This window comes from Dermacentor variabilis, chromosome 6 (assembly GCF_050947875.1).
Source record: "Dermacentor variabilis isolate Ectoservices chromosome 6, ASM5094787v1, whole genome shotgun sequence".
Taxonomy (NCBI): domain Eukaryota; kingdom Metazoa; phylum Arthropoda; class Arachnida; order Ixodida; family Ixodidae; genus Dermacentor; species Dermacentor variabilis.
The window spans coordinates 70,883,724-71,027,902 of record NC_134573.1 but is presented as its reverse complement, the minus strand read 5'-3'; the positions used below and the strand labels follow the sequence as shown (position 1 = coordinate 71,027,902).

The window sequence follows — 144,179 nt, the reverse complement described above, 5'->3', positions numbered from 1 at the left end:
CCATATTCCTCGATATGGAGAAGGCATACGACACAACGTGGCGATACGGGATCTTAAGAGACTTAGCAGAAATGGGCATTCACGGTAAGATGCTAAGCCTCATAGAAAGTTATCTGTCCAATCGCACATTCCGTGTAAAAGTCGGCAATGTACTGTCACGTCCTTTTACACAAGAAACTGGTGTACCCCAGGGAGGCGTGCTTAGCTGCACGCTCTTTTTAGTGAAGATGAACACGCTTCGTGCTTCATTACCTCCGGCCATTTTTTACTCTATCTATGTGGACGACATTCAAATAGCTTTTAAATCCTGTAACCTCGCAGTGTGCGAGAGGCAGGTACAGCATGGTTTGAACAAAGTATCAAAATGGGCAGAGAAAAACGGATTTAAAATCAATCCTCGCAAAAGTTCTTGTGTTCTTTTTAAACGAAAGAGAGGCCTGGTCCCGGATCCTTGCTTAGAACTGTGTGGACAACAAATTCCTATCAACAAAGAGCACAAATTCCTAGGTATTATACTTGACGATAGACTCACTTTCATTCCACACATCAAATATCTCAAAGAAAAATGTCTAAAAACAATGAACTTAATGAAACTTCTATCCAAGACTACGTGGGGTAGTGACAGAAAGTGTCTAATGAATCTCTACAAGAGCCTAATACGGTCACGATTGGATTATGGGGCCGTAGTGTATAACTCTGCCGCCCCGAGCGCGCTAAGGATGCTGGATCCTGTCCATCATCTAGGTATCCGCCTAGCCACTGGTGCTTTCAGAACAAGCCCGATCGAAAGCCTTTATGCCGAATCGAATGAGTGGCCGCTCCACTTACAGAGATCATACGTCGGCTTTACTTATTTCCTTAAAGTGCATTCCATTCCTGAACACCCATGTTTTAATACCATTACCGATATGACGTATGCTACACTTTTCCGCAACCGTCCGTCCATAAGACAGCCTTTCTCGCTGCGTTTGAAGGAGCTTAGCGATGAAATGCATGTCCCACTCCTGGAGCACCGCTTAATGCGCCCACCCAAGCTATTACCTCCTTGGGACTGGCAGGTCATAGAATGCGACGTATCCTTTGTAAAAGTTTCAAAGCATGCTCCAGAGGTTGAAATTCGAATGCATTTCCTAGAACTTCAGTACAAACACTCATGCACAGAGTTCTACACAGACGCTTCCAAGTCACATGGCGGAGTATCATATGCAGCCGTTGGTCCTTCTTTTTCGGAATCCGATGTACTACATCCAGAAACAAGTATCTTTACGGCAGAGGCCTACGCTGTATGGTCGGCTGTAAAGCATATAAAGAAAGCAAAACTCCAAAAAGCCGTTATATATACTGACTCCCTTAGTGTGGTGAAGGCCTTAATGTCACCCTACAAACATAAAAATCCTGTACTTACTGAGGTCTATTCCGACATGTGCAAAGCTTATCTATCTAACCAGCAAATCATCATATGCTGGGTACCCGGCCACAGGGGAATCGAAGGTAACGCTTTGGCAGACCAGATGGCTACGTCAATTGCACTCCCTGCCGTTAATAATACTGCTTTGGTGCCCTTCACAGATCTGAAACCTTACATACGAAAGAAACTGCGAAACCACTGGCAACGCATGTGGGACGCAGAGATAGATAATAAACTGCACGTTATAAAGCCACAGTTAGGTTTTTGGCCCTCCCCAACAAAATCTCGGCGAACAGATGTCCTATTCTGTCGCCTCAGAATAGGACACACATTTGGCACCCATAATTATCTGCTTACTGGAAGTGAACCACCAACCTGTGGCAGATGCGGTGAGAGGCTTACCGTCCTCCACGTGCTCCTGGAGTGTCGGGAAGCCGAAACAGAGAGAAAGAAGCATTTTCCGCTTGCTTACCATTATAACATCCCTCTACACCCGGCTATGTTTCTCGGCAAGGAACCGCTTTTTGACACGAAGGCAATCCTCAACTATTTAAATGATGTCGTACTACACGTTATATGCCCATTAAATTCGTAGAGCATCCTCGCTCCAGAGGATGCCACTGCGATAACAGTTTTGCATAGCACATGCCTCCAGGCCCTTGTTCTTGAAGGGCTCTAAGGAGGCAATAGTGCTCTCGCATATCTTATAACCATATATATTTTTGCACATTGTATCATTCTTTTTAAATGCACCTTAAATGTTCATAGTACACGTCATAAGACATCGCCATAATCTTAATGTACAGACTTTGCGCACTTTAGCGCGAACATTCTTAAGGCCCCTCTACAGCCACAACACACCAACTTCATCGAACTCATGATTTCATTGCAAACTCATTACCATGGACATGGCGCTCTTTGGCCATAACTGGCCCTTGCGCCATTAAAAACCACATATCATCATCATCATCATCCTGCAACCTTGCAGTGTGTGAGAGGCAAGTACAACAGGGCTTGAACAAAGTATCTAAATGGGCAGACGAAAACGGATTTAAAGTGAACCCGAACAAAAGTTCCTGTGTGCTTTTCACAAGAAAGAGAGGCCTCTTTGCAGATCCCAATATCCAAATGTATGGCCAGCAAATCCCTGTGAACAAAGAGCACAAGTTCTTAGGTATCTTCCTTGACTCTAAACTAACATTTATTCCACACATAAAATATCTCAAGGTGAAATGCTTAAAAACAATGAACTTACTGAAAATTTTATCCCATACAGCATGGGGCAGCGACAGAAAATGTTTGATGAATCTTCACAAAAGCCTCATTCGATCACGATTGGACTACGGTGCCGTGATTTATCATTCTGCATCCCCGAGCGCGCTAAAGATGCTGGATCCGGTTCACCATTTAGGAATTAGACTGGCCATTGGCGCTTTCAGAACGAGTCCCATACAAAGTTTATATGTAGAATCAAATGAGTGGTCACTTCATCTTCAAAGAACATACATCAGCCAAACATATTTTCTGAAAGTCCACTCAAATCTACAACATCCCTGTTTTAATATCATTAATGACATGACATATGCTACACTCTTTCGCAATCGACCCTCTGTAAAACAGCCTTTCTCGCTGCGTGTGAGGGAGCTTAGTGATGAAATGCATGTTCCACTCCTCGAGTTTCGCCTAATGCATCCAGCCAAGCTGCTACCTCCTTGGGAGTGGCAGCTAGTACAGTGTGATATATCTTTCCTGCAAGTTACAAAGGAAGCCCCAGATATCGAAATTCGAATGCATTTCCTGGAACTCCAGTACAAGTACTCCTGCACGGAGTTCTACACAGACGCATCGAAGTCACGCGAGGGGGTGTCCTATGCAGCCGTCGGCCCATCCTTCTCGGAATCCGATGCACTGCATCCGGAAACAAGCATATTCACGGCTGAGGCCTACGCACTACTGTCGGCTTTAAAGCATATAAGGAAAACAAAAATAAAAAAATCTGTTATATATACGGACTCCCTAAGCGCTGTGAAGGCTTTGATGTCATTTTGTAAGCACAAAAATCCAGTAATCAATGAACTATATTCCGTCTTATGTAAAGCGTATATATATAACCAGCATATCATCATATGCTGGGTGCCGGGTCATAGGGGCATCGAAGGCAATGTTCTGGCGGATCAGATGGCCGCATCAATTGCATCGTATTCTGTAAATCCTACCGCTGCAGTCCCTGTTACAGATCTGAGGCCCTTCTTGCGCAGGAAACTGCGAAACTACTGGCAAAGCTTGTGGGACAGGGAAACAAATAATAAGCTCCACATAATAAAGCCACAATTAGGTTTCTGGCCTTCTGCAATAAAATCACGTCGGACAGATGTCCTATTCTGTCGTCTTAGAATAGGACACACATTTGGCACCCATAAATTTTTACTCACCGGAAATGACCCTCCAACCTGTGGCAGATGCGGAGAGAGGCTGACCGTGCTCCACGTCCTCCTGGAGTGTCGGAAAGCCGAATCTGAGAGAAGGAGACATTTTTCTTTAGCATACCGTCAACACATTCCTCTTCATCCTGTAATGTTTCTCGGTCCGGAACCGCTTTTTAACACAGAAACAGTCCTAGGTTTCCTCAGAGATGTTGTACTACACGTTATTAGTCCCATACATTCGTAGCGCTTCCTCTCTAGAGAGGATGCCGCTGTGATAGTCATACTGTATAGCACAGGCCTCCAGGCTCTTGTGTTTCAAGGGCTCTGGCGAGGCAGTAGTGCTCCAGGTAATTTTAACATCTCACATATCTTTTATAATGCATCATTCTCTCACGGTGGATTTTATTGCACATAGAACATGTCATTATCATCGACATAATTTTATAACAGATAGTTTTTACGCACTCTAGAGCGACTTTTTTTTAAGGCCCCTTTACAGCCACGTTTCATGAACCTCACTGAACTTATAACTACATTGCGAATTCATCAACACTGGCTTGGCGCTCTTTGGCCATACCTGGCCCTTGCGCCAATAACAACCAAACATTCATTCATTCATTCATTCATTACCATTTGGGATGCAGGGTACCTTCCAACCGCATGGAAGGAAGCCATTGTGGTCCCTGTTTTGAAACAAGGCAAGGACCCTTCCTCAGTGGCAAGTTACCGCCCGATAGCCCTCACAAGTTGCATCTGTAAGGTGTTTGAAAAAATGATTAATCGGCGACTCATCCATTTCCTTGAACTGAGCAAAATCCTTGATCCCTATCAGTGCGGCTTCCGAGAAGGGCGCTCCACAACTGACCATCTTGTACGTGTAGAAGCAAATATCCGGGACGCATTTGTACACAAACAATTCTTCTTATCCATATTCCTCGATATGGAGAAGGCGTACGATACGACGTGGCGTTACGGAATCCTAAGAGACTTGTTAGAAATGGGTATCCATGGAAATATGCTTAACCTAATAGAAAGCTATCTGTCCAGTCGTACCTTCCGGGTAAAAGTAGGAAATGTACTTTCGCGTCCTTTTACGCAAGAAACTGGTGTACCGCAAGGAGGCTTGCTCAGCTGCACACTCTTCATCGTGAAGATGAACACGCTTCGCGCTTCATTACCACCGGCAATCTTTTATTCTGTCTACGTGGACGACATACAAATAGCTTTCAAATCCTGTAACCTCGCAGTGTGCGAGAGACAGGTACAGCACGGCCTGAACAAAGTCTCAATGTGGGCAGACAAGAATGGATTTAAGATCAATCCTAACAAAAGCTCTTGTGTTCTTTTTACAAGAAAGAGAGGCCTGGTTCCGGATCCTTCCTTAGAACTGTCTACAACGAATACCTATCAGCAAACAGCACAAATTCTTAGGTATCCCCCGCAGGGGCGTCTGCGTAAGCAGGCGTTTGGTGTGTTGCGACACCACGTACCCGAGCACACGAGGGTTGGACCCTCCCGCGCGTAGCCGTGCGCGGCTTAGCCGTGTCCGGGGAAAAGGGGATCCTGGGGGTTGAGCCAATGCCGGGTGTTTGGACCTTTATGGCCCCTCGGTGGCGGCAACACACCTCTTTGGCCTCCGCTTCACGTAGACGGCACCCCCGGACTGACCCTCCCGGGGGAAATCGGCAGTCACCTTTTCCTGTCTTCTTCCTCCACACGCTTTTTCTTTACCCTCTTCTTTCACACCTGTCCTGTCTTCTTGTATCTTCTATTCACTTCAATTTTTCGTAGGTGGCAAGGGTTAACCTTGTGGGGCTAACCTACCTTGGTTATGTCGTATTAGGTTATAGCCTCGATGTACAGCTGGCGTGTGCAGGACTTGTTCGCATGTTCCTGTCGCGTCCCCTCGTTGGGCTCCATGGTGGGCGGCTGGCACCGCGGCTGAACAATATATTTTTTCCTATGGCTCCTCCTTTCCCCCAAAATGATCGCCCCTCTCATAAAAGAGGGCGGACCGAAGCAAGTGAATTTTTCCAGAAAAAGAAAGTTACCTTCCCGAAATATCATGTAATACATAGCGAAGTACAAGAAACGCCAGCAAGAATCTTGTCCCCATTCACAGTATCCAAGTCATTGACAGAAGCCCTCGGCCCTGGCTACAAGCTTTCAAAAATGTCTAGTGGCGATTTGCTGCTTGAACTTCGTGACAATGTGCAACACACAAAACTGTCAAACCTCGCGTCCATTGGGGACACACCTGTCTCCATTACATCCCACAGATCCCTCAACACTGTCCGCGGTGTAATATCAGAAATCGACTTCGTTCACCTAACAGAACAAGAAATGCTTGATGGGCTCACCGACCAAGATGTCATAGACGTTCACCGGATCAAAATCCGGAAGGACAACAAAGAAATCAACACAAAACACCTGATCCTCACGTTCAGCAGCAGCACACTTCCTGAACAAATAGAAGTCGGCTACTTAAAGATACCTGTAAGGCACTACATTCCCAACCCCCGCAGATGCTTCAATTGTCAGAGGTTCGGCCATGGCTCACAGAGTTGCCGGGGCCGCAGAACTTGTGCAAAATGTGCTTCTAAAGAACATACTTCTGAAAACTGTGACGGTGCAGCGCATTGCGTAAACTGTGAAGGAGAACATGCCGCGTACTCCAGGGCGTGTCCGTCCTGGAAAAAAGAAAAAGAAATCATCACGTTGAAAACCAAAGAAAACATTTCATTCAAAGAAGCAAGAAGGCGCATCACACTGACGAACACATTCTCTTTCAATGGAAGAAGCAACTTCGCTGATGTGGTGCGACGGGGCGTAGCGCCACACCAACCTTCGGCACCTGCTGAGGCCACAGTTACCGAGCCTCCGGCAGAGCCACCCACGCCCCAGGCAGAGACAGCACAAGCTGTCCTGCCACCTACAAAACAGAGCCCGCCGGCCCTCAAATCGGCGGCCCGCAAAGTCTCTCCCCAACGGGAGAGGCCTGATACACGCACACCCGCGGTGTCGCGGACCTCCAGTGCCTCAGGAGAGGCTATGGAGACAACTTCTAGTCCGCCCCCGCAACTGCGGAGGCACAACTCCCTTGAAAAAAAGAAAAAAGAAAGAACCCCAATAACGGGTCCTCAAAGACGAGGAACCTAATCCTTCCTAGCCACACCCCTACAAAATAATTAAACATGACGTTCCTAGTACATTGGAATTGTCGTGGACTCCTTAAAAACTACAGCGACATAAAAGATATCCTTAACTCATTTTCTCCTGTGGCTTTATGTTTACAAGAGACTAACTTAGGACCACAACATAACAACATCTTAAAAAACTACAAAGTATTTCGTTGTGATAGAGAGCAAGCCAGTAGGCTCTCAGGAGGTGTCGCGATAATAGTAAAAAATGGTACTGCTACTCATGAAATCAGGCTTCAAACGAAATATGAAGCTGCAGCAGTCACCGTCCTTGATTTTAAAACAATTACAATATGTACTGTGTATCTGGAACCACATATAAATGTTACACTTCATGATTTAGAAGCACTTTTTAAACAACTACCAGAGCCATATGTAGTAGTAGGGGATTTTAATGCTCACTCATCTTTTTGGGGGAGTGACCAAACAGACACTAGAGGCCGTATCTTAGAAGATTTTATTCTATCAAATAATGTCTGCCTGCTCAATACAGGAAAGCACACATATTGCTCTCCGAGCTCAGGCAAGATGAGCTGCTTAGATTTATCTTTTAGTTCCCCATCGCTTTTTACAGATTTTAAATGGGATGTTCTTGACAACCCTTACGGAAGTGATCACCTTCCTGTAAAAATTAACCTATCATCCCCACCACAAATCATCCCAAGCAAACCACGTCGTTGGAAGCTACACTTGGCAAACTGGGCACTATTTCAAGAGCAGGCCACCCTGGAAAAAGTTTTCTCAAGTAATCTAAATGTCGATGATCAAAACAAACTGTTCACAACCTGCATTATTAATGCCGCGCGGCTAGCTATCCCTCAGTCCTCGGGAGTGGTTCGACATAATCAAAAAACCTGGTACACACAAGAATGTAAGGAAGCAAAAAAGAAACAAAACAAAGCCTGGGGCATCTTCCGTAGATACCCAACCAATGAAAATCTTGTAAATTTTAAAAAGGCGAAAGCCAACGCACGCCGCATCCGTCGAGATGCTGAGAAAACTTCCTGGAAGAACTACATATCTTCTATTAACAGCTCAACCACATCCAAAAAAATGTGGGAACAAGTCCACAAATTAAATGGCAGCTTCTCCCCTTTCACAATCCCGTTTTTAACAGCTCCTGGCACACAAACAAGTATAGAGGAACAGGCAGACGTACTAGGGGAACATTTTTCTAATGTTTCAAGTTCCTCACACTACACTCAATCGTTCCTAAAGCACAAACATACAACCGAAAAACAAAAACTTCCTACAATTGGCTGTACAAATGAGCCCTATAATACATTAATCACATTTCACGAAATCCAAAAAGTACTGTCCGCAGGTAAACAGACGGCACCCGGCCCTGATGAAATACATTATGAAATGCTGGCTCACCTCTCAGACGCTGCTGTGAACGCACTTTTACAATTCTTCAACAAAATATGGGTATCGGGAAAAATACCGGAGGCCTGGAAAAAATCCGTGATTGTACCGTTTCTGAAGCCTGCAAAGCCACCAACCAGCCCTGGCAGTTACAGGCCTATAGCTCTCACAAGTTGTCTCGCAAAATCCTTTGAAAGTATCTTGAACATGAGGCTGATGTTCACTCTTGAATCACGTGAACTCCTTGACATCCACCAGTGCGGATTTAAAAAAGCGTGTTCAACAACTGATCATCTCGTCCGCCTTGAAAATACAGTCCGAGAAGCATTCGTACACAAGCAACACTGTTTAGCAGTCTTTTTCGATATCGATAAGGCTTACGATACCACCTGGAGGTTTGGTATTCTCCGCGACCTAGCAGAACTTGGTATTCGTGGTAGGATGCTGAACTGCCTGAAAGATTTCATGTCCGACCGTTCATTTCATGTGCGCCTGGGTGCAACCCTTTCGAAGAAATTTGTCCAGGAGAATGGAGTGCCGCAGGGTTGTATTTTAAGTACGACACTTTTCATAGTAAAAATGAACTCCATAGCAAAAATCATTCCTAGATCCATTATGTATTCTGTATACGTCGATAACCTTCAAATAGCATGCACATCCTCCAGCTTACCAACATGCGAGAGACAGATACAACTTACATTGAATAAACTCGGGATCTGGGCAGACAAAAATGGGTTTAAATTTTCACCCCAAAAAACAGTTGTTGTCCTCTTCTCACTCAAAAGAGGCCTACAGGTTGACCCCACCCTACATCTAAATGAAACCGTACTTCCAGTAAAGAATGAACAAAAATTTCTAGGTCTAACTTTCGATAAAAAGCTCACATTCCTACCGCACATAACCACTCTCAAAAAGAAAGCTTCCCAGTCACTAAATATACTCAAAGTACTGTCATATAAACATTGGGGGTCTGATAGAACATGCCTACTACACATTTACCGTTACTTAGTACGTTCCTCCTTAGACTATGGCTGCATAGTGTATGGTTCAGCAAGACCGACATACCTAAAAAAACTTGACCCAGTACATAACTCAGGCTTGCGTATTTCATGCGGTGCATACCGAACGTCTCCTATAACCAGCCTTTACGTAGAAACAAACGAACCCCCACTAGAAACTAGAAGAGCGGCTCTAACCTGTGCATATATTCTTAAGATACAATCTCTACCAAAACACATTTGCTACCCACTTGTAACAGAATGCCCTTCACGAGTAATTTTCAACAACAAACCACAAACTACAAGACCACTGCTCCTGCGATTTGAAGAGATGTGTCGGAATCTTGGCATAGTGGACACATTACCTGGCATTACCCACAGACAAAATCCACTACCCCCATGGTTCATCTTTCCCACAGTTTGCGATCTCACTTTAACACAGTTCAGTAAAGCACAAACTCCGCCACAACACATAATTCAGGAATTCCTTGCACTAGAAGAAAAATACAGCAGCTTCACAAACTTTTATACTGATGGTTCAAAAACGAACGAACATGTTGGAAGCGCAATTGTACAAGGGAACTGGGAAAAAACAGTAAGACTTCCGCAGTGCACATCCATTTTCACTGCTGAATGTTACGCCATTTCTGTAGCCATAGACAAAATAATAAAGGAGAACCTCGCAAACAGTATCATATATACAGACTCCCTAAGTGCACTCACAGCTCTTCATGCCAGAAATGCAGTCACACCATTATTAGGAGGCATTATACACAATTTAATAAACGCCACCACACAAGGACTGAACATTAAATTATGCTGGGTTCCGAGCCACGTCGGAATCAGTGGCAATGAGAGAGCAGATGCATGCGCGGCACAAGCCCGGCACAAAGAAATCACAAAAGTAAAGATACCTCCTAACGACTGCATGAAGTTAATACATTATAAACTAAGGCAAAAATGGCAGTCTGCTTGGAACAATGAAGCAAACAACAAATTACACCTTTTAAAACCCGTGTTAGGTGAATGGAAATCTTGCACACACCAGGAACGTTTCAAAGAAGTGATTCTGTGCCGTCTTCGCATAGGACACACACACCTAACACACAACTTCATTCTAACAAAGCAAGACAAACCCCAATGTGAACTATGTGGAGATGAACTAACAGTAAACCATATCCTATTTTCATGCAGAAAACTTGAACCATTGAGGAAGACGTTTTTTACCATATTTTACAAAGAACACATCCCTTTTCACCCAGCTTTGATTTTAGGAGAAGATGCGCTTGTTGATGTATCATGTGTTTTTAGCTTTTTAAAAGAAGCAGGAGTTCTCATAAAACTTTAAAACATCACAGAGCGTTAAACTACATAATACAGAACACCTCATCCACCTTCTCATCCCTGAGAAGAAGGCCGAGGTCTTTAGCTAATTTGTTGGGACCCTCCGGGCTCTTGCCCAGACAAGGACTCACTGAGGTGCCCCAACTTTTTCAAAAGAATCTATGCCTAGTGTTTGGCGCATGATAGCCTAAGTTGCTTATGTGCCACTAAACTAAACTAAACTCAACTCAACTCTTAGGTATCATACTTGACTACAGACTCACTTTCATTCCACACATTAAATATCTGAAAGAAAAATGTCTAAAAACAATGAACCTAATGAAACTCCTATCCCAGACTACATGGGGTAATGATAGGAAGTGCTTAATGAACCTATACAAGAGCCTAATTCGGTCTCGATTGGATTATGGTGCTGTAGTATATAACTCTGCCGCCCCGAGCGCACTAAAGATCCTAGATCCTGTCCACCATCTAGGAATCCGATTGGCCACTGGCGCTTTCAGAACGTCTCCCATACAAAGTCTATATGTAGAATCAAATGAATGGTCTCTCCACCTACAGAGATCATACATTAGCAATACATATTTCCTTAAATTACGCTCTAATCCTGAACATCCATGTTTTGATACCGTTACTGATATGACGTGCGCTACACTTTTCAGCAATCGTCCCTCCATAAGACAGCCTTTCTCGCTGCGTGTGAAGGAGCTTAGCGATGAAATGCATGTCCCACTCATCGAGCATCGCTTAATGCACCTAACCAAGCTCTTACCTCCTTGGGAGTGGCAGATGATACACTGCGACATATCTTTCATGCAGGTTACAAAACACGCTCCAGAGATTGAAATCCAGATGCATTTCCAGGAACTGCAATACAAACACTCCTGCACGGAGTTTTACACAGACGCATCGAAGTCACGCGAGGGGGTGTCATATGCAGCCGTCGGTCCATCCTTCTCGGAATCCGATTTACTGCATCCGGAAACTAGTATCTTCACGGCTGAGGCCTACGCAATATTGTCGACCGTGAAGCATACAAGGAAATCAAAACTCAAAAAGTCAGTTATATATACGGACTCCCTTAGTGTTGTGAAGTCTTTGATGTCGTTCTGTAAGCACAAAAATCCTATAATAATTGAACTCTATTCCGTCTTATGCAAAGCATATGTATCTAACCAGGATGTGGTTATATGCTGGGTGCCTGGCCATAGGGGCATCCAGGGTAACGTTCTAGCGGACCAGATGGCCACATCACTTGCATCACACACTGTTAATTCTACTGCTGCAGTCCCTGTCACAGACCTGAAACCCTTCTTAAGAAGGAAACTGCGAAACTACTGGCAACGATTGTGGGACCTGGAAACAAGTAATAAGTTGCATTTAATAAAGCCACAATAAGGTTTCTGGCCTCCTGTAACAAAATCACGCCGGACAGATGTCCTATTCTGTCGCCTCAGAATAGGACACACATTTGGCACACATAACTTTTTACTCACTGAAAATGATCCTCCAACCTGCGGTAGATGCGGGGAGAGGCTGACCGTCCTCCACGTCCTCCTGGAGTGTCGGGCAGCCTAATCTGAAAGAAGGAAACATTTTTCCCTAGCATACCGGCAGCACATCCCCCTACATCCCGTAATGCTACTCGGCCCAGAACCTTTATTTGACACCAACACAGTACTAAATTTCCTGAAAGATGTCGTCCTGCATGTTTTTAGCCCCACATGTTCGTAGCGGGTCCTCTCTTCAGAGGATGCCGCTGCGATATCTCTTTAGTATAGCACATGCCTCTAGGCGCTTGTCTTTCAAGGGCTCTGGCGAGGCAGCAGTGCTCCAAATAATTTTAACATCCTACATATTTTTGATTTTGCATCATTCTTCTACGATGGATTTTAATGTTCATAGTAATCGTCATTAGTCATCGCCATAATTTTATAGCACGTAGATTTTACGCACTTTACAGCGACAATTTTTAGGCCACTTTACAGCCAAGTCACATCTCCATAATACATCGTCAACATCACCACTTGTCATGGCGCTCTTTGGCCAGGCCTGGCCCTTGCGCCATTAAACACTACATATCATCATCATCTGCCTGAATCTGTAGAGGCCGGGTACATCAAGCTCCGTGTTAGGCCATATGTACCAAACCCCCTTAGATGTTTCAAATGCCAACGCTTCGGCCACAGTTCGCAGAGCTGCCGAGGCCGTCAAACCTGTGCGAAGTGCAGTGCCCACGAGCATAATTCTGAAGCTTGCAAGAACACTCCCCATTGTGTAAACTGTGAAGGCGAGCACGCCGCATACTCGCGGTCGTGCCCGTCCTGGAATAAAGAGAAAGACATAGTCACAATCAAAGTTAAGGAAAACATATCGTTCAAAGAGGCACGCAGGCGGGTGTCCTTCCTGCCAAAGAACACCTTTGCCGAAGTGGCGCGTCAGGGGGCAGCGCCACAACGGTCTCCGGCGGCTGTCCGACCCACAGGCAGTGAGTCGGCAGTTACGCCATCTGCCACCACGGTGGTTGCAGCTAGCGCTGCGCCGCCTACTCAGCAAACGGGGCCATCGACCCCGAAGGTGGGCGCAGCCGAGGCTGGCCCAACCTCCCCGGCCCCTTCCAGCGCTGGCAACAGCCGGCGCAGCCAAATCCCACAGGGTGCCCCATCGACCTCCGGGCTAGTGGGTACAGGGGTCTTGCCCTCCAAGGCAGGACTCTCCCTTGTAACTTCTCGCTCGCAAGAGCACGTGTCCGGCGCCTCACAAGAGGCAATGGACACTACACCTATCCCCAAGGCGCACCAAACGCCTAAGGAGCGTCGAGACTCCCTCGAACGCTCCAGAAAGGGCAGAACTCCCGTTACAGGGCCTCGAAAGAGCTCTGTAACCTAACGCAACACCTCCCTTTCCATACACACAGCACTTATTTCCTTCCAATATGCCTACACAAATAATTCAATGGAATGTCAGAGGTCTCCTCAGGAACCTTGATGACGTACAAGAGCTTATCCAAAAACACAATCCAAAAGTGCTGTGTCTACAGGAAACACACTTAACACCACAACACACAAACTTTCTCCGACCGTATGTCAAGTTCCGCAAAGATCGCGATGATGCTGTCGTATCATCAGGCGGTGTTGCCATTTTAATTCATAAAAGCATCTCCTGTCAGCGTTTACAGCTACAAACGCCCCTCGAAGCAGTGGCGGTTCGAGCTGTTCTTCTAAATAAACTCGTCACCATTTGCTCCCTTTACGTACCCCCAAACTACAAATTAACAAAACATGAATTCCAATCCTTTATAGATCAATTGGCAGAACCTTATGTTGTTCTTGGCGATTTCAATGCGCACAACCCCCTCTGGGGCGACTCTCGTATAGATGCGCGAGGTCGTCTTGTTGAACAGTTCCTTCTTTCTTCTGGTGCGTGCCTTCTGAATAAGAAGAAACCCACATATTACTGTCTTGCAAACAATACCTTTTCTTCAATTGATCTGAGCATAGTCTCCCCGTCCATACTGCCTGAACTCGAATGGGAAGTTACGTACAATCCTTACGGAAGCGACCATTTCCCCATACTATTAAGAACACTTAAAGAAGACGAATATCCACCACAGGCTCCTAGGTGGAAGACTGACACAGCAGATTGGGAGAAATTCCGAACCTTAACTAGCATATCATGGGATGACATGTCCGCGTTAGGAATTGATGCTGCTGTGTAATATTTTACAGCATTCATAATAGATGCCGCAACTAAATGTATATCACAAGTAAATAAATTGGCACGCAAACGGCGTGTCCCGTGGTGGAACGACGATTGCAGGATCGCTCGTAAGAAACAAAACAAAGCGTGGGGGTTGCTACGCGCCTCCCCCACTGCGGAGAATCTTATCAATTTTAAACAAGTAAAATCCCAAGGCAGGCGAACCCGCCGACAGGCCAGAAGAGAGAGTTGGCAGAAGTTTTTATCTGGTATCAACTCCTATAGAGATGAGGCCACAGTCTGGAACAGGGTTAATAGGATAAAAGGGCGACAAACATATTCACTTCCTTTGGTGAACACACAAGGTGAAACACTGAAAGATCAAGCAGACTCACTTGGAGAACACTTTGAGAGCGTGTCGAGTTCAAACCATTACTCGCAATCCTTTTTGAAGTATAAACAAATAGAAGAATGTAAGCCAATAATAAGAAAATCCAGACAGAATGAACCTTATAACCAACCGTTCAGTGTTGCTGAGTTGAGAGCTGCCTTGACCACATGCAAAAGTTCTGCACCGGGACCTGATAGAGTCATGTACGAAATGATCAGAAACTTACATACTGACACACAACTTACACTTCTCACACTTTTCAACACTATTTGGGCTGCGGGATACCTCCCATCCACATGGAAAGAAGCAATTGTGGTCCCTGTTCTTAAGCAGGGTAAAGACCCTTCCTTGGCGGCAAGTGACCGCCCGATAGCTCTCACAAATTGTCTTTTTAAGCTTTTTGAAAAAATGGTTAACCGCAGACTTGTACATTTCCTGGAACTCAACAATATGCTCGATCCCTTTCAGTGTGGCTTCAGAAAAGGGCGGTCCACAACCGATCACCTTGTGCGCATTGAGGGAAACATTCGCGACGCCTTTCTACATAAACAATATTTCTTATCCGTATTCCTCGATATGGAGAAGGCGTACGACACTACGTGGCGCTATGGAATCTTGAGGGACTTGTCGGGAATTGGCATCCGTGGCAATATGCTCGTCCTAATAGAAAGCTATTTGTCCAACCGTACATTCCGCGTGAAAATCGGCAATGTATTGTCGCGACCTTTTATACAGGAAACTGGTGTACCTCAAGGAGGTGTACTTAGCTGCACGCTCTTCATCGTGAAAATGAACACCCTTCGTGCTTCATTACCGCCAGCCATTTCTTATTCTGTTTACGTAGACGACATACAGATAGGTTTCAAATCCTGCAACCTTACAGTATGTGAGAGGCAAGTTCAACAGGGCTTGAACAAAGTGTCCAAATGGGCAGAAGAAAATGGATTTAAAGTTAACCCCAACAAATGTTCGTGTGTGCTTTTCACTAGAAAGAGAGGCCTCATTGCAAAACCCAGTATCGAAATGTATGGTCAGCAAATTCCTGTGAACAAAGAACACAAGTTCTTAGGCATCATACTTGATTCGAAATTAACTTTTATTCCACACATAAAGTACCTCAAGGTCAGATGCTTAAAAACAATGAACTTACTTAAAGTGTTATCCCACACAACATGGGGCAGCGACAGGAAATGTTTAATGAATCTTTACAAGAGCCTCATCCGATCACGGTTGGACTACGGTGCCCTGATGTATCATTCTGCTGCCCTGAGCGCGCTAAAGTTGCTAGATCCGGTCCACCATCTAGGAATCCGACTGGCAACTGGAGCTTTCAGAACAAGTCCTGTTGAAAGCTTATATGCAGAATCATATGAGTGGTCACTTCATCTGCAGAGAACATACATCAGCCAAACATATTTTTTGAAAGTCCACTCTAATCCTCAACATTCATGTTTTAATACCATTAACGATACGACATACGCTACACTCTTTCATAATCGTCCCTCCGTAAGACAGCCTTTCTCGCTGCGTGTGAGGGAGCTTAGTGATGAAATGCGTGTCCCAATCCTTGAGCTTCGCCCAATGCATCCAGCCCAGCTGCTACCCCCTTGGGAGTGGCAGCTGATACAATGCGATATATCCTTCATGCAAGTTACAAAACACGCTCCAGAGATTGAAATCCAAATGCATTTCCGGGAACTCCAGCACAAATACTCCTGCACGGAGTTCTACACAGACGCATCGAAGTCACACGACGGGGTGTCCTATGCAGCCGTCGGTCCATCCTTCTCGGAAACCGATGTACTGCATCCGGAAACTAGTATCTTTACGGCTGAGGCTTACGCACTGCTGTCGGTCGTAAAGCATATAAATAAATCAAAACTCCAGAAATCAGTTATATATACGGACTCCCTTAGTGTTGTGAAGGCCTTGATGTCTTTCTGTAGCCACAAAAATCCGGTAATTAATGAACTCTACTCCGTACTGTGTAAAGCGTATACAGGAAACCTGCATGTCATCATATGCTGGGTGCCAGGTCATAGGGGCATCGAAGGCAATGTTCTGGCGGACCAGATGGCCACGTCAGTTGCATCGCATTCTGTTAATTCCACCGCCGCAGTCCCTGTGACAGATCTGAAGCCCTTCTTACGGAGGAAACTACGGAACCACTGGCAACGCCTATGGGACGCGGAAACAAATAATAAGCTCCACGTGATAAAGCCACTGTTAGGATTCTGGCCTTCCGTAACAAAATCACGCCGGACAGATGTCCTATTCTGTCGTCTAAGGATAGGACACACATTCGGCACACACAACTTTTTACTCACCGGAAACGAGCCTCCAACCTGTGGTAGATGCGGGGAGAGGCTGACCGTCCTCCATGTCCTTCTGGAGTGTCGGAAAGCCGAATCTGAAAGAAAGAAACATTTTCCCTTAGCGTACCGGCAGCACATCCCGCTTCACCCAGTAATGTTACTCGGCCCAGAACCACTGTTTGACACCAACGCAGTCCTGGGCTTCCTGAAAGATGTCGTAATACATATTATTAGCCCCACACACTCGTAGCGTCTCCTCTCTTTAGAGGATGCCGCTGCGATAGCTGTTCCATATAGCACATGCCTCTAGGCCCTTGTGCTTCAAGGGCTCCGGTGAGGCAGCAGTGCTCCAGGTAATTTTACTATCTCTTATATCTTTTATTCTGCATCATTCATTTACGATGGATTTTATTGCACATTGAACACGTCATTTGTCATCGACATAATCTTATTACAGATATATTTCACGCACTCTAGAGCGACTATTTTTAAGGCCCTGTACAGCCACTTTACATTAACCCCATAGAACTCATAATTACATTGCGAACTTATCACCACTGCCTTGGCGCTCTTTGGCCAAACTTGGCCCTTGCGCCAATAAACACTACATATCATCATCATCATCAAGAGTAGGTGCTGAGAAAGATTAAAGAACAATGGCAGTTGTGGCAAACAAACCTTAGGGCTAGACCAATGGGAATAAAGACAGTAAAGTGTAATACCAGTAAGGATGTTTCAGTGGGCTGCGGTCAGAGAGTGGCTGCCGTGACCCACCGGGAAACATTTTGGTTGCCCTGAAAAGGGTCGTTTTCGGCGGCAGCTTGACAGCTACCTTTTACTCCCTCCCATAAGGACTAGGGCATCAGTAGTGCTGACAGGCATCCGTGGTGTGGCCTTTTGCGAGGCAGGTCGAGCACTGGGGGGGGGGGCACTTTGTACTTGTCCTGGTGATCATGGAAAGCAGAAAGCACACTTGGGCCATACTCCGCTTGAAGGGCTTTCCTGATAATTTTAGCCATTTGGTTTATGCCAAGTGTTCTTGACACGTGTTAGCCATCCAGTGCAAACAAGTGGCGTTTTGGTGGCTTTTTGTAGTCCAAGGATAGGTGCTGAAAAAGGTTAAAGAACAATGGCAGTTGTGGCAAGCAAATTTGAAGGCTAGAACAATGGGAAAAAATACAGTAAAATTTAATACCAGTAAAGATGTTTTAGAGGGCTGCGGTCAGAGCGCGGCTGCTGTGACCCACCGGGAAACATTTTGGTTGCCCTGAAAAAGGCCGTTTTTGGCGGCAGGTTGACAGCTACCTTTTACTGCCTCCTATAAGGACTAGGGCATCAGTAGTGCTGACAGGCACCCGTGGTGTGGCCTTTTGCGAGGCAGGCCGAGCACTGGACCACCTTGTACTTGTCCAGGTGGTCATGGAAAGCAGAAAGCACACTTGGACCATACTCCGCTTGAAGGGCTTTCCTGATAATTTTAGCCATTTGGTTTATGCCATGTGTTCTTGACACGAGGTAGCAATCCAGCGCAAACAAGTGGCGTTTTTGGCGGCAGGTTGACAGCTACCTTTTACTCCCTCCTATAAGGACTAGGGCATCAGTAGTGCTGACAGGCACCCGTGGTGTGGCCTTTTGCGAGGCAGGCCGAGCACTGGACCACTTTGTACTTGTCCTGGTGGTCATGGAAAGCAGAAAGCACACTTGGACCATACTCCGCTTGAAGGGCTTTCCTGATAATTTTAGCCATTTGGTTTATGCCATTTGTTCTTGACACGTGGTAGCCATCCAGCGCAAACAAGTGGCGTTTTGGTGACTTTGTGTAGTCCAAGAGTAGGTGCTGAAAAAGATTAAAGAACAATGGCAGTTGTGGCAAACAAACAGACTACTCTGCTGCATTTCTAAAACATAAGCAATTAGCAGAAAAACTAAAGCTTCCGTCCACAGGAAGTTCAGAAAGAATGTATAATGCCACATTAACACTTCCAGAAATCAACAGAGCACTTACTACTGGCAAAGAAACAGCACCCGGTCCGACAGGGTACATTACGCAATGCTAGCTCACCCATCCCCTAAAGCAGTTGAGACCTTGCTTCATTTCTTCGAAATAATCTGGGAAACCGGAAAAATGGCGAAAGAGCGAAAGAAAGCCATCATAATCCCTTTCTTGAAAGCTGGAAAACCTCCCACAACAGGAACCAGTTATAGACCCATAGCACTCACAAGTTGTCTTGCAAAGCCTTATGGAGCCATCATCAACATAAGGTTGACATACGTCCTCGAAACACACAACCTGCTAGATAACCATCAGTGTGGGTACAAGAAAGGTTGCTCTACAACAGATCACCTAGTTAGGCTAGAACACGAGGTACGTGTGGCCTTTCTACACAAACAATATTGTCTCACTATTTTCTTTGATTTAGAAAAGGCGTACGGCACAACATGGAGGAGGCTTGGTACTTTAAGGGACTTAGCGGATTTAGGGATCCCCGGTAGAATGCTTAAATGTCTAGCCGATTTCATGTCCGCCCGAACATTCATACTGCCTTTAGGAACGCACTTGGAATGGGAAGTTATGAACTATCCTTACGAGAGCGACCACTTTCCCATACCCCGCAGGGGCGTCTGCGTCAGCAGGCGTTTGGTGTGTTGCGACACCACGTACCCGAGCACATGAGGGTTGGGTATAGACTCAGACTAGAGTCAAGCTCAGCAGGGTCTTCTTTCCCGCTGATTTTGTCAAGCTTGGCTGTGGTTAGGGACAGTGGGAATCTCGTTAATCTATTCATGCGCGTCACTAATTAGATTACGAGGCATTTGGCCTTTTTTTTCCGCAACCTGGGTCATGACTGGCCGAGGTACGTCCTTTGGGCTTGTTCCGTTGTACGAAAACTTCCTCTCCCTCGAACGCAGCCGAGAGTCCAGGCGTGGAACATTATCATCTAATAGGTAGATGGACCAACACTGTCGCGACTAGCGACTAGAAACGTGGTGGGATGTCTACATCTTCCTCAAGCTCCTTTCTCTTCTCACAGAGGTCATCTGTTGGTGCGTTCTAAATGAGCGAAGGCCCCCTTGCAGGCATCGGATCGTCATAATCTTAGAGTCGTGAATACCCATTCTTATGTCCTTCAGTACTCCCACTGACTGCGTTCGCCAGACCCCTCTGTAGGACATAGTTACCGAGGACACTGTTGCTCTAGAGTCCATGGACAGCAGCAGATCCGGGATTTTGTATTTGTTCGTCTTAGATTCATGGGCCTGTGCAAGAGCTACCCTAGTCCCCACCACCTGAACATCAAGAATCGGAGCCTGGGAATCATTTTTGATCACCAGGTCCGGAATTTTTGTGACCTGTGATGTGGCATAGTGCTGCTTCACCTTTACTTGCCAGCCCAAGTCTTTCAACCTTTTGGACAGATATTTGACTATGTTATCGTGGCTTTCTATTCTTGCGTTGTGTGTTCGGTGACATTTTTGCTGAATGTGACCCATGGACTCCTCTGACTCACACCCTACCCTGCATCTCTTTGGCACATCTCGTCCTCGTTTCAGACGGGTCAGATTGGGCATCGCGCCAATGTGGAATTCCGTGAGGTCGATAAACTTGCCCTTGAGGAGCGATGTGTCCTCTCTAAGCCAGTAGGTTGAACCCTTTGCATTTTTGCAGCTTTCCAAGGATCTCCCATTGCTTGATGTGTGCACTGTGAAGTCCAAAAGCGGACTGAGTCCTTTGGATATCGAAGGGTTTGTCCCTTAAAGAGACATAAACGTTCCGCCTGATGGATCTCATCGTTTACCGTCCTTGCCGGAATCGCCCTTAGGCAGGTAATTCTCAGACCCCCCTGCTCAATCGCTGCATGAAAGCATGCCATGGGCACATCAAGCGGCAATGCCAACCATCTTCGTATGCTGGACCTTATTGTTCTGTCTATTGCTGTTAATGTTCTCGCTGAGATAGGTCCCAGAGTTGAGCGATGTTTCAATCTTGGCATACGGTAGTATCTAAGATTGAAGAAGTCTAAGAAGTCTTTGCTATGGTTTCAAAGCAGCGCTGGATACTCGTTGAAATAGTGCAGCTAGCTCATGCCTTACCGGTCCCTGTATCTTCCCGGTAGCAGAGAAGGTAACACCGAGATTTCGCCAAAGAGAAGTGCAGTTTTGAGAGGCCATGTCTTACCCATGAATTCGAAATTTTATGTAGGGACAGATTTTTGATTTGTGATCTTTGCCAGAGGGTAGGATCACCAACGTGGAAGACTTGTCTGCGTTAGCTCTAAGCTCTCTCTTTGAAAGAAAGTTCTCGAGATTCCTTATATGCTCGTTGAGCCCATCTTGTGTGCTCGAAGCCAAAATAAGGTCATCGGCAACAGCCATAGCCGAAACCTGCAGACCCTGACATCGGAAGGATAGCTCACGGTTGAGCCCCTCGAGAAATTCATCTACTACCAGGTTGAAGAAAAGTGGCGAAAGGGGATCCCCCTGTCGTACCCTAGCAACTGGGTGGACTAACAAAGAACTATCCCCGTATGTGAGAATTGTTGACACAGTTGCATAGAAGTCTTTCATGTATCGTATGAAGTCCTCGCTTACACCGTTTCGTCTTAATCCGCGAAGGATTTCAGGGTGTACTACCTTATCAACGGCTTTTGCTATATCGACGGAGGCCATCAGAAGCGGAACACGTGAATACCTGGCCTCGTCGATCATTGTAGCCAAAAGCAAGATATTTTCAGTACATCCGTCGACAGGGATAAAGGATGTTTGCCTCTCATCGAGTTTGAGCTCGGTTATAAGTCGGTTGAAGTAGATCTTATGCAGCAGACGCACCAATACATGAAAAATCGTATGGGCCGATGGTCTGACGGAGTGGATACCTCGGGTTTCTTCGGTATAAAAATTGTGCGAGCTTGGCACAAAAAGATTGGTAGCCGCTTATGTAGCATCAGCAAATTGAGCAGCACCTTTAGCACCGCCATCGGGACGGTTTTCAATCTCTTGGCAGTAAAGCCACCCGTTCCAGAAGCCGAATTCTATTTAGGGAGTGCTCCCTTGATTTCCGCCGCCGTGATGAGCTGTTGCGGGTCAATAGTCCCCTGTGGTCTTGCTACGTTTGGGTCTACCGAAGCTTATTCCCGTTTTTCCAGTGTGGCGCTCCATTCGTCCAGGAACTTTCTAGGCTCCTGCACCGCCGATTCTGCCCCCCCCCCCCCATCTAGTATGCGTTTCGGGCGTTGCGACAGATTCTTCTTGAACGATTTCTGTATTTCCGTAAATTCTCTTCTGCCGGTGGCTCTCTCTCATCGGCCTTCTGGGAGCCCGCATCATGGGGATATTGTCCTCTGCAAACATGTCTTTCAAGTAGCCTTTCAGAGCGGTCGTGGTGTCCTGGTGGGCGAGAAATAACTTCGTGATCTCCCAGAGCCGCTATGCTTGAAATGCCCTTGGTGGTGGTTTTGCCACCAGGGAAAACAGCTCTTCCTTCGCTTGCTCTCTGAGGTTCAATGGACGGTTTTCCTCTGGTTGTACGTCGTCTTCAAAAACATCGACTGTACCTGCCGTGCTCGGAACAGCGCTTGAAATGATTCGGGACCTCATTTCATCCACTAGTTTCCTGTAATCTGGATCTCTTCGGTGCGACTTGATGCCGTCAAAGGTCCTAGGAATGCTCGAACTTTTCTGCTAGTCGTTGATTGATGTTATAAATTCCCTAAACTGTCAGTTTCCCCTCCATTGTTGCTATGAGGTATTCTACCCTGCTCCAACGTGCTTTCGTTCTCGTTACGTCTATGTCGGCGTTGTAGGCCTCTAGATGACAAAGGCGACGATGTTGACTGAGTCCTATTTTGGAGTTGAATGCTCTACTGCACTCTGGGCAAACTTCATGTTCAGGCTTCTTGTGGCTAGATGTTTCTTTTGCCGCTACCACGTCAGCCGGGGCGGGGACAGATCGGCCCCTCAAGGACGCCACATCTTCCTTTGAAAGATCTGGAGAAGCATGAGATTTTCATGCTTCAGTGAGGGATCCCCCACAACACGCAGGGGAATCTACCTCGCTGTCTGATTCAGACAGTAGACCAGACGGGACATTAAATCTCCGTCGATCTCCCCCGCAGGGGCGTCTGCGCAAGCAGGCGTTTGGTGTGTTGCGACACCACGTACCCGAGCACACGAGGGTTGGACCCTCCCGCGTGTAGCCGTGCGCGGCTTAGCCGTGTCTGGGGAAAGGGGGATCCTGGGGGTTGAGCCGATGCTGGGTGTCTGGACCTTTAAGGCCCCCCGGCGGACGCAACACACCCCTTTGGCCTCTGCTTCACATAGACGGCCCCCCCGGACTGACCCACCCGGGGGAAATCGGTAGTTGCCTTTTCCTGTCTCTCTCTCCCTCCAGCCTTCGTCTTTCTCTCACTTTTCATCTTTCCTGTCTTCTCCTTCCTTCCGCTTACTTCCATAGTTTCCAGGCAGCAAGGGTTAACCTTGTGTGATTAACCAACCTAGGTTATTTCATATTTGGTTATAGTGATGACGTACAGCTGGCGTTTACAGGACCTGTTCTTACAGTCTGTAGCGTCCCCTTGTAGGACTCCATGGTGGGTGGCTGGCGTTATTGCCGAAAATTCAATTCCTTTATGGCAACATCCTTCCCTCCACTTCCTGATCGCCCTCAGAAAAGAGGGCGCACCGATGATTTATTCCAGTTTTTTGGTCGACAAAAAGAATCCTTCCCTCGTTTTCACGTGATCCACTCTGAAAAACCAGCTAAACAAGTGCGAACAATCTCCCCGTTCCTTGTATCTAAGTCTCTTACCGAAGTTTTTGGTCCAGGATATAAGGTGTCGAGGATGGTTAGCGGAGACCTCCTCCTGGAGCTCCGCGATCAGAAGCAATTTGAAAAACTCCCTCAGCTAGTATCATTTGGGGAGACCCAAGTAGTAGTAACCCCGCACCGCACGATGAATACTTCCCGCGGCGTTGTCTCGGACGATGATTTGCTGGAGCTCTCTGAGGCTGAGCTCTTGGAGGGCTTCAGCGAACAGAATGTCATAAATGTCAAAAGGATCAAGATAAGGCGAGACGGTAAAGAAATTCCGACCAAACACCTAATACTCACCTTCAATTCAAGTGTCCTGCCCGAGTCAATCGAGGCCGGGTACATCAAGCTTCGTGTACGCCCGTATGTGCCAAATCCCTTGAGATGTTTCAAATGCCAACGTTTTGGCCACAGCTCGCAGAGCTGCCGAGGCCGCCAAACATGCGCCAAATGCAGTGCCCTTGAACACGCAACTGAAGAATGTAAGAACTCTCTACACTGTGTAAACTGTGATGGGGATCACGCCGCGTACTCACGGTCGTGCCCATCCTGGAAGAAAGAAAAAGAAATCGTAACGATCAAAGTGAAAGAAAATATCTCATTTAAGGAGGCACGCAGGCGGGTTGCATACCTGCCAAAGAAAACCTTTGCCGAAGTGGGGCGTCAGGGGGCAGCGTCACGACGGCCTCCGGCGGCTGTCCGACCCACAAGCAGTGAGTCGGCAGTCACGCCATCTGCCCCCGCGACGGTTGCAGCTAGCGCTGCTCCGTCAACCGAGGAGAAGGAACCATCGACCCCGAAGGAGGGCGCAGCCGAGGCTGCCTCAACTTCCGAGGTTCCTTCATGCGCTGGCAACGGCCGGCGTAGCCAAGTCCCTCTGGGAGCCCCATCGACCTACGGGCTGGTGGGCGCAGGGGTCTTGCCCTCCAAGGCGGGACTCCCTCTGAAATCTTCCCGCTCGCAAGAGCACGTGTCCGGCGCCTCACAAGAGGCAATGAACACTACACCCATCCTCAAGGCGCACCAAGCGCCTAAGGAGCGGCGAGGCTCCCTCGAACGCTCCAGAAAGAACAAAACCCCTATTACAGGGCCTCGAAAGGGTTCTGTAATCTGAGGCATCCCGTCCGTTTCCGTAAACACAGCACCAATTTATTTTAAATATGGATACACAAATCATTCAATGGAACATTAGAGGTCTCCTTACAAACCTTGATGATTTGCAAGAACTCATCCGCAAACATAATCCAAAAGTGCTGTGTTTACAGGAAACACATTTAAAATCCAGACACGCAGACTTTCTCCGTACGTATGTTACGTTTCGTAAAGATCGCGATGATGCCATCGCATCATCGGGTGGTGTTGCGATTCTCACACATAAAGGTATAGCATGTCAACCTTTACAGCTTCGAACGCCCCTTGAAGCAGTGGCGGTGCGAGTTGTTCTGCTAAACAAACTCATCACTATTTGCTCGCTTTATATACCCCCACATTACAAATTAACTAAACATGAATTTCAGTCCTTTATAGATGAACTGCCAGAACCCTATGTTGTTCTTGGCGACTTCAATGCGCACAGCTCCCTGTGGGGCGACTCTCGTATAGATGCGCGAGGTCGTCTTGTTGAACAGTTCCTTTTTTCTTCCGGAGCGTGCCTTCTCAATAAGAAAGAGCCCACATATTACTCTCTTGCAAACCGATCCTTTTCGTCAATAGATCTTACTATAGTCTCCCCGGCTGTACTGCCTGAACTTGAATGGGAAGTTACCGACAACCCTTACGGTAGCGACCACTTCCCTATACTGCTAAGATCACATAAAGAAAACGAATATCCACCACACGCTCCTAGGTGGAAGATTGAGACAGCTGATTGGGAGAAATTTCGATCTCTAACTAGTATCCCATGGGCTGACCTGTCTTCATTAGGAATTGACGCTGCAGTCGAGGTTTTTACAGCATTGATAATAGATGTCGCATTTAAATGCATATCAGAAGTAAAAGGCTTGGCCTGCAAACGGCGTGTCCCATGGTGGAACGACGATTGTAGGATCGCTCGTAAAAAACAGAACAGGGCGTGGGGGTTGCTACGCGCTTCTCCCACTGCAGAGAATCTAGTCAACTTTAAAAAAGTAAAATCCGAAGGTAGGCGAACCCGCCGACAGGCCAGACGAGAAAGTTGGCAGAAGTTTCTATCGAGTATTAACTCGTTCAGAGATGAGGCGAAAGCCTGGAACAGGGTCAACAGGATAAGAGGCCGACAAGCACATGGACTCCCTTTGGTAAACACAGAAGGCGATACCCTACAAGATCAGGCGGACTCGCTTGGGGAGCACTTTGAGAGCGTGTCAAGTGCCACCCATTACTCTCAATCCTTTCTGAAATATAAACAAATAGAAGAATGTAAGCCACTCATGAGAAAATGTCAACAGAATCAACCATACAACTGTCCTTTTAGCATTGCCGAGTTGAGAGCTGCCTTGAGCGCATGCAAAAGCTCTGCACCGGGCTCTGATAGAATCATGTACGAAATGCTCAAAAACACGCACAATGACACGCAAGTAACACTACTTACACTTTTCAACACCATCTGGGACGCAGGGTACCTTCCAACGGCATGGAAAGAAGCCATTGTGGTCCCTGTTTTGAAACAAGGGAAAGACCCTTCTTCAGTGGCAAGTTACCGCCCGATAGCCCTCACAAGCTGCATGTGCAAGGTATTTGAAAAAATGATAAATCGGCGTCTCATCCGTTTCCTTGAACAAAACAAAATGCTTGATCCCTATCAGTGTGGCTTCCGAGAAGGGCGCTGCACAACCGACCATCTTGTACGTATTGAAGGACATATTCGTGACGCGTTTGTACACAAACAGTTCTTCTTATCGATATTCCTTGATATGGAGAAGGCGTACGATACGACCTGGCGCTACGGAATCTTGAGAGACTTGTCAGAAATGGGCATTCATGGTAATATGCTAAACGTAATAAAAAGCTACTTGTCCAATCGCACCTTCCGGGTAAAAGTTGGCAATGTCCTCTCACGTCCTTTTACACAAGAAACTGGTGTACCCCAGGGTGGCGTGCTCAGTTGCACACTCTTTATTGTTAAGATGACAACACTTCGTGCTTCCTTACCACCGGCCATTCTGTATTCTGTCTATGTGGACGACATTCAAATAGGTTTCAAGTCCTGTAACCTCGCAGTCTGTGAGAGACAGGTACAGCATGGTTTGAACAAGGTGTCAGGGTGGGCAGAGAAAAATGGATTTAAAATCAATCCTCACAAGAGTTCTTGTGTGTTGTTTACAAGAAAGAGAGGCCTGGTTCCGGACCCTTCCTTAGAACTGTGTGGACAACAGATACCTGTAAAGAAAGAGCACAAATTTCTAGGTGTTATACTTGACAATAGACTCACTTTCGTCCCACACATTAAACATCTGAAAGAAAAATGTCTAAAAACAATGAACATAATAAAACTTCTATCCAAGACTACGTGGGGTAGTGACAGGAAGTGCCTAATGAATCTCTATAAGAGCCTAAAACGGTCACGATTAGATTATGGTGCCGTGATATATAACTCTGCCGCCCCAAGCACGCTAAAGATGCTAGACCCTGTTCACCATCTAGGTATCCGTTTAGCCACAGGCGCTTTCAGAACAAGCCCGATTGAAAGCCTATATGCCGAATCCAATGAATGGTCTCTCTACCTACAGAGGTCATACATCAGCTTTACATATCTCCTTAAAGTACGCTCTAATCCTGAACATCCATGTTTTGATACCGTTACCGATATGAGGTGCGCTACACTTTTCAGCAATCGCCCCTCCATAAGACAGCCTTTCTCGCTGCGTGTGAAGGAGCTTAGCGATGAAATCCATGTCCCACTCCTCGAGCATCGCTTAATGCACCTAACCAATCTCTTACCTCCTTGGGAGTGGCAGGTTATACAATGTGACATATCCTTTATAAAAATTACAAAGCACGCTCCTGAGGCTGAAATCAGAATGCATTTCCTAGAGCTGCAGTACAAACACTCCTGCGCAGAGTACTACACGGACGCTTCGAAGTCAAATGCCGGGGTATCCTATGCAGCCGTCGGCCCATCCTTTTCGGAATCCGATGTACTGCATCCGGAAACCAGCATTTTTACGGCCGAGGCCTACGCATTACTCGCTGCTGTGAAGCATATTAGAAGATCAAAACTTCCAAAAGCAGCGATCTATACAGACTCTCTAAGCGTCGTGAAGGCCCTAATGTCACTCTACAAACATAAAAATCCCGTATTCAATGAACTGTATTCGGTATTGTGTAAAGCCTATACATCTAACCAGAACATTATAATATGCTGGGTACCTGGCCAGAGAGGTATCGAGGGCAATGTACTGGCTGATCAAATGGCCACATCACTCACATCACTAAACACTTCTTCTGCAGTTGCTGTCCCGGTCACAGATCTGAAGCCTTTCTTGCGTAAGAAACTGCGACAACACTGGCAACGCATGTGGAACGCAGAAATAAACAATAAACTGCACGTTATAAAGCCACAGCTAGGTTTTTGGCCCTTCCCATCAAAATCACGGCGAACAGATGTCCTATTTTGCCGCCTCAGAATAGGGCACACATTTGGTACACATAATTTTCTTCTTACTGGAAACGAACCGCCAACCTGTGGTCGATGTGGTGAGAGGCTGACCGTCCTCCACGTCCTCTTGGAGTGTCGGGAAGCTGAATATGAAAGAAAGAAACATTTTCCTTTAGCATACCGGCATCACATCCCCCTTCATCCCGCAATGCTACTCGGCCCAGAACCTTTATTTGACACCAACGCCGTCCTAAGTTTTCTGAAAGATGTTGTCTTGCATGTTTTTAGCCCCACATTTTCGTAGCGGGTCCTCTCTTCAGAGGATGCCGCTGCGATATCTCTTTAGTATAGCACATGCCTCTAGGCGCTTGTCTTTCAAGGGCTCTGTCGAGGCAGCAGTGCTCCAAGTAATTTTACGATCTTATATATTTTATAATTTGCATCATTCTTCTACGATGGATTTTAATCTTCATAGTATTCGTCATAAGTCATCGCCATAATTTTATAGCACGTAGATTTTACGCACTTTACAGCGAATATTTTTAGGCCACTTTACAGCCAAGTCACATCTTCCATAATACATCCTCAACATTACCACATGTCATGGCGCTCTTTGGCCAAACCTGGCCCTTGCGCCACAAAACACCACATATCAGCATCATCATCATCATCCGTTTTGCCGACTTCCCTTACCTACATTGGTCTATCGACTAGAGGCTGTTCACCTTGGAGACCTGCTGCGGATGTGGGTACGGTGCATTTGTTCAGGAAAACGGTGTGCCTCTGGAATCCGTATTAAGCACAACATCGTTTGCGGTGAAAATGAACTCGGTCAATAGTGTAATTCCATCCTCTGTGATGCATTCATTATATGACCCCGCAGGGGCGTCTGCGTCAACAGGCGTTTGGTGTGTTGCGACACCACGTACCCGAGCACATGAGGGTTGGACCCTCCCGCGCGTAGCCGTGCGCGGCTTAGCCGTGTTCGGGGAAGAGGGGATCCTGGGGGTTGAGCCAATGCCGGGTGTTTGGACCTATACGGCCCCCCGGCGGCGGCAACACACCTCTTCGCCTCGGCTTCACGTAGACGGCACCCCCGGACTGACCCACCCGGGGAAAATCGGTAGTTGCCTTTTCCTGTCCCCCTCTCCACTCTTCGTCTTTCTCTCTCACTTTGAATCTTTCCTGTCTTCTACTCACTTCAGTTTACTTCTCATTTTCCAGGCAGCAAGGGTTAACCGTGTGTATCTACCCAACCTTGGGCACATATATTAGGTTATAGCGGCGTTGTATAGCTGACGTTTACAGGTATGTTCCTAACCTCGTAGCGTCACCTTTTTGGGCTCGGTGGTGGGTGGCTACCATCGCCGCTGAATATTCTAAGAATACATGGCAAATGCATTCCCCCTCCTTTCAGATCGTCCTAACAAAAGAGGGCGCACCGAAGCAATTTTCGATTTCACTTTGAAAACCAATGCAGAAACTTTCCCGCGCTACCATGTGATCCACTGTGAAGGATCTCTGCCAATGAGAAAACTATCGCCATTCCTAATAGCAATATGTCTAGTAGAGAAAATCGGAAAGCAATACAAGGCTTCAAAGATGTCAAGTGGGGACCTCTTCCTTGAACTCAAAACCAAAGACCAAGACGCAAAGCTCGCTGATCTCACCAGTATCCGTAACACCAAAGTCACAAACTCAGCACACCGTTCTCTCAACACAAGCAGGGATGTAATATCGGAAGAAGGCTTCATAAACCTAAGCGATGAAGAAATCGTGGAAGGTTTCCAAGAACAAAATGTAATCAAAGTTCAAAGAATACCCCTCCGAAGAAATCCCGACCAAACACGTTATACTTACCTTTGGTACCAGTAGTGTACCTACTACACTTGATGCAGGCTATCTTAAGATCAACGTAAGACCGTATATCCAAAACCCGAGGCGGTGTTTCAAGTGCCAGAGATTCGGACATGCATCGCAATCATGCAGAGGTAAATCGACATGTGCAAAGTGTAGTGCCAATGACCATCAGTCGGAAAACTGTAATGCTGCTCCCCCCGCAGGGGCGTCTGCGTCAGCAGGCGTTTGGTGCGTTGCGACACCACGTACCCGAGCACACGAGGGTTGGACCCTCCCGCGTGTAGCCGTGCGCGGCTTAGCCGTGTCCGGGGAAAGGGGGATCCTGGGGGTTGAGCCGATGCCGGGTGTTCGGACCTTTAAGGCCCCCCGGTGGAGGCAACACACCTCTTTGGCCTCTGCTTCACGTAGACGGCACCCCCGGACTGACCCACCCGGAGGAAATCGGTAGTCGCCTTTTCCTGTCTCTCTCTTCTCAAACCTTCGTCTTTATCTCTCACTTTACGTCTTTCCTGTCTTCTTCTCTCTTCCATTTACTTCCTTTCTCCACGGCGGCAAGGGTTAACCTTGTGTGGATATCCTACCTTGGGTACACCATATTGGGTTATAGTGATGGCGTACGGCTGGCGTCGTGCAGGCTTGTACACAAGCTGTGCCGCGTCCCCTCGTTGGGCTCCGTGGTGGGCGGTCGGCGCTGTTGCCGAACATACACATTTTCCTATGGCAGCGCAAGCCTCTGTTGTTTATGATCGGCGTCTGAAAAGATGCCGCACCGAAGTACCATTTCAATTTTCCTTCCAAAGCAACGCCCCAACATTTCCAAAGTACTATGTAGTGCATAGTGAAAGCAACATTCCGGTAAGGAAACTCTCTCCTTTCCTGGTAGCGAAGTGTCTGAAAGACAAAATCGGACCAACATACAAAGCATCCAAAATGTCTAGCGGGGACCTCCTCCTAGAACTGAATAACAAAGATCAAGCAGATAAGCTCTCTGAACTTACCAGTATTGGCGAAGCGACAGTGACTGTTTCAGCCCACAGAACACTTAATACAAGCAGGGGAGTAATATCTGAAGAAGACTTCATTGGTTTAAGCGACGAGGAACTGCTGGAAGGTTTCCAGGAACAAAATGTCACCAAAGTACAAAGAATAGTAATCCGACGAAACGATCAAGAAATCCCCACCAAACATGTTATACTCACCTTCGGAACAAGCGTAATGCCCACTTCACTCGATGCAGGTTATGTCAAAGTCAATGTGAGACCGTATATCCCGAATCCCAGACGGTGTTTTAAGTGTCAAAGATTTGGACATGCTTCACATGCATGCCGAGGACAAACAACTTGTGCTAAATGCAGCTCCAACGATCACCAATCAGAGAATTGCACTTCTTCGCCACATTGTGTTAACTGCGAGGGAGATCACCCAGCTTATTCGCGGTCCTGCCCTTGCTGGAAAAAAGAAAAAGAAGTCATTGCACTAACTGTTAAAGAAAAAATCTCGTTCTTCGAAGCCAGAAAAAGACTGTCGTACCTTCCCCGAAGAAGTTATGCCGAAGTGACGCAGGCGGGGGCAGCGTCACAGAGGCCTCCGGAGTCCTGCGAGCCCACGCGCAGTGGTGCCGCAGTGACTCCTCCCGCCCCCGTGGTGGAAGCAGTCAGTACTGCTCCGCCCTCTTCAACGGCCCTGCAGACACCAGTCCCGCAGGGTCCTAGGATCAAGCGAACTCCAAGGCCCGAGACACGTGTCTCGGCGCCAAACTCTCGGTCCTCCAGCGCCTCAGAGAGAGCAATGGAGGTCGAAACAAAAACCCCGGTGTCCTCGACACCGAAGGACAAGCGCTCCCTCGAGCGCGGTAAAAGGGACAAAATCCCAATAACAACTCAAAATAAGAAGGCGATAACCTAAGGGTTATCGCTCTGTTTGTATCTGCCTTCTTCAGATCCATGTCACCTAACATATTTCTTATCTCCCATTCACTCGTTAATATCACTTTTTACCTTTCAATTTTATAATGGCTTTTATGATCCATTGGAATTGTAGAGGTCTCTTACATAACTTAGGTGACATAAAAGACCTGCTAATAAACTTCTCTCCTGTGGCCCTGTGCTTACAGGAAACCAACCTAGGCGAAAAACACAAAAACATTTTGAAAGGTTTCACTGTTGTACGGCGCGACCGTACTCAGGCGAACCGGCTCTCAGGTGGTGTAGCCATTGCCCTGCCAGGTGGTATAGCAGCCAGAGAAGTTCCCATTACCACTCACATAGAAGCCGTTGCTGTCACCGTTTTAGCTCACAAAACCATCACCATTTGTTCAGTATACATTCCGCCGCATTTACATTTTACCGTAAGAGACCTAGAGTTAATTTTAAACCAGCTACCCGAACCATTTTTATTAGCCGGTGATTTTAATTCACATAACACGTTGTGGGGTAGTCAAACAACTGACACCAGGGGTCAAACGCTTGAAGATTTTATCCTAACAAATAACATATGCCTTTTAAACACCGGTGCGGCAACTTACTACTCCCCAAGCACAGGCGCTATGAGTTGCTTAGATCTGGCACTATGCTCTCCATCTCTCTTTGACGATTTTCAATGGAGTGTTATTGACAACCCCTATGGTAGTGACCATATGCCTGCTATTATTAAAAGAAAATCTCCTTCTCCTACCATACCATTAAGACCACCCCGTTGGAAACTCCACCTAGCAGACTGGCCTCTCTTTACTGAAAAGGCCAGTCTAGATAACATATCAGATGAGCTAACCATAGATGAAATGAATGATAAGATCACCGCCTGTATACTTGCTGCAGCAGCAGAAACAATCCCACAATCCTCTGGCCTATTAAGAAAAAATCTGAAACCCTGGTGGACGAAGGAATGTACACAAACAAAAAAACTACAAAACAAAGCGTGGGGTATCTTCCGGCGATACCCAACACAAGACAATCTACTCTCCTTCAAAAAAGCAAAAGCGAAAGCCAGGTACACACGCAGACAAGCCGAAAGACAGTCCTGGAAAAATTATGTCTCGTCTATAAATAGTTCAATAACATCCAAACGAATGTGGGATCAGGTTCGTAAGTTTAGAGGCGACTACGCTTCTTACACTATCCCCATACTGTCACCTCCAGGCACACAAACAAATATAGAAGAACAAGCCGACATATTAGGGCAACATTTCCATGATATATCAAGCTCGAAAAACTACTCTGCTGCATTCCTGAAACATAAACAATTAGCAGAAAGACTAAAGCTTCCGACCACAGGAAGTTCAGAAAGACTATATAATGGCCCACTAACACTTCCAGAAATCAACAGAGTCCTTACTAGTGGCAAAAAAACAGCACCCGGTCCGGACAGGGTACACTATGCAATGCTAGCTCACCTATCCCCTAAAGCAGTTGAGACCCTGCTTCATTTCTTCAACATAATCTGGGAAACGGGGAAAATGCCCAAAGAGTGGAAGAAAGCTATCATAATCCCGTTCTTGAAAGCCGGAAAGTCTCCCACAACAGCAACCAGTTATAGACCCATAGCACTCACAAGTTGTCTTGCAAAGTCCTATGAGGCCATCATCAACATAAGATTGACATACGTCCTTGACACAGAAAACATGCTAGATAACCATCAGTGTGGATACAAGAAAGGTTGCTCCACAACAGATCACCTAGTCCGGCTAGAAGACGAGATACGTGCGGCCTTCCTACACAAACAATATTGTCTCACTGTTTTCTTTGACTTAGAAAAGGCGTACGACACAACATGGAGGTTTGGTATATTAAGGGACTTAGCAGATTTAGGAATCCGAGGTAGAATGCTGAAATGTCTAGCCGATTTCATGTCGGACCGAACATTCCAGGTGCGTTTAGGAACGGTGCTGTCACGTGTATTCATTCAGGAAAATGGTGTGCCACAAGGATGCGTACTAAGCACAACACTCTTTATAGTAAAAATGAACTCTGTTAACAAAGTCATTCCCCCCTCTATCATGCACTCCATATACGTCGATGATCTGCAAATAGCGTGCCGCGCCTCAAACTTACATACATGTGAAAGGCAGCTCCAGATAACAATTAATAAACTAATGGAGTGGGCTGAAAAAAATGGCTTCCGTTTCTCTACTCAAAAAACCGTTACAGTGCTATTCTCGCAAAAACGAGGATTGTACTTAGACCCGCTTCTAAAATTGAATGATGTCGCACTGCCGGCAAAACAAGAATGTAAGTTCTTGGGAGTAATGTTTGATAAAAAACTAAACTTCCTAGCCCACATTAAAACACTAAAAATTAAGGCAAATAAAGCATTGAATATCCTAAAAGTTTTGTCTCATAAGCACTGGGGTTCCGACCGAACCTGCCTTTTACGTATTTATCGGTCTCTTGTGCGTAGCCTTTTAGACTACGGCTCCGTGGTTTATGGTTCAGCCAGGCAGTCCTACATCCAATTACTTGATCCAGTACATAACCTTGGATTGCGACTGGCAAGTGGTGCCTACAGAACGTCACCCATTCAAAGTTTATATGTTGAGTGTAATGAACCCTCATTGCAGCAGCGCAGAGCATTACTCACTTTTTCCTACGTACTAAGAATTCAGTCATCACCACAACACATATGCTACAACATCCTTACACAGTGCAACTCACGCTTACACTACACAAATAAACCGAATATGATTAGGCCACTTGTCCTGCGGTATGAGCAGTACTGTCGGGATTATGACATTCCCCACGAAGTCCTCCAGGTTGCCAAGAAACCACAACGGTTGGCCCCATGGTACCAGTTCACACCTTTGTGTGACTGGACACTAACACACTTAAAGAAAAGAGACACTCCACACGAACACATCATACAAGAATTCCGTGCTCTTCAGGAGAAGTATCAAAATCACATGGAATTCTACACAGATGGCTCCAAAACAAAAGAACACGTGGGCGTAGGGGCCGTAACAGACAATTGGGAAACAAGTATTCGTCTACCAAAACATGCTTCGGTTTTCACTGCTGAAGTTTATGCTGTATGGGTAGTAGTTAAAAAGATTATCACTGGCAAGCACAAAAACACAGTCATATACACTGATTCCTTAAGTACACTGAAAGCTCTAAATCTGAAATCTGAGTGTGAACCCTTGTTAGGGGATATACTAAACATGGTCGCGCTGAATAAATATGGGAGATCAATACGCTTCTGCTGGGTACCAAGTCACGTTGGGATACCGGGGAACGAAGCAGCCGATAGATGTGCATCGATGGCAGCGAACAAAGATATAACAAACACAACACTTCCATACAAAGATAGCATCCGTGCGATTAGAAAAGCCTTAACGGCGAAATGGCAACGCGAATGGGACCGTTGTGCTGACAACAAACTACATCTCACGAAACCCATAGTTGGCGAGTGGAAGTCGTGTTATCATCAAGAGCGGTTCATCGAAGTAGTTTTATGCCGGCTACGCATTGGGCACACACACCTCACACACAATTACTTACTTACGAAAGAAGACACACCGACATGCGAGAAATGTCAACAGCCACTAACAGTTAGGCACATATTACTCACATGTAAGCAGACTGAAACACACAGACGAACACTTTTGCACAAATTATATCAACTACACATGCCTTTACACCCTGCTCTGATTTTAGGTGATGATCCGCTAGTCCCATTATGTGACGTCCGTAAATTTCTACATGACACTGGATTTTTACATAAAATATAGGTTATTAACAAAGCCTTTTCCTTCACAAACAGGATTTTAAAATACCTCGTGTTTGGCGCAGCATAGCCTTAGCTGCTTTTGCGCCATTAAACCCCATTTAACTAACTAACTGTAATGCTGCTCCACACTGTACAAACTGCAAAGATCATCCAGCATATTCACGATCCTGCCCCTGCTGGAAGAAAGAGATAATTGCACTTACAGTGAAAGAGAAGATTTCCTTTTATGAAGCTAGAAAGAAACTAGAACACTTACCTCAAACAACCTACGCCAGTGCGGTGCGGCAGGCGACAGCACCGCAGTGGTCTCAGAAGTCTACAGGGACCGCAGTCAGTGGCCCAGTAGTAACTCCATCCGTCCCCTTGGTGGCAGCAGCCAGTGCTGCTCCATCATCATCACAGACGGGCCTGCAGACCCCGGTTCCCCAGGGCCCCAGGCTAAATCGAACTCCCAGATCATCCAGCGCCTCGGAGAAGGTTATGGATGTCGACACCAAAACTCCGGCTTCATCGACGCCAAAACATCAGCGCTCCCTGGAGCGCACTAAGAAAGACAAGCTCACAATAACTACGCGAACAAAGGGACCGGTAACATGAACGGTTACCGTTCTTCCAATAGTACATTCCCACTAACAAATGTTACCTACAGTTGTTTAGTACACATATATAGACTAACATTCTCACTTCTACCACTATGGCTTTTATCATGCATTGGAACTGTAGAGAACTGATTCACAATTTGGGTGACAATAAAGACATAACAAATAAGTTTTCACCAGTGGCATTTTGCCTACAGGGAACAAACTTAGGCTCTAAATACAGTCAATTCCTTAGAGGCTTCACCGTTGTCCGAAGGGACCGCGAATGTTCCAGCCGTTTGTCAGGTGGAGTGGCTATAGTCGTACAGGGCGGCACTCCCACCCGAAATGTCCAATTAAATACATCTTTAGAGGCCGTAGCTGTCACCATTCTATCCTACAAAACCATCACCATTTGCTCACTATATATACCACCCCACACACATTTTACTATTAAAGACTTAAAAAATCTAACGAATCAGCTACCGGAGCCAATTCTCTTAGTAGGAGATTTTAATGCTCATTGTACTCTTTGGGGCAGTGTCAAAACTGACCAAAGAGGGCAACTCGTTGAAGGTTTTATTCTGTCAAAGAATATCTGTCTTTTAAACTCAGGTGCACCAACTTACTTCTCACCGACTTCCCGCACATTTAGTTGCTTAGATTTAGCTTTTTGTTCGCCCTCTCTTTTTACTGATTTTAAATGGGAAGCTCTCGACACGTCATATGGCAGCGACCACTTACCCGCACTCATCAAACGCCTATCATCACCACAAACCCTAGTAACTAGACCACGCCGATGGAAAATACAGCTCGTGGACTGGCCGGTCTTTATGGAGAACGCGATACTGGAAGATGTCTTTTCACCTGAGCTAAGTATTGATGAGATTAATAAAAAATAACTGAGGTTATAATCTGTGCGGCAGAAAAGGCCATACCCTGTCATCAGGTATAGTACACAAAAAGCTAAACCCCTGGTGGACGAAGGAGTGTACCGACGCTAAAAAAGAACAAAATAAGGCCTGGGGAATCCTACGGAGGTACCCCACCTATAGCAACCTGTTAAACTTCAAACGAGCCAAAGCCAAAGCAAGATTCATCCGAAGACATGCTGAAAAATCGTCATGGCAAAAATACATCTCTTCAATTAATAGTACGGTAACGTCGAAACAAATGTGGGACCAGGTCAGCAAATTTAGCGGACAGTACCCATCTTACACAATACCGTTACTTACAAGTCCAGGCACACAAACAACAATACAAGAACAGGCAGATATACTTGGAGAACATTTCCGCGATGTATCCAGTTCCGGGAATTATAGAAAGGAATTTTTACAATACAAACAGTCTGCTGAAAAACAGAAGCTGCCCACTACTGGCGCATCAAATGAACCGTACAATTCCCCCCTCACACAACAAGAAATAAACAGAGTTCTTTCTACAGGGAAAAACACAGCGCCAGGTCACGACCGTATTCACTACGCCATGCTGGCTCATCTGTCTCAGGCATCTGTAAACGCTCTCCTTAAATTTTTTAACTTAATCTGGGAATCTGGCATAATGCCGGAAGAGTGGAAAAAGGCAATAGTAGTTCCATTTCTAAAAGCCGATAAATCCCCCACATCCGCAAGCAGCTACAGACCTATTGCCCTCACAAGCGTTTTGGCAAAATCATACGAAAGCACATCAACATAAGATTTTCATTTATTTTAGAATCAAGAAACCTTATTGACCCCCATCAGTGTGGATATAAAAAGGGTTGTTCAACCACTGACCATCTTGTCCGTCTAGAACATGAAATTCGATATGTATTTTTACACAAACAACACTGTCTTGCAGTTTTCTTTGATTTAGAAAAAGCCTACGATACTACATGGAGATATGGAATTTTAAGAGGCCTGGCTGACCTCGGCATCCGGGGTAAAATGCTGAACTGCCTAGCTGATTTTGTCTAATAGAACATTTAAGGTACGTCTGGGCTCAGTACTATCTCATACATTTATACAGGAAAATGGTGTTCCACAAGGCTGTGTTCTCACGACACTCTTTATAGTAAAAATGAACACAGTTAATAAGATCATACCGTCGTCTCTTATGCACTCTTTATACGTAGACGATCTCCAAGTGGCTTGCCGTGCCTCAAATTTGCTAACCTGTGAGAGGCAGCTTCAAATGACAATAAATAAACTTACACAATGGGCTAACAAAAATGGTTTCCGTTTCTCCACACAGAAAACAGTTACTGTTTTGTTCTCTCAGAAACGATGGCTACACAGCGATCCAGTCCTAAAATTGAACGACACCATACTGCCGGTGAAACAAGACCATAAGTTTTTAGGAGTAACCTTTGACACTAAACTTAACTTCCTAACTCACATAAAAACACTGAAGATTAAAGCAAATAAAGCTCTAAATATACTTAAAATTCTGTCTCATAAGCACTGGGGTACCGACCGAACGTGCCTTTTACGTGTTTACCGGTCTCTTATGCGTAGCCTTTTAGACTACAGTTCTGTGGTTTACGGCTCAGCCAGACAGTCCTACATCCAACGACTTGATCCGGTACATAACCTTGGACTGCGACTGGCAAGTGGTGCCTACCGAACCTCACCTATTCCAAGTTTATAGGTCCAGTGTAATGAACCCTCCTTACAGCAGCGCAGAGCATTCCTCACTTTTTCCTACGTACTCAGAATTCAGTCTTCACCACAACACATATGCTACAACATCCTCACACAATGCAACACACGCTTACACTACACAAATAAACCGAACACGATTAGGCCACTTGTCCTGCAGTATGAGCAATACTGTCGGCACTATGACATTCCCCACGAAGTCCTCCATGTTGCCAAGAAACCACAACGGTTGGCCCCATAGTATGATTTCACACACTTATGTGATTGGACGTTAACACATCTAAAGAAGAGACATCCCACACGAATACATTATACAAGAATTGCGTGCACTTCAGGACAAATATCAAAATAACATGCAATATTACACTGATGGCTCGAAAACAAAAGATCACGTGGGTGTGGGGGCCGTAACGGAAATTGGGAAACAAGTATTCGATTACCACAACATGCCTCTGCCTACACAGCCGAAGTATACGCAATATGGACTGTATTTAAAAAGAGCATCGCTGACAAACACGAAAACACAGTAATATACACTGATTCATTAAGCACACTGAAGGTTCTACACGCGAAATCCGAATGTGAACCCCTGATAGGGGACATTTTAAACATGGTAACATTAAACAAATACGGCCGGTCAATTAGGCTTCGCTGGGTACTAAGCCATGTCGGTATACCAGGAAATGAAGCAGCGGATAGATGTGCATCAATGGCAACACACAAATACATAACAAACACGGCGCTTCCATATCGGGATAGTATCACGGCTATTAGGAAGGCCTTGACGTCCAAATGGCAACAGAAATGGGACCATTGCTTAAGCAACAAACTACATCTTACTAAACCCGTAATTGGTGAGTGGAAGTCATGCACTCACCAGCAACGGTTCTATGAGGTTATCCTGTGTCGACTTCGGATCGGACACACACATTTAACACACAACTTTCTTCTCCGTAAAGAAAACCCGCCGACTTGCGAAAAATGCAATCAACCTCTTACAGTAATAGATACCCTTCTAACATGTCCACAGTTTGAAACACAGCGACGGAAGCTTTTGCACAACCTATATAATTTAAATATACCTTTACACCCTGCCCTATTACTGGCAGATGACCCGCTAGTGCCATTTACTAACTTGTTCCACTTTTTAGAGACAACTGGTTATTTACACGAACTATAATGCAATGCAGGTTTGCCTGCTCTAACCTTGCGTTTCCTTTTGTCTTGTGACGGGCGCAGCATGAACTTAGTTGCCTTTGTGCCATTAAACCCAAGCTAACGAACCACTTTCCCATACTGCTAAGAACATCTAAAGAAAATGAATATCCACCACAGGCTCCTAAGTGGAAGATTGATACAGTCGACTGGGAGAAATTCCGAACTCTCACTAGTATTTCATGGGATGACATGTCCTCGCTAGGAATTGATGCTGCTGTGGAGTATCTTACAGCCTTCATAATATATGCCGCATCTAAATGCATATCAGGAATAAATGGCTTGGCATGCAAACGACGTGTCCCGTGGTGGAACGACGAATGTAGGGTCGCTGGTAAAAAACAGAAAAAAGCGTGGTGGTTGCTACGCGCTTCCACCACTGCGGATAATCTTAACTTTAGGAAATTAAGGTCCCAAGGCAGGAGAACGCGCCGACAGGCCAGACGAGACAGTGGGCAGATATTTTCATCGAGTATTAACTCGTTTACAGATGAGGCCAAAGTCTGTGGGCGTATGTGGGTTTATTGACCAGTTGCCTTCACCCAAGAAGATCACGTTCTCGTGAGGCCTGCGGCAAAAAGGACGTTTCACGTCCGCCGCCAATGTCTGTGATTGGTGGCGCTGGCTAACACTCGCAGGATTCTACTAGGACACATAAATACCCAAGAAAGTGGATGGGGAAACAGCGCCGCGCTAGTTCAATTGGTAGATCATCGCACGCGAAATGCGAAAGTGGTAGGTTCGGTTCCCACCTGCGGCAAGTTGTTTTTTCATCCACTTTAATTTTCATTAACTTATCGTTTCTTTATTTCGTTTATTAAGCACAAGTAATTTCCCCTATGTTGTCCTTGGTGTCAGTGTTTGTTGGCTTCTTATGATATGGCTAATGAAAATCGGGGCCCTCGGTTAACCCCCTTCTCGTTTATTACATAACGAGGGTCTCGAATGCGGCTACATTGATACCTTCAGGTAGCATCATCATCATCAGCCTGGTTCCGCCCACTGCAGGGCAAAGGCCTCTCTCCCATACTTCTCCAACAACCCCGGTCATGTACTAATTGTGGCCATGCCATGCCTGCAAACTTCTTAATCTCATCCGCCCACCTAACTACGCTTCCCTTCCCTTGGGCAGGTAGCATATGTGGGTTTATTGACCAGTTCCCTTCACCCAAGAAGATAACGTTCTCGTGACGCCTGCGGCAAAAAGGACGTTCCACGTTCGCCGTCAAGGTCTGTGAGTTTTGGCGCTGGCTAACACTCGCAGGGTTCTACTAGGACACATAAATACCCGAGACACCCGAGGACACAAATACCCGGCTGGGGAGCCCGGGCCCCCCTGAAACTAAGCGGCATACCCTCGCCCCCCCCCCCCCCCCACCTTACCACGCCGCCACTCCTCACGCACATTGATAAAGCGCCGCCCAATCAATCTTGAGACTTGGCAGCTGTTCGGTGCTCAACATTTTGCTGCCCTTTTCACTCTTTTCAAAGGCGGCAGTTATCGGCATCTCCTGGGGTGTCAAGGCCAGTTTTCACATCGATTAGGTGCCCGTGCGATTAACTCGATATGCGTTCAGTTGTCACCATCTTCAGAATAGAACAGTGCTACCACCATCTATTCCGACGGTCACGCGCATTACTGTTGCTTCATTTAGATCAACATTTGTTTAGCCCCCCATCACCTCATTTGCACAGAAAAGTTACCTTGGGTTACCCCCCCGCCCCCCGAAAGACTTCGCTGGGTACGTGCCTGCGCGGAGTACGGACTGCACGCCGACGTAGGCCGTATTTTCCAACCAAATGACATGGCTCTTCGTTTTCCCTGCAGGCGGCGCTCACAATTTTTGAATCGGTCAATTCAAGCGCAGAGACCGCCACACGCCGTCCGCCTGTAGCGCTCAGCCTTCGCGAGCGACTGACCGCCCCAGGGCCCGAACCCGCATCCACTCTGGGTGAGCTAAACACTTATCATCCTCTCGTGTGCTTTCCACATCGTGAGGTTTTCCCCCTCACACCTGCGGAACGCTCCGCCGCTGTGCTTTTGTATTGCTTGTGCGATTGTGCTGTTGTTGCATTTGTTGCTACATTTAGCTATAAGGTGGATAACCACCGTAGGTCAGACTCACCCTGTCCACCTGGCATGAAGGCGCCCTGTTCCCAACTCGCTCCCAACCGCTGGTTAGGGGTCACAGCTGTGACTGTAAGGGCTGCTGCGAAAGCGTTAGCGAGCGACTGCCACTCCGCCGGCTGCTGCGATCCAGAGAAGGGTCACATGCGCACGCGCGAACTTGAGTAATACCCCATATTTGGCGCCCAACGTGGGGAAGTTCCAGTTCTTTGTTTCAGACAACCTCATCTACCAAACAGACCTGAAAAGTAGTCCTTAGTATGCCTTCACTTGTTAAGGGAGAGAAGCAATTTCGTAGCTTTTGACAACAGACAAGCGAGTGTTGCCATCAGGCGCTGGATCCCGCAAATGCGTAGTCTTACCTTGGAAAGAAAGAATCACGCTCTACAAGGTGCTGCTTTTCTGCACATGCATACCTGCATATAACATCTGTTTTCACCTGCAACTTTATGTCAGTCCATGTAAGCCCGGAGCAACAGGCCGTCATATACAGAAAAGTTGGCGCTGCATAACGCGTATACCTATAATTATTTGGAAAAAGGGATATGACGACGTTACGTTTTGTCGCCACTCTCTAGATTCAACTAATTTCCATTCGTGTCGTTAAAGTGAAAAATAAGCATATGTTTGACGTTTAATCGCGTAGTTGTGTCGATCTTTTGCCAATAGAGGATCAGAGGACTCAATATAATGTGCAGCAGAGGCTTAGGCATCATACTGTATCGATCATTTCTCCTGCTTCAGCCTTGCCTATGCGCAAGCTAGGATTCAAATTGATAAACCTTATAACTCTTGCTGTTTAACTAATGCACGAAACAATGTCGCGAAACAGAACAGTCACTGTCACGCAAAACCGTATACACGCATATACGGGACGCGGCCGTCGGTGCGCATTAGAGTCCCGTCGGCACGACTGAGCTGTTCGTGTGTATAATTGCATTGGTCCGTGACTCTAGGATGCATCCCTTCTCGCTGCCGAAAATTTCTGTGCAGTATTTGGTCGATTCGAGAGTCAGTTGATGCGTGAGTATGTATAGGTGAGTCCACGGCACAGTGACCCACGGAGAAATATAACACCTCTTTTTTTCGCGTGCAGTTCCTCGCCGGGATTGACTTCGCGCAACTGCGTGTTTCTCTTCCTTGTAGTGACGGCTCCGCTTGTGACCTCGGAGCACTGTCTCGTACGGGTTCGCACCACTTTTGTCCTTCCTGCATATTTCACCTGTATTGTGACATCCGCGGCAGTACTCGGTGTTCCGCTCGGATGATTTCTGGGGTTCCGACACATTCTTTCTCTGAAGACGTACAGCGTACCACACACCGGTTGAGGGTATGACTCCTAGGAATCATTATGCATAAATTGTTCTAAAAGAAGAAAGAAGACTATGGGAACGCCTCCGACAAGTGGGAGAAGAACATACGAAGTCCGCTCCTACAAGACCAGCAATGGGCCGTCCAGCAGGCTCGCGCAGCGGTCGCCAGGTACTCCCTGTCGGTCCCTGCTGGGAAACGCCGACTGCGCGCTGACGTGCGTCCTGCAGGACTTTCATTAAAGTTTTTCCAATCCAATCCAATGGGAACGCACATTATCTGGCTTAGGGATCTCCTATCACGAAGTCGCACAGCGGCGCAAGGCAGGGCGCTCGTGCATCGTTTTAAACATTGCAACCACGTTACCCTCGTGCTCGTTATAGTTTCTAGCTGCGAATGCGTTTACGCTTGCACGTGCGACGTTTTGTCAAACTTCGCGATTGACTGGGTGGCTCGGAATTGTGCGCGTGCTGCTAAGAGGCTAGTGCCGTCCGCCTGCGACCAAATTTGAATGTGTGCCTTTTTTTAACGCAGGACGGTGGCGTCCAACACCGTGCTTCCGAGACAATATCACCCCTTTCTTTTCTACTACAGATAGTGCGGGCACTACGCGCTCCTGCGGCTACCGTGCGCGACGAACACATCAGCGTGGCAGACGCTGCGCGAAATTAAATCAAGTGATGATAATGATAATAATACTAGCAATCCTTCCGTTTATATATCACATTTTGTCCCGTCCGGCACTGCACTGTTTGAAGCATCGGTGCAGGCGTTCATTGTCTACCCGCCACGGTCACACTGTTTCTGCATGATGCTTGCTGGGTCACTCGAATGTTTGCGTATGCGAGAACAGCAGAAACACAGCGGTGCTGCGAGTTCCAGTTGCGTTTCTTCGGCCGACGCGTGGGCGACGAGTCTCGGGCGTCGTGCTTGAGTTGCAGCGCCCAGACCTGTTGTGGCCTGCCCGTCCGGCCTTGGCCACTCTTCTCGGCCTGGACCACGTTCGCCGGTTCTTTTCGGCGCACGTCGTCAGGCGAGTTGAGCGGCGTGAGCTGCTGCTGGAGGAACGTGAGTGCTGCGAGGGCCTCCTACAAGTCGGCCTTGAAGCACGTCTGGTGCGCGGCGGTCCCTGCAGCAGGTCAATGACGTAGGCTATGCAACAGATGGCCAGCCGCAGCGTCTTGATCTTCGACAGCTTTGTGTCGGCCGGTGCGTTGGGAATGCACTCGCGCAGCTCGGCGAATGCGTTGTTTACGCTCTGGGTGCGGCGTCGCTCCTTGAGGTCGGCGGTCACCCGCCTCTCGACCCGTCGCCCCGCCGGTGGCGGCGGGACGCTGGCTGGGTGAGACGAGGCCGAGGGCTAGTCCGTCGAGTCCGTTCTCGCGAGGCCGCCGGCCGAGTACGAGCACGACGCCACTGAGTTCGCCAGCCGTCAGGCAGCCCAGTTTCTCGGCACCGGGCGGTCCACCGGCGTAGTACGCTCCGTACAGGGACTCCTGGGCGGATAAACGGCGGCCGCCGCCGGTGTAAAAGCCGCCCGCCAGAGGCGAATTTCTCCAAGCGAGGTCCTGTAGCGGCTTCCTTCTTCGCTTGTGAGTGTCAGATGACCATAAACACCTTGCTGTCAACGAGGTAGCCCGATTCCTGCCGTGTATACAAGTTATGGTAAGGCATGATGTAACGCCTATTGTTGGTTGGTTGCGCTATCGGCGGCCTGGAACGACCACAAACACACTGAAAGAGAACCATGTTCTCTCTCCGATAGTACGACACATTCTTTGGTTGCCTAGGTTAAGCCAAATGTCTCGGTTAATGTCCTCGAGCGTAGAAACTGATACGCGGAAATTGCAAGTTCTGTCAACCCTGCAGCATGCCCACTTCATGTGGATACCTGTTGCGGGACGTAGTGGATGGCACCATATGGCTATTTCCTATTTGCTCTCTAGATGTATGCTGGCCTGAAGGCGTCCAGGTGAACGCTCGTTCAGCAGTCGGTACTTCGCACTTGTTGCGGTTCGTCAGCGAGCTCGCAATACTGAAAACAGCCCTTAGCAAGCCACAGTGAAGGAAGAACGTCTTCGCTGTAGAACCATGCTCAGAGCTCCCTCAGCGAATAAACTTGCGGCGTGTCGTTTTTTGGGATGAGAATAAACAACCGCTTTTTGAAGACGCGGACTACCGACTTGACGAAGCACAAGAAATGAAACCTTACAATTGTATTGTAAATAAATTTCCGTCAAACCATTTTCCTGATGGTACTTTTAAATTGACGTTGATAGCACGAAACTGGGCATCAAAAAACGTTTCTCAGGAACACGAGTACTACGGAACGTGGAACACCGCCTGTTCTTTCGGCCGTCCTCAAACCGATGACTTGTTACGAGGGGCTACCTTCTGAACGCGCAGATGCGGGATGTAGTAATGCACACGCATGCCGATATCTTTTTAGCGGCCGCGCGATTATCACGCGATGATCACGTGCTCGCTCGCGGAGGGTAGCGGAGAAAGCGCACGTTTCGCCGCTCTCGCTGCTCCTCGCGCCTGAACGCGACGCGGCAGCCAAGGGCAGGACGCAGTTTCACAATTGCCCGTAAGTACAGCGAGGCGTAGTATTTCCCCGAAGCACTTCTGGAGGCGCCCGACGTTTGTGCGCACGCGCGAGTGAGATAGGGAAAATGTGGGAGGGCTTTTGCTTTTTCAATATTTGACCTTGCGTAGGCACTACGGAGAAGTTTCTTTGCTTGTGTTGTTTGCGTTTGTCTTCTAGGCGTTGTTGGAATCTCAGCGTTGACACCCGTTGTTGCAACTGGGTCGCAAGCCCAAGGGTAGCGTTGGCCTGGCGGCCTGGGGCACAGCTGGAAGCATCCGAAGGTCGCGGCAAAGCATGAGTCGACTGCTAACAGAACAACTTGTTTATTTTAGCATCTCAAAAGAGCGGGCGGTCAGGTCGACCGAAGTGGAGAGACGGGAGAGCACGTAACTCAACAGAAGAAATCGGTGCCTCTCTTGGCGTCCGGGGGCAGCTGCTTTTATACTCTCGCAGTTGAGGGCAAGAAGGAACGCCTCGATAGACGCGCACGTGACGGCGCCGCTCGGGCACGTTGAGACGAGTAGGTGACGCATCCGCCGGGCCGGCGCCGCTCAGACCTCCTCGCTTCACAGTTGGGGGAGCTCCTCTCCCCGGCTGCCGCGCTTTGACAAGCGTGGGCACCAACATGCACACACACACACGCGCGCACACGAAGACACGTGGCATTGGAACATGCCTGGACGCGCTTGGCGGGGAGGCGTAGCGGCGGCGCCGAACGGGCCAAAATGTCCGCCGCTTTGAACGAAGCCCCGGCGTCCGTTGCATGCGCGTCGTAGGCGAAACGTAACAGCGTGCAAGCATTGCGCAGTGGGGTGGAGTTTGTTTACACTGCGATGCTGGCGGCCGGCGCGGTGAAGCAGTGGGCACGGGCTCGTCATTTGCTGATCGCTGTGTCTGAAGGTACAGTCGCGATCATTATGAAGGGGATCGCGCGAGCATCGACCGGCGGGCCTTTCCAGCTGCATAGCGGCCGACATCGGAACTGCGACGATAAAGATTGCGTTGCCTTCTTTCTCTCGTAGGCTTTTCCGGGCTACAACCGTCATCCCTATCACTACCTCGCCGCCTTTTTCCTGTGTTTGTTCTCTGGGCTTCGGTTTATCTGCATTCTATATCATTTCTTTTTCATTTTTGCCGATATAGCAGGGCAGGTCTTCCTGCCGTCACAGGTTTTGATAACACTGTCACTATTTCTACGGCCCACATGCGCCGGACCGGTAATGCATAGAAAAAAGAAAAGTCACCGGGCGTCCTCAGTGTGCAGCTTCCGGCGAGCATGTCAGACTTATCAGAGCCTCTGCGTGACACATAAGTGCCGTTTCTTTTGTTCCCGCCTTCAGTCGCTCCAACTATGCCACGGCGGTTAACTGCGGAGGAAAGGAGCGAAATAATCGGTCTAGGAAAGGCAGGCCTCTCTCAGAGAAAAATTGCTGCCGTAGTAGGCCGTCCACAGAAAACTGTAAACCGTACCCTCAATGCCTATTTTAGAGAGAACCGTGTAGCGGATGCCCCTCATCGTCGCAGGCCCAGGAAAACGACTGAAGGTGAAGACCACCTCATCGTAGCTGCAGCCGTCCAAGACCCCTTCACAACAGCAAAAGAAATTGCCGAGCAGCTCGACGTTGACGTTAGTCCGCCCACTATTCGAAGGCGACATCATGAGGCAGGACTGAAGAGTCACGTAGCCAGCAGCTACAGCAACTCCCCTTTAGAAACGGTTAGAATTTGCTAACCGTCACAGAAACTAGAGGTCGCACCAATGGCATCAAGTTATCTTCAGCGACGAGTGCACATTCTCCACTTGCTGGAATCAGCGCCTCCGCGTATGGAGGGTCTACGGGTCCAGGTAAAATAGTAAGATAGGAATGCGCGGGCTTTTTGCGCATTTCAAAATTGATTTTTTTCTTTCCCTTTTCCGGAAGGTGCGATGAGGACAACGTCCTGAACTTTGCTGCCAGCGGATGTGTCTCTGTGAACGTGTGGGGTGCCATCATCTAGGCAGGTCTTGGCCCGCTGTACCGCATTCCGGAGAGGCTGACAGCTGAAGCTTACAAATTTCTATGTAACAGCATTCTTCTCCCATATGCTATTAATGTACCCTTCCCGGACGGCTGCTTTATTTTCAACATGACGGGTGCCCTGTACACACCGCATCTGTAGTGCAGGAGTACCTGAACAGCAGTGGCATCGCACAGCTGGAGTGGCCACCGCGGAGTCCGGACCTCAACATAATTGAAAACATTTGGGGCATTATAAAAACTAACCTGGCTCGTATGCATCCGGACACAGGGAGTCCAGAAACATTGTGCCAAGCTGTAGAAGGCGAATGGAATCGCATTCGAGGAGACCCAGCCATAGCAGAGTCACTCTATGCATCTTTGCCTAGAAAGCACCTTTCCATTCCTATGACCGACCACCTTGGGCGGTTTTCGGTGTCGTTATTCTTTCTGGACGCTGCCACGTCCGCTGCTTTCTCCTGCCGATTACTCATGTATCGCTTTTGCGGTAATAATTTCGATCATCTGGGAGCTTCAAAATGTGCTGCCCTCGCAGAGCTAATAGATGCGGCAGTGTGCAGTGCAAATGAGGAATTAAAGAAAAAAGTGAAACCTGACACTATCGTTACTGAGAAGACTGCCCGCTCTTTGTTGAAGAGCCTGAGTGCAGCGGAAGCTAGCGTAACTTTATTCCTGCAAGATAAAAAAAAAAATGCCGCGCAAGGCGGCCTTTACTAGCATAGGTTGACGCTCGCTCGATTAACTTCCGATTGATTGCGTCCGGTATGGCAGTATACACAAGATTACGACACGTGCGTATCTGTCTGCTGACGCGTAAAAAAAAACAACCTAATTTGGGACTTGCTAAAAGGGAGTGACAGCAGCTCAAGGAACAGCGAAAAGAGAAAGGGAAGCTACTCTGATGTTTCCCTCGCCACGGAGGGTGACGACGTAACGTGGCACTGCTCCTTTCCTCGTTCGCCGCTCGAGCGATCACCTTCATATTGATCGCCTCTGTACGTACTGTACGTCGTACAGACTTCCTCGTGCGTGTGGCGCTAGTGGTGAGTCAGTCTTGCTGGATGAAATCTTTCTCGCCCCTTACGGCGCTGTACCTTCAAAAAACATCACTGATTTTCCCGGTGGAAAAGTTGGGGCCGTAGTAGCGGCCGGGCCTGCCCTCCTAGTGCAGCGTCTTCGCTCTTGGTAGACTTTTCCTATGCTGCTGTCCGCATCTTTTCAGGAACATTTTTGAGTGAAATTAACACACAGCGCCCGGGCAACCGCGGTTGAACGCGATTACCTGATTCCACGCCGTGAGGAGTATTCGCTTCGCGTCTCGCCCACTTTAGGTTACGTTTAGGCTAGCTTAGCTTAGTTTAGTGTAAAAGGCCTTAGGGTGGCGCGGGGTATTCTCACAGCGGTTACGCTGTGCCGACTATTGTCCTTCCATCTAGGCGACGTTTGCTTAGGTTAACATTCGGTTAGGTTACGTTAGGTTGGCGTAAAAGGCGTTAAGGTAGCACGACGTATTCTCATAGCGTTTGCAGGGCCATCGAGCGTCACCGGCGGCCTTTCGGCCACTCGCGTTTAACCGTGGTTGCTAAGGCCTTCTACATTTTCCATATATGCGGCCCTGTCTCTACTACCGTCCCTACTGCTCCCACGTAAACATCTGCAATGTTATTTTCAAGGTACAGTCAGCAGCAAAAGTTTGCGGGATCTCCAGTGCGTGGCGGAGCGACGCGAAACTGCATTGCGGCGCCACCTGCCGCAACCGCGCCCGGTGTCGAGGCTCATGGCCGTGGCCTCCGCGATCAGCTCCGGCGGCGCGCCGATCGGCTCCGAACGGAGCCGATCGCGGAGGCCACGCTCATGGCACTTCCGCGCCAGGCATTCTTTGCGCATGTCTGTCCTTTCTTCGCTGTCAGGCATGTCGCATCGCTTGGTCCCCCGGGATGCGCTTTTAACTCGCGTTATAGCCGCTGAATCGCTGTAGGACCATCGCCGCGCGTCTGCGTCTGCTGCTGCGATGGTGGACGTAGATCCCGGAGTATCTTTTGGGCGGCGGGCTACGTTCCCTGAATAAATATCTTCCTTGTCGTGTTGCCGATCAAAGCAGCATCATTTTTCAACTGATAACGCGAGCATCGATGCGCTGCCATTGTGACCCACAATTCCTGTCCGTCCTTTACTGCTTCTGAAACCACATATTGTGTTGTAGCGTGTACTCCGACGATGCCGCCTCGCTTTCCGGAACACTAAAGAAGGTATATTGCACGCCTCTTCATGGAAGGCGTGCCCCAAAAAGAAATACGTCGCCTGACAGGAACGTGTATATCAGCTGTGGCGCGAGTGGTAAAAGCCTTCCGTGACGATAGAGGAAGGATTGCTGACGCCCACCGCAGTGGAAGACCGAGGATCTCTGGCGAAGAAGACAAACTGAATATTGCCGCCGTTGTCGTTGATGCTTTCTTGAGCGCCACAGAAATGAAGAGCTCGGCCTTCATATGTCATGCGACAAAATTTGGAGGCGCCTTAAAGAAGGGGGATTGCGAAATTGTGTCGCAGCTCAAAAGCCATTCTTAAGAGAACCAACGAGGGCAGCGGCTGGAATTCGCTAGGGCGTACGAGCACTGGGGTGTTGAAGAATGGGGCCAAGTCATCTTTACTGACGAATCCACGTGCTGCACCAGGTGCGACCGACAGCAGAGTGTTTGGCGGCCTCTGAACTACAGGTATGGCTGAGGTTCACGTCTTTAACACAAAGTGTTTAATGATTAGATACGAATCTGTAATGCAAAACGAAGTGGAACCTGCATTTTGTCTTTGGCGAGCAGCGTACAAGTCAATACTAAGCTGTCTCAAGAGTACTGTCTAAGCTTACTGTCTCAGTAAATATGCCCGCTGTATTTGTTTCATCAGCCATCATAGAGAAATTTAGCAACTCAGCTAGCAGCATTCTCGTCACGCAGGCATTGTTTTTTAGATTAAATGTTCTTTTTTATTAAAAGCACCCAATTCTCAACAAACCAAACAGTCATGACAATTTAAAGTAGTTTAGCTTTCCTTTTCGCGCGCCGAGTTCTGTTAAGAAAGTGTATTGTCTGTGACGATAAAAGTTGCACTCGCCGCGGGTATGACGCAGTTCATAATGGCAGTGTTTTTCTCGTTCTTTTTAGATACCGATCGGAGTACACGCAGCGTGTGCTGTCGAGTGGTCGGTGCTGCGTTGCCATCTGGGGAGCCATCAGCAAAGATGGACTTGGCCCCTTAGTCCTCATCGATGGAACGTTTAATGCTCCGTCGTACTGCGACATCATTAAGGTGGCCCTGGTGCCGTACGCCCTGGACGGCCCGTTCCCTGACGGGTTTTACTGGCTGCAGCACGACCGCAGCCCAGTGCATACTGCGCGCCTTGCGGGAGCTACTCGCGACTCTTGCGGTGTGCTGCGTTTTCCATGGCCTCCAAGCGGCGCGGATGTCAATCCAATTGAGTATCTGTGGGGCCTAATGAAAAGGCGCCTCGCTGCCCAAAGTCATCGCATCACCAACGCCGATGCACTTTCGAGAGCAATCCAAGAGTCATGGGACGCACTAAGAGCAGAAACTGAGACTGTAATGGCGCTGTATGCGTCAATGCCGCGAAGAATCGCCGAAGTCATAGCTTCAGAAGGTCATTACAGCGGCCACCAACTGGCACTTGCCCTAGGGCTTTCTACATGCTGTCTTGTTTGCTTGCTTTTTCACTTTCTTTGTGTGTGTGTGTGTGTGTGTGTGTGTGTGTGTGTGTGTGTGTGTGTGTGTGTGTGTGTGTGTGTGTGTGTGTGTGTGTGTGTGTGTGTGTGTGTGTGTGTGTGTGAGCAAAAGATCCCAGTGTAAATATATCCTCTTCACCCCCATTGATTGGGTGCTTATTTTTCACCTTTCGAAATGCTTTCGTGTAGCCTCATGCTCAGAATCAAACCCGGGCACGTAATTTATCCTATTTCACATCGGGTGCCACATTGGAGGTGTATGCATTCTACAGTTAAGCATGATGACACGATAAATTACCGCGCCAATCATCTTTTTGCGGGAACAGAACGCGAGAGCTCACGCGCCGTGCGATGAGACAACTGACTCTAGATAATAATATGATGCAGACCACTGCGGACGACCTCCACAGATATCCTCATAACTGAAGCGAAACTCTGACTTGTCACGCCAGGCAGGTGGCCAGGAATTGTTTTTCGGGAATGGGCTAAGATTTCCGCGCCAAGCAGTTGACGGAGATTTATTGGGTGGTATATGCCCATTGAAGAAAGTGCACTCGAATAATGTTCCACGGTCAACTATCATGCTTCACGGGAGATAGCATTTATTCAGACAACACAGCGCGCTGCGCAAAAGGCGCCGGTGAACTCCTTCCATCGCGCCAGCCATACTAGATACGCGACAATTACCACATGGCGCCTCAGCGGCTTCTGCGAGTCCCCTAAGCGCACCGCTACGGCATAGAACTGTGCACGGGCCCACTTCTGAGCCCGCGCCCGGGCGCTACACTACCACAGGCGGCCCGGTCCGGCCCGACGCTAAAGAAGCGAGAGTTCGCCCGGCCCGATCCGCAATAAGGCGACGCCGGCACAAAAATAAACAATATCAGGAAAATCAATTTATTTAAATGACCTTATAATGTTGAACTCTTGCATTCCATATGACAAAATCGTTTATACAGATGCAGCGCGCGCACAGAACCGAAAACGCATTCCGAGCCTCCGCTAGCTTTCGTTTGCCTTTTGTTAGCGTTTTTACTTTTCTCCCATCCCTGTAGATTCCATTTTTGATAAATACATTGCACTTCCTGCTGTACCTACATGTGAGACAAGCATACTTTTGCATAAGGTACGCAGTCGAGATCGGGGAGCCCGACCGGTCCGTCCGAGACGTAGAAAGCATGGCCCGGGCCCGGCCCGAGTAAGAGAATCTCCAAATGGCCCCAGCCCGGCCCGAGCCCGTGCACAGCTCTACTACGGCATCCCGGGGAACCAAGCGATGCGACATGCCTGACAGCGAAGAAAGGACAGACATGCGCAAAGAATGCCTGACGCTGAAGTGCTATTAGCCTCGACACTGGGCGAGGTTGCGGCAGGTCTCAGTGCGCGCTGCTTCACCTGTTTCACCGCGCTGGCAGCCAGCGAGACCCTGTTCCCTTGTTTCCCCTTTCTAGGACGCGTGCTGGTGTCGTCAAGTTGGTTATACATGTTCACAACGAAGGCGCCGCATAATACGACGGACGAAGTAAGACGACACGGACAACCATGTAGGCACACTAACAACTGAACGTCTAACTTTTTGACGCAGGAATAAATGGCCGTTGTCAAGAGTCAAAGCATCAGGAAAAAACGCGCCTGCGTGGTTGTCCCGTGTCGGCTTCCTTCGTCCGTAGTTTTATTTGGCGCCTGCGTTGTAAACCCTTTCTTGGAATCGGAGAGGCTCCCTCTCCGCCGCTTGGCGAGAAGCGCTATTCCCCCGACGCATGTCTTCCGGCTGAGGAGCTGGCGACTGGCCGCATCTGAATTCAGCAGCTGAGACCGCCGCTCGCCGTCCCCCTGCAGCGCTCGGCCTTCGTGAGCGACTGGCCGCGCCAGGGCCCGAGCGCGGATTCACTGTGGGTGATCTAAACACTTATCAGCCTCGTTTGTGCTTTCCGCGTCCTGCGGTTGTTCGCCTCACATGTGCGAAACGCTCCGCCCCTATTGTTTTGTATTGTTTGCTATTCTTGGATTTTTTGGTATATGTAGCCATAAGGTCGATAAACAACACCTTAAGTCAAAGACTCGCCCTGTCCCCCTGGCCTGAACCCGCCGTCGGCGCAACTCACTGGGAACCGCGGGTTAAGGGTGACAGCTGTGAGTGAGAGCTAGCGAGCGCCTGCCGCTCCACTGGCACAGTGCGACCCAGAGAAGGGTAAAATGCGCACGCGTGAAATTGAGTAATACCCCCATATTATACGTTCAAAGTGGTGCAGTTCCAGTTCTTTGTCTCCGACAACCTCGTCTACCAAACACAAGCGAAAAGTAGTCCTTAATGTGCCTTGACATGTTAAGGGAGAGAAGCGATTTCGTAGCTTTTGGTAACAGACAAGCGAGTATTGTCATCAGGCGCTGGCTCCCGCATATGCATAGTCTTACCTTGGAACGAAAGAATGGCGCTGTACAAGGTGCTGCTTTTCTGCACATGCATACCTGCATATAACATCTGTTTTCACCTGCAACTTTACGTCAGTCAATGTAGGCCCGGAGCAACCGACCATCATAAACAGAAAAGTTCGCGTTGCATAACGCGTATACCTATAATTATTTGGAAAAAGGGATATGACGGACGTTCGCTTTCGTGGCCACTCTCTAGATTCGACTAATTTCCATTCCTGTCGTTAAGGCGAAGAATGAGCATATGTTTCACGTTTATTCGAGTAGTTGGGTCGATCTTTGGCCAATAGAGGATCAGAGGAGTCGATAAATTGTGCAGCAGAGCCTTAGGCATCATAGTGTGTCGATCATTTCTGCTGCTTCAGCCTTGCCTGTACGTAAGCGAGAATTAAAACTGAGAGACCTTGTAACACTTGCTGTTTGACTGATGCACGAAACTCTGTGGCGAAACAGAACAGCCACTATCAAGCAAAACCGTACACGCCCATATACGGCACGCGGCCGTCGTTGCACATTAAGAGTTTAATCCTACCGATGGGACTACATTGTGTATAGTTGCGTTGGTCGTTAACCTTATGATGCACCCCTTCTCGCTGCCGAAAATTTCTGTGCTGTATTTGACCCGCCATGGTTGCTCAGTGGCTATGGTGTTGGGCTGCTCAGCACGAGGTCACGGGATCGAATCCGGGTCACGGCGACCGCATAGCGATGGGGGCTAAATGCGAAAACACCCGTGTACTTAGATTTAGGTACACGTTAAAGAACCCCAGGTGGTCGAAATTTTCGGAGTCCTCCACTACGGCGTGCCTCATAATCAGAAAGTGGTTTTGGCGCGTAAAAGCACATAACTTTTTTTTTTCTGTGCTGTATTTGGTCGATTCGAGAGTCAGTTCATGCATGAGTATATACCAAAAGATCCAACAATAGCAAACAAACAATACAAAACAATAGGGGCGGAGCGTTTCGCACATGTGAGGCGAGAAACCGCAGGACGCGGAAAGCACAAAAGAGGCTGATAAGTGTTCAGCTCACCCACAGTGAATCCGCGCTCGGGCCGTGGGGCGGCCAGTCGCTGACGAAGGCCGAGCGCTGCAGAGGGACGGCGAGCGGGCGGTCTCAGCTGCTGAATTCAGATGCGGCCAGTCGCCAGCTCCTCAGCCGGAAGACATGCGTCGGGGGAATATATAGGTGAGTCCACGGCGCAGTGACCCACGGAGAAATATAACACCTCTTTCTTCGCCTGCAGTTCCTCACCGGGATTGACTTCGCGCCATGCGTCTTTCTCTTCCTTGTAGTGATGGCTCCGCTTGCGACCGCGGAGCACTGTCTCGTACGGGTTCGCACCGCTTTTCTCCGTGGTGCATATTTCACCTGTATTGTGACACCCGCGGCAGTGCGCGGAGCGCGGTGTTTCGCTTGGCATATTGCTTGGGTTCCGACGCATGGTTTCTCGGAAGAGTACGGCGTCAGTCTCTGCTCATGTCACCAAGCACCGGCTAAAAGTATGCCTTCTAGACATTATTCAAAAAATAGTTCTAAAACAAGAAAGACTATAGGAACATACATTGTCTGGCTTAGGGATCTGCTCTCATGAAGTAGCACATCGGCGCAAGGCAGGGTGCGTCGTGTACAGTTTTAAACATTACAACCACGTTAACCTCGTGCGCGTTAGTTTCTAGCGGCGAATAAGTTTACGCTTTCGTCCGCCTGCGACCAAATTTGAATGTGTGCTTTTTTTTAACGAAGGACGGCGGCGCCCAACACCGTGCTTCCGAGACTATATCGCCGCTTTCCTTTCAACTACAGATATTGCGGTGACTACGCGCTCCTGCGGCTACCGTGCGCGACGAATGCAGCAGCGTGACAGGCGCTGGGCGAGTCCTCTGACGCAACTCGCAGCACAAATTATATGAAGTGATGATAGCGATAATGATACTAGCAATCCTTCCGTTCACATATCACATTTTGTCTCGTCCGGCACGGCACTGATCGAAGCATCGGTGCAGGCGGTCAGTGTCGACCCACCACGGTGACACTGTTTCTGCATGTTGCTTGCTGGGTCATTCGAATGTTTGCGTATGCGAGAACAGCAGTAACACCGCCGTGCTGCGAGTTCCAGTTGCGTGCAGTCGGCCGACGCGTGGGCGACGAGTCTAAGGCATCGTCCTTGAGCTGCAGCGCCCAGACGTCTTGTGGCCTGCCCGTCCGGCCTTTGGCACTCTTCTCGGCCTGTACCACGTTCGCCGGCACTTTTCGGCGCACGTAGTCAGGCGAGTTGAGCGGCGTGAGCTGCTGCTGGAGAAACGTGAGTGCTGCGAGGGCCTCCTACAGGTCGGCCTTGAAGCACGTCTGGTGCGCGGCGGTCCCTGCAGCAGGTCAATGAGGTAGGCTATGTAACAGATGGCCAGCCGCAGCGTCTTGATCTTCGACAGCTTGGTGTCGGCCGGTGCGTTGGGAATGCCCTCGCGCAGCTCGGCGAATGCGTTGTTTACGCTCTGGGTGCGGCGTCGCTCCTTGAGGTCGGCGGTCACCCGCCGCTTGACCCGTCGCCCCGCCGGTGGCGGCGGGACGCTGGGTGGGTGAGACGAGGCCGAGGGCTAGTCCGCCGACCCCGGCCTCACGGAGGTCGCTGGCCGAGTACGAGCACGCCGCCGCTGAATTCAGCCGTCAATCAGCTCAGTTTCTCGGCACCGGGCGGTCCATCGGCGTAGTACGCCCCGTATAGGAATTCTGGGCGGATAAACGGCGGCCGCCGCCGGTGTAAAAGCCGCCCGCTATGGGCGAATTCCTCCAAGCGAGGTCCTGTAGCGGCTTCCTTCTTCTCTTGCGAGTGTCAGTCGACCCTAAACACCTTGTTGTTAACGAGACAGCCCGATTCCTGCCGTGTATATAAGTTACGGTAAGACATCACGTAACGCCTCTTGTTGGCTGGTTGCGCTATGAGCGGCCTGGAAAGACCAGGAACACATTCAAGGAGAACCCTGTTCTCTCCCGGACAGTACGATACACTCTTTGGTTGCCTAGGTTAAGCCAAATGTCTCGGTTGATGTCCTCGAGCGTAGAAACTGATACGCGGAAACTGCAAGTTCTGTCAACCCTGCAGCATGCCCACTTCATGTGGATACCTGTTGCGGGACGTAGTGGATGGCAGCATATGGCTATTTCCTATTTGTCTCTCTACATATATGCTGGCCTGAAGGCGTCCACGTGATCGCTCGTTCTGCAGTTGGTACTTCGCACTTGCTGTTCGTAATGGAGCTCATAATACTGAAAACATCCCTTAGCAAGCCACAGTGAAGGAAGAACGTATTCTCTGCAGAACCATGCTCATAGCTCCTCAGCGAATAAACTTGCGGCGTCTCGATTTTTGTGATGAAAATGAACAACAGCTTTTTCCGCACGCGGACTTACCACTTGACGAAGCAAAGAAGTTAAACGTTACAATGTTTCTGCGCTATCGTTGGTCTTGTCGATATATTTCTGTCACACCATTTTACTGATTGTGCTTTGAAATTGACGTTGATCGCACGAAACTGGGCAAACACGAGTACTACGGAACGTGGAACACTGCCTGTTCTTTCGGCCGTCCTCAAACCGATGACTTGTCACGAGGGGCCACCTTCTGAACGCGCAGTTGCGGGATGTGGAAATGCACACGCATGCCGATATCTTTTTAGCGGCCGCGCGATTATCACGCGATGATCACGTGCTCGCTCGCGAGGGTAGCAGAGAAAGGGCACGTTTCACCGCTCTCGCTGCTCCTCGCGCCTGAACGCGGCGCGACAGCCAAGGCCAGGACGCAGTTTTACAATTGCCAATAAGTACAGCGAGGCGTGGTATTTCCCCGAGGCACTTCCGGAGGCGCCCGACGTTTGTGCGCAGGCGCGAGTGAGAGAGGGAAAATGTGGAAGGGCTTTTGCGCTTTCAATATTTGACCTTGCCTAATCACTACGGAGAAGTTTCTGTATGCGTTTGTCTTCTAGGCGTGCCAGCATAGCGGAGTGGGGTCGAGTTAGTATACGCTCCGATGCTGGCCGCCGACGCCGTGAAGCAGTGGGCACGGGCGCGCCATTCGGTAATCGCTGTGTCTGAAGGTACGTCGAACAGACTTTAACGCGCCTGCGGCAGAGAAATTATCATGGCGAAACTACATAACTTCATTCAATAGTAGTCACATCAAAACGAATGTGGGACCATGTGAGGAAATTTAGAGGAGAGTACTCATCATACACAGTACCACTACTTGCATGTCCTAGCACACAGACAACACTACAGGACCAGGTCAACTTATTAGGTGAACACTTTCGTAACATATCCAGCTCAGCAAACTATTCAAATGCATTTTTAAAATGTAAAGAATCGGCTGAGAAAGAGGCTGCCTACCACTGGGGCTTCAGCTGAAATGTACAATAACCTCCTCACAATACATGAATTGAACAGAGTTCTCTGTGCTGGTAAAAAAACGGGAACACGTCTTGACCGTGTGCACTACACAATGCTGGCACACATCTCAAGCATCGGTACCCCGCAGGGGCGTCTGCGCAAGCAGGCGTTTGGTGCGTTGCGACACCACGTACCCGAGCACACGAGGGTTGGGCCCTCCCGTGTGTAGCCGTACGCGGCTTAGCCGTGTCCGGGGAAAGAGGGATCCTGGGGGCTGAGCCGATGCCGGATGTTCGGACCTTTAAGGCCCCCCAGCGGAGGCAACACACCTCTTTGGCCTCTGCTTCACGTAGACGGCACCCCCGGACTGACCCACCCGGGGGAAATTGGTAGTCGCCTTTTCTTCTCTCTCTCTACTCAAATCTTCGTCTTTCTCTCTCACTTTTGACCTTTCCTATCTTCTTCTGTCTTCCTTTAACTTCCTTTCTTCTTGGCGGCAAGGGTTAACCTTGTATGGCTATCCTTCCTTGGGTACACCATATTTGGTTATAGTGATGGCGTACGACTGGCGTCGTGCAGACTTGTACGCAAGCTCTGCCGCGTCCCCTCGTTGGGCTCCGTGGTGGGCGGTCAGCGCTGTTGCCGAACTTTTTTCGTATTTTTATGGAAACTTCTTGTCCCCCACTTCCTGATCGCCCTCAGAAACGAGGGCGCACCGAAGATTTATCCCAGTTTTTCGGACGACAAATCCAAAACTTCCCCCGTTTTCACGTTATCCACTCTCAAAAATCAGACAAACCAGTGCGAACCATTTCACCGTTCCTAGTGTCAAAATCCTTGGCTGAGGTTTTTGGTTACAAGGCGTCGAGAATGGCAAGCGGTGACCTCCTCTTGGAGCTCCGTGACCAGAAGCAATAGGACAAACTACCGGAGCTAGTGTCATTTGGGGAAACCCACATAACAGTAAGCCCGCACCGCACGATGAATACCTCCCGCGGCGTTGTCTCGGACGATGAATTGCTGGAGCTCACTGAGGCTGAGCTCTTGGAGGGCTTCAGTGAACAGAATGTTATAAATGTCAAAAGAATTAAGATGAGGCGAGATGGTAAAGAAATTGCGACCAAACACCTAATACTCACCTTCAACTCAAGTGTCCTGCCCGAGTCAATCGAGGCCGGGTACATTAAACTCCGTGTAAGACCGTACGTGCCAAATCACCTCCGATGTTTCAAGTGCTAGCGTTTTGGCCACAGTTCGCAGAGCTGCCGAGGCCGCCAAACTTGTGCGAAATCCAGCGCGCATGAACACTCCTCTGAAGCTTGTGAGAATTCTCTCCACTGTGTAAATTGTGATGGGGAGCACGCCGCGTACTCGCGGTCGTGTCCATCCTGGAAGAAAGCAAAAAAAATCGTAACTATCAAAGTAAAAGAGAATATCTCATTCAAGGAGGCACGCAGGCGGGTTTCATACCTGCCCAAGAAAAGTTTTGCCGATGTGACGCGTCAGGGGGCAGCGGCACAACGGCCTCCGGCGGCTGTCCGACCCACAAGCCGTGAGTCGGCAGTTACGCCATCTGCCCCCGCGGCGGTTGCAGCTAGCGCTGCTCCCTCAACCCAGCAGACGGGGCCATCGACCCCGAAGGTGGGCGCAGCCGAGGCTGCCCCAACGCCATCTGCCCCCGCGGCGGTTGCAGCTAGCGCTGCTCCCTCAACCCAGCAGACGGGGCCATCGACCCCGAAGGTGGGCGCAGCCGAGGCTGCCCCAACCTCCCCGTCCCCTACCAGCGCTGGCAACAGCCGGCGCAGCCAAATCCCTCAGGGAGCCCCATCGACCTCCGGGCTGGTGGGCGCAGGGGTCTTGCCCTGCAAGGCGGGACCCTCGCTGGTAACTTCCCGCTCGCAAGAGCACGTGTCCGGCGCCTCACAAGAGGCAATGGACACTACACCCATCCTCAAGGCGCACCAAGCGCCTAAGGAGCGGCGAGGCTCCCTCGAACGCTCCAGAAAGGGCAAAATCCCGATTACAGGGCCTCGAAAGGGCTCTGTAATCTAAGGCATAACTTCCGTTTCGATACACACAGCACCTATTGACTTCCAATATATATATATACACAAATAATCCAATGGAACGTCAGACGTCTTCTCAGAAACCTCGATGATCTGCAGGAACTCATCCAAAAACACAATCCAAAAGTGCTGTGTTTACAGGAAACAGACTTAAAATACAAACACACGAACTTTCTCCGACAGTATATAACTTTTCGCAAAGATCGCGATGATGCTGTCGCATCATCGGGCGGTGTCGCTATTATCCATAAGAGCATTGCGTGTCAACTTTTACAGCTACAAACGCCTCTTGAAGCAGTGGCGGTTCGAGCTGTTCTCCTAAACAAACTCATCACCATTAGCTCTGTTTACATACCCCCACATTACAAATTAACGAAACATGAATTTCAATCCTTTATAGACGAATTGCCAGAACCTTATGTTGTTCTTGGCGATTTCAATGCGCACAGCTCCCTGTCGGGCGACTCTCGTATAGATGCGCGAGGCCGTCTTCTTGAACAGTTCATTTTTTCTTCTGGTGCGTGCCTTCTCAATAAGAAGGAACCCACATATTACTGTCTAGCAAACAGAACTTTTTCCTCAATTGATCTCAGCATAGTCTCCCCGTCTATACTGCCTGAAATCGAATGGGAAGTTATGAACAATCCTTACGGGAGCGACCACTTTCCTATACTGCTGAGAACATATAAAGAAAGCGAATATCTACCACAGGCTCCTAGGTGGAAGATCGACACAGCCGACTGGGAGAAGTTCCGAACTCTCACTAGTATCTCATGGAATGACATGTCTTTTTTAGGAATTGATGCTGCTGTGCAGTATTTTACAGCCTTCATAATAGATGCTGCATCTAAATGCATATCGGAAGTAAATGGCTTGGCATGTAAACGGCGTATCCCGTGGTGGAACGACGAATGTGTCTGGGGAAAGGAGGATCCTGGGGGTTGAGCCGATGCTGGGTGTTCGGACCTTTAAGGCCCCCCGGCGGAGGCAACACACCCGTTTGGCCTCTGCTTCACATAGACTGCACCTCCAGGCTGACCCACCTGGGGGAAATCGGCAGTCGCCTTTTCCTGTCTCTCTCTTCGCACATCTTCGTCTTTCCCTCTCTCATTTAGTCTTTCCTGTCTTCTCTCTTCCATTTACTTCCTTTCGCCACGGCGGCAAGGGTTAACCTTGTGTGGATATCCTACCTTGGGTACACCATATTGGGTTATAGTGATGGCGTACGGCTGGCGTCGTGCAGGCTTGTACACAAGCTGTGCCGCGTCTCCTCGTTGGGCTCCTTAGTGGGCGGTCGGCGCTGTTGCCGAACATTCATATTTTCCTATGGCAGCGCAAGCCTCTGTTGTTTATGATCGGCGTCTGAAGAGATGCCGCACCGAATTACCATTTCAATTTTCCTTTCAAGGCAACGCCCCAACATTTCCGAAGTACTATGTCGTGCATAGTGAAAGCAACATACCGGTAAGGAAACTCTCTCCATTCCTGGTTGCGAAGTGTCCGAAAGACAAAATGGGACCAACATACAAAGCATCCAAAATGTCTAGCGGGGACCTCCTCCTAGAACTGAATAACAAAGATCAAGCAGATAAGCTCTCTGAACTTACCAGAATTGGCGACGCGACAGTGACTGTTTCAGCCCACAGAACACTTAATACAAGCAGGGGAGTAATATCTGAAGAAGACTTTATTGGCTTAAGTGACGAGGAACTGTTGGAAGGTTTCCAGGAACAAAATGTGACAAAGGTACAAAGAATAGTAATCCGTAGAAACGACCAAGAAAGTCCCACCAAACATGTCATACTTACATTTGGTACAAGCGTAATGCCTACCTCTCTGGATGCAGGGTACATCAAAGTAAATGTCAGACCATATATCCCGAACCCAAGACGGTGTTTCAAGTGCCAAAGGTTCCGACATGCTTCACATGCATGCCGAGGCCAAACAACCTGTGCTAAATGCAGCTCAAATGATCATCAATCTGAAAACTGCACTTCTTCCCCACATTGTATTAACTGCAAAGGAGACCCTCCAGCCTACTCGCGGTCTTGCCCATGCTGGAAAAAGGAAAAGGAAGTAATTGCACTAACTGTGAAAGAAAAAAATTTCGTTCTTTGAAGCAAGAAAGCGGCTACCATACCTTCCGCGAAGAAGTTACGCCGATGTGACGCAGTCGGGGGCAGCGTCACAGAGGCCTCCGGAGTCCTCCGCGCCCACGCGCAGTGGTGCTGCAGTGACTCCTCCCGCCCCCGTGATGGAAGCAGCCGACGCTGCTCCATCCTCTTCCAAGGCCCTGACACCAGTCCCGCAGGGCCCTAAGATCAAGCGTACTCCAAGGCCCGAGACACGTGTTTCGGCGCCAAATTCTCGGTCCTCCAGCGCCTCAGAGAGAGCGATGGAGGTCGACACAAAAACCCCGGTGTCATAGACACTGAAGGACAAGCGCTCTCTCGAGCGCGGTAAGAGGGACAAGATCCCAATAACCACCCCAAAATAAGAATGCGATAACCTGAAGGTTATCGCTCCTTTGTATCACCCTTCTTGAGATCCACGTCACCTAATATCTTTCCTATCTCCTATTCAACTGTAAAAGCCATTTTTTACCCTTCAATTCCATAATGGCTTTTATTATTCACTGGAACTGTAGAGGTCTTATACATAACTTAGGTGACATAAAAGACCTGTTATTTCCCTTCTCTCCTGTGGCCTTATGCTTGCAGGAAACAAACCTAGGCGAGAAACACAAACATATTTTAAAAGGCTTCACTGTTGTACGGCGCGACCGCACTTGAGCTTGAGCTTTACAAGTTTGACAGGCTGCTGTACGACTAGATATCAAAAAGCTCTCAATAACTGGTTTTTGAAAAAAGAACAGAAGTTGTGGAAAAGAAAAAGAAGAACTGCCGCAGTATTGCTGTGCCGTTGACACAATAAAGAGCCCGTTACAAGGAACATATCCGTGGTTGTAGCAAAAATAAATAAATAAAACAACTGCATGACTAGACTGCAAGACACACTGCCAGAACAACTGTAATTAGCAAAAATGATGGACTGTCGTGTATTGTGCGAGCCGACGGGTAACCAAGGGGCCCGATTTTATTAGTCACAACCACATGAAGCCAACAATTAGCGAAGAAAACAAAAGCACAGGCAGAATAATTTGTGATTTTTATTTTATTTTAAAAGTTAGAAGGGAATGAAAGTGGAGGAAATAAAACTGCTGCCGGTGTGAGCCGATCCCATAGCCTACGCATTACGCGCGCACCGCGCTAGCAATTGTGCTGTGGCGACGGCTATTACCCACGTCCACATTATTGGGTTTTCATGTATGCTGGAAGATCTAACCTGGGGAGGGGGGCGACTTGGCCAGCACCACGCTTCCGCCGCGAAACCGAAATCAAAGCTTGGATTACCGGTTTTATTTCTGCATTACTTTGAAAGATTTTGCAGTTTACGTCTGATAACTTGCAATACTTTGTTCAACGGTAACCAGACTGGACGGTTGTTGCGAAATATATTCCGTTAGTCTCGATATTCTAAAATGCGGAGTTTTTCACTTTCAATAAGGAATCTGCTCTCGCGCCAGACGAGGGTAGATTTGTGGGTGCCGAGTCGACTCACGCATGTGACGCTACACGTTCTCGCGAGCGTTAACACGCTATATATACGTGCAAATGGCGTCTCATCGCCTTTCCCAAATGCGTTTGGAAATGCGACGCGCTACCGTCGCATTCGTGTACGCGTGGCTACAGATTACTTTGTGGCAAGTCGGCTTCAGCCACCGATCTCTACATTAGGGGCCTGGATAACGCATCGAGCGTCCTCGCCTGAAGCCGTCGGGACTAAGCTCCCTTGTCCGGGAAGTCGACGCTTTGCTACTTACATTGCAGCGACATTTGGCCTGCACCGGAGATCGGCGTCTTTTCTTTTTCTTCTTCCCCTTAGATATATGCCTATTGTACCGTAAACTACCCAAGAAGGCCGGAGACGTCGGTCGGGTAAAAATAAACTGTTAGGGTTGGCGTCTGACACCACGTGTTGAAAGGAATTTCAACCGACCATCTCACCCTGCCTCGTCGAAATGAGGCGTGACTTCGCCTGCTATTGTGGGCGTCCTGATCCACGTGCAGGAAGAACTTTCTCTCAACCGACCTTTTACCAGGCCTCGTCGAAATGAAGCGTGACTTTCTAATTCGCCATGACCGTTTCGAGTGTGCCTGTCTTCCGGAAGCCTCGCATCTCTTTTGTGTGAGTATGTGTGTGTGGGTGTGCGAGTTTAGAGAGACCCTTTTCTCGAATTGGACCTAGAGGAGAACTTCCACGAACCCGCAACGCGCAGAAGAGGCGGACAGGCGTCTACAATTCCAGGAGGCGGGACGACTTCTTCCTTTCAGGAGGCTCGGTATAACTAGAGGAGGAGGGGCCCTCTTTCTGTGCCGGTCACGTTCCGTCGACGGAAGCAAGATTCCGCCCACGAATGTAGAGAGCCTATTTAAGGGGCTCCGAAATGTACTTTTGATCACTTCATGCTCTTCTCATTTTCTTTCATCTACCTTTGAATAAACCGTGCAAGTTTCGCACTAGAAATCGTCTCGCCCTTGCTTGGTCGCCATGGTCTACCGGATACCTGCAGCCCGCAGACAACGCCACGCTACCCACTGAGTAACGTCGGTCGAGCTTCGAAAGGCAGGCGCCGCTACAACTCGGCAGCAGTACGATACGCTACCCTGGAGTACGCAACACCACAACGACAGCGTCGCTGCTGACACGAGCCGCCCGTGCATAAAGCACTGGCGATTGATCAAACGCTTTATGTCAGGAATAAAGTAACGAATGCGGGTTCAGATTATTCTAAAAGTCCTTACCAGACATGAAGCGACACAAAGCCCCCTGAAATGAGGTAAACCAGGAAGAAATATTGTTACTGCCGCAATATTATCCGAGCAAGCGCACTAGGAACTGAAGCATGCGCCCATGTAATTCCGGGACAAGCTGCTGCATGACGCCGCATATCCGTCGGCTTCAGCTGCACCTGGCTCGACAAGCAGCGAAGCGGCATTCAGCAAAACTTAGTGCAGGTCAGTGGCTTTAGCCTTTGATCGACCATGCATGCTTCGCCGGGAAGTAAGCAATCAACAATGGCTGCCACTCTGCCGCCCGTCCAAGAAAATTTCTGGGACCTGCTGATTACGGACACAGCTCTGCAATGCTGCTATGAATTACCAACACCAGTGACTTCAACGGCAGAGCCGCTTCCATACCATGATGTAAGAGCTGAGCTTCATGCCGATCACTTCGGTGGACTTCGTGGCACCCTCTCGGGACACACGGCCATGCAGTTCTGGTAGCACAGATTGGTGACAAATATTTGGTATATTCTATGCGAGATGATGAAAAAGAACCTTAACACTGTCACCGAGTCCACAGTTTCTTGATGGTTTGCAGTATGAATGATATGTTGTCAGAAGGTTGTTACTACTACCATCTGATGTAGAACTCGATCCCGTGCCGCACTCTGACTCATAAAATGATGAAAGCACCGACACTGACTTATTGAAGAGGATACTCAAAGAACAAAGTAAAACAAACAAGACACTGAAAGAATTTACTTCTTCCTGAAGCAAAGTAGAAAAAAATAGTATCCGGCATAGAACGCCGTATATTGATAAGCAAGAATCACTGACACTGTGCATGCGAACCTAAGGTCTCGGAATGTGACAGTTGTTGCAACAGCGCGGACAAACAACTTCATGACCTCGTTGTTAAGACTCATGACATGAATAGAAGACGCCGAAATAGCTTAAGAATTCATTGCATCGTCAATTGTCTTGGTCAGCTACCACGCCAGATGTTTGACTTTTCGATTGCAGGGAAGAAATAGAATTATTTCGTGCTGTAACAAACTAAAGGGCGCATAGATATCAGTATTTGAAAATTCCTTGACAAGAGCGAGAGACATCCGAGCTAACTTATAGTGCTCAGTGGCAGTTGAACGGGCAAGCTGTGAAAAGTTATCGCTATCAATTGATAAAGCAAGACTAAACAGACGAAAATACGCATGGGATCCGGAACAGATCACAGTTCGAACAACAAAAAGGTCGCACATACAAAAGGGGATCTTAACGCCTCGCCATTTGCACAAGGTAGCGCCAAAGAAGCAGAATGACAATATAAGACAAATTTCTGTGCCGCTTTTGATTTTTTGCCCCGATGCTCGAAGTATTGTCAATAAAGTTGATAAAATCAAAAATTATTCCTACTGCATTGCCCAGATGTTATGATTACGCAATTTTGCCACATTACGATATATATCATACTGATATGCGCTTCAACCGTATACTCATTGGTGCGCACAAACTAATGGCCGCAGAGGCGGCGTAGCTATTACAAAAAATCAGTAACATTTCAAGAAAAGCCTGGAATAACTGACCATAAAAGCACTTGGTGCACTTTTCAATTTGGGAAGAAGTCCTTGCTAATTGTTGCCATTTACAGGCCCCCTAGAGCACCTGAGAAATACATTTTCAAAGTGCATGATTACCTACACAGCAAAATTAATAACCAGACTAATCTGTTATAACTGGTGATCTTGATCTAGCTGGGGTAGGTTGTGGTAAGTTGACTATCGGCGATACAAAATAAAACTGAGCACCTGATTGATAAATGGTTTACTTTGTTCCCTTATCACAGATGGCTCAAGAACCTCCGCGTGTTCACGGAAATAAATCCCTGCTCAGTATTTCATATTTAGTATCGCAGTCGATAACAACAAATATATGCATTGACGAAGGGATTTGAGATCATAACATACTGGTTCTAACATTTTTCATTCTGAATATGCGTGTTAGCCGTATACGGCCAAACCATCGCGAATAGTTTTCAAGGATTATGGCCTAGCTAATGATGAGATTGTTAGCGACTATTTAGAAGAAACCTAGAACAGTTTGTCAGCTCAATCCTGCGGATATATGCACTATCTTTGATTAAAACTAAAGGACGCTACAATGCATTGTGAAACTAACTTCCTACCTACAAAATTGAAAAGAACCGAGTGCGAAAGACTGCGAGTTAAGCGGAGCATAATTCGCATGAAACGAAAATTGAAAAAGAAGCGACAAATAAGAAATTAATTCTGCAGAGAGAATAGTTCGCGTGCAAACTGACGTTAAAAAGAAAAGGTGGAAAATACGAGTTCCTTTCAAATACGTAAACGACTCGCATAAGCAATCAGCGACAAAAGTTTTGGCGCCACTTATTAAAGCGAGAAGGTTAGATCAGTAATATAGAAGTGACAGGTATGGTCATATAAGACATGCGCACAGCAGCAAATAAACTTAGCAGCCATGTCTAATCCGTTTTTTCACGCGCACGCGGACCTCGAGTGCGTTCGTAGCAGTTGCTAATGCACGGACGGGTGAAATTCTGTTAACAGAGTCAGCCATTTTAAAGCTACTCTTGAAAACAAACACTAAGCCGGCACCAGGGCCTCGTAGTATATCAAGTGAATTTTAAAACGATACGCGCAGTAGTTTTCTCTTGCAGTTTATATTCTTCCGTTCGCCAAGCACAGCTGCTCGGCCCGTGGTTTGGCTATGCGCTATAGCAATCCCCATCCATAAACATGGCGACGAATTACGCGGGGAAACATACAGACCAATATCACTATCAAGTTGCCGTTCTAAATTAATGGAACACGTAGTAAGTAAAGCCGTCATGATAGGAGAAAGCGTATATGATCATGGTTTTCGAAAAGAGTCGTGAACTAAAAGAAATTACCTAAAACATGATTTTGAATATAAGTAACTCCCAATTTCACACAAATGCCGTTTTTATTGATCTTTGAAGGCATATATAATCGTGTCAAGCACTGTAAACTATTCAAAAAAATTAGGTATATCGGATTCGAACACAATACAACAAAATGATATTTTTCTAAGTTTTCCGGAATTTTTAAAATCGCCTGTCGCAGATAACAGTTCTAATCCTTGAGCTGGATTACTCTTAAGAAGCGGATATCACTTGCACGAGAATTCGAAACACATATTCAACTTATTAAAACACAGATCCCTACTTCACATTTTAAATATTTACTTTGCAATAATTGTCAATTACAAATTGTAGCCTGTGAGTTTGCGAGGCGTATCAACTTGTAGGGAATTTTCAGAATTACTCTAGTTTGGAGATATGTGCAATGACATACACTGTTTCATTTTTAAACGAAACACTATTCCACGCATTGAAGCACAAAAGTTACGGGAACGCCCGTCTATTTCGTCACAAATTGCGGGAAATAATATCTCAAAACTATTGTCGTACTGTAAATTTATTTGCAGAGCCTGCATCTTGCAAACTCACCGCCTACAATTATTAAATTTCAATATGTGGAGTGAAGTAATTACTTAAGAATATAATTAATGAATTGTTGTTATTGAGTTCAATATGGTTTGATTTCTCGCGATAGCAATGTCCTCCTCTTCGAATGATGTAGCGCAAGGGCAAGAATTATATCTGCAACAGGTGATTTTTTAGAAATTCCGGAAACCTTTAAAACGATCACCCCGTATAGTAGAATGGATAGCGTATCTATCAAACTGAACCCAGTATGTTGCCATTATTAATCGTGACTGATCTTCTCGAAGTACACCTATGGGTGCCCAAAGGCATCCGTATAGGGACCATTATTATTTCCGATGTACGTTAATGACATCGCCGGTTCCGCAAAGAAATGGAGTGAAATTGCGGCTCTTCGCTGATGCATTGGTAATTTACTGACGATCGAGGAACCAATCACCAGCTTAGATTGAATACTACAATGAAGAATATACCAAGCTCGTTTGACATTTGGGAAACTGAAATTATTCTTAAGAAAGCAATATGTAGGATCATAACTCATAAAGTCCATCTTTAATTTCAAATATGGAATAATTGTCTGCAGTACAGTACAAGCTCACACAACAAAATGCCACAGTTTTGCCCGAAGGGCGAAGCGTCGTTTGCGACAGCAGATTATCAGACAGTTATACGAACTAATGAGACTAGCTTATGGGCCGTGTGTACATTTAAGCACTCTAAAAAAAAAAAAAAAACTGACTTAAGCGTTGTGTCACGCGCGCACAGGCTAATATGAACACATTTGACTCGATGACCCTGGACAGTCGCTTTCAAAGCGCTGGCGTAAAGAAAGGCGGCAGCAGTAGGGAGCAAATTGTCTCACGTGCTGCTGCTCGCTTCAACGCGAACTTAGCGGCAAGAACGCAGCGCACAATACACCATCAGCCCTAGGGACGCATAGCCTCTCTATACCTACCGCAGATCGTTTTCAAGATCGGGCCCGAGCGGCCGCACTCTGCCGGGCCAAACGCAGCCTCCTCCGGAACAGAACGCCCCTGCTGCCTTAAGCGTGACGGAAGACGGTGCATTTCCTCCCCGCCTTCCTCTCTTACGTGCGGGAGACCGAGACACCTAGAGACACCATGCTCCTCGGCTCACCCTCGCACGCTTTCACTCGCACCCGCAGCATACCGCGCGCGGCCTGGATGTTATTGAACTTGAACTATACGGAGGATCACGGCGACGCCAACGACGTCTGCGAAAAATTTGCCTGGATAGTCTGTATAATTGGTACTCCTATCGAACTTTCTCCCAGCATTAGTTTCGAACGGTGTCTGTGTCACTGCGAATTAGTGCAATTCTAACGTGTTCAGTGTGTGATTGCTACGATGTCAGGGAATTCACGGTGAACGGGCTACCACTGTGCCGTATTCGGCTCCAAAATAGTCTTCTTGAGGTGAATTTGAAGTGCATTTTCCATTTGGGGCGGCTCCGTCGACTCCACCGCTGCGGTTGCAGGCAAACGTCGGCTTTGGATTGCCATCGTAAACGGAAAGCACCTGATGCCATCAGCTTGTCCACGTGTGTGTTCAGAAGACCGTTTCCAGTGAGCGCACAGCGGTCAACTCGGCACCGATCAAACTGGGATATGTACGAAAGGTGCGTGTTCGAGTCGGTGAACTAGTGCCAGTGGACGAAGTCAACTATTTATTCTTGCGCACACATTAAACTTATTTTTACCTTCTTCCTTTGTAGCAATTGCTACGAACGGGTGGATGTCTGATTTTCCCTTTATTCATCACTTGTCTCCACCTTGTGGGTTTCCGCAGAACTACTTCGTTAAACTTGTTCTCTTCAAATGTGGTCCAAGATTATCACGCTAGGCAACCAACGTTCTGAAGTTGGCTGGGGACGTATTATGAAAGCAGTACGTGCCAACAAAGGTCTTTTTTTTCGTTCTATAACCAAAGCCATGTCTACGATGTGCCGGCCGCCCCTAGTTCCCATGGGCTTTCCCGTGCTTTCGAATCTCGCCGGCAAGCTTTCCGGCCGATGCCGGGCATCACGCGCTGTATATCTTCAAAAAATAAAGTTGCTGTTGCGGAGAGTGGTTCGTTTTTCATCACTCTCGAGTCACCGAGGTGTCCTTGTACAGGCGCCATTCGAGACCTAATAGTGCGCATATTCTCCCAACCCGTCGCGTGCGTTTGGTTGATCGTGACATGTTCACGGCCACTGTCACCTAGTCTTTTTGTCTCGTAGTCCATGTTAGTGGCCCTTCCGGTTGAGTTATTTTACAGTTCCTTAATTGTAAACCATGATGCCGGTGTGCCTGGTAAATATTGATTAGAAAATCATAACGCTAAAATTTTAGGAGAACGAAGGCTATCAAAACTCGTTTCCACGGAGCTTCACTACTTGCCTATGATGATGATGTTTGATGTTTTATGGCGCAAGGGCCAAGTACGGCCGAAGAGCGCCATGTCCGTGGTAATGTGTTCGCAGTGTAATTATGAGTTCTATGAACTTGGTGTGACGTGGCTGTAAAGGGGCCTTAAATATGGTTGCTATAAAGTGCGTAAAATCTGTATAATAATATTATGGCGATGAGGTATGACGTGTACTATGAACATTAAGATGCATTTAAAAAGAATGATACGATAGGTAAAAATATATCAGGTTATAAGATATGCTAGAGCACTACTGCCTCCTTAGAGTCCTTGAAACAAAAGGGCCTGGAGGCATGTGCTATGCAAAACAATTATCGCAGCGGCATCCTCTGGAGCGAGGATGCTCTAGGAATTTAATGGGCTTATAACGAGCAGAAAGACATCATTTAAGAAGTTCAGGACTGCCTTGGTGTTAAAAAGCGGTTCCTTACCAAGAAACATAGCCGGGTGTAGAGGGATGTAATAACGGTATGCAAGCAGAAAATGTTTCTTTCTTTCAGATTAGGCTTTCCGACACTCCAAGAGGACGTGGAAGACGGTCAGCCTCTCACCACATCGACCACAGGTTGGCGGTTTATTTCCAGTAAGCAGAAAATTGTGGGTACCAAATGTGTGTCCTATTCTGAGGCGACAGAATAGGACATCTGTTCGCCGGGATTTTGTTGGAGAGGGCCAAAAACCTAACTGGGGTTTTATAACGTGCAGTTTATTATTTTTTCTGCGTTCCACATGCGCTGCCAGTGTTGTCGCAGTTTCCTTCTTAAGAAAGGCCTCAGATCTGTGACAGGGACAGCAGCCGTAGGAAACGTGGATAGTGATGTGGCCCTTTTGTCAGCTAGCACATTACCCTCGATGCCCCAGGGCCAGGCAACCAGCATATTAGTACGTGTCTATGTGATAGACGAATATTGCATAAGAGCGAGTAACGTTCAATGAAAACAGGATTTGTGTGCTTTTGTAAGGAAATTAACGCTTTTACAAGACTTATCGAGTCTGTAAATACTACTGCTCTGTCGAGCTTTAATTTATTTATGTGTTTTGCTGCAGACAGTACTGCATAAGCTTCTGCAGTGAAGATACTAGTTAAAGGATTCAATACGTCAGGTTCAAAAAATGAGGGACCAACTGCAGCAAAAGATACGCCGGAATGTGATTTTGACGCTTCTCTGTAGAATTCGCTGCAGGAGTACTTCGATTGAAGTTCCCGGAAATGCATAGCCATTTCGAGGTCAGGTGCGTGCTTTGCGACCTCTACAAAGGATATGTCACAGTCTATCACCTGCCACTCCCAGCGTGGTAATAGCTTAGCTGGAAGCATTAGGCGATATTCGAGAACTGGGACATCCATTTCTGTGCTAAATTCTCTTGCACGCAGTGAGAAAGGAAGTCTCATAGGGGGTCTATTCCGAAAAAGTGTTTCACACGTCAAGTCGTTAACGGTTGTGAAACACGGATGTTCCGTATTAGAGCAAACCTTGAGAAAATACGTTAAGCTGATGTATGTTCTCTGAAAATGGAGTGACCACTCATCTGACTTGATGTATAGACTTTTGACAGGGCTTGTTCTAAATGCACCAGTGGCCAGACGGATACCCAGATGATGAACGGGGTCTAACATCTTAAGTGCGCTCGGTGCGGCAGAGTGATACACTACGGCACCATAATCTAACCGTGAGCAAACTAGGCTCCTATAAATATTCAATAAACACTGTCTGTCGCTACCCCACGTTGTGCGGGATAGGATTTTATAAGTAAGTTCATTGTTCTAATGCATTTTTCTTTAAGATATCTTATGTGAGGAATGAAAGTAAGCCTGGAGTCAAGTATAACACCAAGAAATTTGTGCTCTTTGTTTACAGGAATTTGTTGTCTGCCCAGTTCTACGCAAGGATCTGGGACCAGGCCTCTCTTTCTTGTTAAGAGAACACAAGAACTTTTGTGGGGGTTAACTTTAAATCCATTTAGGTCTGCCCATTTGGACACCTTGTTCAAGCCCTGCTGTAGCTGTCTTTCGCATACTGTGAGGTTGCAGGATTTGAAGCCTATTTGTATATCGTCTACGTATACGGAATAAAAAATGGACGGTGGTAGTGCAGCACGTAGTGTGTTCATCTTAACGATAAAGAGAGTGCACCTGAGCACGCCTCCTTCGGGTGCACCAGTTTCCTGCGTAGAAGGACGTGACAGCGCATGGCCTACCTTTACACGGAAGGTACGACTGGACAAATACCTTTCAATTATTTCCAACATACTTCCACAGATGCCCATTCCCGACAAGTCTCGCAAGATCCCGTAACGCCATGTTGTATCATGTGCCTTCTCCTTATCGAGCAATACCTAGAGGAAATACTGTTTGTGTACAAAGGCATCGCGGATATATCCTTCAATGCGCACAAGATGATCGGCTGTCGACCGCCCTTGTCTGAAGCCACACTGATAGAGATCGAGCATATTGTTGAGTTTAAGAAAATGTATGAGTCTGTGATTAATCATTTTTTCAAAAAGCATACACACACAATTTGTAAGAGCTATCGGACGATAACTTGCTGCCAAGGAAGCGTCTTTTCCTTGCTTCAGAACTGGTACCACAATCGCTTCTTTCCATGTAGATGGGAGGTATCCCGCAGCCCAAGTAGTGCTGAAAAGTGTGAGTAGTGTACCTTGTGTGTCAGTATGTAAGTTTCTGATCATGTCATACATGACTGTCCGGTCCCGGTGCAGTGCTTTTGCATGTGTTCAAGGCAGCTCTCAACTCGGCAATACTGAAAGGCCGGTTATAGGGTTCATTCTGTCTGGATTTTCGTATCATTGGCTTACATTCTTCTCTTTGTTCATATTTGAGAAAGGATTTAGAATAATGGGTTGAGCTCGACACGCTCTAAAAGTGCTCCCCAAGGAAGTCTGCCTGATCTTGTAGGGTATCGCCCTGTGAGTTTACCAAAGGGAGTGAATATGCTTGTCGCCGTCTTATCCTATTAACCCTGTTCCAGGCTTTGGCCTCATCTGTGTACGAGTTGATGCCCGATAAAAACTTCTGCCAACTCTCTCGTCTGGCCTGTCGGAGCGTTATCCTGCCTTGGGACTTTACTTTCTTAATGTTAATAAGATTCTCCGCAGTGGGAGAGGCGCGTAGCAACCCCCACGCTTTGTTTTGTTTCTTTCGAGCGATCCTACATTCGTCGTTCCACCACGGGACACGCCATTTACACGCCAAGCCATTTAGTTATGATATGCATTTAGATGCGGCATCTATTATGAAGGCTGTAAAATACTGCACAGCAGCATCAATTCCTAAAGAAAACATGTCATTCCATGAGATCCTAGTGAGAGTTCGAAATTTTTCCCAATCAGCTGTCTCAATCTTCCACCTAGGAGCCTGTGGTAGGCATTCGTTTTCTTTCGGTGATCTTAGCAGTATGGGGAAGTGTTCGCTCCCGTAAGGATTGTTCGTAGCTTCCCATTCAAATTCAGGCAGTATAGATGGGGAAACTAGGCTAAGATCAATTGAACAAAAGGTTCTGTTTGCAAGACAGTAATATGTGGGTTCCTTCTTATTCAGAAGGCACGCACCAGAAGAAAATAGAAACTGTTCAACAAGACGACCTCGCGCATCGGTACGAGAGTCTCCCCACAGGCTGCTGTGTGCATTGAAATCGCCAAGAACAACATAAGGTTCTGGCAATTCATCTATAAAGGACTGAAATTCATGTTTGTTTATTTTGTAATGTGGGGTGATGTAAAGCGACCAAATAGTGATAAGTTTGTTTAGCAGAACAACTCGAACAGCCACTGCTCCAAGGGCCCTTCGTAGCTGTAAACGTTGACACGCTATGCTTTCTTTAATTACAATGGCAACACCGCGCGATGACGCTATAGCACCATCGCGATCTTTGCGAAAAGTAACATACTGTCGAAGAAAGTTTGTGTTTTGGTTTTAAGTGTGTTTCCTGTAAACACGGCACTTTTGTATTGTGTTCGTGGATGAGTTCTTGTACAACATCAAGGTTTCTCGGAAGACCTCTGAAGTTCCACTGAATGATTTGTGTATCCATATTTAAAGTAAATTGGTGCTGTGTATACATAAACAGAAGTGATGCATTAGGTTACAGAGCTCTTTCGAGGCCCTGTAACCGGGGTTTTGCCTTTTCTGAAGCGTTGGAGGGAGCCTCGCCGCTCCTTAGGCGCTTGGTGCGCCGTGAGTATAGGTGTTGTGTCCATTGTCTCTTGTGAGGCGCCGGACACGCGCTCTTGCGAGCGAGAAGTTTTTTGAGAGAGTCTCACCTCGGAAGGCAAGACCCCTGCGCCCACCAGCCCGGAGGTCGATGGGGCTCCCTGCGGGATTTGGCTGCGCCGGTTGTTGCCAGCGCTGGAAAGGGCAGGGGATGTTGAGGCAGCCTCGGCTGTGCCTACCTTCGGGGCCGTTATCGTTCCTGCGGGATCGCTGCGTGTAGCGCAGGTTGCCCCAGGTAACTCTTATGGGGCCGGAAATTCAAGGGTAGCCTGGCCTGTTTGCTGGTTGGATGGAGTAGTCTTACCTAATTCCACCCTGGGGGAAGGAGCCAAATATACCTGCTCGCTGCACGCGGGCTGGGCACTTGGCATTGGCCGCTGCGACGCCGCCCCCCGACGCGCCGCATCAGCGTAAGGTGCGCTGTGGAATGGTGAGAACCTTTTACGTGGTTCCTTGAAAGAAATGTTCTCGTTTACTTTTAAAGTGATAATTTGCTTTTCTTTTTTCCAGTTTGGACTTTGATCGGGAGTATGCTGGATGTTTACCATCACAGTTCACACATTGAGGTGTCGCTTCACACTTGTCTGAGGCTTGACGTTGAACTCAACATTTTGCACATGTGAGTTTACCACGGCAGCTCTGTGATCCGTGGCCAAATCTTTGGCATTGGAAGCATCTTCTTGGGTTAGGAATGTATGGTCTGACAGCTATCTTTGTATATGCAGTTTCTATGGTTTGTGGCAGTTCGAAAGTGGCAAAGGTCAGGATTAAGTGCTTTGTAGGAATTTCCTTATTTTCTCTTCTGATAATGATGCGCTGTACGTTGGTTACAGGTTGCTCTTTCCAGCCATCCAATAATTCTATCTCGGTCAAGTCGATCAGATCTCCATCAGACCCTACTCCGCGTGCTGTATTCATAGAACGATGAGGTGATACAGTGACATGAATGTCTCCAAAGGTTACAAGTTTGCTTAGTTTAGCGTGCTGTTCTTTGTTGTGGATCTCAAGCAGGAGGTCTCCGCTTGCCATTTTGGTGACCTTATAACCTGGGCCGCGGGCATCAGTCAAGCCTTTTGCTACAAGAAACAAGGATACGGCTCGAGCTGGTTTTTCAGTTTTTTCGCTGTGAACAACTTGAAAGCGGGGGAAAATTTCTTTCGGTTTGAAGAGGCTTAGTATTTCGTCGGTGCGTCCCCTCTTTTGAGGGTGACGATCAAGTAGACGAGGAAAAGCAGGTGCTCCCATAACGCTTCGGTCACTTTCGGCGGCAATGGCGGCCACCCGCCACGGAGACCAACTTAACATGTAACCTGCACTTAGGCGGCAGACGCCGGCCGTGAATTGTTGCTATAACCCAATATAAGCACACCCAAGTGAGGGCATATACGCAAGTTCAACCCAAGCCGCCTATGAAAACGCAGAAGTAACAGAAAAGAAGAGAAGACAGGTTAGAGGTGAAAGTATATAGGAAAAAAAAATTTTTTTAGAGGGGGACAGGAAAAGGCAACCAGCCGATTTGCCCTGGGTGGGTCAGCCTAGGGGCGCCGTCTACGTGAAGCAGAGGCCAAAGAGGTGTGTTGCTTCCGCCGGGGGGCCTTAAAGGTCCGAACACCCGGCATCGGCTCAATCCCCAGTATCCCCCTTTCCCTGGACACGGCTAAGCCACGCTCGGCTACACGCGGGACGCTCCAACCCTCGTGTGCTCGGGTACGTGGTGTCGTAACACACAAAACGCCTGCTGACGCCCCTGCGGGGACTACTTGCCTAGATTGGGATCTATGCTGGTGCGGCACACCGCATAGCACACGGACACACTTCTGATTGCTGTCACCCGAGTAATACCGTAATGAAATCCAGCGCTAGATATACAGAAATAAGAAGCTGCACGTATGTTACGTATCGAGAATTTCTATGCTTGGCTCGCCTCCTATTTCGATCGCGGGCAGGGCGATGGCAGCGCCTTTAGGCCCGCCGCCGTTCGATATTGCGGCTATATGAAAGCTCAAAGCTAAGAACGACATGGTAAAAGGTTTCCCAGTCGTAAAAACGTTTGTTCTGAGGTAACTCAAAAAGAAAGGAATCAGATAGCAAATTATTAGCCAGCTATACGTAATAGTTTCATTAGCCGTATAAATTTATGAACATTCGCTAACTAAATTACGAAGCATATGTCACGCGCGCACAGGCAAGCATAAACACATCTTATGCCATGATCGCGGACACTTGCTGTCAAAACGCTGGCGTGAGGAAAGCGGTAGCATTCGTGCTGGCTCTAGCTTCAACGCGAGTAACAAGCGGCGAGAACACAGCGCACACGAAGCTATCACCCGTCGGCCTACCTAGGCTCTTACTCATTGCAAATCGCTTTTAAGATAAGGCCCGCGTGGCCGCGCTTAGCCGCCGCCAAAGTAGAACGCACCCTCGCGCTCTCTCGATGCCTTGCGCGCGATGGAAGACTGCGCGATTCTTCTCCGCTTTCCTACCTTGCTTGCTCGAGAACGAGCCACCGTCCTCGCCTAACCCTGGCACGCTTTCGCTCGCACCCACAGCATACGGCGCACAGCCAGGTTGTTGTCACGCTTCGACAATATACCGAACATCACGGTGACAGCGACAGTGGAAAGGCGCCTGGCGTGTCCGTATAATTCATATCGCAATAAATCTTGCTATTTCATCTGAAACGCATCTTCGCTGTGCACCATCCAGCGCCATCTCACACACCAGCATGGCGGCGGAAGATAGACGGGGCTGTGATTGCGAAATAGCGGCGCCCTCATTAAAACGGTCTATAGTTGCTGGTACACACTTCAATACATTCAATCGAGTGCTAGTTTAATAGTGCCGCACACAACTGTACTGCGGAATGCGTCCACTGCCTCCTGAGGCCGTAGCACTCCAAGTAGACTTCGCGCTTGTCATGGGGCCCGGGTCACAGAATCACAGCTTTGCCAAAGGCCTAATTTTATGCAAGGGCTGAGGCGCCTTCCTAAATTACTTAGCAATGTGTACTTTACATGGTAACTGACTGTGACCATTATAGGGCCTATTCTACAACAGTGAGCTGCAGTGCCAACGCGAGTTCGACTGGAAAATGCCTTTAGCGCTGTCGCTACAAGAAATTACCGGAGGGGAGGGGGGCAAAGGAGGATCTATGCAGACATTTCCTTGGTCCGGCATTGAGCGTCACATGCCTTATAAGCAGCCCAGGGCTTGGTCAGTAAAACATCAATGTTCCGCGGTATTTCCTCGTTAGGAAAGCATTCTGTGTATTGAAAGGGCGGTGACTGTGAGCAAATGACGCTAGACGCACGCAAGCTGGGTGAAATTTGATTTGACCAATTCAAAAGGCTTGCGTACGTCTTACCGTGACGAGCTTGCCTTCGCACTTCAGCATTCGAGATTTAGAAGCAAAGCAGTCTCACTCACGTGCTTGAGGTCGGCGTGGGCCCTTGTGGCAGGAGACCTTTCTTTTTCACAGTTGCTCTTGAATGAGCGACACAAGAAATCTCTGAAGCAGTTCGTGCCGTGTGAACAGATTCTTGCTTCGCTGCACTCCATGCTTTTGCTGAGGTCCTGAGCGTCGCTGTTGTGACTAAGGATCAGCAACGCGCGCTTGCCTGACACAAGCGGTACACGCTTGGCAAATCTGGTGCAAGTCACTCGTTCGTCGATAACAACGGTGGCTTTCATAATCTGCCGTGACGTCACGGCTACCGCTTGGGCAGCTAGTAGAAACATAATTTCTTGTCCACGTGAAGCGTATCGGCAGCGTGGTTCCGTATTCATTCTGAGTTATATAATTGCCCCACTTCATACATGTACATTGAGTTGGAACGGCGGGTATACGCAACACCTGGTATAACTCGGAACGAATACGGAAGCACGCTGCCGATACGCTTGACTAGGCCTGCGCCCAAAATTCTGATGTGAGAATCCGCCGGCCGACAGCGCAGCTCCAACGGCAAAGACATTACTTTCCTTGCTTTCAACGCGGTCAGTTCGCTTGGCAGTTAGGGTTCGTTGATGCTCCTAAAAACGTGGTGTCTTTGTGTGTTGTGCTACGTCTGTAGCGTCTACCGTACATATTTGTTCGTATCGCTGACGATGCCGAACAAGTGTTGTGTACCGGTATGCGCCGGCAATTTCGATACTGGGACGAGGGTGCCATTCTTTCCTTTCCCCAAATATAGGGACATGCAAACAAAGTGGATGCGTGCCATTCCCCGAAAGGCTTTCAGATCAACTGCAAACACTAAGGCAAACTTTTATATCAGTTGTGTTCATGCTGCTTTTTTTCCTGGGCACGTAGTTTTGCTTGTGGGTGAACTTAATTCGTGTTCGTGCAGTTAGGAAATGATACAACTTATCGCATTCGTGACACTAGTATTCTTATTATAGCTGTTTTTCTGTATGCAAGCGAATGTGTTTCTGAAACGCAAAGTTTTATCTGTGAAGGTATCGTGTAGCAATTAGCCAGTTTAGGCTTTCTGAAGTTATTGTGTACGTATCTGTGTAGCAGTTAGCCAGGTTGCTAGCAAACTGTGCGACTGACATACTTTTGAAGCATCCTTTGCAAGCAGATGAATGATCTTGCACGTGTTTAAAAGATAGCACAAAAAAGGGAAAGCTCGTATCCTTACTGAGAAATGAATATTGGCAATTCACTGTCTTGCAAGGCTAAATTACATATTTCTTGCATTTTGTTTGCTGAAAAAGTATCGTGGGGAATTCGATGTACTTACTGCTTTTTTCTGACTTATTTGCTTGTGTTATCTGTATTGCGTATCTGTAACACTGTGCTTATTGTGCGCAGTTGAGTGCTTTCATATTTTAAAAGTATATATACGATTTTATATAGGTTTCACGGGCGCCGCCATCTTGGCCTGTTGCAAAACAATTCCTATTTTTTTATCAGACGTAAAGTGATGCAACATGGTCATGAAACGCTGAACGTATTTATACAACTATTTTCATGGTTACGAATTGACTGCAGCAACACACGCTGCGTCTTTAAATGCAGAAAACAGCAGCGTTAACAGCCCAAGATGGCGGCACCTAAACGCTTCCTTAATATAGTATGTAGACTGTTTTAGAGCGCAGTTCTTTGGCTCCCGTTCCTGCGTTTCGCGTCGCCGTCGTCCCTCGCCGTAACCAGCTCCGTAGCCGGGCGCGCATTTACATTCGCTCGCCTGTGCAGCCGGTCGACTGCAGCGCCGCCCGCGCGGCACCAACGGGAACTACTGATCTAGGTAACTTTCCGCCCTAGGGGAGCCTAGTCCTTGCGCCATCTAAAGCGCCTAGCAACATCTTCCCCTAGTGCCGCCGCCTCCCCAGCTTTTGCAGCCTCCACGGAGCGACGGGAGCGCTGTAAGCCAGAAGGTCGCGGTGCATCGAAATGTTGAAAAAAACAGGTAAGTTTCACTTTGTCTGCTATATTGGTTCAGCGGTAGTTAACACAGTGGGGGTGCCGCAAACGTTAGTTTTGTATTCACTTTTGTTCTTGAATGAATCTATATGCGCGTCCGTGCCAAATGCAAAAAAGAAAACGGGTACCCGTTCTGCCGCCCGTGTAGCCGTACTTGCGCGTCTGGACTCCGTTCATTCACTCACAACAGTTCTTGCTCGGATTTCTTTTGATGCCGATCGAGGCCAATCAGGATAAAAATTTGCGCTGTTGCACGGCCCTGCGCTCCGTGTCAAGTTTCTTGAGCTGTGGCGCAGAAAACGAATTCACGCTCGATCGAATGGATCCCTACCGAGCAATATCGCTATCTTAAGTACGCGGGTGTCACAGGTCTAAACGTGCTGTGTGATCACACCGCACACATCAATCTTTATGTTTATAAAACATGCATTCCAGTCATATCATTGGTGATCGAATGGTGCACTGATAAAATGTTCGTACCCACCAATATCTGTGATGTTCAGGAGCATCTCAAAGCACAACAAGGGTCCAAAGCTTAATAAAGGCCAAGGTGAATAAGCTTTTTATTCAGCATCAACTTTTGCACAGGATTGTGAATTATACGATTTCCACAGTAAGAGTCCAGAACTCAACCATACCAATAGGTAAAAAAAAACATTGTATTTTCTGCGCCATACTCCTGTCCGCATCTGTACAAGCACTGCAATTGAATGCAGCAAATGCTTTCACAATGTTTACATTTGGTACAATGTGAAGAATCAATGCTGAATGAAAATAACAAACAGAATCGCACATGCCTCCAATTTCCGAACAAGTTTGAGAGTGGAAGAATGAGTGCTGCACGAGAATAATAATAACCACAGAATTACAAATTGTACCACTTTCACTGCAACAAGACAGAACTCAACCATACCATAACGTCCAAAAAAACAGGATTTTCGGCACCATACTCCTGTCAGCATGTGTACAAGCACTTCAATTGCATGCAGGAAATGCTTTCACAATGTCTGCATTTTGTAAAATGTTAGGGATGACCACTGCATGAGAATAACAAGAAACAAAATTGCACGTGACTCCAACTTCAGAATAAGTTTGATTGTGCTCCTGCTTTCTCTACACCAACAGCTGTGTGCAGTAGTAACAGTGGGCAGAACTCTTCATCCTGAACAATGTGCAGTTTGGTCTGCCAACACTGGTTGCAATGAAATTGACAATTAGCAAACAGCTGTTGCTCATGGAGGTGGATTTACTAGCATCACACTCACTAGTTGCCAAAGAGACATTTTGACTTCACAGGCCCGATTGCTGTGCACAGCTGGAACCCACAGACCTTTTATTGCACATATGGTCTGGACAGAAAACATAAAATAGCGCTCCTAAGATGCTAACTCAGTCAGTTTCCATCTCAGGAACAAGACCACACAACTACCTCCATATCGTCCTAGGCCAAGGAGGTAGTCGGACAAGGCTCTTTGATTTGGGATTTCCAGAATAAACACTGCGACCCTTGTAAACCTGGGCTAACTTTTGACTCATCATGGCGTGCTCAATAGGCACACAGCCGGCACACTGGTGAACCAATGCTTGTTTATTTGCTACTAGGAGTTACATTGATATTCCTGATGTGCCATGAAGGGCCACCAGCTTTGCATTTGGCAGTACACGAGGAACTAGACTTACTGGAGGCTTGAGGAAACCATGCAGTTCGTTCCATGGGCCACTACTCTGCATTATTGACTAGAAAAATGGAACGGTGTGCCTTTGTGGCATGTACTGTTTCACGATGAGCCCTCCTTTTAGGTCAAATCTTTAACCTCTCGACAATGAATGAGTTGAATGCCAAGGTGAATGGTTCTTCCAAAAGACACATTCCAGCAGGCATACCTGCAATCGCGAGTAGATGAAAGCCCCTCCGAAGATCTCGCTGTGACCAAAGCGAAATCACTCTACTGAGTCAATCATGTCCCTCTCACTATTACCATGGCGCTTTTGTTATTCCCGTAGTTCATGGCCTCTGCTTATTGGACTTCACGGCGCAAGTGTGCACATCGATGATATTGTCGCAGCCAGTGATATCATTGCACCGCAACAATATCCTTAAAAGCAGTCCTGGGACCACTAGAAAGTGCAGGAGCCAGTGTTTTGAAATAAAAGTTTGGGTTTGATACACTGTTTGTAGGGTTTTTCGGCTACTGAGCTGATTATGGAGGCACCAGAGCAACAGCTGGAAAGTAGAAAGCCACCAGGGAGAACTTTAGAGCTGAATAACAATACGGAGATAAAAGTATCCTTGGAATGCTCAGCTCTTATAACGATTTCCTGCAGTATCGAGCATAACTAGCAGAAAGCTTACATAAACTGCTCGATTAAGAAGTTTCGTGGAACTGGGGAGGATGTGAAAGCACTGCCTTTCAGTGACTGAAAGCAGTTCTAAGCTTGGTGCGAAAACCAAGCCACTTTTATGAGCTACGTGACCTTGTACTGCCATGCAATGCTTCACCTTACGGCTTGAAAGCTGTCCTCTCATGAATCGGTGGCGAAGGTCTCGAAGCACCAGTATCTTTTGCATCCTCAACATTGGAAAAAAAGCAAGCAAAACTCCACGCAGGTTTAAGGAAGTGGCAGCAATTGTATCTGCAATGAAACATTTTGAACTCTATCTTGCTGGTTGTCACAAAACTGTGTACACTGCCCATATGCCGCTACTAAGAATAATGAGCCAGATGGAACAAATCGCATTAATGGTGTCAACCAGAATAATATGACGGGGTTTGATGCTTGGCTGCTACGGCTATGAGCTTCTTTACCACGTTGGAAAAAATGCACCAGAACCACACTCTCAGTCGAATCCTGCTCCCAAGGGAACGTGATGCGCTGGCGACGCCGGGAGACATTTTAGTTCTTAAAGCAATACAGCAACCACTACTCATAGGCCACTGTGTAGCACTACTAATCGGGGTGGTCAGGGTTCTTGCTGCTGTTCCTAGTGTATTTTAGGAAGGCGATACGAAGTAGTGGACTGTAAGAGAATTCACCCCATTCAAGTAATGTGAAAAAGAGCTATCAATCCATAAAGGTTACACTTGCAGAATTGCAGCTGTCATTCCTCCTGAGCCGTCGCCAACACAGAGCAGGTCCCCTTTCCATGGGGTCCGAGCCAGAATCCCTCGAATTTTGTAATGTGCTCCTGTCGCCAGTTGAGCTAGTCGCAGCCCTGACATCAACGGCACATTTAGGTGTACCATTATCAAGTTTGCTAGAGATGGGGATTTTGTGGCGGCGAAGTTGATGCGAACGCTAGTGGTCGAACAGACGTGTTCTTCGCCCCAAAGACTCGGTTCAACCGGTGGAGACCTTGCCAACAAAGGCAAACATGAACCAGCAAATCGTATCTTTTGAGGAGTGTAATAGATGTCTCCCACATACTCGGGATGATTTCTCCAAATGTCAGAAAACTTACGTCTATCCTCTGGATCCTCTTGAACCTTCAGAGAGTAGTGGGTCAATATTGTCTTTAGTGAAGCTACACTACCTCTCTTGAGAATTGGCTTCCGTACAGATTGCCAACAAACAATCTGTACAGGCGCTGGCAACATATTGCAAGTGTCATCATTTTTGGTCCTTGTAACTCAGAAAACACCCAGAGGGTTTTTGACCAGTCTTTGTAGGCTGCTTGGGAATAAACCTTCTGTGAAAAAAAGACTATGCGGATGGTCTACTACAATTTGTCCAGCATCATTGTTAGTTGAAGGGAAGGTCGGGGCCAATCTTCTCCTTGTACGAACCAGTGCACTCAAAACAGATTCATCAATCACAAAAGACAGAAATGCTTCATTTGTTAGAAGGTGGTCATTTAGGCGATAAGTACAATCCGTAATTATCACGATGGGCTTTTTCCTTGTCATCATGTTGTAGTGATACGTAGATTGACAAATGCCTGCATTCATGACCCCTTTTAGTGACCCTACTACATAATCATTTACGGATACTTTTGCTCGGAAAGTCAGTGGAAACAACTTGTGATCTTGTTCCCCGCGTCTTCCTTCAATAGAAAATATTCCAAAGGTCAAACCTTGAGCTACGCCGACATGGTATGACAGTTCATACGGGGTAAGTCGATTCCAGTCGCCGTTTAGGATGGGACGAGGAATGCGTTCATGGGTCACAGTTTCTTCGCAAGTCAATATCATCTCCTTCAACACAGGAGAGCAATTCTGGGGTGAAAACTCTTCCTCGCTGACTAAGCATACCTCCTCAACCTCGCGAAAACATCCTTGGCAGGACGGATTCATGCGATAGGGAACTCATCCTCGTTTTGCAAACAACTCTCTTTCCAGAACTGTTAAGTGCCCAAATAACGGAGTTGGTTGATACATGAAGTCCCAGTTTTTTGTTTTACAGAAGGTCATCTCGTCCCCTGTTTCGGAAATGAACCTTAATCCGTTAGGATTAACACTTGAAAATCCGCCGGCACTTTGACGCAGGGAACTGTAGTGATGAACACCGGTGCCAGTACGGTCAGATTTCAGGGACTCGCTCGGCCAATTCAATCCAGTCAGGTGTTCGAGGTTATTCATGAGAGAGGCCGCCAGGGGAAACTCTGCTTCAACAAACCAGCCAATTGCGGACCGTAGTTTGGATGTTCCATTGATGAGAGAAATCTTGACTTCCTTCTCCCAAGGGTAGAAGAGTGCTAGCCTCTGAGGTTGTTGATCCGAGATAAGGAGCAAGCGGTCGACATTCTACCAGGCTCAAGTGAATAGGACCTGACACCAATATTAGCAGCTTGTCTCGTTTCAGGGAGTGATTTGAAACATTTTTTGCATCGTGGATTTCACTCTATTGGTGGACCTATATACTCGAAAGGGTGCGGTATGGTTGCACCTACAGTGGGGACTGCCCAAGATAGGTTCCTTAAATGATCTGCGTGTTTACAAGAACATTTCCACGCCTGGGCACGAGGGTTCAGGGGCTCACCAGCACCCGGGTAAACAGTTGCTCACTTTTTCTTAACAAGATGTCCACTTCCCTGGAGAAAGTCTTCTTGAAATTTGCGCGGATTGTGCGGGAATTTTGGAATAGTCTGATCAATGAATCACTTCTTCCAGCATAACATGGAGCCTTGAACTCAGCAATGAAGCAAAGAAACATTCGAGTGATCCCTCTTAGGAACCGTAGGAGAGAATGGTCTTCGTATTGAGTATTTTCGGCTGCCTCCCTAAACAAAGCATGTGTGATGTTGTGGGCATTTTGAGCTAGGTTTTTTCTTACTAATTCTTGCACCAAAGTGATGGCACTTAGCCCCCTCTGTAAATTCAGAGAATTGGGTTTCTCCAATAATTTCCGGAAGTCTGGATCCTCGTATCTTTTAATTCTTGGGTTGCCAGAGGTTAAGGCTAGTTTCTTTATAAGAGGGAATTTGGCAGTTTTGTACAGGAACAGCCAAAAACATAGGAACTCCGTCACTGGGTCTCGAAACTGACGAACCAAAAATTTGGTGAGGGCCATGCCTGAGATACCTCCCAAAGACGGATCGAGGTAGACTGATCTCAAGTAAAAAAGTTCCCATTGTTTTTGACTTAGCTGTCCTGTGGCACTTAAAATAACGGGTTATGACAAACGAAAATTGCACTACAGAAAAGACTAAAAAAGACATAGTTGATACAAGCAGAGACGATGGATAGACTTGACTGGGCCACTGTAAGAGCATTGGTTCCAACAGATGACATGATGTTGCCGAAAGAGGGGAGCTGATCATTTGTCACGCATGTGGTTCTAGACTACCTTTTGGTTTCTAGAGGATAAAACTGTCCTCGTAGCACCGTCATGTTGCCATACTTCAGGTGCTCAGATGTTTGCATTGTCTATTCCCTGTTTAGTTTGAGTCCTAGTTTTTGTATGCCAGAGTGGATGCCACGCATAATAGCGGAGTTATTTTGATAAACTTGTTCCAGGCTTCGAGTCAGTTCCTCTTCAGTGTTTGTCTCGGGCAGAAGATACGTAGTGTTAATGACCTGGTTGTCACCTTGAGCCAACACAGTCACTTTCGTGTTGCTCACTCTTGACTCGCGTAGTATCACCAGAAGGTTGACCAATGTCCATCCTTTTTGGCGTAACCCTTCCAGGCCTCCCGCTTGCCCGTTCCAGAAATACAGGTTCTCAGGGCAAAAAGTAACTCCGTCGTCCCTGATGTCCAGTATATACACACGTTCAGCATAATATACCCAGGATGATTGAAAGAACTCGTGGGTTCTGTAGAAAACATTTGGAAGTCCGTAGAACTGTCCCATGACACGAAAAACTGGGCCATTGCTTACGATTCCTTGGTGATTTTCCAGGAGCTCTAATAAGATGATTATAGTAGTTGATCCTTTTGCAAGTAGACAACCCTTGTCCAGATGATGTCAACAACTTTTGAAGAACAGTCACATAATCATCGGCCATTGCCAAACCCTTGAATAGTGAAAGATAGCTTTGTTTGATAAGTTGCTCGGTCAGTACAAGGTAGTGTCGAAGTTTCCAGGACATCAGGGCAAAAAAGCGACCCTCTAACTTGACCTCTCTCTCTTTTGCTCTAAGTCCAATAATAAGTGGATCCTCTGGGAGTCCATAGTCGTTGACCGTTTTCAAAAACTCCTGTACATTAATCATTTCGGTTTGCAGGGCGGTCTTGAGGACATGATGGCTTTTTAATGCCTCAGTTTCGTGATGCCCCAAATGTTCAATGAATTCTGTTCTAGAGACGGAATGACTTTTGTCAAAGTACAACCGACTGGGATCAACAAACTCCGGAATGGGAAAGCATTGTAGCAGAGGCAGTTTATGCCAAACATTTCCCATATCCTCAATCTCTGATAAAGCAGGCCACGGATTCATGTCCACGTGATAATACAAGGGATGGGTTTCTGGGAGCAATGTTTTGTCCAGGAAAAATTTGCGCCGCTGATCTAATTGAGTTTTTAGTACAAGAAGAGCAAGGTCACTAGCCAAGATTTCAGCATATGCCACATCGATGCCTTCTTGTTCCTGGACCCGCTCTTAAAACTTTCGGAGACCCTCCTTGTATGTAAGAACGGGTGGCCCCAATGTCGGAAAGCGTCGTAGAACAAAAGAAGTTTCTGGGTCCTTTTGGTTCAAAATTTTCTCAAACCACCGTGAACACTGGATCCCTGTCTCTGTAAGAGTGTTGCGGGACTCTGTCAAAAGCTACTCAAATTCAGTGTCAAATTCGGTGGACACACGATTCTGTGGCCGATATGCCTGACACAGGTGGATTATTCGGTGGTTAGCATGGCGCTCAATCAACTTGACGGCTCCATAAAACTGATTACCAAACAATGACATCAACCGGTCTCCTTCGTGGTAGAATTTGTCTAGTTCTATCAACCATCTCTTCATTATAAAGTCATCCATCCTCCTAGTAAGGCCAGCTTGGAACACGCCCTAGCAGCATACAGGTCCTTGACCATCAAAACCATGTTTCGATCCATCAGAACCTTTTGTTGAGGCAATGCGCCGTAACCGGGGGCACAGTACAATTTTCCTAGGAAAGGGGCCTCTCTGATAGAGATGAAGGAGCCCCCCTCTCTCGCTCTTTGACGTGCCACCCAAGGTTGGTAGGGTTTTGGGTTAGCAGGTTGGTCCGTTCTCTGGGATGTGAGCTGTTCATCATCAGTGTGATTTTGTGGAAAGTCCAGAACATTTCAAGGTCATGATAGATGCGCTCAGACACCCCAACTAGTTCCGGATCTCGCAAGCAGGAGAACTTCTTGAGCAAGTGATAATTAGGAATCTCGATCTTGGCCCAGTTCTTTATGAAGGTTGTTAGGACCTCACAACAGGGATCCCAACACATGGCCGCTCCGGTCATAACTTGCATCAGACTGTGGGGAATTATTGGACTTGAGTACAGCGTCTTCCCTACCCAGTTGTGGAACTGAGTAGAGGACAGGAAGAGCCCCCAATGCAAGGATATGCTTGGAAGTAGTGTTACTGCTTGAATGGTCTCCCATTTTGACTTGAACCGACTAGGTAGAGGATCACCAGATTTAAGACCAGTCAGGGCGGCATCCACCTCGTCTGAAATCAAGGGCGCACTTAGGTTGTAATCCACAGTGACTATCTCATCATAGTTATTTTTCATAGTCTTCAGTCTTGAAGGTGTACTCGTCTCCTTCTAACAAGTCCTGGTCGGCGTCTTGATGGTCAAAGTCCCATTCCAAAATGTCGTCGTCGGGGCACTCATAAACACCAGACTTATCAAAAAAGCCTGCCATTGTTAGAGCACTAAAACATACACACGGCGCGCACATTACACTTGGAAGACGCATGATGGTGGCCGAGGAGCATGGTGCGGCACTGCGTTGGCTGGTTGCGAGGATTTGGGTTACCGGTTTGTTCCCTAACAGGATGGAGTTTTTTTCATGCACAGTGAATTCCCGTCGTGGGATTATTACATTAAAAATTAACACACAAACACGCATGAAATTAAGATGGAGACGTGCTCGCGGAGGCGGCCGTCGAGACTGACCGGAACCAACAATGCATCCCATATCTGTAGGAGGTCTTTCCAAGTTTCCTGGATTCCTTTGTAAGTCTCATCCGGATACAGGATTGAAAGTAGGTAGTTATCAGGCAAACCTCCACTGGATGTCCTCCAACGCTGCAGCTGCGGGAACCACAAGTTTCGAAGTGGGATGAGTCCATCTCTGATTCACTCTTGATCTCCAATTGCCTTTTTCTATGCCCGTACTCTGCAATCCACTCCCTTTTCGCTTTGGAGTAAACTTTGGAGTGGCTGATGTGGTGGGAGGCCCCTAGGGTTCCGCGGAGTGTGGGTTTGTACAATCTGTTGGACGGCGACAGCAGCAGGGGAAGATTGTTGGCTAAGGGTGCGAGCTGGTCTTTTGACACAAGGGAGTAGGGGCTTGTAATATACAATCGACAAATAATGTCGATATAAGAAGTTCCAGGAGGTGTTGCGTTCTGCGCAGTCATTTTCTACAGCGGGTTGGAAGTTCCTGAGGATCTTATATATTCGAGTTAGTTTTTTTCATCATCCTGTGGAAGTGGGATGAGAAACACTAGAAGAGTTTTTACTTCTTGAGAAGCTCCATGATTTGTGACATGAAAGTGATGTCAGTGTTCGCCAGAATGGAAGTCAGCTCCATTGCGGTGTACACCAAACCCTGTCGTGAAGCTGCGTCCCCCAATTGTAGGAACAGAACCATTTTGGATGACGACAAGAGATGTCACATTATGTCTGACGGTTTGTAAAAAGACAATATGTCCAGTGTTACCACTTTGGACACGGGACCTGGCACACCTGTGGGAGGAAGTAGCTTGATCAGTTCCTTTTCTGTCAGAGCTTGACCCGCTCCAGGTCTGCTGTGGGGAGAAGGAGCGCTTTCAGAGCGTGCGGGGCTGTGTGCGGTTGTCTGTCGGTCCTGTTGAGGGGTGGTTTGACTGCTTGCTTGGCTTGTCGTCTTTCGATGGGAGGACCAACCTCACTCTCTGATTCTTCACTGTCTTTGACCACTTCTTTTACAAATTTTCCCAACACTGCGGGGGATGCATCCTGTTCCTCCTCTTGCAGGGGTATAAGTGTCAACATCCTGGTTTTGGCATTGTATTCCACATCAGGGGGCGACAGTCCAAAGGCAGAGGCGGTTTTCTTGATCACTCCCAGGTACAAGTCAATGGTATCTTTTAGATCAATGGGAATCACTACGGGCACCTTCCCTTCAGGAGTGGGGAGCCTTGACCCGGAAAGGCGGTGGTCCCTGCTTCGAGTCCCTGACCAGGACGAATTTTTCTTCAATTATGAAGCTTCCTTTCGAGAAACCCGTATGGCTTTCCTTTGTAGAAATTGCTACGAACGGGAGGATGTCTGATTTTCCCTTTATTAAAGGTTACTTAATATGGGGTTCGCAAGTGATTGTACCAAGACGTGCTCAAAAGCAACCCCTAATGATGCTTCATCTCAATCACCTTAGAGTTGTGGCAATGAACAATGCAGCATGTGGGCAATTTTGGTGATCATGCATCCCTTATAGTCCCAGTACTGCTTTTAGACATCAAACGACACAGATCACAAACAGTAGCTAGGTGAATGTGACATTTTGCTCTTTATAAGTCAAGAGCGCCAACATGAACTACGCAGTGACATATATTTTTATCTATCAGGCACGTGACACATGAACGTATAGATTGAGCTGCAACTAAATTACTTCTCTCAACATAAAAAAATGCATGCCACCAGAATAATTGCTTCAGCCACAACTGTGTATGGTTATTCTGACCCACCGTGATGACTCAGTAGCTACTGTATGACCGTTTATACAGTCTTAACCCAACCCAACCTTTTTTTTCGTTAGTCTTGTTCGCGCTAGTAACTATGTCACAGCAAGTGTAGGCACTCTCACTCCTTCAGTCTCTTTAGCAATTACTAGAGGCAAATGAAAACACTTCTCATAGCAACTCACTTCAACATCAGTGATTCCTTCGGTATCAACCGGCGTGTCATGTTTGATATCAGCTTGCCTGAGATTAGCACTTGGTAAATGCTTCGCACACTCTGCCTCCAACGTTACAGAAACTGCTGCTCCTTTGTTTAGTTCCATGGGTACCTCTCCCGTTTAACAATACATTTATTACAATGCCAGGACTGCCCGAACGGTTATCGGTGTGACAAAGTTTAAGCAACTCTCTATCCAATCGTTTCGGCTCCAATTGGTGTACCACTCTCGTTTTGCGCATTTTCGCGAGATGGCCTTTCTCTTGACATTTATAACAAGTGCTGTTCAAGAACGGACAGCTTACAGGCGCGTGCCCCCTCCCACATCGATGACAAATTGACTTAGCCCTTTGCGTCGAAGTCCTTGGGTGTCGGCTTTTCAGGGCCATGGTTGCTGCAAGCCCCTGCTTCTGAACCCGGTCGCAACGTCGACGAGTTCCTCTGCCAGTGGAATTCGCTGCTGCTGTATGACTGTTCAGTGCTGTTTTTCGCAACCATTTCCAATGCATCTCGCGCTGCCATCTCCATGGCAGTAGCGATGTTGCAAACACAGTCCCAGGTGAGCTCTGTGTCAGTCATGGCCAGCAACCAACAACGTGCGGCCTCGGGATAAAGACCGGCTATGAGGCAGTCCCAAAGTTCTTGTTCCAGGAAGCAGCCGAACTCGCTTGAGGCTGCCAGTTTCTTGAGCTGGACCACAAAGTTTGTGATACTTTCTTGAAGTGCTTGCTTCCTTTCATTAAAGTGGTATCTTGCGCTCACTATTGAACGCTTTGGCGAGTAGTGCTTCCGCAGCGTCAACACGACTTTCTTGTAAGTCAGTGTACGAAGCGTTGGACGAAGACGTCCAAGCTTTCGCTGTTGGGAACAAATTCCGGTAGCTTGCCGACCACCGTTGCCATCTTCAGTACTTGTTCGAGCGCACCCTCATTGCCTGTTTGTCGTACCCGCAGAGAGAGACGTAGACTTCAAGAAACTGCTTTATTGTCCGTGCTGCATACTGGCAGCATGAAAGCAACCATCTACAAGATTACAGTACATGAACAAGAATATATGCACGCGAAGATACACTTATGCGTGCACAACATGGTGACATCGCTATCATTTCATCATCTAACAGAGGTAAATGCACATGCGCATTCCAGATACCGACACAGCAATGGGCACAAATTGCCAACCACATTTTGCCGTTGCTCTAATGGCATTTTGCTCCTGGCACATTGTCCTTTATGTTTCTGCTTAGGGCATGTACTCGCTGTTTTTCGGGTCGTCCAGCTGCGATCCGTCTTGAAACCCTTGGCAAGCGAGGTCGACGCCGTGCAAGGCTTGTTGGCTGCACTTTAATTTTTTTGCCATGCCTCTTTATTGCCACAGCAGAAACCTTCAATCTTATCAGGAATTCGTGAATGGATTGGATCACCCTCACAAGTGCCAAATATGCACAACAGAGTGCAGGAGTGCAGCATTAGCAGAGTTCCTTGCAGCTGCTGTGTAGATGTGCTGCAGGCTCTTGTTGAATGATGAGCGCTCGTACTGTTCGGCCAGGTCCTGCAAAGGACCTTTTGTCAGCTATTGTCCATCCATTCTAGCACGAACCTGCTAGCTGTGAATTTGCGGTGTTCTTAAATATGTGGACACTCATAAGCAAGAACGCGTCTTGCCTTTGTATAAGATAGCGTGCCCAGGAATTTGTCATGATAGCAAATTTAATTTGTTTTGTATGTGCCCTAAGTTGTTGCAGATATTAGAGAGCAGATGCTTGGAACTCGCCCAATAAATTATACTTGAGTATTGGTGGCAAACAGCCTGGAATGAGGCCCTCCTTGCATGCATACACTCGTAAATATGTCTGTGTGTGTGTGTGTGTGTGTGTGCGTGTGTGTGTGCGTGTGTGTGTGTGTGAGTGAAAGACACTACAGGTAAAGGTACTCATTTAATCATTTCTGTCCAGTCAACGAGCTTTCATCTGTAAATGCAGAAAAGTAATCTTGCATCAACAGCTATGCACTGGTGGGGAGCATGAGAAAACTGACATTGAAAAGACTAAACATGAAAGAAAACATGGCTTCTGTATCAGGTTATCAGCGTGCTAAAACATCGAATGTAACACACCTCGGGCTGTAGGCTGGAGCCAGCATGTGGCTCTTGTGGAATGCACAGTGGCTCAGTGCAGTTGGCACTTTCTTGTGCAGCTGGCTCACTGGCCCCAGGAGAAAAAGAAAGTGCCATGTCATCTTTCTGAGCAGTAAATGGCATGAAAAATTGCTGTGGGGGGCACCGATGCCGAAGTGCCAGTTGAGCCAGCTCTCTGCAATCTCCTGGAGCTTCCAGCAGCTGCAGACTCCTATATCAGTCCTTACCTCATACGTCCCATTACCCAAAGAGTTGGGCACATTGGAAACATTCTATTCAACTTGGACTATGAATTCTGGTGGATTTCGTGCCTTTTTGGAGGAGGTGCTGGAAATCAATTTTGTGTGATTATTCACGATAATTTACATGACGCAGCAGCCGCGTTTCAAAATATTTTCTCCAATTATTCATTACAAATTCAATTAGGGCTACTGCGTTGTAAGCTTTGGTCCGGCTGAGAATGACATCCTTGAGGATTCGGACAGATGCCTCAGAATAGTTGTTAGTATTCTGTCCTCGTGTGACAATCCCAGCACGGTACAAAAGCACCCACTTATGTTCACGTTGAAGGAATGCCTGAACTCTTGGACGTAGCATGGACCAGGCAGGGCATGTAGGTACGCTTTGGCTGCCTGAAGTTCACCTTCATCTTTTGCGTGAAGGACCTGAAGCATATGAAACATCGATGTGTATCAGTTCGTTTTCAACATCCTCATTCTCCTCTAGTGGTGTTTTTCATATGGTTGATAGGGAATTTTAAAGAGCCCATTCTTGCCAGAAATTTTAGTATGCAAGAAATAAGTTAGGCCAAGTTATTGCTGCACATTGTGTACTAAGTCTATGAATGTTACTTCTTTCGTTTTGGTTGAATAACTCCATTATACAGTGGCTGTCAATTTGTGGCAAATGTCACGCATCATAATGATTGCATTTTTTATTTGTTAGAATTGTTTCAAATAAGTGTCGTGAAAACTTGTCCTTCACTATGTGTATTATGCAATAGTAACATAGCTAGCTAGCATGATATTACCATTAAAGAATGAAAAAAATTGCCATGAGAAATGGCACTCACTCGCACAGTGAATTAATCACTGTGCTAGCATTAAAGAACTGTGTTTGGCATTGCTTTTTCGCATTCAGAATGGCCAGAGATTACTCATAACTGACATCAAAGGGAATAAATCCGTGCATTTTAGAATAAGACCCTGATAAAAAATTCCAGACTTAGCAGTCGCAGCACTGAAGCTTTACTGCAGCTCTAGAAAGCACAAATGAGTAAAGCGAAGGTCAAATTGAAGCTTTTCTCTATTTTGGGACCGAATGGCACTACAGATATAGAAGAATTTTACGCCTCCAGACTAATCAATGAATCAGTTTTTTACCTGTGACGTTCTTTGATGACTTCAAAACAATGTACTTCACATGTGGCCAGTGATTGCCAAGCTTTGATGCTGCAGCATGACAGTGTCCCATGTGATGTGGCACTTTCTGTGGTGCAGTTTCTGACACCAAAAATAATAAAATCAGTGGCGACTATGGAATCAAGTCGTCGCTGATCTGATTATCTGATCTGAGCATTTACAACTTTTGGAGAAAATACATATATGAAATATGTATACTTTTTCACCGCAAGTTGCAAATCAATTCAGTGAAATCGCATTTCTGGACCGTGGACAGCATCCTCTAGCTCACGATAGACCAAATGACTGACTCACAGGCTTTCCAGTACTGCCATATACTGAGTAGATGGGGCAGCTCTGAAAGCACGTGGTTTTGGAAAGAAGATTGCTTTTAAAGCAAATATCGTTACATACATATTGCGTGTTTCTTGAAGACGATGTACCCAGGCGCCCACAAGTGTGATAAGTCTTCAACTTACTCAGTTACGTCATCATACCTTGCTGGGGAAGCAGCGCACTGACACGGACACAGTAAAGACACACGAGAAAAGACGACACTCGTCTTTTCTTGCGTTTCTTCACTGTCTCCGTGTCAGTGCGCTGCTTCACCAGCAAGGTATGATGATTAATCACCAACTAGCCCAACTTTCCACGTTACTGAACTCAGTTACGAGCTAAGTTGCATTATGTTTTAGCGCACCTTGTGTATATGTATTGTCCAAAGGTAAAGATTGTTACTAGTCTGCGTCATTTTTTCCCTTAGTCATTTTCTTTTCTTCATTTCGTGATTGTCTTGGCGTGAAGAACCTAGCGTTGAAGCTTAACATGAACATATGCTAACTAGCTTTATTCCTCGCCTTATGTAACCTCCTTGCTCTTTACACTATCCCGCTTTGTTTTGTGCTTGCATATGTCCTCTGTCGCTTGTATTCAATCAACATCAATCTGTAAATTGTTCTCTTGTGTGGTGTAATGTCACCAACATGCTCCTGTGTAGTAGGGCAAGTGAAAAAGACAACCAAGGTCATTCTGACCTGATACGCCGCACCCATTCTTTTTTTCCAATCCAGGTTACGAGATGATGTCTACATTTGCTCTGACTATAAAGTTGCAATCTTGCCTCATCGGTGGCTCGGAACAAGCTTAGCCAAAGATCAGTCGTGTAGCGCCTCTTTCTCCAGCTTCCAGCTGATGCCTCCATCGGTCAGAAATTGTCCATATCTTGGGCCATTCACCTACACTCCGACGTTGGCTTAAGCTGCAGCCAGGGTGACAATTCGCAGCTGAGAAGGGCGATAGCAGTATCAGCATAGCTTCATATTTCATCACTTTTATCTGTGTATGTTGTTCGCTTTTATCGTGTAGCAAGTGCCCTTTTCATAATGCACCTCTGCCTTAACCCGGGGTTTACAGTAATAGTTTGTTGCATCACGTTTCAATTGCTTCTCTTATAAACTGCCGATACCATGCATCTCCGATTTACACATGCAGTAAGAACTCCTGAAATAACATAAACTGCATCAGTTTGTACAGTTTTCGTTTTCTGGAACCTGAGTTGCAGTGCATATTTTTATCTAGCAAATGCATGATCCTTACTTGAAACCCTTTAGCCCACCGCTTGAAGTGCTGAAGCAGTGTTGGTAAGCATGTAGAACAGTAGCAGCGCTCTGCGAAGCTTGTTGCATGCTGTATTTGCTGACCATTATCACAGGTTCTTTTTAGTGGATGTCTACGGCAATTGTCCTAATAAACAGTACTCGGACGGAACGCTACATAACACCACAGAAAAATTGAAGCCTAATAGTAAAAACAGTCGCAAGCTATTGCTACTTTTCTAAGTAGTGACACCATCTCATCAGCTTTGTTTAACTGTTTCTATTAATATTTACCTTGATTTCTGTTATTTCGTTTTTCTGTCATTCTTAAGCTTAGTGTAAGCACTTTAAGCATTTTCGTTACCTCCTGAAAGCTTGCCATGAGGTGCCACCGGTCATCTTTTGGTATTTGTTGTGCGCAACCAAAAGCCAGTGCCACTCAGCTTGGAGGACACGAAAGGTGCACAGCACTTGTGTTGCTGAGGGCCAGACGTCACATAGGGCATCCTTCTCCGCCCTGGAGTTGTCGGTCATGAGTGCTGCCAGAGCCTGCAGGTAAAAAAGAACTTAAAGAATCGGCGCTTTAATGGATGAGCCTTGCATTTCATTAATATTGTTACGTAGGAAGACACCGACAGAAAGCTATTTACAAGTGTATTTACAAGGCAATACGCCGCAGTTGGCCAAGAGGCAACAGCCCGCGCTAGCTTCCAAACGTCGTCGTCGTCTTCTTACTGCTCGGCTCTTCGTCATTGGAAATACTATCCCGTAGCAATATATTACCATGCAATATAATATCATGCAAGAGCATGGTCTCATGAGCAAGGTACAAATGCATTACTTCATGCTGTCTTTGTAAAAGAAATATGCGATCTTACTGACATAAAAGGCCTGTTCCGAATCTTTACATATAGTTACTATAGATACTTGATAATGATCGCACTTTTTTGTCAAATAATGCCGCAAATTCAGGGGTGCGATCATTACACGAGTTAAATTTCATGCGAAAAGAAAACATTGTTTTTCATCCCGCATTTTCTGCAGGATAACAACAGGTCAACAAACGGGCGGTTGCCGCTGTTACAATGCGGGATTCCAAAACAAGAATGCTGGCCGGCGGAGCAAGCCGAACGGGCCGAACGCGATTTGTTTTGTTTTCATCAGTACATTACGCACATTGAACTGTTTCTTCCGCATCAGTAAAGAATAGTCTCGTTAATATCGGCAAGTCTGCGGCAATAACGTAGCCATGTCCACTTTGAGGGGACGGAAACAGAGATGGGCGTGCTTAGCTGCCAGGGACATAGAAACAGATGCTGTGGAAACTGCAGCATTTGTCTTCGCTACTATCCTAATACCACACGTTTTTTCCAAGGGTGGGCGAATATCTTAGCTGTGTTACAAGCATCGGCATATGAATAGAGTACACTTCTAACATATCAGTGTAAACGTAGCCACTATCGTTGCCACTCGCAATTTGTTGCGTGCCCATGAATGCAGACGACAAGAATCGAAAGGTGCCCTTTATGTTCGTGTTGTTGACCAAAACCATGACGAAGCCTACAAATAATAAAGCCGATGCAAGTTTCATTGCAGCTTTTCTTTTTCATGGAAGTGCAGAAAGTGATGAAAAGAATCAAATGGGACATATGCTTAAGAATGTTTGGTGCGTGCAGACCGCTTGGTATGTCTTGAACAGTCGCTCGCGTAGCATTCGACAGCATTCAAGAGATGGTAAGCGCGATGATCATTAGCTAGACTTGGCACACGATATATCGCTGCGGCAAGTTCGGGGTGCGATTATTACACTGGAATGAAAAAAATATCGAATTTTGACGACAAAATTCAAGGGCGCGATCATTGCACGAGTTCGATCATTATGCAAGTAATATTTGGGTGAAAAAATATATTTATATGCCGAATTGATGAAGGTTTATGGTCCTTTTTGTTAACTCTGTGATTCAGAGCACTGTTTCTGGCACGAAACTTGCTTCTCCCTATGTTAATGTGCTTGCTTGTAGTGCTTGGATTCTTCATTCACCTATTTTTTTATACCTACGTATATCATAATATTTGTTGAAGATCTCATCATTTTATACTCTCTGTGGCATGTGATTTCTCAAATGCCTGCCTATGTTATTGGGGAGGAAAAACCGTAGCCCCCGCAAGGGCGTCTGCGTAAGCAGGCGTTTGGTGTGTTGCGACACCACGTACCCGAGAACACGGGGGTTGGACCCTCCCGCGTCTAACTGTGCGCGGCTTAGCCGTGTCCGGGGAAAGGGGGATCCTGGAGGTTGAGCTGATGCTGGGTGTTCGGACCTTTAAGGCCCCCCGGCGGAGGCAACACACCCCTTTGGCCTCGGGTTCACGTAGACGGCACCCGCGGACTGACCCACCCGGGGGAAATCGGTAGTTGCCTTTTCCTGTCTCTCTCTCCCTCCAGCCTTCGTCTTTCTCTTACTTTTCATCTTTCCTGTCTATTTGGTTATAGTAGTAGCGTACAGCTGTTGTTTGTAAACCCTGTTTTACAGGCCCTGCAGCCTCCCCTTGTAGTGCTCCACGGTGGGTGGCTGGCGTTATTGCCGAAAATTAAGTTCTCCTATCGAAAATTCCTTCCCACCCCTCCTTGATCGCCCTCAGAAAAGAGGGCGCACCGAAGATGTATTCAAGTTCTTCGGTCGTGAAAGACCCAACTTCCCATGATTTCATGTGATTCACTCGGAAAAGTCAGAGCGCTTCGGCCACAGCTCGCAGAGCTGCCGCAGCCGCCAAACTTGTGCTAAATGCAGTGCCAAAGAACACACCACTGAAACTTGTGAGAACGCTCTCAACTGTGTAAACTGTGATGGAGAGCACGCCGCGTACTCGCGGTCGTGCCCATCCTGGAAGAAAGAAAAAGAAATAGTAACGATCAAAGTTAAAGAAAATATCTCATTCAAGGAGGCACGCAGGCGGGTAGCATACCTGCCAAAGAAAAGCTTTGCCGAAGTGGCGCGTCAGGGGGCAGCGTCGGGGCACTGCCGACCCACAAGCCGTGAGTCGGCAGTCACGACACGAGCCCCCGCGGCGGTTGCAGCTAGCGCTGCTCCGTCAACCGAGGAGAAGGGACCATCGACCCCGAAGGTGGGCGCAGACGAGGTTGCCTCAACCTCCCAGGTTCCTTCCAGCGCTGGCAACGGCCGGCGCAGCCAAATCCCCCAGGGAGCCCCATCGACCTCCGGGCTGGTGGGCGCAGGGGTCTTGCCCTCCAAGGCGGGACCCTCCCTGACAACATCTCGCTCGCAAGAGCATGTGTCCTGCGCCTCACAAGAGGCAATGGACACTACACCTGTCCTCACGGCGCACCAAGCGCCTAAGGAGCGGCGAGGCTCCCTCGAACGCTCCAGAAAGGGTAGAACCCCCATTACAGGGCCTCGAAAGAGCTCTGTAACCTAAGGCATCACCTCCGTTTCCATAAACACAGCACCAAGTTTTTCTTTAAATATGGATACACAAATCATTCAATGGAACGTCAGAGGTCTCTTTAGAAACCTTGATGATCTACAAGAACTCATCCACCAACACAATCCAAAAATGCTGTCTTTACAGGAAACACACTTAAAACCGAAACACACAAATTTTCTTCGACAGCACGTTACTTTTCGCAAAGATCGCGATGATGCTATCGCATCATCGGGTGGTGTTGCCATTGTAATTCAAAAAAGCATAGCGTGTCAACGTTTGCAGCTACGAACGGCCCTCGAAGCAGTGGCGGTTCGAGTTGTCTCTCTAAACGAACTGATCACTATTTGTTCACTTTACATTCCCCCACATTACAAACTAAACAAACATGAATTTCAGTCCTTCATAGATGAATTGCCAGAACCTTATGTTGTTCTTGGCGATTTCAATGCACACAACACCTTGTGGGGAGACTCTCGTATCGATGCGCGAGGTCGTCTCGTTGAACAGTTCCTTTTTTCTTCTGGAGCGTGCCTTCTAAATGAGAAAGAGCCCACATATTACTCTCTTGCAAACAGAACCTTTTCGTCAATAGATCTTAGTATAGCTTCCGCGTCTATACTGCCCGAACTCGAATGGGAAGTTAGGAGCAATCCTTACGGGAGCGATCACTTCCCCGTACTGCTAAGAACATCCAAAGAAATGGAATTTCCTCCACAAGATCCCAGGTGGAAAATAGATACAGCCGACTGGGAGAAATTTCGAACGCTCACTAGCATCTCATGGGCTGATATGTCTTCTTTAGAAATTGATGCTGCTTTAGAGTATCTTACATCATTCATAATAGATGCCGCATCAAAATGCATATCCGAAGTGAGTAGTCTGGCATGCAAACGACGTGTACCGTGGTGGAACAGCGAATGTAGGATCACCCGTAAGAATCAGAACAAGGCGTGGGGGTTGCTACGCGCTTCTCCCACTGCAGAGAATCTTATGAACTTTCAAAAAATATAGTCCCAAGGCAGGCGAACCCGCCGACAGGCCAGAAGAGAAAGCTGGCACAAGTTTTTATCGAGTATTAACTCGTTTAGGGATGAGGCCAAAGCCTGGAACATAGTTAATAGGATTAGAGGGCGGAAAACATATTCACTACCCCTGGTAAACACACAGGGCGATACACTGCAAGACCAGGCAGACTCACTTGGGGAATATTTTGAGAGCGTGTCAAGTCCAACAAATTATACACAATCCTTTCTCAAATACAAACAAACAGAAGAACGTAAGCCATTAACAAGAAAAGGTCGAGAGAATGAGCCTTACAACCGTCCTTTTTGTATTGCCGAATTGAGAGCTGCCTTCAGCGCATGCAACAGCTCCGCACCAGGATCTGATAGAATCATGTACGAAATGCTCAAAAACTTACACAATGACACGCAGGTTACACTACTCACACTTTTCAACACCATTTGGGATGCAGGGTACCGTCCAACCGCATGGAAGGAAGCCATTGTGGTCCCTGTATTGAAACAAGGCAAGGACCCCTCCTCAGTGGCAAGTTACCGCCCGATAGCCCTCACAAGTTGCATTTGTAAGGTGTTTGAAAAAAATGATTAATCGGCGACTCATTCATTTCCTTGAACTGAGCAAAATTCTTGATCCCTATCAGTGCGGCTTCCGAGAAGGGCGCTCCACAACCGACCATCTTGTACGTGTAGAAGCAAATATCCGGGACGCATTTGTACACAAACAATTCTTCTTATCCATATTCCTCGATATGGAGAAGGCGTACGATACGACGTGGCGTTACGGAATCTTAAGAGACTTGTCAGAAATGGGCATTCATGGTAATATGCTAAACCTAATAGAAAGCTATCTGACCACTCGTACCTTCCGGGTAAAAGTCGGTAATGTACTTTTGTGTCCTTTTACGCAAGAAACGGGTGTACCCCAAGGAGGCGTGCTCAGCTGCACACTCTTCATCGTGAAGATGAACACGCTTTGCGCTTCATTACCATCGGGAATCTTTTATTCTGTCTACATGGACGACATTCAAATAGCTTTCAAATCTTGTAACCTCACAGTCTGCGAGAGACAGGTACAGCATGGCCTGAACAAAGTGTCAATGTGGGCAGACAAGAATGGGTTTAAGATCAATCCTAACAAAAGCTCTTGTGTTCTTTTTACAAGAAAGAGAGGACTTATCCCAGATCCTTGCATAGAACTGCGTGGACAACAGATACCTGTAAACAAAGAACACAAATTTCTAGGTGTCATACTTGACTACAGACTCACCTTCGTCCCCCACATTAAACATCTCAAAGAAAAGTGTCTAAAAACAATGAACATAATCAAACTTCTATCCCAGACTACGTGGGGTAGTGACAGGACGTGCTTAATGAATCTCTATAAAAGCCTAATTCGATCACGACTAGACTATGGCGCCGTGATTTACCACTCTGCCGCCCCGAGCGCACTAAGGATGCTAGACCCAGTCCACCATCTAGGAATCCGACTGGCCACTGGCGCTTTCAGAACGAGTCCCATACAAAGTTTATATGTAGAATCAAATGAGTGGTCACTTCATCTGCAGAGAACATACACCAGCCAAACATATTTTCTGAAAGTCCACTCAAATCCTCAACATCCGTGTTTTAATACCGTTAATGACATGACATATGCTACACTCCTTCGCAATCGTCCCTCCGTAAGACAGCCTTTCTCGCTGCGTGTGAGGGAGCTTAGTGAAGAAATGCATCTTCCACTCCTCGAGCTTCCGCTAATGCATCCAGCCGAGCTGCTACCTCCTTGGGAGTGGCAGCTGATAGAATGCGACACATCTTTCATTCAAGTTACAAAGCATGCTCCTGAGGCCGAAATCAGAATGCATTTCCTAGAACTCCAGCACAAGCATTCCTGTGCAGAGTTCTACACAGACGCTTCGAAGTCAAATGCCGGGGTATCCTATGCAGCCGTCGGCCCATCCTTCTCGGAATCCGACGCACTGTATCCGGAAACAAGCATACTTACGGCCGAGGCCTACGCATTACTCTCTGCTGTGAAGCATATAAGAAAATCGAAACTTCCAAAAGCAGCGATCTATACAGACTCCCTAAGCGTCGTGAAGGCCTTAATCACATTCAGCAAACATAAAAATCCCGTATTTAATGAACTCTATTCCGTCTTGTGTAAAGCGTACTCATCTAAGCAGCATATCATAATATGCTGGGTACCTGGCCATAGGGGAATTGAAGGCAACGTTCTGGCGGACGAGATGGCCACATCGATCGCATCGCGAGCCGCTAACCCTACCGCTGAGGTGCCTGTCACCGATCTGAGGCCTTTCTTGCCAAGGAAGCTGCGAGCCCACTGGCAACACATGTGGGACGCGGAAACGGATAATAAGCTCCACCTGATAAAGCCACAGTTAGGATTCTGGCCCTCTACTACAAAATCGCGCCGAACAGATGTCCTATTCTGTCGGCTAAGAATAGGACACACATTTGGCGCCCATAACTTTCTACTCACCGGAAGTGAGCCCCAACCTGTGGTAGATGCGGGGAGAGGCTGACCGTACTCCACGTACTCCTGGAGTGTCGGGAAGCCGAATCTGAGAGAAAGAGACATTTTTCCTTAGCATACCGACAGCACATTCCCCTTCATCCTGCGATGTTTCTTGGTCCAGAACCGCTTTTTAATACAGACACCGTCCTAGGTTTTCTCAGAGATGTGGTCTTACATGTTATTAGTCCCATGCATTCGTAGCGCCTCCTCTCTCCAGAGGATGCCAGTGCGATAATTGTTTTGCGTAGCACATGGCTCCAGGCCCTTGTGTTTTCAAGGGCTCTTAAGGAGGCAGTAGTGCTCTAGCATTTGTTATAATCTGGTATATTTTACCTATCGTATCATTCTTTTTAAATGCATCGAAATGTTCATAGTACAAGTCATACGTCATTGCCATAATTTTATCATACAGATTTTACGCACTTTAGAGCGTATATTTTAAGGCCTCTTTACAGCCACCTCACACCAACGCCATAGCAATCATAAGTACACTGCAAACTCATTAGCACAGACATGGCGCTCTTTGGCCATACCTGGCCCTTGCACCGAAAAACCCCATACATCATCATCATCATCAAGGCCTTCACCTAATAACACCTAATACTTACTTTCGGCTCTAGTGTTCTGCCCGACACCATCGAGGCCGGGTACCTCAAGATTCGTGTTAGGCCATATGTGCCAAATCCCCTGAGATGCTTCAAGTTTCAAAGGTTCAGCCACAGCTCACAGAACTGTCGAGGCCGGATGACTTGTGCCAAGTGTAGTGAAAATGAACACTCCTCTGAAACCTGCCAGAATACCCCACACTGTGTCAACTGTGATGGAGAGCATGCCGCGTACTCGCGGTCCTGCCCGTCTTGGAAAAAAGAAAAAGAAATTGTGACCATAAAAGTAAAGGAAAATATCACTTTCAAGGAGGCACGCAGGCGGGTATCCTACCTGCCCAAAACACATTTGCCGAAGTGGCGCGTCAGGGGGCAGCGCCACAACGGTCTCCGGCGGCTGTCCGACTCACATCCAGTGAGGCGGCAGTGACACCATCCGCCCCCCCCGGCGGCTGCAGCAAGCGCTGCTGCGCCAACAATACAGAAGGGGCCATCTACCCCCGGGCAGGTGACCCCAAAGGCCTCGTCCAACGTGCCGAGGCCTTCACGCCAAACGAAGCGCTCGGAAGAGCGCGTGTCCAGCGCCTCGCAAGAGGCGATGGACACAACCACCAGCAAGACGGCGCCACCAGCGCCTAAGGAGCGGCGAGGTGCTCTCGATCGCTTCAAAAGAGACAAAACTCCCGTCACGGCGCCTGAAAAACGCCCGTGAGCTAACTCTTCTCTCTTAGACACACAGCACCCAACACATATAGCATAATGGATACACAAATACTACAATGGAATGTTAGAGGGCTCCTCCATAACCTAGACGACATTAGCGAACTTCTACACAAACACAATCCCAAGTTGCTGTGTGTTCAAGAGACACATCTGAAACCTACGAACACAAATTTTCTCCGACATTACACAATCTATCGTAAAGACCGCAGCGAGGCGAACGCCTCGGCTGGCGGTGTAGCAATAGTTGTTGACAAGTCAGTAGCATGTCATCATGTCGCCCTTCAGACGCCCCTTGAGGCAGTGTCAGTCCGGGCAATTCTTTTTAATAAACAAATCACTGTATGTTGCATATACATACCCTCAAATTATGATCTCCGAAAAAGCGATTTTTATAGCCTGATTGATCAGCTCCCGGAGCCCTACCTCATCGTAGGCGATTTTAACGCCCACAATACCATGTGGGGAGACCCGCGATGTGACGCGAGAGGTCGTTTTATTGAAAATTTCCTTCTGAATTCCGGTGCATGCCTCTTCAACAAAAAGGAACCAACGTATTTTAACAGTTATAATTCATATTCCTCAATAGACCTGTCAATTGGCTCTGCCTCAATTTTCCCTGATTTACAATGGCATGTAACCGAGAATCCCTATGGAAGTGACCACTTCCCTAGAACGTTAAATTTAATACATCAACACGAATGCCCTCCACACGCCCCCCGGTGGAAACTAGCCTCCGCCGAATGGGATCATTTTAACGCATCCACATACTTATCACGAGATTTTATCAGTAATTTTAACATAGATGAAGCAGTAGTATATTTTACTTGTTTTATACTCGACGCAGCTCAAAAGTTCATTCCACAAACACAGGATCTCTCTTGTAAAAGACGAGTCCCCTGGTGGAACGAACAGTGCAGACTCGCACGAAAGAAACAAAACAAAGCGTGGGGTTTGCTGCGTCGCTCCCCGACAGCAGAATTCCTCATTGAATTTAAACTGGCCAAATCGCAAGGAAGGCGCACCCGGAGACAGGCAAGGAGGGCTAGCTGGGAGAGGTTTCTCTCGAGCATCACATCCTACACTCAAGAGTCTAAAGTTTGGAATGGTGTACGAAAGCTAAAGGGGCAGCACATCCACCCATTACCCTTAGTTGACTCCCAAGGAACTACCTTCGAAGACCAGGCCAACGCTTTGGGCGAACACTTCGAGTATGTATCAAGTCCCACACACTACAAGATCATTCCTGAAGTATAAACAAATAGCTGAACTTCAGACACTTGATCGTAAATGCCGTCCGGATGAACCATATAACCGTCCTTTTAATATTGCCGAGCTTAAAGCTGCATTGAGCACATGCAGAAGCTCTGCACCGGGAGCTGATAGAATCATCTATGAGATGATTAAGAACTTACAGGAAGACACAAAAATGACACTTCTGGCACTTTTCACCTCCATCTGGGCTGCCGGGTGCCTTCCATCCTCATGGAAGGAAGCTATTGTTATTCCCGTCTTGAAGCTGGGTAAAGACCCTTCCTTGGCGGCAAGTTATCGCCCGATAGCTCTTACAAGTTGTCTTTGTAAGCTATTCGAAAAAATGATTAATCGTAGACTAATACATTTCCTTGAACTGAGAAATTTGCTTGATCCCTATCAGTGTGGTTTCAGAGAAGGGCGGTCCACGACTGATCATCTTGTACGCACTGAAGCAAATATCCGTGATGAATTTCTATATAAACAGTTCTTCTTATCGATATTTCTTGATATGGAAAAGGCATATGACACAACGTGGCGATATGGGATCCTGCGAGCCTTATCGCGAATGGGCATCCGTGGAAATATGTTAAACATACTAGAAAGCTATCTGTCCAAACGTACATTCCGCGTGAAAATTGGCAATATATTGTCGCGACCTTTTATACAAGAAACTGGTGTACCCCAAGGAGGTGTGCTAAGCTGCACGCTCTTTATTGTGAAAATGAGCACCCTTCGTGCTGCATTACCGCCAGCGATCTTCTATTCCGTTTACGTCGATGACGTGCAAATAGGTTTCAAATCCTGCAACCTTGCAGTGTGTGAGAGGCAAGTACAACAGGGCTTGAACAAAGTGTCCAAATGGGCAGACGAAAACGGATTTAAAGTGAACCCGAACAAAAGTTCTTGTGTGCTTTTTACAAGAAACAAAGGGCTCATAGCAGATCCCAGTATCGAAATGTATGGTCAGCGAATACCTGTGAACAAAGAACACAAGTTCTTAGGCATCATACTCGACTGTAAACTAACATTTATTCCACACATAAAGTATCTCAAGGTCAAATGCTTAAAAACGATGAACTTACTGAAAGTTTTATCCCACACAACATGGGGCAGCGACAGGAAATGTTTAATGAATCTTTACAAGAGCCTCAGTCGATCACGATTGGACTATGGTGCCGTGATCTATCATTCTGCCACCCCAAGCGCGCTAAAGATGCTAGATCCGGTTCACCATCTAGGAATCCGACTGGCCACGGGCGCTTTCAGAACAAGTCCCATTGAAAGTCTATATGTAGAATCAAATGAGTGGCCACTCCATCTGCAGAGAACATACGTCAGCCAAACATACTTTCTAAAAGTTCGCTCTAATCCTCAACATCCGTGCTTTATTACCGTTAACGATATAACAGATGCTACACACTTTCGCAATCGTCCCTCTGTAAGACAGCCCTTTTCACTGCGTGTGAGGGAGCTTAGCGCTGAAATGGATGTCCCACTCCTCAGACATTGCCTAATACCTCCAACTAAGCTGCTACCTCCTTGGGAGTGGCAGATGATACAGTGCGATGTATCTTTCATGCAAGTTACAAAGCACGCTCCAGAGATTGAAATCCAAATGTATTTCCTCGAACTCCAGCATAAGCATTCCTGCACGGAGTTCTACACAGACGCATCAAAGTCGCACAACGGGGTGTCCTATGCAGCCGTCGGTCCATCCTTCTCAGAATCCGAGTTACTGCATCCGGAAACTAGTATCTTCACGGCTGAGGCCTACGCAATATTGTCGACCGTGAAGCATATAAGGAAATCAAAACTCAAAAAATCAGTTATATATACGGACTCCCTAAGTGTTGTGAAGTCTTTGATATCGTTTTGTAACCACAAAAATCCTATAATAATTGAACTCTATTCCGTCTTATGTAAAGCATATGTATCTAACCAGCATGTGATTATATGCTGGGTGCCTGGCCATAGGGGCATCCAGGGTAACGTTCTAGCGGACCAGATGGCCACATCAATTGCGTCACACACTGTTAATTCTACCGCTGCAGTCCCTGTCACAGACCTGAAGCCTTTCTTAAGAAGGAAACTGCGAAACTACTGGTAACGCTTGTGGGACCTGGAAACAAATAATAAGCTGCATGTAATAAAGCCAAAATTAGGTTTCTGGCCTCCTGTAACAAAATCACGCCGGACAGATGTCCTATTCTGTCGTCTAAGAATAGGACACACATTTGGCACGCATAACTTTTTACTCACTGGAAATGAGCCTCCAAGCTGTGGTAGATGCGGGGAGAGGCTGACCGTCCTCCACGTCCTCCTGGAGTGTCGGGAAGCCGAATATGAAAGAAAGAAACATTTTCCCTTAGCATACCGGCAGCACATTCCCCTTCATCCTGTTATGTTACTCTGTGCAGAACCGCTCTTTGATACCAGCGCAGTCCTAGGTTTCCTGAAAGATGTTGTATTACATGTAATTAGCCCATACGTTCGTAGTCCATACGTTATCAAGATACGAAATATCTTGATAACGCTATCACCTAAGGCTTTCTCTAAGCAGTTGTCAACCTTACTCAGGTAAATGTTGCTAAGAATAGGGGCAACCTTTGAGCCAATACAAATGCCTGATTTCTGCAGAAAAACGTCATCTCTCCACCCAATCAGCGTTGACTTCAAGTGCAGTGCTCAGTGCTCCCTTCAGTGCTCGCCCTTCGCCTCAGTGCTTCCTTCAGTTGATAGTTTGGCGTTCGTGTTGTCTACTTCTCTACTCTTGTGTCCTGTCTGCACGCCTCACTTCTATTTTGCATAATGAATCCTTACCAACTAGCTCAGCTTTCTGTCGTTCTAAGCTTCATTTCTAGTACTCTGAGCCCTTTTCCATGTTCCCCTACTTATCTGCACAATCCTGCTTCGTTAGCTTCCCTAATTGCGATATGTATGTTCCGCGCTAGAACCATGTCGTGGTTTAGTCGTAATCGTGTCGTCCCATTGGAAGTTCAAATGATGTGCGGCTTTCTTCAACCATAAACTGGGCATGCCAAGAGGATTGGAGCTATTCTTTCCGCTGAATCATGGCGCCAAGTTAGGTTCTACCAGGAGTGTCTAAGGGTCCGTTGCGCGGCCCTGGGAGACGGTCGCCATTGGAACCGCCCCTACGCCGAGTGGAATAAGTTAGCCGTGCAACATGCAGACTTCCTATGGAGGATGAAACTTCCGGAGCTTCAACAAAGTAAGAAGAATCACCTTTCTAATAATTCACCGTCTAATAACGTACTTGTTCTTGGAGACGCCATAGTAAGTGATAACCATAGAAGAACCCTTGCTTTAGGTCCTAAGCACTGTTTTATGCCTAACATAAAACCCGTTGACGTTTTAAGCATACCGCGCTGCATAACCAGGTTCGTCCCGGAAGAAGAACGCTCACGCTGTATTTCGGATTGCATTGCTAGCATTAAACAACCAAATTCTCACTTTAAGGCGCCTGACCCTGTCCGACCGTTAGTTGATTACCTTGTGGAGCATAAACTTAGACCAGTAATATCTGACAAGGAAGGTTATTTCGTAATTATGCCAGATGACATGTTTTCAGAAAAAGCGATTTCAGCCATAGAAAAGAATTTGCAGCCAGTAAAATTCAAGCCTTCGGTAGTTAAGCAACGTGCGGTTGACCTCTTGTCAAGACATAATCTTGATAGGCTTGTCTGTAATGTCAAGGAAGCTAAATCTCTCACCTTAGAACTGTTTTTCTCGTCCAAGACCCACAAACAAAAAATTCGTTTTCGTGCTATAGTGTCAGAGAAAGGGACGTGGCAGGTCTGTGTCGCTAGTTACCTACAGAACTGCTTAGCTTCACTAGATTTCTCAGACACCTTTTGCTTACGTAATTCTCAGGCACTAGTTCAGTATTTGAGAGAGGAAAATCCTGGTGCTTGTACAGCTTCTACTGTGGATATCGAAGACCTGTATTATTCCTTGCCGCATGACGGGTCGCTTAATTCCGTAAATGAGTGCATTAAAGAACAAGTGCAAGAGTCGGCTTTTACTGACAGATGCGGTGTTTCCACGGGAGCTTTTCTAGAAATTCTTTCTATGTACTTGAAGTCAACGCTGATTGGGTGGAGAGATGGCGTTTTTCTGCAGAAATCAGGCATTTGTATTGGCTCAAAGGTTGCCCCTATTCTTAGCAACATTTACCTGAGTAAGGTTGACAACTGCTTAGAGAAAGCCTTAGGTGATCGCGTTATCAAGATATTTCGTTACGTTGATTATTACCTGATTTTCTGCAATAGGGAAGAATTCAATTCAGCTGCTACCTTAGTGAGTGAGCAATTTAAACTTTGTGGGGGAGGATTAAAGTTTACCAAGGAATTTCCTCAGCGTCGCCTAATTCAGTTTCTTGACATTTCCTTGATCTTCGAACAAAATCATGTTTGCTGGCAGTACTCCCCAAGATCTTCGAAGCCGTTGCTAAACTTTCAATCGAAGCATTCTAAATTAGTAAAAAACGGAATTGCCATGTCGTGCCTTAAGTCTTCCCTCACAAGATCTTGCATGCACAAAATGAGCGCCAGTTTTAATGCGCAGGTCCGGCGCCTATTAGAAGCAGGTTATCCTAGTGTAGCGGTGGCCACTGTGGCTGAGCGCCTAAAGAAGTCGGTTTCGAGAGGGACGGACGTGATTACAGAAAGCAGTAATAGCAAAAAAAGTAGTGGCTATTCCGTATATTCATTCAGTGTCGCACAGCCTTAAAAAAGTTGCTAATAGATATGATGTTAATGTTGCTTTCACTGCTCCCAATAAGCTAGGTAAGATATGCGCTGCCGTACAGAATAAAAAGGAGCAGGTAAAAGACAAAAAACGAACAGATATATGTCCAGTGAAGCACAATAAGAACAACACTTTTACTCACTGTCGTATGGGTGTGGTTTATAAAATTCCCCTCAGCTGTGGCCAGTTCTACGTAGGGCAAACGGGACGGTGTATCAATCAGAGGCTAATGGAACATAAAAGGTCGTTAACCGGTGGATCGCCTTCTAATCTTTCGCTACATTGCCGAGATTGTAACTGCACGCCAGAGTTAGATGAATGCGCGATATTGTACAGGCACAAGAATGAAGATACGCGTCTTATGGTAGAGGCATGGCATATCTACAATGGTGGAAGTGCGTGCATGAGTCAGCCTTCGATTACTTTACATAAGGAACAGATGAAGTGCCTTAACAGTTATCTCTCACGTAGACCGGCACGTGTACCCGATTGACACGTGGTGTTACCATGCCTGAGCATGCGCAGATGAGTTTTGTGTCTTCTTTCTTTATTCGCCTCAGTGCTCCCTTCAGTTGATAGTTTGGCGTTCGTGTTGTTTACTTCTCTACTCTTGTGTCCTGTCTGCACGCCTCACTTCTATTTTGCATAATGAATCCTTACCAACTAGCTCAGCTTTCTGTCGTTCCGAGATACTCCAACATGATAATTTTGACAGCACCCCGTTGGCTTTAATTATGAGATCTTCAGCATTTTTTTCGGTTACAAGAATTGTAATGTCGTCTGCATATGCAATAAATTTTACGTTTTTGTCAATAGTCACTAGATCATTAATATAGATAAAAAAAAAACAAGGGGCCCGAAATGCTGCCCTGTGGTACTCCTGCGATAAGTGGTTTCAAATGGGACGCGTAACTGTTTATAACTACGTGTTGCATGCGGTGTTGGAGACATGATTCTATTAACTTCAAAAAACACCTCGAAAACCATAATAGTTAAATTTTTCTAGTAGGGTAGCATGATTTATGCAGTCGAACACCTTTGAGTAGTCGACAAAAATACCCAATGTACATAGTGGCCGGTAATGGTTTTCGAGGTGAACAGTGGTGGCAGCGGATGCTGCACAGTAAAGTGCTGGCGGACCAACACAGGTCTGTCCAGAGGGCCCGTGTGACGGCAGAGGGGCTCGGCGTCTCTGTACGGACGTGGGAGCGGCCCGCATGAGTCCCAGACTGATCCCTCAGGACCTAAATAAAGTTATTTATACCATACCATAGCTGACGTTCGAAAGAATCTAATATAACTTTTTGTGTTAGAAGGGAAGTTTCAGTACATTGACCTCTCGTAAATCCAAATTGCATGTTTGTTATTAATTTATGCTTAGTTCTGAAGGATGAAATGCGGCTGCGAATTAACTTTTCCAGAGGTATTGAAAAAAATGGCAAGACGGATATTGGTCTGTAGTTAGTTAAATCGTTTTTTATCAATGCCCTTGTGTAACACTATAACTTTAGCAACCTGGAGGCGTTTTGGAAAAGTACCATCAGATAAAACAAGGTTCTAAATGTGTGTCAACGCTGGAGTGATTGCATCTAGTACGAACTTAGCAGGCCCAATTTCAAAACCATCGGCATCGCAACTATTTCTGATAGATAAGAAAGTATCGATTATTTCCTTATCTGTCGTAGGAGTCAGAAATGCAGATTGGCTGGTCCTTGTAGTTAAATATTGGGAAAAATTTGAATCGTGAGAACTCTTTGAATTGGTAAAATACTTGTTGAAAGATTCGGCTAGTTCCTTTTCTGGTATTGCATTGCCATTAATTGCAATTCCTCTAATAGTGTCATTACAACTGCTTCGTCCGAGAACTGTGTTAATACGCTTCCAAACAATGTCTGTCTTTTTTATAACGTCAACATTAAATAAATTTTGTAAGTACATCCTTTTCTCGCGACGCAGAAGACTGTTTATTCCTTTGAACCTTAAATTGACGCAAGCTTTCTTCAGACCGCGTTGAAATAAAGTTTTGAAATGAGATATTTTTTGTGCGTATTTCTTTTGAACACGGTTTCGTAACCCATGGCTTTCTACATTTACGCGCAGGTTTCAATACCTTGTACCTGAAACATTTCTTGTAAGCAGATTTAAACTTTTCATGAAAATACTCGTAAGCTGTCTCGGGGTCTGTAGTAAGCAGTAGAGGTGACCAGTCAACGAGCAATATTTCATTGCGAAAATTGTCTAAGCTACGTGCATTAATGTCCCGTACAGTCAGAAAAATGTCGTTCGTCGTTCCAATAGATGTTTTATGTTTAAGAAACAAAAAAATGGGAGGTGATCGCTCATGTGAGTGCCTACACACCGGATGAGAGATTTCTATCTTCGATGTTTGTTATGACGGCGTCTGTTAACGTACTTGAGTCAGCTGAAATATGAGTTGGAGAGTTTACTACATTTGCAAAACCATTAGATTCAAGTGTCCTATAAAATTCATCACGCGGTTTAGAAGTCTTCAACAAGTGAATGTTTATATCACCCGACATAATGAGCTTGAAACCATTATCGTAAATCCAGCTTAGGTACTCATCTATAAAGGACAGAAAGCTTGATATGTTTGTACCTGGAGGTCTGTATACAACACGATATACATTAACATTGAATTTAATTGAAAGCACTTCATAATCAATAGTAACATAGGAAAACGACTCAATCAGTTGGCACTGCAGCGTGTTTTTTACCATCAACAAAACACCTCCTCCTCTTCGAGAGGGTCGCTTTACAAAGAATGATTTATAACCGGGCAACCTCAGCATGTCTATTTCATTTTTATACCGGGTTTCACTTATCATGAGCACATCTCGGGTAAAACCAAACGAGGCAGTAAGCGCAACAATTTTGTCTTCCTTATTTCTGGCTGATTGTGCGTTAATGTGGATGAAAGATAATGAATTCTTGTTTTTTGCATATAAGTTACCTACTTCGCAAGGCGAGAGAAAAGTATGAGAAGAGGTGTTTGTAGGTATGATTTCGTCGAAAGAAAACATTCTTTTACTAGTCGATGTTATCAAGATCTGAGATGCAAGCTATACGCATTGCACGGGAGGACTCAGTTTTTCTTGCGAAAACTTTGCCGTCCCTTGTCCATGCAAAGCGCCATTTCTTTTTCTTTTTTTTTCGCGATTGTCATGCCCAGCAGCTTCTTTAATTCGAAACATAAATGCTCTTTCATATATACTGGGGCAGACTGTGCGAAATCAATATCAGCCGTTGAAAATCTTTTCTTTCTTCCCTTTTCTAAAACTGCATCGCGTTTAGATCTGCTGTAAAACTGTACAAGAATGTTTGACGGCGATGAGCGTTTGGTTGGAATCCTGTGGCATACTTCAACATCGCCCTGTATAATTGATTCACCGACAGCATCGCCAATGTTTTACAAAATTGTCGCGAGATTAGTGTCCCGCCCACACGTACTCAGTGCTCACTCTCACAGTGCTCACAGTGCCCTTTTTCTATTCCCCTTTCCCCCACCCCCAGTGTAGGGTAGCAAACCGAATACTCTTCTGGTTGACCTCCCTGTCTTTCCTGTCCTTGCTTTCTCTCTCTCTCGGGAGATTTTCATTTTGCGAAACTGGAATACCTTTGATTTCTAGGTTTTTGTTTCTTGAATACTGTTCTAGTTGTACCATTCTTAGTTCATTCGCTTGCACCTGCTCTTTAAGGAGTGCACACTCAGACAGAAGACGAGCATTCTGAACCTTAATATCTGCGTTTTCCTTTTGGATGGCTATCATGCTAACTTTCATTTCTTCGAAACATTGGTTAATCAGTTCCATGCTAGATTTTACTTCTCTGTTTTCCTTTCTAAATTCTCGTTCCAGAGAAGCGCGCATGTCATGAATTTCCTGCTTCATTTCTTTCAGCAGGCTATGTTCAATACTAATGGCACACATATTCGACAAATTTGACATAACAAAGCTCACCTGAAGCTGCGTACTTGGTTATCTTCTCCTGCAGCTTTGCCGTTGGTTTTCCTGGTGGACCAAATATTGAACTCCTCCATTCGTTGTGCCACCAGTATACACTCCTCTTAAGGGGGTTTACGCTGCCATTCGCAAACAGGAGGGGATCATCAGGCGTAGCAGCGAGCAAGGCTTCGTGGTGCCGCATTGCTTCAGCAGGCCTCAGGCCTCTTTCGAAGTATCTGCTGAAGGACGCTTTTGCTTCCTCACTGGTCCGAAGCATTCGTAATGCATCAGCAGAGTCTGTGCTATGATTATGCTGACCTGATATCTTGAAGACTGCTTGTAGGGGGACAGGCCTGCGTAGGATTCGGTGGTTCTTTTTCGTGTCCCTGTTGAATTTTTTTATTTTAATATTCAATCTAGCCTCGCACCTTGTGCTTGACTGGGTAGAAGTATTCCTCTTGTTTCGTTGGTGATGCTGGCAGCGCCAAACCTTGTGGAAGACCATCCTAAAATAAGAAAAATTTAGCGTTTTCTTTAGCAGGCGACATTTTTACCGAGTCTTTCTTAGAATGTATAATACATCTTTCATCACACTGTATTTCCTTCCTCTTTGAATGTCTGTTTTATTCCTTGTGAGTTTGCATTCTTTCTTTGTTTTCAACAAGATACATGCGCTTTTATTTACGAACTAATTGATTTATTGCATGAAGATAACACAGGGCATATTATAAAGGCTAGAACCCATGACTGTCACAAGGGGTTATAAAAGGGATTCGTAGATTGCACAATTCAGGCAAAGGTAATCAACATTCAAAGGAAAGCGATAATTTGCGGCTATAGAAATATACTGTTGGGTCTGCATTGATTCCTTTCTTTTCATATTCACACTTTCTGCTTTCTTGTCAACTTTTAAGTCTTGTAACCAGTGTGTGCAATTTTGTTTTATTTTCTTACATCATATTTTATCTTTGAACAAAGCCAGTTGCAACTAATTTCTTGTCTTATAATTCAACTAAGCACACCAGATTTACGGCCCTTGCTTCCACTTTACATTTTACAGTCTGTATGCTTTCTTCCCATGCTATTGCTTTTATTATCACTTAATGTAAGCATAATTTTTAAGATCCTTCCTTTAAGATCCTTTTGAAGCCCTACTAATGGAGCTTCTGCAGCCCACTTTTAACAATGAGAACTCTGTCCGACACTCATTTCCTTTCTATAGCCCCCACTGCTATTACCCCTACCTGCCTAATTATGGTGCTCCATGCTCCAGAGGAGAGAGCTGTGTGTTGTATAAAAATGAGAATATCTGTGTTGACGAAAACAAGTCGTTATGCTGAAATGTCGGCCCCAGGCTGTTTTCTTGTTTCCCATTTGCACTTCGTTGATTTATAACAATACCAGCTGTGCAATATATATATATATATATATATATACATACTGATATACAGCCTTAGCATTAACAGTTTAAAAAAATATCCTGCACTTGCTCCTGCTTCGTTACTGCTCCTAGTTCATCCTAAGATTGCATTTTGTTATCTAATTGGTCACAATCTAAATTTCACATCGGTGAATGCGAGCTCCATCTGGCAAATAGACATCTGCACATAAAGGCCATACATAAAGAGAGTTGCAGCAGCTGAACAGAGCTTCTGCTGTCTGTCGGATGATCTGCAAAGTAATGCGCTGCAGACCATCTGCTCCTGAAACTTGCCATTGATGACTAGATGTGCAGACATCTTTTGTTGTTCCTTTGTGTCAGATGAACCAGGCAAGCGCAGGTGTGCAGTTTCAATTCTAATAGATTGAGCAACATAATATGCCATCTTTGTCTGAAATAAACGTGCTAACAAAGAAGCAGCGAACACGAAACGATTTAACATTTGGAAATATGGAAGACAGCTGTACATGTTACTGTATATACTGCCCGCACCTGTTACCTCACATTCCTCTCTCTCTCTCTCTCTCTTTTTCGTTTCATTGCCGCGGCAATGTTACGATGTACTTTGTTTTATATCTGTTATTTACTCAATTTAGCCAACAATAAGAGTGCTGGAAATAGGTCAACCAAATTCATTGTAACACCACATGCAGCCTTAACTTTCAGAAAATTAAGTGTAAGGATTTACGGAACATAACTGTGCAGCATAAAATCCTTGCCTAATTTAGTTGTAGCACGTACGTAAATGTCGTCACTTACTTAATGCTGTTCGTTTTGGAGTTCTGAATTATCCAGGACGTGTTGGTCGCAGAGCTGTACATCATCATCCAGTCTTCCGCAGCTGCTCCATCCGTGGTGTTCAGCCGGATGACTTTTACGCTTGGCGAAGGGCCGCGGTGTCGTGCACACAGTCTGTCGTGTTAAACATCAAAGAAGTCCCAACGGTAGAAGCTGCCACAGACGCGTCGGTTTCTGTGCAGTCCTTGACATATTCCGCGTCCTGCTGTGAGTGCTCTACACTGCTGACATCGAATGCTTCCGCTGAAGCGGCAGGTTCAAAGGCATGCGCGTTATCCTCGTGCTGCATGGTGCGTACGCTGTCGGAACCCGATGTGATCGATGACGGACAGCTATTACCAAGAAGAGCGCATGTATCTGCCGCCAGTTGTGCATAGTTTGTTTCGTTTTTATTTGTGATATTATTGCGCGATTCAATTTTGGTTCTAGCAATATTACGTTGATTGGGGGAAGAGAAGTGCTTTTCTTGCGTTTTGACTGCCCATGTTCATTGCCATGTCAGAGTTTGACACGTTTTACTACCAGGAATATTAAAGGGCGCTATTGTCAATGGTTTCTGTCGATGAGATGAGAGCTCTCACTCCGGCATGGAGGAAGGAAACTGAGGAGAGGCCCTACCCCCTCTCGCGCTTGGAGAAAATTGTGGAGGAAATGGCGTAGTAGGTTCTCCTTTGTTTTGCCGTTTTTTTATTTCTTTGCTCTAGTGGCCCCGCCCTTCGGGCCACAATGGCGGCTTTGTTATTGTTCTGTACGCTCACACGTGTTGCTCCGTAGGTTTCATACCGTGGCAAAGGCGCCTTGCCGGCAGGTTTGCCTTGGTCTCCGTGTTTTGTTGCGCTGCGTTATCTGGACCGTGCTCTACCGGATGTTGCTGTGGCCAGGTGGGACAGGAGGAACTAAAGTTCGTGAAATGAACGCGCATGCAACGCTGTACGATATGTACCGCGCCACGGCAATGGCAACGGACAAAGGAATATCCGCGGGAAATTTTTCCCTCTTTGGCGGAATCATGCTAACGTGCTAACGATTGCTTAGTATTGCTGCGGAGCGCGCGGGTCCGAGCAGCACGGTTGCGCGCAGCGCGGCGTGGTTTCGCGAGAAATGTAAACAAGAGAGGAGAGCTGGCCCGATAGGCGGAGCAACGCCATGAGCAACGCCAACTTCCGGCTTCACTTTCGCTTCACAAAGAGTGACGTCAGGGCCTCTCCTGAGTTTCCTTCCTCCGTGTACTCCGGTGTTAACTGTGTGTACCATGGAGGAAGGAAACTAAGGAGAGGCCCTGACGTCATTCTTTCTGGAGCTAAGTGAAGCCGGAAGTTGGCGTTGCTTATGGCGTTGCTCCGCCTAACGGGCCACGTCTCCTATTTTGTTTACATTTCTCGCGAAACCACGTCGCGCTGCGCGCAACCGGGCTGCTCGGACGCGCGCGCTCCGCAACAATACTAAACAATCGCGATGTCTCATCGCATTACCGTTGCCGAAGTCATGTTAAAAGAAGTTCATAATGAATTTCACAAATTGGGCCGTGAGGTAAAATCGGCTGCTTTTACCGGCTTTTATGAAAATAAACATGCCTTATAAGGCCAGCCAACTGAACTGTTCTCATCAACCGCAGCTACCGGCCGCTGCCCAGTCCTTGCGTATTTTTAAAAAAGGTCACCTTTATCGCTGCCTTCTACTGCGAGCTACACGTCTGGCGATACGAAAAAAATAGACGCATTCTCACTGCACTGCAAGAACGCACTAGAGATACGTACGACACACCGACCCATTTGCGATGCATTTGGAGTTTATGAGCACAAACACATATTCTCGCTGTGGCTTGAGGAATCGTCGTGCTTTATTGAACAAACTTCGGGTAGCCGTACATCACTACGCCAATGTGGCGGCCAGGAGGCAGAATGTCCTTTCTGACACTGCGTTTAGATTCATTGACTGCGGCTTGAGGTGCCTTCTTCCCACGGTAAGTGAAGCTTCACGGAACCAAAGTTTTGCGATAGCCGGCGCACGGTGCAGAACAGTACTACGTGCGACCGCGGAACAGTGATCTTATGTGTTGGCAGGTACGTTCTATGGAGCCTTGCTCACTCTTGCAGCGCATCCGCTAACCTTCCCTGCGCTTCGCGTGCGCACAGATAAGATACGCCTGCGGTAGGGAGGATTATTTCCTTTAGTAAAAGCAGCCGCTTCTTTGCCATCTTCCCGGATAAAGAGTCGACTGGCCGGCACACCGCGCCGAACAATACGCGCATAGACCCGGCCCACGTGGAACCATGAAATAGCCAGCCGTTCGACGTGTTCGCAGGTGTACGTTCTGTGGAGCCTTGCTCACTCTTGCACCGCATCTGCTAACCTTCACTTCCCTCTGCTTCTCGCACGCACAGATGAGAAACGCCTGTGGTAGGGAGGATTCATACCTTAATATGTCAAAGCAGCCACTTTCTCTGCGTTTTTACCCAGCGAACGATGCGCGAAAGGCACCGTTTTTACAGTTTTGTTTCCGCGCATGAATTGTGCAGACGCTTGCCTAGGTATCCGCTCACCCAATGCCAAGTTGTGTGCCAGGATGCAAGTCGCCCACGCCGAAACGTGGGCCGCCCGTCTCTTTTCACCTGTAAGTAAATTTCCTTATTTGGTTGGTGTGTTATATCAGAGGCAAAGCTAGAATTTATGATACACGCATTAACATAGCGATAATAATTGTCTACTTATAGTATAACAGTAAAATAGTGTATTCGCACTATTATAGTACTTCAAGTAGGCAGTTAACGACATACTTCTGATTAGGTAGGATAAGCACTCTTCTTTTCAGGCTGCCATGGATTTGGAGTATGAAAGTGCAGTCCAGATCAACCTGTCTGAGCCTTGTCCCTCCAGCCTAGGTGCCAGTCTTTCTATTGAGCCACAACTTGCGCAGGTGAACATCTAATATATGTGACATTCACACAACACTTTTATTGTGTTATAAGCATAGAGTGATTGCAATCGAAGTTTAAACGGAAATGGCTAACATGTGCTCTTGCTACCAGGCTGCAATGAATACTGGAGGCAACAGTGAAGTACGGAAGAGCCTCTATGTGAATGACCCAACCAGCCTAGCTGCTGTTCTTCAATTGGAGGTGACAGCAGCGCAGGTAAACACGTCATTTCTGGAAAAAAAGGCTATGCTAACATAGTTAGCACTTTCCATTTAGTTCTGTGCTTGAATTTTTTTGATGTTAAGGGATGCATCAACTAGCAGGGAGATACGATCTCTCCAATGCTACTCACAGCGTGTTTACAGGAGGTATTCAGAGACCTGGATTGGGAAGAAATGGGGATAAAGGTTAATGGAGAATACCTTAGTAACTTGCGATTCGCTGATGATATTGCCTTGCTTAGTAACTCAGGGGACCAACTGCAATGCATGCTCACTGACATGGAGAGGCAAAGCAGAAGAGTGGGTCTAAAAATTAATCTGCAGAAAACTAAAGTAATGTTTAACAGTCTCGGAAGAGAACAGCAATTTACAATAGGCAGCGAGGCACTGGAAGTCGTAAGGGAATACATCTACTTAGGGCAGGTAGTGACTGCGGATCCGGATCATGAGACGGAAATAATCAGAAGAAGAAGAATGGGCTGGGCTGCGTTTGGCAGGCATTCCCAAATCATGAACAGCAGGTTGCCATTATCCCTCAAGAGAAAAGTATATAACAGCTGTGTCTTACCGGTACTCACCTACGGGGCAGAAACCTGGAGGCTTACGAAAAGGGTTCTACTCAAATTGAGGACGACGCAACGAGCTATGGAAAGAAGAATGATAGGTGTAACGTTAAGGGATAAGAAAAGAGCAGATTGGGTGAGGGAACAAACGCGAGTTAATGACATCTTAGTTGAAATCAAGAAAAAGAAATGGGCATGGGCAGGACATGTAATGAGGAGGGAAGATAACCGTTGGTCATAAAGGGTTACGGACTGGATTCCAAGGGAAGGGAAGCGTAGCAGGGGGCGGCAGAACGTTAGGTGGGCGGATGAGATTAAGAAGTTTGCAGGGACGGCATGGCCACAATTAGTACATGACCGGGGCTGTTGGAGAAATATGGGAGAGGCCTTTGCCCTGCAGTGGGCGTAACCAGGCTGATGACGACGAACTAGCCTAGCTTACGGTATTCTAGTCACAAGACAATGGTTTAGTGACTGTGAAGTTCTGTCCTCCTCCCGTTTAGTCACAATGAAAACAGGCATGAAAGTAGCAGAAATATTTAACAGGTTTGTGGCCCCAACTAATATTTAATAAAATTAATACCTAATAAAATCTATATGACTGCTGTTGAGAAAGTGATTCAAGTTAGCATTCTTGCATGAGTTCAACATTTGGTGAGTGAAGTCGCTGTTCTGGCAATACACGCATGCCAGACATGAACTATTTTAAATACATAGCTGCTTTCTTTCCTACACGTTTGCTGAGTACTTCAAGAAGGCAGTCGACACTGTGTTTTAGGGCAAACAGCTGATTAGCATCAGCACTCTTGTTTTCAGGCTGCCATGCATTTGGAGTATGAAGGTGCAATCCAGACCAGCCTGTCTGAGCCTGATCCATCCGGCCTAGGTGCCAGTCTTCCTATTGAGTCACAACTTGCGCAGGTGAACATCTATTCCATGTGCCATTCCCCCAGCCATTTTATTGTGTTATAAGCATACAGTGGTTGCAATTGAAGTTTAAACGGAAATGGCTAACATGTGCTCTTGCTACCAGGCTGCAATGGACACTGGAGACAACAGTGAAGTACGGGCGAGCCTCTGTCACAGACCCACCCAGCCTAGCTGCTGTTCTTCGATTGGAGGTGACAACAGCGCAGGTAAACACGTCTTTTCTGTAAAAAATAACCTATGCTAACCTAGTTAGTACTTTCCATTTAGTTGCGTGCTTGCATTATTCTGATATTAAGGGATGCATGAACTAGCCTAGCTTAAAGTATTTTCGTCACAAGACAGTTTAGTGACTGTGAAGTTCTGTCCTCTTCCCGTTTGGTCACAATGAAAACAGAAATGAAAGTAGCAGAAATATGTAACAGGTATGCGGGCCCAACTAATTTTTGATAAAGCTAATACCTAATAAAATATTATGATTGCTATTACTCTCAAGAAACTGATTCAAGCTAGCAAGGGCATAAATGCAAGCTTACAGATCTCCTTTAAAAACATGGCTGCTTAGTGCTGACTGTTCGGTACTCATGTTTGGAGGGCGTTAGCCTGTTACATGCAATCACGCACTCGTGACAGTGTGGTATTGGTTAATATTGAGCTCCTACAGTATAGACCTCATGATTTGCTGACACTTCCTTTCTTTTTTAAATAATAAGCTTAGGATGCAGCTTTCATCTTGGTCCCAGCATGCTTTTACAGGTTAACAATAATAAAATTCTCTAGTGTAATGTTGCTTTCAACCAACTTTAGTCCACATCTCATGATCAGTCACGTTGCTACCTTGAGGTGCATTGCTCACATAATGACTAGTGCTGTGCATGCATTGTAACAGGGTCAGTAGTGTTAAATGACATCGTCTCACGTGTTAGTGAAATTGCATTAAGGCTACAGCAGCGTCTGCCGTAACTGACTATGCAAACACCAGTTAATATAAATATTTGTGCTCATTGCAAATCACCTAACGATTAATTAATGAGGTGCTATGAACTGCTTCTGCAGAAATAGCAAAGGTCATCAAATGTGGAAGCTGCTCTGACGACGCAAAAAAAAGGAAGCAGGCAAAGGTAAGCGAGATCTACGGAAGGAAACTATCCTACCAAAGCAATGTATGTGCATCCCCGTAGATGAATGTAAGCAGTTCTAGTATACCGGGCGTCCTTATTTTGACATTATCTGTTTCTGTTAAATCACCTGTGGCGAAACAGCACAAATACACTCATCGATCTAGGTGGCTTGGAAGAGGTGGCCATTAATTACATGAAACATTAAAAAGCATAATTAAATAATTAACAAAATTTCGCTAATAACCTTTTGAGCTAATTAGTCTAGCCTACATATCGCAATATACAAGCTGAAGCCAGTGATTTCACAAGGCACATCCACCCTGAACGAATTTTCAAACTTGCGCACCTTTTGAATTAAGCACTGTCAAACTTGCGGTGAAAATGAACTGTTCATCTGCTTACTTTTCTTAACAATGTCTCTTGGTGCACTGAGGCACAGAAAACTGCCGGAACACCAAAGCAGTTCACCACGAAACTTGAGAATGCATATCCCAAAACTGGCGTCTTCAGAATTCACTTGGAGCAGATCACTTCCGAAGGGACCAGCTGCTAGTGATAAATTGCAACGTGTGCTGCACAGTAATTAGTTAAAAACCTAATTAGTTAAGTATCAATTTTAATTGGTTGTACAATTATTGTCCACCTGTGAGTAATCTAACCCAAGATGAAGAATTATGCTCCATGCCATGGGTGATATAAAAAAAATTCTGTTCATAAAGATAAGCATTTTTTGAGTTTATTATGATGCAACAACAGCAGACGATGTGTATGAAAGGGCATAATTTGATTCCAAACAACGCATACTAAGTACACATGCTGTATCTATCTGCATGATATATGAATCAATAAATGCATGTAATATTATGTGTTTTAATACCTGTGCTTTGAGCTGCAGAAACTGGTTGAGTAATTATGGTAACATGTTCTTTGAGCAGACCATGATATGATGGTAGAAGGTTGTCATGCATGTGTAAGTTTGACACAACTTTTAACATAAATGTGGATAGAAAGAACAAGCGGATTGCAATGTGGGCTTGTTGGTAATGCATCTTCAAGGGGTTTACGGTAGCGCGATTGAAAGACGGGACAAAAAAAGACACACAGGGACACACACAGCGCTGTGTGTGCCCCTGTGGTTTCTTTTGTCGCGTCTTTTAATCGTGATACCGTACAACTCTTGAAGAAAGAACAGGAATGCAGGAAAAATATGGCCTGAAATCTGTCCTTGGCCTAAGTTATATCAATGTTAACAGAACTTTAAATTTGCACAGGTGTAACAGCTTACTAGTTAATAAATTAGGCTTTCTTTGTGATACTTAGTTTTTCATTCCAGGTCGACACCCCGACAAAGCTTACTTGCGAGCTCGTGCATCAAGACTTGCTTCAGAGCGGCAAGTCTAGAAAATAAATCAAAAGGCTGCAGCAATCAAGGCGGCTTCTTAAAAAATGAACGCCAAACTAAAATCACTTCTGAAAACACTAACCACACAGAACATTTTGCTCAAAGAACAGGTTTCTGTGCTCGACAATCTTGGTGTTGCGCAAATCAACAGCTTTTACAACTACAGGTGAGAAAGCAGACAGGACAACAGAAACCGAAGGAGTACTCGCCTGAGGTGAGAACATTTGCTCTCACTCCCAACTTTTATTCACCACGGGCATACGGTTGTGTGAGGAAGGTATTGGACACATGCTTACCACATCCTAGTACTTTAAGGAAATGGTGCGCAAGCATTGATGGGAAGGCAGGGTCTTCTAAAGAGGCTCCGACTGCGCTAAAGTTGTGTTCAGAGAACAGCACACGAGGCCATCAAACTGTGTGCAGCCTCACAGTTGATGAGATGTCAATTAGACAGCAACTCCAGTGGCAAGGGGGCCACTTTGAAGGCTACATGGACATGGCACAGGAGCCGAAGGTGACTGCTTGCCACAGGGAAAAGCTGCCGTTGTTGCAATGGTTGTCCGTTTAAATGGGCACGGGAAGGTTCCTCTGGTTTACTTCCTTGTAGGTGAACAGCGAGCAAACCTAGTTAAGCAAAGCTTGCTGACTGCACATGAGGCAGGAGCCATGGTTGTGTCAATAACTTGTGATGGTGCACCAGCAAACACAGCAATGCTTCAAGAGCTTGGCTGCAATTTTACAGATATTCAGAACCCACAAACAACGTTCCAGCAACCAGCAACCAAAAAACCATTTGCAGTCGTTTTAGATCCCTGCCATATGCTGAAGTTGGTGAGGAATGCTTTTGCTCATCACAAATAATTTATCAACCAAGATGGAAGGGTCGTATCCTGGGCACATGTGGAGAAGCTGCACAGTTTGTAAGAAAAAGAGGGTATCCATTTAGCAAACAAGTTGCGAAAGGTTCATGCCGAGTGGCGAAGGCAACCGATGAAGGTCCGTCTGGCAGCCCAAGTGATGAGCCTGTCCGTGGCGACGGCCCTTGCTGAATGCACGATCATGCACGTGGAAGGGTTGGCTAATATGGAGCCAGCCGAGGAATTTTTAGCTTTCGTCAACAACCTCTTTGACGTGTTGAATTCCCGCAGTATGAACGAAACAGAGTGGAAGAAGCCACTATGCGAAGAAAATATAAAAAGTGTAAAAGATACGTTTAACACTGCAGTACAGTACCTTTCCGTTTTCAAAGAGCCTGTATGTGGAAGAAACTTGATAGAAACAGCGCGAAGACTGGGTTCTTGGTATTTATTATATGCATGAAGAGTGTGATAGCCATGTATAATTTCCTTGTTGAAAAGAAAGTACTACAGTGCATTCCAGTGCACAAGATTTGCCAGGACCATTTGGAATTACTTTTTGGTTTAATTACAGCACATGGAGGTCACAATGACAACCCCACATCACAACCAGTTTCAGGCAGCATTCAAGAAAGTGATAGTCCAAAATGAACTTTCTAATGTCTCGCGAAATTGTCAAGTCCTGGACACTATTACAATATCGTCATGCAGTTCAGCCAGAAGACGTTCATCAACCAACGTGCTGAATGCAAGCACACAGAAGAAGCAGCTTTTGACTGAGGAGTCGATTGAGCAAACACAAATAGCCAGTGAACATGATTACTGTGCATCACTAGAAAAGACCAGTGATTTCGGGAGTCGCGTAGCCAGCCTACGTCGCTGGCTACGTGGCACACAAGCTGGGCCAAAAGTTGATGTGTGAGCAGTGTACAGCGGCATTGTTCCGTACACCTGGAGCAGCAGACACTGCATTTATACAAAGAAAGAGCAGAGGAAGTCTTCACTACCCATCAAAGAGTGTTACTGCAATTTGCCAAAAATCAGCATATCTTCTTCGATGGGCTGTGCATATAAAAAAATTGTCATCAAAAACACTATTGCAGTACTTAGTACACCAAGTGCTTTAATCTCTGCACCAAAGAAAGCTGTTTGCAGAGCTACACTCACGTATGTTTGATGATTCTCCACTGGAGAATCATTATGTCCATCTTTTAAGAAGTGTAGCAGAATGTTACTTGGATGTACGCCTCTATCATGTCGGAAAAGAGACAACTCAGAATTTCCACAGCAGTCAAGTGCGCCAAATGTTCACAAAACTGACTCAATTTAAGGGGAAAAAAAATTTGTTCCAACATTTTTGCTAAGGAAAGTAATGACGTCATTTCCATTTTTCCAGTCAAGGTAATGCCAAATATGTGTTTCTGTTGAATGTATACTGAAACTTTCAATGTGTTTTTTTTCTCATTTTCCTGCTTATCTTTTCATCAAGTTTTGACTTTGCTGATGTTCCAATGCGTATGCACCGGTGGCGTTATTTAGTGCTTCATTAGCCCTGCGCTCACTGTTCTTCGTACATACATGTTGAAATGTTCTTGTTGATTGCAATATTGTTCCTATATCACATTTCCGCCTGTTTTTGTTCACAAGTGTCAAAAACTTTACCCTATGCAGTGGGAAAGCACTGAGGGTATAAGAAATGAAATAACTGAATAACTACTGAAGTTGAAACTAATACTGAGAAATTACTTGAGCGTTTTGATAAAGCCTACTTCTTTTGTAAAGAACAGTGTGTGTTTAATTTGTGTTGCCACAAATTCATGCGCTACTATACAGTTGAGTATACAGACGTGTTCTGTGCGTACCTCTCTTTCCGATCTGCTATTTGTTAATCACACTGCCCACAACATGGCCATGGATATATGGCTGTTTGCTGATGCTTCAAACCTGTACTAGGAAATCGTTTTGCCTTAAAATTGGCTCCATTAAACACATTTTAGCCCATGCTAAAACTAAAGAACTCTGAATGACCAATACCGAGAACTCACTGCATCGATCGTCATGTCATACCTGTGATATCTAGTTCTAAGTACCTGGGAGATATTTCTGATAGCCTTAGTAAGAAAAATTAACATTTGAAAAACCATAATCGACAAAAGCAAGGAAGAAACTGGCGCACTTAAAAAGAGCTTCCGCAAGTCTGCAAAAAATATTATGTCGGGCTATTGCTACAATATGGTGCTGTTGTATGGGACGTATACAATTTCGTACGCACTTATCTTGTCGTGCGAATTGCTTCTTTTGATGTTTACTTTCTCCACCACAATAAAGAAATAAACAAAACACACATCGGTTCCTAGGCATTGTCCAACGCGGTCACATAAATTTAGGTGATTTTTTTCACGTGACAGCAACACATTCAAACATTTTTAACCATCCCTGAACTATAGTTAAAGGACAAGGAGAACAAAGGGGCTCAATGTGGGCTAGTTAAAACGGCAAGAAACCAAAAGAAATTGAAGCACAGGAGAAATCAACAGTTCTTAACTGATGTACAAGAATAAGAAAGGAAAATAAAAATGGATGAAAAGAACGGATTGTGTAGCCAATATAAGTTGTCTTAATGCACAACATATTTACTGCATGTCTTACATGTTCTATAGAACTGATTATATGAATACAATTGTCATGTCTTTCTCTTTGTTTCATACCTATACACGGCAGTATCTTATGCGTATATCATTATATTAGTCCCATTTATATGGCGCACAACTTCTTATATTGAACTTGCTGATTCAGTTGTTTGCATTTGCTATGTTGTATTTAAATGACAATCTTTAACCCCTCCCGCGAAAGGCTTGAAGATGAACAAACGTTTTCCGGACTTAAGACAAAAGGTGTGCAAACTTTTACAGTTGCCACTCACAAGTGCCTATAGAAAAGGTGACCAATTAAACTAATCTTCTTTCTCTATCCTCAAATTGTATTAGACAAAGACGCGATTTAGAGAACTTGCTTAATAAACTCATTATGCAAACTGGCTCGTGTGAATTGTGCATTTCTTGCTCTTTGTGCACTTTGCAATTTCACTATGACTTGTACATGTCATGAATGCCTTTCAAATAATTTTGTACGGTACTGGTTTTATTTAGTTAAAAATTTTTTTTTGACCCATGTGATTCCCCGTATGGGGCGCCATTACATGAATGCAGCGCTTTCACGACTACTGTATACATCGACGTGCCTATCGAGGTCATGAAACACCACATGTTGGCAAAAAGCAGGCGTGCAGCTTGTGAAAATGTCGATGTTGAGGGTAACAAATGCACATATTCTGGGTAAAGCTCTAGCAGCACGTGTATTGTGCTACACCTGTGCAGGTAACAGAGCGGGCGGTGTTCAGGAGCGCGCCAGACGTCTGTCTTCCTTGGAATGCTGCGCGGGGCGATGGGTTGGCGTGTTGGCGGTGACGGTGGTGGACAACGGAACTGTGGCGTCACTGGGCCCTTCCGCGGGCGCGGAGGGGGAACGTGACGGCGGGCTACAGCGGCGTACCTCATCGCTTGCGGCTGACACTTCGGCGATTCAGCGGCTACTCCGACTGATTGTCGGAGCTCGTCGCATACGACGTCGGCAATCGAAGCCGCTTGAGTGCGACGAAAGGAACAGCTTCTCAAGCTCCTCCCGCACGACCGCTCTGATAGTCTCGCGCAGGTCGTCGGTGGCCAGTGACTGAACTCCGGCGTAATTTGTTGAGGTCGTGCGGCGGTTGAATTGCCGGTTCCGCATTTCCAGTGTCTTCTTGATGCTGGTGGCCCCCCGAAGAAAATCGTCGAGGGTCTTCGGTGGCCTTCGTATCATTCCACCGAAGAGTTCTTCCTTCACACCACGCATGAGCAGGCGGACTTTCTTCTCCTCGGGCATTTCCGGGTCGGCGTGCAGGACCAGACGGCTCATTTCTTCCGTAAAGATGGCACTGTTCTCATTAGGTAGCTGCACTCGGGTGTCTAGTAGAGCTTGGGCTCGTTCTCTGCGTACGACGCGTGTGAATGTCTGCAAGAAGCCACTTCGGAACAGGTCTCACATCGTTAAGGCGGCTTCTCCATTCTCGAACCACGTACTGGCGGCGACTTCCAATGCGAAAAAGACATATCGCAGCTTGTCGTCCGATTCCCAATTGTTAAAAGTCGCGGTTCGTTCGTACGTCTCCAGCCGCGTTTCTGGGTCCTCAGACGATGATCCTAGGAAGATTTGTGGTTCCCAAGGTTGTTGCAGCAGAATGGGGGTCGCTGGGGCAGCCATTGGGGTTGCTGACTTGTGTTTGATCCCTCCGGTCTTCTCGGGAAGAGGTCCGTATTCCGGTAGGAGGCCTTGCTGCCTACGACTAGCTTGCTGGTCCTTGGCGACGTTGGTGGTGTCCTCAGGCTTCGGGATTGGATCGCGGCTTTGTGGGGGCGTCCGGTACATGAACGCACTAGCACCTCCACCAGATGTCAGGTGATAGTGACTGGGACGGACTCAGTAGCAGAACTGTAAATGGCGTAACTAAATCTTTATTGGGCGAACTTGTGCCCTCAAAAGCAAGTTACACTTAAAACGCAACGATAGCGGCGAACACAGTCGGCGATCGTCGAAAATCTGATTAGCAGGTCAAGCGCGTTAGTTTTTATACGTCAGTCGTCGAATGTTCTAGAGTAATCACCGGGACCCGCGTGCCTTCCACAAAGTTCTACATTATTCGCGTCGCACACGCATGCAATCAGATTACACACGGTTGGGTCACAGACAGCGGATGGAACCATCGATAACGTTCCAGAAACTTCCGATACATGCAGGCGCGTCCTGCGCTGTGCGATAACATTTGTCAGGCAGTGAAACGAGTTGCCCGTTAAAGACAAACAAGTACACATGTCAATATGATAAGAGAGTCCCTACAGAAACAATCATAGCAACATTTGCAGGGACGGTTCGCCCACCAGAGATAAAGGCGTGGCCAATAATATACAGAGTAGAACCCTTTGCACCACGGCCACTACAATGCCTCAAGTGCTGGCTGCACCGACACAGCGCTAATGGCTGTCGATCAGGTACTCGTTGGCATTTATGCAGGGAAAGCCATCTTGCTAACGATCATAAGTCTCAGGCTCAGTCATGCTGTTTGTGTAATGCAAATCATGCTGCTGATTACCCCAACTGCCCTGCAAAGTCGAAAGAGATCCAAGTAATCGAAATAATTGAGTGGAGGTGGTACTCTTGTCGAGAAGCCCTTGCAGACGTTCAGAGCAGGGCCCAGGGTTATGCTGGTGTAACAGCCCTTCAATCACTTGGCATGGACTAGTCAATATCTGAGACTATTCCAACAGTGATAGAAAAAGCGATGGAAAAAGCATTAGAAAAGATTCTACCAAACTTATCTGACCCCTTGGCTACAGTATTATCAACGCACTTGTCTGGTATATCTCAGACAATAACAAACAGCATACAAGATTCAGCCGCCTTATTTACGAAGTTAACTGGGTGCCAGACTGATGTTGCCTCACACAGTTTGGATTTAGCAAGACCTTCGACTACAAAACAGGTTGATCAGGAATGCCATTCTGATTCAGGCAATCTAGGCAATCGAGATGTGGATATGGACACTCGAGTTTTTAAACGCACAAGATCGCCTAACAACAAACTGCCTAATTCTCCTAACTCTAAAACAAAAAAGTGTGCGAAATAATTACTTACGAGGACTGACTTCCTAAAAGGTATTATTCTGGACTAAACAGTTGCGGCTGCTTGTCTACCGTCAACATAGGGTGCCTAAGAATACTCCAGTGGAATAGCCGATCAATGCAGCTACATATTTATTATATTTAATCTCCCAACAATCTCCACACGTTATACTATTACAAGAAACTCGTTTGTCCGCTGACCAAGACTTTCATTTAAACAACTACAAGAGTTTTCTCTTGGCTAGAGCTTCCCGAGGTGGTGGATTAGCTTTATTCATTTCGTATAAATCTTAATATTAAAAATAACTATTCCCGGGTTGCGCCCCGCTCTATATAATTAACTCCTACTTTCCCGCTTGGCTTTCCCGCTCACTTGATGTCGCAGTGGCCTATCGCGAAAAGAACATATTGTTTGAGGGGGACTTCAACTCGCATCATGTGTACGTCATAGGGATTCCGCACTGACTCATCTGAAAAAATGCTTATCGAATTGGACTATTGTCAATAATTTCACATGTTTGAATGTGAAAGTTGCCGCTTTCATGCGTCCGCAGTCACCATCTGTCCCAGATTTGATATTTTCTACCTCAGGCGTTTCCATCTCTTTGGCCGCCGTCCGATTGTCTTGATGTTGTCACGAGCTCTCGTAAGAAAGGGCGGAAGGAGCGGGAATGACAAATACAGGCAGGGTGGAAAAAGAGGACAACGACGTTCGGCGGGCTACCTTTGGACCGCTCCTGAAATAAACGCCTATCGTGTCCCTTTATCTGCCTTGCATTTTTAAGTAAACGGTTCGCGAGTAACGTTTGCTGGAGCTGTGCGGACTAACTCCCATTACCGAGAACGGAGCCGTCAGTACAAGACCTTCGTAGAAGCCGCCGCCTTGGCGGACTTTTGTCCTCGTCCACCATCATGCCGCGAGACGAAGATGCTCCAGTACTGCATCGGCAGGACCAGCCCCGATTCAGCACTACCGAGAGCCACGTACGTTCTCCACAAAGGAAGGGGAAGATGTCGACGAGTGGCTCACCCATTATGAGCGCGTAAGCCAGTACAATCACTGGAACGCTGCCTCCCAACTGAGGAGCGTTGTTTTCTTTTGGACCGACACGGCGATGATTTGGTATGACAACCACGCGGACGCACTAAGTACCTGGGCCTGTTTCGGTGAGAAGATCAAGAAGAAACGAGCCGAATTAACGTTAGCTGATAGGGTTCAGGTCCCCAGGGAGACATGCACCACATTCATCGAGGAAGTTAGGAAACTGCAAGACCGTAAACTCTCGAATGTCAGAAGAAGATGGGACACCTTTTAAAAGGAAACGCGGATGACGTATATAACTACCTCATTGGAAAAGACAGTTTGGAAACCGTGTCAGACGCGACACGGCACTGCCGTACCTTGGAAACACGGAAGACTCGTCGAATTACACTGAAATTTGGAAGGCTAGCTAACGTGACGACTGTGGACACGAGTTCTCCAATAGACTTAACATCCACCATTCGTCAGATTGTCCGTCACCTTCGACACGAAGAACAAGCACGTTGTGTGGTGCCACATTACAGCTCCTGCGCTTTCCGAGACGCCGTTTGCCCAACCCCCTTGACTCCTTGGCAGCACTCGATAAACGCTGTGGTTTTGGCAGGTTTAGAGACGGCTCGCATTGTGACTGGAGCGAACCATCTTATAACGATTCTTTTGATCGAAGCTTTGATCAGCGCCCACGCTACCTTCGTTCTCGACGGCCAACCCCTGCTTATGACTTAAAAGGCGAGAATATTCGTTACTCTCCACGCACGGCCGCGTGGAGTACATTGCCATCAGCATTCCGAAGTTTGCCAGTATGCTACAGCTGTGGCACACCAGGTCACATCGCCAGGTACTGTAACCAATGCCGACCATCGGGCTATGGGCAATCTATGCCGTCTACGTGGCACAGTGGTCGCAACTTGGACACCCAGCGGCCAGGAAACTCCGCTCTAGGAGGCCACTTCCGATATGACAAGCCACGTAATTACACCCTAGGAAGCTACTTGGGAGAAGGAAGAACCCGCAACCGTTCGCCTGCTTCCGATCGCACTCTGTGACCACCACCAGTTTTCTGAGCGTACCGATCACCGTCTCCCCGGCGCCGCATTACGTCATCAGCTCCACGGCGCCGCTTCTCGTCACCCCCGCCAGAAAACTAGCCAGCGCGGCCGATGGAGGTGAGGTCGCTCGAAAACCTTTGCTGTCGACTGATATGCCTCCAACAATTTTTATGCTGAAGAATAGGGTTCGTGTGCTTATTGACGGAGTCACCACCATGGCCTTAGCCGACACGGGCGCAACTGTTTCCGTCATGAGTCTGCTGTTTAAAAGCCTTCTGGGACGCAAGGTTACGTTTCGTTGGGACCAGGGCGCTAGCTTTTGTTGAGTGAGCGGTGACTCGTTATACCCGGTTGGCGTTTGCAATGTGGATATGTCCTTGACCTGCCGAGTTTTTAACATTGAGCTTACTGTTATTTCTCGTTCCCCTCACGACACGTCATTTTAGGGATCGACTTTTTGCAATTGTGTGGTGCCAATGTTGATTGCTGAACGGGCTAACTCTGTGTGGGCGGAAGTGTTACATCCGTGATCTTGGAAGACTCGCCCAGCCAAGAAAGTGTGTTTTGTGTTTCCGAGGATACAGTTGTGCCCGCTTTATCCGCGATCCGAGTTTCTGTTGTTTCTTCAACTTGCAAGCCGTTTGATGCTGCAGTGCGTCTTGTACCTGGGAACTGCCTAAAGAAAAGTGTGTTGGTCCCGCATTGCATGGTATCGGTGCTGAATGGATGCACAGAGCTGTGGGTGATAACTTGTTCTACTGAAGCGACGGTGCTGCCTCAAGGCGTAAAGCTTGCCACATTTCAAGAAGACTCGCCGATACCCATGGCAGTACTTGCAGAACTTGCGGACACAGGAGAAGCCGGTAACATGTGCTCTTTGGACTCAACGATCCATTGCATAGTCGCTAAATCACTCAGTGACCATAAGTGTGAGGCGTTGGTGGCCCTCCTTGCAAAACACTCCTCAGTGTTCGACTTCGCATAGAACGACAGCGCGCCATCGATCGCTGCGCCTAGAACTCGTCACCGCATCAACACAGTGTCTGCCCAACCGATTCGACAAAAACCCTACCGTTTGTCGCCCGCCGAGCGCAAGATAATCAGCGATCAAGTCGAAGAAATGCTAAGCAAAGAGTCATCCAAAAACCATCTAGCCCTCGCGCAGCACCAGTGATATTGGTGAAAAAGAAAGACGGTACACGACGATTCTGTGTTCGTTACCGAAGCCTAAACGCCATTACTAAAAAAAGGCGTACCCGCTTCCGCGAATTGACGTGAGGGATTGCCTTTTTCCGGCCTCTTACTTTGTTGATCTGCGGTCAGGTTACTGACAAATTACTATGCACAGTGACGATAACGAAAAACAGCATTTGTAACGCCCGACGGACTATTTGAATTTAACGTCATGCCTTTCGGGCTGTGCAACACGCCCGCCACGTTCGAAAGGTTCATGGACGCTATACTACGCTACTTGAAATGGGAAGTTTGCATGTGCTACCTGGACTACGTTGTGATCTTCGGGCGAACATTTAATAACCATAACAAGCGTCTGGAGTTGGTGCTGGACTGCTCGGAGAAAGTCGGCCTTGTCCTGAATGCGAAGAAGTGCCATTTTGGTGAATGACAAGTTCTTGTGCTGGGACATCAGGTCGATAAAGACGGCATATGAGGAGGTCCAGAAAAGACTGCGGCTCTAGAGACATTTAAGGGACCTCCCGGTGTCCAGCAGGTACGAAGCTTTTTAGGCTTATGCTCCTACTTTTGCCGATTCATTCCTAGCTTTGCAGACGTGGCCCATCCTCTTACGCGCCTTCTCTAGAAAGGCGTTTCTTATAAGTGGACCACAGAGTGCGATTCTTCGTTTCGTCAATTTAAGTTCCTCTTGACGTCGCAGCCTATTTTCGCCACTTCGATCCCTCAGCACCAACAGAGGTTCAAACCGACGCGAGTGGTGTTGGCATCGGAGCTGTGCTTGTTCAGCGCGTCGGCGTAAGTGAGCACGTGATATCGTACTCTAGCGGCTCCTTGAGTCGCTCCGAGCGCAATTATACAGTGACCGAGCAAGAGTGCTTGGCGGTCATCTTTGCGGTGCAACGGTTTCGTTCTTACCTCTACGGGCGCCCCTTCACGGTGGTCACGGGTCATCATTCATTGTGCTCGCTCGTGAATCTTCGGGACCCTTCTGGTCGACTTGCGTTTTTGGTTCTACGTCTACAACAGTACGATTTTGTCGACGACACGCTGATGCTGATTGCCTCTCTCGGATGCCTCTTCCAACGACTGAATGCGACGCTGACAACTTCGATCAATACATCGCCTTTGTATCTCCAAAATTTCCTGATATGGATACTTTCATATCCGAATAGGAGAAGGATGACAGTTTGCAACCACTCTTCGCGGCGGCACACGCGCCTTCAGGAAATAGCCGCTTTCGCCTACGCGACGACGTCGTGTACAGGAAGAGTTACGCGACCACTAGTGCGCGCTAGCTTTTAGTTGTCCCAAAGAGCCTCCGCATTGAAGTACTATGCGCCATGCACGATGATCCAACCTTTGGCCATCTTGGCTCTATAAGAATGCTCTACCGTGCTTATGAACGCTTTTACTGGCCCAAGATGCGTCACGATACCGAGCGATACGTCGCCAGTTGCACCGAATGCCGGCGTTAGAAGCGACCTCCAAACACACCCCATAGTCAATTTCACCGAGTTCTACATTCTAGCGCCCCTTTCGAACAAGTTCGTATAGATCTCCTAAGTCCCTTTCCGCGATCCTCCAACGTCAGTCGTTGGAGTTTTGTGTGTGTAGACCACCTGACCCGTTATTGTGAGACGGCAGCGCTTCCATCGGCAACAGCAGCAGAAGTCTCTGTTTTTATTATTTTTCACCATTCCACGACATGGGCCTCCGCACATTATAATTAGCGATCGTGGGAGACAATCTGCCGCAGACGTTGTTGAAGAGACCTTTCGTCTGTGTTCAGGTAGCTTCCAGCATTCGACGTCATGCCATTCACGAACTAATGGTCTCGTTGAACGTACAAACATAACGCTTGCCAACATCCTATCAATGTTATGTCGATTCCGCACATAAGAACTGGGACAGTGTCTTTCCTTTTGTCACGTATGCACCCAGCACCACAAGGCACGAGGCCACTGGTTACTCACCGTTCTTTATTATACTCGTCCGCCTCGCTACACGCTTCACACCATGTTTCCTTTCTTCGCTCATGACAATGACTCTATTACCAAGATCCTCTGTCGAGCAGAAGAAACGCGACGCCTTGCTCGGCTACGCACCCTGGCTTCGCAGGGCCGGTCTAAGGCTCGCTACGACGGCGTCGTCTACATGTATATTTCGATCCTGGTGACCTTGTGCGGCTCTGGACGCCATTACACAAGCGCGGCTTCTGCCAGAAGTTCTTGGCCCAGTGTGTTGAACCGTACGTTATACTCGAACGCATCAACGAGGTCAACTATCGCATTGCACGCCTCACAAACAGTGGGCGACACTCGACCAAAAGCGAAGTCACGCACGTTGCCCGCCTGAAGCCTTACAATCCACGAGTGACTGACTGACTGACTTGCCCGGCGGGCTTCGTCTGCCAACGGGGAAATGTCACGAGCTCTCGTAGCAAAGGGCAGAAGGAGCGGGAATGACAGAAAGACGGAGGGTGGAGAAGGACGACGACGTTCGGTGGGCTACCTTTGGACCGCTCCCGGAATAAGCGCCAACCGTCTCCCTTTATCTGCCTTGCATTTTTAAGTAAACGGTTCGCGCGTAACAGTATTAGCAACCCCCTGATTTCTTTAAATAAACATGGGCAGATCTTTGTGGACTATTCAAAATTTAAACACAATTTACTGTGAACTCTGTCTCAAATGAAGAGTATGGAAAGAGGCATTACAGCGATGAGCCTTTGTGCGATATCGAAAGGTGCCATTAAAAAAATCTGAATTCGCAGTCTCATCAATCTTGTGCGCGGAATAGTGATCGCGTACAAGATTATAGACGCCGAAAAGCTGCATGGAAGAAACTCATTTTCACTCAGTGCCCTACTAATTGGTGCAGCTATAAGAACGCTGCTGCTGTATTTAAAAGAACAATTTCACTAGGGAAGGATAAATATGACGAAAAACGGTATGATTTTTTTATAGAAAAGCGCTAATAAAAAGCACTGTTTAGGTTTCTCCGCTCTCGCAAGGCCGTTCCAGTACCCATAAATATTGACTCAGTTGTTCTGTCATCAAAGGAATTGTTAGAATGGTTCGGTAAGATTGCTGAAGGTTTAGAACAGTTCTTTACAACTCAGCTGCAGGTACACTTCGTAGGGGCTCTGTGAGGCGACGATTTCGTAGACGTAACAATAGAAGAGCTTCAGCACGTTGTTCAACTGCTCCCTGGCACAGCTCCGGGTCCAGATGGCATTACATCAGGCATGTTGAAAATATTGTTTGACCTCTTTCCGCAACACCTCTTTAATATAGTTTCTCCGTCATGAACGCATGGATGCCTCCTGACTGGAAAATCACAAAAATAATCCCCCTACTGAAAAAGCAAGGAGCGGGAATGCATATAAGTAATATAAGGCCAATCGCACTAACTTTTAATGTTATGAAATAATAGGAAAGGTATTGCACATTCGTATCATGAAAATTTTAAATGATAATACGCTGTTAAGCGCATGTCAGAGTGGATTTCGACTTGGATGCCCCATATGGTGCGCACATATCAATTTTGAGGGACGCATTAAGCTTGCTCGACACAGGCGGCAATATGTAGTTTTGTGACCCTTGATTTAGCCAAAGAATACCACAGCCTAGAGCATGTCATACTCCATCGTGCTTTAAGTAGCATCGAGCTTTCCTCAAGATATTATAAATTAAAAAATATACAAAAGGATGGGAAATCTTATTGTTCCGAACGTGGCTTGTTGACGAAAAATTGTAATCAATCAAGAGGACTTCCCCAAAGATCTATCCTTTCTCCTATTTTGCTTAATATTTTATTAAGCTCAATCCCGTTGCGCGATACCGCACAAGTATATGTCTGTGCAGACGACATAGTGTTCTTTGCTTCTGCGAGTGATATTCACTTATTACAAAAGACGCTGCCATAATAATTAGGAACGCTTGAAGCTTGGTTTACGGACATTCGAATGTTGCTAAATGTCAACAAAACTTCCTTGATTGTGTTTTCATTGAATGTACCAGTTAATATCTCTCTCCAATACCGTCAGGAAATAATTCCGCAAGTTGACTTCATTAAATACCTAGGTGTAATATACGACGCAAAACTGAGCTGGCGAAATCACATCGATCATGTTAAATCAAGGGCAGCACGCGCTCTTGGCATGATAAGCAGACTTGGTCAACATCGCGCTGGGCCACACAGCGATACTCTAATAATGATTTATCGCTTGTACGTTCGACTGATACTGGAATTTGGGTGCTTGCTAATCTCTTGTGGGCCAGCATACAAAATTACCCCCTGGTTCTCCTAGAGCGAGAGGTTCTCCGGAATTGTCTTGGTTTAGCAAAATTTGTAGCTAACAATATTTTATATTAAGAAGCACGACTGCCTACTCTTTCCTGTCGATTCCGCATTATAACAGTAAAGACGTATTCAAACATTTATGAATCTTCTTTGAGACTATCACAATTTGTATTTATTAGTGAAATGAGGGCATTTTTCAATGAGCATTGGTCTCGCTTAAGTAGACCTCAGGTTTTGTTTGTACAAGCTGAGCTATATCGACTAATTTTAATATACGCGAGATCATTTGCCCAAACAAGCCCATGCCTAATATAAAGATTGAATTTGATGATGTTGTTGCGGGAAGAAAGCAGGCCCACGAGTGTAAAATAACGCATATTTACTAATGGTGTGTATGGTGTTCAGGCAACTACCAGACTTCGTCTTCCTCTAGTCCAATTCAACTTCTGCCTTCTCTTCACCGTAACATCATCCTCCCGGTGGGGTAGCTCCGTCTCGGTGCAAGTTATACAGGCTCACTTAATTGGGGGACATAGGGCTTGAGCGTGGTGACGTCAACAACATCGCTGGTTACGTTGGGAGGCACTGAAGGCTGACCGACTGGGGGGATCTCGTATGTCACGTCGGACAGTTGGCGTAAGATCTGGCACGGACGAGAATATTGGGACAGTAGTTTTTCCGACAAGCCTACGCGACGTGAAGGCGTCCAGAGGAGGACAAGGGAACCAGGTGAAAAACGGTGGTCTCGGTACCGAAGGTCGTAGCGTCGCTTTAGAGAAGCTTGAGAGACTGTGAGGCGATGAGGGGCGACATCTCGGGCCTGGGCGGCTAAGTCAATAGCATCGCGAGCGTAACCAGTGATGGGTGATTGTACTCGAGAAGGTATCAACGTGTCAAAGGGCAAGGTGGGGTCGCGGCCATACAAAAAAAATGGTGAAAATCCGGCAGTGTCGTGACGGGACGAGTTGTATGCGAAAGTGATGTATGGTAAAGCGAAGTCCCAGTCGCGGTGATCGTCGGAAACGTACATGCTGAGCATTTCAGTGAGTGTGGGGTTGAGTCGCTGGTGAGGCCGTTCGTTTGAGGGTGGTATGCGGTAGCAATCTGGTGTTCTGTAGAACAGGAGCGGAGCAGATCATCGACGACCTTCGATAGAAAGTAGCGGCTGCGATCCGTCAGCAACTGGCGAGGGGCGCCGTGGTGCAGGATGACGTCTTTTGCTAAGAAGTCGGCGACATCTGTAGCGCAGCTGGTTGGCAGCGCTCGTGCGATGGCATATCTCGTGGAATAATCGGTTTCTACACCAATCCATTTGTTTCATTTGATGGAAATTGGAAAGGGGCGAAGGAGATCGATGCCCACACGGAAGAAGGGCTCTGTAGGTATATCAATTGGTTGAAGCAAACCAGCGGGAGGCATAGCAGGCGTCTTCCAGTGCGGACACGGGTCGCAAGAAGCGACATAACGGCGCACAGAGCGATAAATGCCGGGCCAGAAGAAGCGGAGCCGCAGGTGGTCGTAAGTACGAGTGATGCCCAGATGTCCCGCAGTAGGAGTGTCGTGAAGTTGCTGGAACACGGCGAGTCGAAGGTGCTTGGGGACGACTAGGAGGGGCTCCGGGCCTTCAGGAGGAACGCTGCGACGGTATAAAATTCCACCGTGCAAGGTGAACATACTAAGGGACGGGTCATTGGGCGAGGAGCTTAAGCGTTCCATAAGTGTTCGATGTACACAATCCTTGCACTGCTCGTCGCCAATATGGAGGAAGCCGGAGAGGGACAGAACACTGATGTCTTAGTCTGCATCGGTATCGTCCGTTTGATCCACGGGATTGCGGGACAGGCAGTCAGCGTCTTAATGCAGGCGCCCTGACTTATACATAATAGAAAATGTGTATTCTTGTAGACGCAATGCCCAACGTGCAAGTCGTCCAGTTGGGTCTTTCAAAGAGAAGAGCCAGCAGAGGGCGTGGTGATCGGCTACGACGCAGCGGTCGAAATTTCGCGACCGCCCATACGAGCGCGAGACATTCTCTCTCAGTAATGGAGTAATTTCGCTCGGGCGTGGAAAGAAGGCGGCTAGCGTAAGCGATGGCACGGTTTTGGCCCTGTTGACGCTGAGCGAGGACAGCGCCGATGTCATGACCACTCGCATCAGTTCGTACTTCAGTGGGCGCGGAAGGGTCAAAGTGTGAGAGAATCGGGGAAGTTGTAAGGCACTCAATCAGGGTAGAGAAGGCTTTCACCTGTAGTGGTCCCCAAGAGAAAGAGGCGTCTTTCTTAAGAAGGTCAGTGAGAGGGTGAGCGATGTCCGCAAAATTTTTCACAAATTGCCGAAAATAAGAGCATAAGCCCAGAAAACTACGGACATCGTTTGTTGAACAAGGTACAGGAAAATTTAGTACGGCGTGAACTATCTGTGGATCAGGTTCGATTCCGGCGGCGTTTACGAGATGGCCAAGCATGTTAATTTCACGGCGACCGAAATGGCACTTGGAGGAGTTTAGCTGAAGGCCAGCCCTGCGAAACACGGAGAGCATGGTTGTGAGGCGCCGGAGGTGGCTCTCAAAGTTCGGCGAAAACATAATCACATCGTCGAGGTAACCCAGGCATGTAGACCACTTCAAGCCGCGAAAGAGAGTCCATCATGCGCTCGAATGTAGCTGGTGCATTGCACAATCCAAAGGGCATGGCTTTAAATTGGTACAGACCGTCCTGGTGTGGCGTCCTGTGTTTCTCGCGGTCCATCTCATCGACGCTAATCTGCCAATAGCCGGAGCGGAGGTCAATTGATGAAAAGCATTGGGATCCGTGAAGGCAGTCAAGAGCGTCATCAATGCGAGGCAGAGGATAAACATCCTTCTTTGTTATCCGGTTGAGGTGACGGTAGTCAATGCAGAAGCGCCACGAGTTGTCTTTTTTCTTTACTAAAACAACTGGTGATGCCCACGGGCTATTGGAAGGTTCAATGCGGTCCTTGTCCATCATCCTGTCTACCTCTTTCTGTATGATGGCCATTTCTGTTGCGGAGGCACGATATGGCCGCCTATGATTAGGGCTGGCGTCACCGGTGTTGATGCGATGCGTGACAACAGATGCCTGGCCAAGTGGACGGTCGTCCAAATCAAAGATCTCCCGATAAGATGACAGGAGGTGACGAAGAGCTGTTGTTTGCTCGGAAGGAAGGTCAGGGGCGATCATCTTAGAAACATCGTCCGCAGGCGTCGAGTACGAAGGAGTGGGTGACAAAAGTCCGTTCGTACTGAGGAAGGGTTCAGAGGTCAAAAAAGAAATCTGATATTCTTCCAAAGGAGTGATATGCGCTATGGCGATACCGTGTGGCAGCACGTGCGACGAAAATCCAAAATTGAGGATCGGCACGCGAGCGCAGTTTTCGCGGATCCGGATTAAGGTGCTCGGTAGGGCAATATTACGCGACAAAACCACGTCAGTAAGCGGCGACACGACGTACTCGCCATCAGGTACGGGAGGACAGGGCGTCAGGAGCACATTTGTAGCCGCCTGTGGAGACGGCCTTGCAAATTCAGCAGAACATAAGCGGTGTGAAGCACAAGTGGTTGCGTCAGCAGGAAGCGGCATATCCAACTGTACAACACCTGCGGAGCAGTCAATTTGGCCAGAGTGTTTCGAAAGGAAGTCGAGGCCGAGAATTAGGTCGTGTGGACAGTGTTGAAGGACGATAAGTAAAACAACGGTATAATGGCCCCCAATGGTCACACGTGCTGTGCACATTCCAAGGACAGGTGAAGTACTCCCATCGGCGACTCGCACAGTGCACGGCACGCCGGGTGTCAGAACCTTTTTGAGCCTCTGGCGGAGAGCAGCGCTCATAACTGAAAGCTGCGCTCCTGTATTTACGAGAGATCGAACAGAAACGCCATCAACTTCAATGTCCAGTAGGTTTCCACATGTAGGCAGGGTCAACAGAGGATTTCTGGGCCGGGCCGGAGTTGCAGCTTCACCTCCGGGAGCTGCACCGCCCAGTTTCTCGAAGCGAAGCGGCCGGTAGCAGAAGGGGACGAAGAGCGGTGAACGAGAGGCGAACGTGACCTACGACTTGCGGAGACGGGGAGCGGCTGGATCTTGGTGGAGCACTGTCGGCGTTGATGTTCCTAGTGGGCGTATAGGGCGAGAAAGTACGGTTGTCTGGTACATGGTGGTAGTGACTCGGAGACGACCACCGAGGAGGTGACGACCAGTGGTTGCGGCAATGACGGGCGATGTGTCCAATACCGGAACAATTAAAACAGATGGGTTTATCATTCGCTGTGCGCCAGTCAGCTGGGTTGCGACGGAGTGGCGGAAGGCTTTGCGTCTGGGAGCGAGCGGTCGGAGAAATTTTGTAGGTGTTTGTATGGCGGACCGAGCAGAGAGATGAAATGCCCAAACTTGCTATTCCCTCCCGAACGACTGCTTGTACATGGGAGATATCGGGTACGCTTTCCCGACAGTCTGAACGAACTGGAGCCGGGGCCATGGCCTCAAGCTCTCGGCGAACGATGCGCGTTATTTCTTCCGGTCCTGTGGGCTGAACGAACCCCGGCGGGTCTTCCCAAGAAGATGTCGCGGCGGTATTGGGCAGTCGGTCGAAAGTTTGAGCGACGCGGCGGCCCTTCGCTTGTTCGAAGCACCGGCACTCCTTTATAATCGCATCCACAGTGGCACAATCCTTACAGATCAGGAGATTGAAGGCATCGTCTGCAATACCTTTCAATATATGACAAAGCTTGTCTGCCTCGGTCACGTTGTCATCAGCCTTGCGACAGAGGGCCAGCACATCCTGTATGTGCACGACATAGCATTCTGTGGACGTCTGAGCATGGCACGCAAGTTCTTTTTTTGCTGCCAGCTGATGACCGACAGGTCTGCCAAACAAGTCTCGCATTTTTTCTTTGCAGACATTCCAGCTCGTCAGGTCAGCTTCATGTGTGTCGTACCATTGCTTCGCAGTTCTCCTCAGATAAAATATCACGTTTGCTAGGATCATTGTTGGATCCCACCTGTTGT

At 46.9% G+C, this 144,179-nt stretch overlaps 2 pseudogenes; both read right to left on the bottom strand.

Moving 5' to 3' along the window:
• Nucleotides 1-44,755: 44,755 nt before the first annotated feature.
• Nucleotides 44,756-48,876, bottom strand: LOC142586173 (heart- and neural crest derivatives-expressed protein 2-like; annotated as a pseudogene).
• Nucleotides 48,877-56,770: 7,894 nt separating this feature from the next.
• LOC142586172 (heart- and neural crest derivatives-expressed protein 2-like) lies at nucleotides 56,771-90,816 on the bottom strand (annotated as a pseudogene).
• Nucleotides 90,817-144,179: the final 53,363 nt, after the last annotated feature.